The sequence below is a fragment of the Peromyscus californicus genome, unplaced genomic scaffold (assembly GCF_007827085.1).
Source record: "Peromyscus californicus insignis strain IS unplaced genomic scaffold, ASM782708v3 Scaffold_15__1_contigs__length_86483966, whole genome shotgun sequence".
NCBI lineage: Eukaryota > Metazoa > Chordata > Mammalia > Rodentia > Cricetidae > Peromyscus > Peromyscus californicus.
The window spans coordinates 37525159-37666854 of NW_026294447.1; the positions used below are offsets into that span (position 1 = coordinate 37525159).

General features: G+C 43.3%; 1 protein-coding gene across 1 annotated transcript; it reads right to left on the reverse strand.

Moving 5' to 3' along the window:
- Positions 1-5776: 5776 nt before the first annotated feature.
- On the reverse strand, positions 5777-92403 carry Sptlc2 (serine palmitoyltransferase long chain base subunit 2). The gene is made up of 12 exons (XM_052738631.1): positions 92102-92403; positions 72983-73177; positions 59159-59313; positions 57566-57714; positions 49581-49705; positions 44593-44686; positions 39648-39753; positions 38315-38534; positions 33628-33754; positions 16193-16328; positions 14727-14856; positions 5777-10586 (listed from the first exon to the last, which is right to left on the reverse strand). Exons 1-12 carry the CDS (start codon positions 92225-92227, stop codon positions 10467-10469), a joined length of 1683 nt encoding a protein of 560 aa, XP_052594591.1. The 5' UTR covers positions 92228-92403; the 3' UTR covers positions 5777-10466.
- Positions 92404-141696: the final 49293 nt, after the last annotated feature.

The following is a 141696-nucleotide window of genomic DNA, read 5'->3' on the forward strand; positions in this document are numbered from 1 at the left end:
CCAAGCGAATTCCTGTCCCGGGGAAGTTGCCGCCCGGCGCTGTGCGGGCCCCGCGCGACCGCTGCCGAGGGGCGGGGAGGCTGCGGCGCCACCGTAGCGCTCCCCGACGGCGCGACGACGGCCACCTGAACTAGCCCGGGGCCTCGCGGGCGGGCGGGGACGCGCGCGGCGAGCGGCGGGGGCGGCGAGCGGCGGGAGGTCTTAGGAACCTAGGCAAAGGGGTGCGTGCAGCCAGGTAGGCTGGCAAGGTTTTGCTAGGAGGCTTTGCATAGATGCCTCCGAGGTGAAACTCCCCGCACTGCGGTCCCCTTCCAGATTTTAGGACTGTCAGGGCCAGGAGACCACACAAGCCACAGTCCCGGGACAGCGGGTGGGGGTGGCGATGGCTTGAGCTCAGGGGTCAGAGGATCTGCCCTGCAGCTGGTGTCGCTGATCATTGGGACAGGTTGGGTCTTCACAGCAGGCCCTCTGAGCGACGACCTCTGAGCAACCCGTAGACCAGGAATCCTAATGGTCTGGGTGGAGGGATGCGAACTGGATCGAGGATGCAATCAAGGGGATGCCCACCTGAGATGGACGCTGGAGGGAGCCTGGAAGTGAACTTGGGGGACAGTGGAGACGGTGGCCAGTATGCCCAGCTGCGGGTCTACAACCGTTCAGGAGTGGCTGAAGCGGAGGGAAGTTTCTCAGAGCTGCGCTGGGTTTTGTTTTTGTTTTTGAAGTTACTCGCGTTTTCCACTGAAGCAGACGCTGCAGGGCACTGAATGGTGTGACGCATGGGTGACAGCCTGGGTCTGAGGTCAGGTCAAAGGGGCTGAATACTGGCAATTTCGCGTGGTCCACCTAAGAAGATGCCTGCCTGGTAGATAACCAACACTCAGATGTTAGCCAACAGAACCCTAGTCTCTGAGCATCTTCTAAATCAAAAACTGCATTTACTAAGACTAAAGGCAAGGCTCTAAAACCTTTTTGGTGTAAATACTTTTACATCTACCCCCAATAGTTAGCCTTTTAGCCATACTTTTGAAACTTTCTACCAGATTAAATGTGACTTTGAAGATAATGAGCTTGTTTGTTCGTTCGTTCATTCATTCATTCATTCATTCATGCATGCATGCATGCATACATGCATGCATTCACTCATATCTGTCTCCATGTCAATAACTGCTACTCTACTCCAAGCCCCACCCCCTCGTCTGAACTGTCCGAATAACCAAAGGGGTCCTGCTGCACCCACTCCGGTTCTCACGTTGCTCCCACCCCTCACTGCCATAGGACTGATATCTTCTCTGATTTTGACCAATTTCATTGAGGCACAGTTTACATAAAATAAAATATATCCATTTTTAGGGGCTGGAGAGACGGCCTTACCAGCGCCCACAACTGTAGTAGTTTGATTTTTTTCTTTTTTTCCAGATGGACTCTCATTAGGTAGCTCTGGCTATCCTGGAACTCACAGAGATCCACCTGCCTGTTCTGTCTCTCTAGTGCTGGGATTAAAGGTGTAGGTCACTATGCCTGGGTCTACAATGGTTTCAGTGAGAATGGTCCCCACTAAACTCATATGTTTGAATAGTTGGTTCCCAGTTGGTGGAACTGTTTGGGAAGAATTGGGAGGTGTGGCTTGTTGGAGGAGGTGTGTCACTTTGGGAGAACTTGGAGGTTTCAAAAGACTCAAGACATTCCCAGTGGACTCTTTGCTTCCTGTTTGTGGATTGGGATGTGAACTCACAGCGGCTGCTCCAGCACCAGGCCTGCCTGTCTTCTGCTATTCACCCCATCCTCAGGATGGTGATGGACCCCTATCCCTCGGGAACTATAAGCCCCAAACAAACGCTTCTATAAGTTGCCTTTGCTCATAATTTTTTTTTTTTTAATCACAGCAACAAAAAGTAATTAATCCAGCTACCATCTGGAAGTTCAGTTTTAGGGAATCTGACACCCACTTCTGGCTCTAGGGGGTACTAGGCATTCATGTGGTGCACAGACATACGTGCAGGCCAACAGATACAATGTAAAATAATATATATCCATTTTAACTGTGCAGCTCAGTGAGTCTTAAGAACTATAGATTCATGTGGGCCAGTGAGATGGCTCAGCTGGTAAAGGCACCTGCTGTCAACCACCTGAGTTCCATCCCTGGATTCCAGACAGTGGAAGGAGAGAACCAACTCCCACAAGGTGTCCTCTGACATCTACCCATGCCCTGTGCAACATCCATGTTGCACCCATACCCACACCCACAATAAAGAGATATATTTAAAAATGTATGCATTCATGTGACCAGCTAAGACTAGTACCTTCCTGTGACTCTGAGTTCTTTCTCTGTGCTATATGAAGAAAAAAAAAAAAAAAAAGCCTGAGAATTTTGCAGGGAGAGGGGAGCAAAAATTCATGAGTAACCCTGCATTGTCCGCAGGCAGTGCATCCTTATCATTCTCCTCATGATCCGATGAGTCTTTCACTGTCTTTGAGCTATGTTGCAATATTTGTAGTTATCAATAGTAAAGCAAAATGACTGTTGTCTAGTGGAACGTCCTGTCTCACAAAAGTTCAGTCGACGTATGTTAGGAAACCAGTTATGCCTTCATTTGCACCTTTATTTCAAATACCGCTCATCTGTAAATTTCTGTTCTTCCGTATCTTTTTTTTTTCTTTTTTTGGTTTTTTTTCAACAGGGTTTCTCTGTGTAGCTTTGTAGCTCAGGCAGGCCTGGAACTCACAGAGATCCGCCTGCCTCTGCCTCCCGAGTGCTGGGATTAAAGGCGTGCACCACCACCACCCGGCAGTTCTTCTGTATCTTATTTCCTCATTAAGAAGTTTATCTATCTATCTATCTATCTATCTATCTATCTATCTATCTATCTATCCATCCATTTATTTATTTATTATGCATATAGTGTTCTGCCTGAATATATCCCTGCATGACAGAAGAGGGCGCCAGATCTCATTACAGATGGTTGTGAGCCACCATGGGGTTGCTGGGAATTGAACTCAGGACCTCTGGAAGAGCAGCCAGTGCTCGTAACCTCTGAGCCATCTCTCCAGCCCATGATTTGCTCTTCTACATTTATTTTTATTTCTATAAGGAAATCATAGTTTTTATGTTTTTGTTGTTTTGAAGACAACCTTTTAACAATCTCTTTGTATAGTCACCAACACGTAATCTCGGCTCCTGCCAACAGCTGATGCTACTGTGCTACCATTTGCCTTTTTCTATCACGTATCAACAAAACTGTATGATGTCTTCTCCTGGGTAGGCTTCCTTCAGCGTGTTTCTAAGACATCCATTTTATAGATATCAGTGATTTGCTCCTTTACACTGCCTGGTAACACATATTACTATCATTTGGGCATTTGTAATTTGTGTATCCACTTAACATGATGTTTTGTGAGTTGTTTTCAGTTTGGGGCTGTTATGAATAAAGCATCTATGAATGTTCAAGTTCTGTGTGGACATGTTTTATTTTTTTTCTTGGGTAAATAAACACCTAATTGGCTGCAAGAAAGAAAGCGGCCATCTTGCTTCTCAGATGGTACCCATCAGCAACGTAAGAGAGCCCTGGCTTCTCCACATCTCTGTCCATTGAATATTGTAATTCTTCTAACTCTAGCCATTCTGTGTTCATGGGAGTGTCTTATTGTTTTCATTTAAACTTGATGGTAACAATGAACATTTTTTATGGGCTATGTCTTTTTTTGTTGTTGAAGGGCTGAGATTACAGGCATGTGCCACCACATCCCTCGCCAGACTTTTTGGACAAGTGTTTGATCCAATATTTTTTATTTACATTTTTTTTTTTTTTTTTTTTTTTTTTTGGTTTTTCGAGACAGGGTTTCTCTGTGTAGCTTTGCGCCTTTCCTGGATCTCGCGCTGTAGACCAGGCTGGCCTCGAACTCACAGAGATCCGCCTGCCTCTGCCTCCCGAGTGCTGGGATTAAAGGCGTGCGCCACCACCGCCCGGCCTTTATTTACATTTTTAAAAAATTTAACGTTATAAGCTGGGCTGTGGTGGTGAATGCTTTTAATCCCAGCACTATGGAGGCAGAGGCAAGTGGATCTCTGAGTTTGAGGCCAGACTGGTCTACCAGGACAGCCAGGGATACATAGAGAAACCCTGTCTTGAAAGACCAAAACAAAAAAACAAAAACAAAAACAAAAAACAAAAAAAAAACCCTAACTTTATGTGCACAGGTATTTTGCCTGCATATATACCTGTGCGCCACATGCATGTTTGCCTGCAATAGCCACTGGATCCCTTGGAACTGGAGTCACAGTTATGAGCCACCATGAGGGTGCTGGGTATTGTCCTGGGTCCTCAGGAAGAACAGCTAGTGCTCTTAACCATTCCAGCCCATTTTTAGCAAATTCGTTGATTTGATTTTTTAAAAGAAATTCTTTGCTTGTGTGTATTTGTGTGGTGTGCACGTTTGTATGTGAGGAGGTCGGCTGCTTTTCATTTTATTTACCCAGGCGAGGTCTCTCTCTCTCTCTCTCTGAACACGGAGCTCACCAGGTCATCTAGCTAGCACTGGGGGTGGGGGTGGGGGTGCTGGGGATTTGAACTCTGGCACTCATACTTGAGTGGCAAGTGCTTTATCCACTGAACTACTTCCCTAGCCCTACCATTTTCATATTTAGATCTATCATCTATTGTAATTAGACTATTGTATATGAAGGTGGTTAATATACAATAGTCTAATTACAATAGATTTATCATCTATTGTAATTAGACTAATTACTAAGGGCTCCAGGGCCACTAGGTGCGGCACTTGTATTTTCTTCACTTGAGATCTTTTGTTGAAGCTGGGCAGTGGTGGCGCACACCTTTAATCCCAGCACTAGGGAGGTAGGTAGATGAGTTTGAGGCCAGCCTGGTCTACAGAACAAGTTCCAGGGCTATACAGGAAAACCCTGTCTCAAAAACAAAACAAAACAACAAAAAGAAATATATTCAAGTCCCCACGTCACATAGGAGTCTGTTTCTAGACTCCGCTGAGTTCAGTGATCTGCAGGCACCCTGAAGCCAAGAACACTACCTACAATGTTAAAGACTTCAGTTAATGTAAACCAGTTTCCAAAACTGTGGACTATTCTTAGGACCTTTGTATACATACATAAAAATTTTACCAACTTGTCAATGTCCACAAGAAAGCATGCCATCCTCTTCAACTCTACATTTTTCTAGCCAGCAAGATGGCTCAGTTGGTAAAGGCACTTTGCCACCAAACCTGATACACGGAGTTCAGTCCTGGAACCCCACATGGTGGAGGAATGGACTTCCTACAAACTTCCTCTGACCACACAAGAACTGGCATGTTCACACAGACACATGCCCCGCCTTGTCCCCGACCCCGCCCAATAAACGTGAAAGAACAAAACAAAAACCTTTTCACTGGTATCCCCACAGGTGAAGCAGACACCTCCTCTGACCTGCAAAGGCGGCAGCATGGCCGCCCTGGCCTCTCCAGCCTTGCCCAGTGGTCCCCGGCCCCCACCCACTCCCACCAATGATCTTCCTGCCTCTGCCTCCCGACTGAGGTCTTCTTACACTGAAGCCGGTCAGATGTTCCACCTCCTCAGACAAGTTTCCTGTTCCCCTTCCTATTATCCCTTTTGGGTTTTCTGCTCAAGCCCTTGGCAGTCTGTAGAAGGGTGTGTTCACACACTTGTCCACATCTGCCTTTTTACGGCTGTTGGTGGCAATGCCCAGTCCACTTGCTGGCACTGAGGTCAATGCCTGATATTTATTGACTGAATGAATAAAGGCAAGTGTCTATTTCTGAACATTTTATTAGGGCAAAACAGTATTTGTGGGATGATTCATATCAAGTAGGTCCCCTTTGAATTCTTAACATGCACTCTGAAAATTGACACCCTCCACAGCCTACTATGGACAGCTTCGCAGTCATCCGATATAAAATGAAATTTTAATAAATCATCATCTGGCAAGAAAGCAGCGGGCTACAGAAGAGTGGCGTTGGTGAGACACTACTCAATGAAAAAGGACCCCACATCCCAGGTTTAGATAAGGACATTGCAGCAATGGAAAGGGTTAGATCACAGTATGCCTCGCTAATTCCAGTTTATAGTAACCCGGTCAGTGGGAAAACGTGGATCACCAGGGCCACCCTAAATCAGCTCTCCCATGGACACCTGCTCTCCTCTTCCCCCCCATCCCTTATTGTTAGCTGCCTTTGTACAGAGGGGGATCATCAAGACTGTGGCACATAGGCTAAACTATAGTAAAGGCTTCCATGCCCCGTCAAGAGAGACTCAGTAGGGAAGCTCTCAATTCCAACTACTGGCTAAACCCATCCTGAGGTACAATGTCAAGGGGGAAGGTAAGTCACTACTCCACCCCACTTGGTGGTACAGCCTCCACTCAGTTGGAAGACCCCACCCCCCCAAACAGTCAGGAACTGCACGAGAGACCTGGGAACCATGCTGGACTCTGAGTTGACGGGAGTTCCCTTGCACATGGGGAGAACTCAGACGGTAAGTAAACAGACACTTAGCATCACATCCGGGTGCAGGCACCTTTCATTCCACCTCCCACGACTGCTCCCAAAACAGAGCTTTAGGGATTGCTTCATTAAAAACAGTGACTGCGGGGTAAGGGCCTCGGCATTCTTCAGGGTCAGTTTATTACAATCCATTACACCAGAAACAGTAACAATTTAAGGCCATACCGTAGTAAACAGAATCTTACCCACTGCTCCCCTACCCCCCAAGCTACTCCGAAGGGGTGAACTGTGAATGTAGAACCTTCAGGCTCAGCATCGATGAAAATGGTCATTTTCATGAAGGGCCAAAGTTGGCTCCTTGTTTCCCTCCTAGAAACACTTCACTCTACAGCAAAAAGCTGCTTGGAAAACGGAAGTCACCGGAAACTACAAAGGAACAACAGCATTTTGCAGGCAGGACAAGGGAAGGAAGGGATCACTGGCAGGCCCTAGCATTTCTCTGAGCTCCGAGTTGGCTGTCTGGCTGGACACAGCAGCTGGCTAGGAGCCCGAGCACACAATTCATGTGGCTAAGGCAGAGGGGAGGAAGGACATGCTTTTCTCCACATGGAAGGTATTTTGATTGACCGGCTTAACGGATTAAGATGCCTGCTGGGCACTGAGCTTACAGGTAACAGCCCGTCCATAGGTTCTGGAACTGGGGTGGGGGTGGGGGTGGGGGTGGGGCTATAGATTCTTTGATAAAAAGACAAGCAGAATCCTGATTTTCATAAAACCTCTCTGTTCATAGCCCTAGGCCAAGGTGATTTCACCTGTGAGAAACACTCCATAGCTCCTGATCATTACAGGCACAGGGCAGTCGGAAAAAAGCACAATTCTCCCTCTTTTTCTAATGCCACACTGGAAACAAAGCAACAACAGGAACACGTAGGTATTTCTCACCTACAACAGCGTGCTGGTACTCAGTCATAGCAAAAGAGTCTTACCCTGTAGCCCAGGCTAATCCAGAGAATTCTAGGAGGTCCTCTTGCTTCTGTCCCCTAAGCAGTGGGATTACAGGTGTGTACCATACCTGACCCACAGCAATCCTTCACACAGGAGGAACCAGTTGTTATTCTTTTCTATGAGGCTTTGTCAAACATACTACAGACAATTAGGCAGACTCCTCAATTTGGGAAAAGGGAGGTGGTAGCAATCATTTCCTTCTTGTCCAAAGAGTTGGAAAATCTAAGTCAGCTGTTCATCCCGCTTTTTGCAAAGCACATTACACACCAGGTAGTCTGGCCACACCCTGCCCGTCACGGAGACTCAGATATGGACGCCCTCAACTAAAAAAGGAAAAAGTCCCCTGACAGTCACTGAAGTACACGGTTATGCATGCAAGGAGCAGGCTGTCTACAGCACAGCTCCCCCAACTCTGCACCAGCACATGTCAAGTCTTCTCTGGAGCTAGAATCCCAACCGCCAAGAAGCAGAAGCTACGGAGAGGGCGAGTGAAAGACCAGAGGCGAGCACTACGAGGATGTTCTTCCACCCTTCAGCCTACCAGCCTACGGGAGGGTGTGGGGCAGGACAACTCAAGGAAGAAGGCTGATTTTGAACACTGCCTGGACCAGAAGAGTTGAAGAGCATGGATGAAGAACTGAAGAGGGCTGGATCCCTTAAACAAGGACACTACACGGAGGAGATGCTCACTGCCCCTGCTCCTTGGGCCAAGTCTCACGCATGATTCTGACCGGCTGTGAAGTGGGTCTTACAAACATGAAATGAATAAGGACAATGATAACGAAAAGCATGATGCGAAGTGCTAAGATCAGTTGCGCCTTGTAGACCAATTGGCAGTCAGCTCTGGTGGTGATGGCTGACTTATATATGTTTGAATCTCTCTGAGGTCCAGACTTCTACTCATTCTCAAATGCTTGACTATTATGGCCTTGTATCACTCCAAAATTTGGATAATGACCTATGACATGACTGGACCCAAGATTTCTATTACAGAGTTACAAATAAACCAGTCACATATAATGTGCATACACCTTTTTGTCCTCTTCAAAATAAACTTGTAACTTAATTACATTTAGCTTGAAGTAAACTTTGTACCAACTAAGTGATACACATAAAAATTTAAATGCCCGTCAATAGCACTTTAATTTGAAGTGACTTTACGTAAGCTGAAAGACTAGCAGGCAGGTTCATCGCTTAAAGCTTGCTACTTTTGCAAGGCCTCTACCTACATCATTAAACAGTAACTATACTTGGCATTCCAGTGGGATTCTATAGGGGGAGAGTGAGCAAGGTGTTCTGAGCTTTACAAGACTTAGTTACGGAATCTTTTTTATAAATGTAGTTCTTGTCTCTTTCTGTGGTTCTTCTGACCATTTTTTTCTTTCTTTTTTCTCTTTTGAGACAGGTTTCACTATCAGCCCTTGTTGTCCTCAAGCTCACTGAGATCTACCTGCCTCTGCCTCCTGAGTGCGAGGATTAAAGGCGTGCGCCACCACATCTAGGTTATGCATCCATTTCTATTCTCTTTTTGGGGTGTGGGGAGAGATTTGAGACAGGGCTTTTTTTGTTTTTTGTCTAACAGCTTTGGTTGTCCTGGAAATCACTATGTAGACCAGGCTGGCCTCGAACTCAGAGATCCACCTGCCTGGGATTTAAGGTGTGTGCTACCACTGCCTGGCTTCTTTCCTATTCTTTAAAAGAGCCACATGCAGAATACACTTTTATACAGTTCTTTTCATTCTGTTCTCAACCGTTCCCTCTAACACTTGATCACTACTAAAAGACAAATTCATCTTCAGTAACAATAAAGTCAAAAGTTCTCTTCAACTAAGCTTTGGTCAAAAGAAAAAGGTAACTTTAAGCGGTGCTCTTCAGATGTGTTCTTTGGTCAAGCCGCACAAAGCTCTGGATGAAGTCCCTGACCTGGGGGTGACAGGAAAAGAGGCTATTCCAGTTTAGGAAAGAGGTATTTGATCAGAAATTCCTCAAGGAAACAAAGTATCCAATGGAAGCACAAGAGAAGGCAGCCCCGGATGCTGGGTTAAAGTAGTCTTAGGCCATTAAGAGTAGAAGAACTGGCATTTGGAGAAGCACTGTTCAAGTGGTCAGCATCTACAAGGAGAACCTAGACCACTAATGATGGGGAAGTGGAACACAGGCAGAGGACTGACCAACACTTCCCTTACCAGGTCAGATCCTAATCTGGACCCAGAACCAGCCAGAGGCTGTCCTAACTTTGGAGGTGGGAAGCATTAGAGTTCGATCTGGTGACAAATCCAAACTCTGGACACATCTTCAGTCTGTGACCATATGAAGAAATACCTGATAATGAATAAATTATTTGGTGATCAGAACAACAACAAAAAACAGAGTAAAAGCAGTCCAATGAGGTCCTTGGCCAGGGGGAGTCACATAACAAACCTCTTAGCATTGTTAACATTTAAGACTAAAGACAGAATGCTTTGGTTGATTAACTTGACTGGTTAAATAAGGGTTACAATGGGGGCGACCTCTGAGACCTGGATGGGAAGTCAGCAGAAGGCACTTGCTCCCTAGGGAGAGGGCCAGTGAGTCTCGAGGCTGGATAGCCAGGGCCAGGGTAAGTCTTGATGGATCCAAGCCCATGAGGTGGCTGGAATGGGGAGTGGGGAATGCCTGTGTGGTAAGCCACAGGCAAGGGTTAGCGTGATTTCACAAATAGAATAGTTATAAAATAAAACATTTTTAATGGACAAAGTAATCATTTTTTTATATATATATATATATATATATATATAAAGGTGAGACTTAGCAAACAAAGGAAGAATGTGAAGCAGTTTGTTTGTTTTTACTATTTACAAAATGCCATTTGGAGTGGAGGTGGCCACCTTCAGTAGCTTCAGAACTGTCTTTCACATGAGGTGGTCACTGAAGTGTGGTTCCTGGAACTGGCTCAGAAAGGCCACACGCTGTCCTGGGAGGGAGTTTCCCCCTCTAGGGAGCACCAAAAAGGCTCAGTCTTCTGTCTCCTCATAGGTCGTCTCATCAAAGGGCCTGTCCAACAGAGGCACCAGCCGACGGCGTGAGTACTTCAGCTGCAGCAGGTCCCCAACTTCGTCTATCTCCTTTAAAGCCTGAAACACACAAGACCGGGGTCAGCCAGGACGAGCAGGATGCAAGCATGCCCAACACTTTCCTGGGCTGACAACAGTGGCAAGGTTATCTTGGTGGGACACTGAATTCAAGTATTCATGAAAGACTGTCCACAGCTGAGGCAAGAATAGCATCTGAGCAAGAGCTCAGGCCTGGCCATCAAAATGGGCCGTGAGTACCCAAGCATAGAGGCTAAGATTCTTCTAAGTGTAATGTGCTCAGCAGGAAGGGGAACAGGCTTCCTGTCAGGATTATATCTATAATTCTGTAGAATGCACACCTTGGGTCAGTGAGCACCTCAGCAGGTAAAGGCACCCTCCACAAAGCCTCACAACTCGAGATCAATCCCCAGGACTCACACAGTGGAAAGAACCAACTCTTGCAACTTGCCCTTTGATCTCCATATGCAAATCATGGCATGTTTGAACTGAACCCACACCCATACTCAAAAGCACAATAAATAAAAATTGTAAAAATTTTTTAAAAAGAAAATGTGTATTTTATAACTATTAACCAGCATAAAAGTGAGTTTGCCTGTTCTTTATTCCAAAATGTAAAAAATATAAAGAGCTGAACTTCACTGTGCTATCAGAACATAGTACTTCTGAGGCCAGGCTTAACTGAAGACTCCACTCTGAACTTCAGACGGGAGAGAATCCATTAGTCATTTATGTCCTTGACTCTGATAGAGGATTTATACATTTGAAACAAAAGTGTACGTGACTCAGAACACCAAGGAAAGGATATTTACGAACTGTAACTTCAGGAGTACCTAATATTTCTTTTCATCAGTGTAAAAAGGCAAGTGCTTAGAAACAGGCAGTGGGCTGAAACACATTCACAGTGCCTAGGGAATAAAGTAAGTAAGAGTTCTGTTCCCATATCCAGTACTTCACACAAGGTTTTTGACTTTGTTGTTGTTGTTGTTTGATGTGGAATCTCAATAAACTTCCCAAGCTGATCTGGAACTCCTGAGCTTAAGTGATCCTCCTGCCTCAGACTTCTGGGCACCCAGGACAACAGGCATATTCCATCATTCACAGCCCCAGACAAGTTTTATCTACATAAAAAATAAATCTGTAATAGACACTGCTGGCCCTTAAGTGAGGTTATTTGGTTAGATTAGGAGCAAAGAACCATTACATGGTACCATTTCTTAACAAACAATTGCATTGACCTCTGGCTCAAGGCATAAGATGAGCTCCTAAGAGGAAAATGGGTTCAGTACAGGCTGAGTGAGGAATGCTAGCAGAGCTGCCCTCCCACAGCTGACGCCATTATTCTTCCCTTATGCGGAAAATAACCATTGAAATATGACCCACATGCTACGAAACCCAACTTTTTACCGGACACAGTTCAGTGCTTCTGGTATAATCCCATCATGGCACAACTCTCATCACCTCACTAACTGTAGAGGGTTTTCTTTTTTGTTCTGTTTGGCTTTTCGAGGCAGGGTTTCTGTGTAGCCCTTGCTGTTTTGGAACTGGCTCTGTAGACCAGGCTGGCCTCTGTCTCCCAGTGAACTCCCACACTCAGTCTGTTTATCGCTCTGCACACCTGCTTTTCTCTAAGCGCTCCCAACCACCACTGTATGGTTTCCCACACTGGAGCGTCGCCCACTATGGGCACTCCTGTGAGTGGACTCTTAAGTCCCGGCTGGGTCTGGCCTAGTTAGCACAGCTCGCAGGCCTGTCCACGCTGTAGAGATGCAGCTCCACTGGGCATCCATTCTGCCATCTGCTGGCTTTAGGAACTATCCTTTGCTTACTGCCTGCCCCGGCTGTCCTGTTAACAACCAGCTGACCAGATGCTTGGGCTAAATCCTCAGCTCTCATTCCAAGCCTCTGGTCTAACTGAAATCCTTGGGCTGGTACTCGCCTACTGCTTTAGTTACTGTAGGTTGTAATTAGATTTGAATTGACAAATACGAGTATTCCACTTTCATTTCAACATGTCAGTTCTTTGGGGGAAACCTACTAGTTCCATATAAACGTGAGGATCAGCTTTTCCATTTCTGCAAAAGGTACAACTTAAATTCTGATTGAATTTGTACTGAATCTGTAGATGACTATACTATCATTCTAACAATATTCTTTTTTTTTTTTTTTGAGATGGCATCTCACTACGTTGCCCACATTAGCCTCAAACTCCTGAGATTAAAGGAACCTCCTGCCTCAGCCTAAGCAGCATAAGTAACTGAGAATACAGGAACCCACAACTTCGCCCAGCTTGTTAAGCATATTTAACAATTTTACAAGGTAAAATCTTCCTTATCTAAACTCATTCTTAGGTATCTACTGACCCCTGATGGTGAGACTAATAAAAAAAGGCCCTGTGCACACTCATGCTGGCCCTGAACTTGTGACCCTTCTGCTCAGCCTCAAGTGCTGGGACTTACGGTCTGCACCACCATGCCTGGCCTGAGAGTCCCTTTTCATTTGTTTAGTGCTGACTCTCTCAAGTTTTCTCTGATCTCCATATATGCTCAAGCACACACGCGCGCACACACACACACACACACACACACACACACACACACACACACACACCACCACCACCACCACCACCACCACCACCATAAATGTTAATTTTTTAATAATGTGACAGGACCCAGTACTGAATAAAAATTAGTTTGTATCACATAAAGATATTGTTCATTTTTAGTGTTTAATTCTATAAAACATCACAAGATAAAATGACGTCAACAAGACTAATGTTTAAAAATAAAATAAAGCCGGGCGGTGGCGCACGCCTTTAATCCCAGCACTCGGGAGGCAGAGCCAGGAGGATCTTTGTGAGTTCAAGGCCAGCCTGGGCTACCAAGTGAGTCCCAGGAAAGGCGCAAAGCTACACAGAGAAACCCTGTCTTGAAAAACCAAAAAAAAAAAAATAAATAAATAAAATAAAAATAAAAATAAAATAAAAAGCTAGGTGTAATGGCTCATTCCTATAATCCCTATTCGTGAAGATATAGAGGAAAACAGGCTCCTAGCCAGGCATGACTACATGCAAGACACTGTCTCAGAAACAAAAAAAGCAGAAGCAGGCAAAGTTCTGTGAGTTCAAGGCCAGCCCGGTCTACAGAGCGAGTTCCAGGACAGCCAAGCTGTCATACAGAGAAACCCCATTTTGAAAAACCGAAAAGAAAAAATCAAACAAAACAAAAACCCAAAACAACAACAAAAAAACAACAAACAAATGCCAATCAGATTATTATAACACTTCTACAAAGAATGATTTACAAAATTCCTTAGGGCTAGTAGATTGTAGCCTGGTATAATGGCACATGTCTGTAATTTCACTACTTAGGAGACAGAAACAAAGAGGTTTCTGTGAGTTGGAGACCAGCTTGTCTCAAACACAGAAAGAAAATAAAAAGCACACTATCACTCACCCACCCCCAATCCACAGTGAAACCATTACCAGCATAAAGAACTTGCTGGGCAGGGGAGGGGTGATCTTAGGATGCCAAAGGAACATGAGCAAGGTTCCTTTAATGGAGCTGTGACCAGTGCACAGCATGACAACAGGAGAAAAGGAGGCTTCAGAAGGGAAATTTTGTACGTGTATCATCAAACTTAGAGACAGCTGGAGTCCTGCTTTAGGTCCCATCACGAGGGAGACACAGTACAAGTGGATGCTGACCGAGTGAGGCAGCTCACACGTACAATCCCAGCAGCCAGGAGGCTCTCCAGTGTGAGTACCAGTGAGTTCGAGAGTGACCTGAGCTACTTAGCAAGACCCTGTCACAAACCAAAAGGAAGGAAGCCAGACTGCTCTCCAGACTCTGGAACTGGATTTGGTGGATGATTTGAAAGATTCTCCAATTGCTATGAAATAGCCACTCAAAATAGCACTGCCTGTCACTATCTCACCAGTTTAAGACACTAGGTACTCGGGGCTGCAGAAATGGCTCAGCTAAGGTTAGGAGCACTGTGTCCTCCTCTAGAGGACCCGGGTTCAATTCCCAGCACCCACATGGCAACTAACAACTGTCTGTAACTCCAGTTCCAGGAGATCCACGGCACCAAGTATGTATGCATGTGGTGCACACATATATATAACACCATCTGATACACAGCCCCTTTTAGTATGTGCCATATTGACTCTAAGGTACTTACCGTATCAAGTATTTCTTTGGTATGAGCTGCTGACAGGCAAAATCTGGCTCTGGACTCAATGATCGGGGTAGCAGGAAATCCCACCACAACTACACCAATGTTCCGTTTCAGCATCTCCCGCCCGAAGGCACTACAAAAGGAAAACAGGAAATGAAACCAAGAAATGTAGCAGGGCATGGTGGCACATGCCTGGATCTGAGTTCGAGGCCAGCAGAACTAGTTCTAGGACAGCCTAGGCAACACAGAGAAATCCTGCCCTCAAAACCAAAACAACAACAAAAGAAACCAAGAAGTGTAACTAGCAGCCAGTACAAGGTCTTGTTGGCCTGATTCCTACCCCCTGTCCCCATTCCCCTCTCCAAACAGGGTTTCTCTGTATAACAGTCCTGGCTGTCCTGGACTCACTCTGTAGACCAGGCTGGCCTCGAACTCACAGAGATCCACCTGCCTCCGCCTCCCGAGTGCTGGGATTGAAGGTGTGCGCCGCCAGCACTTGGCTGCTGGCCTCATTACTGATGACACAGGCGTAAACACTTAAGAGCTGACGGGTCTAAATTCTGTTTTCACTCCTCTGAGAGCCACTCCTTCACAAAGGTGGATGCACCTGGAAAGGATCAACTCTGACAAAAGTTTGCTTCAGGTGACAGCCTGTCCCTGAAATGTAGTAACACTAGTTAAGATTTCAAAATCAACCAGTGTTAAAAAAAACTCCGTTCTCAAAACAGTAAATTTTGAGACTGTGAGGACAGAGGACCTGCTCCAACAGGGCTATCTCTCTGTTGCTGCCAGAGTAGCTGACTGAATTGGCCCTCTAGACCAGGAATTCCTTTTTTTTTTTTTCCTTTTAAAAACCTACTTGGAGCCGGGCGGTGGTGGCGCACGCCTTTAATCCCAGCACTCGGGAGGCAGAGCCAGGCGGATCTCTGTGAGTTCGAGGCCAGCCTGGGCTACCAAGTGAGTTCCAGGAAAAAGGCGCAAAGCTACACAGAGAAACCCTGTCTCGAAAAACCAAAAAAAAAAAAACCTACTTGGGACTAAAGCTGCCTGTGGAGTACAGGCTGCTTTGAGGCTCCATAGGCCAGCAGGTTACCCAAACTTCACAACTCTTATACAACAACAAATCCACCGCAGCTGTCTTGTGCCCTTACTCCACATCTGAGTCCTAACTAAACAATGACCTCTAACTAGTTTGCTTGTTTACCAAACTATGCTTTGTGTTTTATCTTCCCTTACTTTGCTCACAGTATCCGGGAACAAGAGACTCCCCAGGGCAGGTGTGGGAGGGAGGTAGAGGCAGGCCAACACAGTGAGGAGGCGTCATCTACACAGTGAGATCTTGCAAAAAGCAAGCAAGGAAAAAAAATCCTGCCCATGTAGCAACACAGGAACGCCAACTTCTTCCCCTCCAGCCCCAACACTTCCTTCCGTCTAACGACAGGCCAGCTGTGACCTTCCACAAAATGTACCCAATTTTGGCCGGCATGTAGAGCATCAAAGGCACCACTGGGGAATCTTCATTGCCATAGATGATGAACCCCATTTCCTTCAGGCGTCTCCTGAAGTACTTGGTATTCTCAGCCAACTGCTGTACACATTCTTTGCCTAGAAAAAAAAACAAAATAATACTAAGGAATAGAAGAAAAAGATAACCAGTTTCCCAGCCTTCTTTTTATCTAACCAGGTCTTTTGTTTTTGGTTTTGGTTTTTTGAGACAGGGTTTCTCCGTGTAACAGTCCTGGCTGTCCTGGAACTCTCTATGTAGACCAGGCTGGCCTCAAATTCACAGAGATCCACACGCCTTTGCCTCCCAAGTGCTGGGATTAAAGGTGTGTGGCACCACAGCCCGGCTTTATCCTTGTTTTCAAACAACTTTTACTGTGTAGTCCAGTATGCCCTTGAACTCTTGGAATTCTTGCCTCAGCTTCCCAAGTGCTGGGATTACAGGCATATGCTACCACACTCTTTTCTTCTAACATGAAATAGTTTTGCACATTAACCTGTACGGAACATAAACATGAATATGCCTTGCTCATGGGGCTGGTGAGATGGCTCAGCAGTTAGGCACAATGGCTGTTCTTCCAGAGGACTTGAGTTCAATTCTCAGCACCCACACGGCAGCTTACCACTGTTTGTAACTCCAGTTTCAGGGGACCCAACACTCTCACACAGACATACATGCAGGCAAAACACCAATGCACATAAAATAAAAACATAAATATGCCTTGCTCTGCATCCTGTTACTTGTCATTCTAGCTGGTGACAACAGATTTCATTTTATTTTGGTACAGGGGATAAAACCGAGGATCTCACGAATGCTAAGCAAGCACTCTACCACCAAGTCTGCCACAGCCCCAACCTGACAGCAGCTTTTTGTTTAGAGTCCGAGGTCAGCCTGGTCTATTCCCAGGCCAGCCTGGTCTATAGAATGAGTTCTAGGACAGCCGGGGTTACACAGCAAAATCCTGTCTCAAAAAACAAACACACATACAAACAAACACAAACCATGTTTCTCTAACTTCTAATTGAATAAATATTTAGCAAAGTGTTGACATTACACTAGTCAACCTATGATCAGATGGCCAAACAAGGCAATAAATTCAAAAGATTAACCTGTACAGTGTACATACACACTACTGTATGTTCTTCTCAGGCAAAAGGACGTCATGATGAGTAAGAAAAGGTTGGAAGCTAGGCACGGTGGCACACACCTTTAATCTCAGTACTCTAGGAGGCAGAGGCAGCCAGATGTCTGTGAGTTAGTTCAAGGCTAGCCTGGTCTACAGAGCAAAACCCTGTCTTGAAAAAGAAAGAGAAAGAAAAAGAAAAAGGGTGGTGTACTTTTCTCACGTTAGAAATTCAGGGAATTAGTATTTTTAAAAAGTTCAAGATGACACAGTTCATAAATTTATCAACCACTAAGATACACAGATAACTCAGATGTCCTTAGAGTTAGAACACTGACATACTCACCATTCATGGGAAACTATAGCTAAGCTGGACACACATAGCTCCAAATTAATACAATTAATTATATATATATATACATATATAATTTCAAGTTGATCAGAGAAAAATACTGAACTTTAGATTGGACTCATCACCCTGAACATCAAGGAACACTAGCTAAGTTATGCATGTGCCTTACAAAGAACAAGAGCTAATATTAAGTGATACATATATATGCATGTATGTATTCTGAGAACTGACGAGAATTACATACCCTAATTTCTCTCAATATAAACACCTCAATATGGGGCTCGAGAGATGGCTCACAGTTAAGAGCAATGATTGCCCTTCCAGAGGACCCAGGTTCAATTCCCAGCACCCACATGGTGGCTTATAACTGTAACTCCAGGATCCAATATCTTCACATAGACATACATACAGGCAAAACATCAATAAAATTAAAAAAAAAAAAAAATAAGGGGCTGGAGAGATGGCTCAGAGGTTAAGAGCACTGGCTGCTCTTCCAAAGGTTCTGTGTTCAATTCCCAGCAACCACATGGTGGCTCACAACCATCTGTAATGAGATCTGGTGCCCTCTTCTGGAGTGCACACATGCAGGCAGAACATTGTATACATAATAAATAAATAAATCTTTAAAAAAAATTAAAAAAAACCTCAATATATAAGAATGCCTATTCTACTTTTAAAAAAACTTCTATTGACTGGCTGGTTTTTTTTCCCCTATAAGACAGGCTCTCATGTTTTCTTAAGAGTTTTTATTGCTATGAAGATATACTATGACCTAAAAGGTTACTCTGATAAATAAGTTGCTTCTTTTTCTTTTTTTTTTTTTTTTGTTTTTCGAGACAGGGTTTCTCTGTGTAGCTTTGCGCCTTTCCTGGGACTCACTTGGTAGCCCAGGCTGGCCTCGAACTCACAGAGATCCGCCTGGCTCTGCCTCCCGAGTGCTGGGATTAAAGGCGTGCACCACCACCGCCCAGCTTCTTTTTTCTTTTATTTTTTGAGACAGGGTCTCTGTTGTGGAATAATCTTTCCACATCTGTAAAGATGTGTTGCTGTCATTGGTTTAATAAAGAGCTAAATGGCCAATAGCTAGAGTTTAGGCGGGACTTGAAAGGGACAGAGCGCTAGGATGTAGGATGCGGAAGGCAGGCGAGTTACCAGGAGACAGAGGGAGAAACAAGATGAACATGCTGTACTGAAGAAAGGTATCAAGGTAGAATATAGACAAGAAATATGGATTAGCCAGGTGGTGGTGGTGCACGCCTTTAATCACAGCACTTGGGAGGCAGAGGCAGGCAGATCTCTGTGAATTCAAGGCCAGCCTGGTCTACAAAGCAAGATCCAGGACAGTCACCAAAACTACACATCTTGAAAAAACATTAAAAAAAAAAAAAGGAAAAAAAAAGAAATATGGATTAATTTACGTTGTAAGAGCTAGTTAGTAACAAGCCTAAGCAATTGCCCAAGCATTTATACTTAATAATAAGTTATTGCATATATGGTTATTTGGGAGGTGGCTGGCGGAACAGAAAATTACACCTATAGGTCTTTCTACATAGCTCTGGCTGTCCTGGAACTTCCTATGTAGACCAGGCTGGCCTCATACTCAAGAGAGATTTTCCTGCCTCTGCTTCCCAAGTAATGTGAATAAAGGCCTGTGCCACCACACCTGGCTAAAAAATATATTTAATTGGGGGCTTGCTTACAGTTTCAGAGGATTAGTCCTTTTTCACCATGGCAGGCAGTATGGTGAATGGCATGCATGCAGGCATGCTCTTGGAACAGTAGCTGAGAGCTTGACATCCTGATTCATAGGCAGTAGGAAGAAAGTCACTGGGCCTGGCATGGGCTTTTGAAACAATGCCTACCCCCAGTGACACACTTCCTCCAACAAGGTCACATATTCTAATCCTTCTCAAATAGGTCACCTAATAGGGACTAAGCATGCACATATGAGTCTTTGAGGGCCAGTATCATTCAAAGCACCACATGTATATTCCAGGTATCAGAAAGTGACCTCAGATTTCTGATCCTCCTGCTTCCACCTCCGGACTTATTTATTTGTTTGTTTGTTTATTATGTATACAGTATTTTGCCTGCATGTATGCCTGCATGCCAGAAGAGGGTACCAGATCCCATTACAGATGGTTGTGAGCCACCATGTGGTTGCTGGGAATTGAACTCAGGACCTCTGGAAGAGCAGCCAGTGCTCTTAAGCTCTGAGCCATCTCTCCAGGCCTCACATCTGGATTTAGAGTTGTGTGCCACCGTGCCTGGTTTAGTGCAGTGCTGAGGATCCAACAAGGGCTCTGTGACTGCAAAGCAAGCATTCAACCAACCGATCACCAACATCTCCAGCCTCTTCCTCCACGTTAGAGGAGACTTCCTCTTCCAGTGTTGCCTCATACTGGGACAAGATTTATTTCCTACTATGAACTGTGGAAAGCTGGACAAAGTACAGAACATAATTGTTTCAGACACGGGGCAATAGAAGAGTTGGAAGTGTGCTTAAGAGATGGGAAGCAGGGTGAGCCTTCAGGTGCTTCATGCTGCCTGGAGGTAAGTTCAGGCTGCTACACAGAGAAGGTGGACCCAGTCTTGTCACAGCTGAAATCAGAATTGGAGAGGCCAAAGTGGCTAGGACTTTGTTGGGCAGTACGTAGGAGTGGAAGGAGGTATAAAGAGTATACTTTGGGGACCTGATTTAGGGTTCTATTGATCTTTGGCAAGAGCAGATCTGCACATGCATGAGAAGAAACTACCAGAGGCTGAGAGAATCCCTCAGAAGGCAGTAGCCCCAACAATTCCTGACACTTACACAGAGATAAGAAAAGTTAGTATGTTGACCCAACCAAAATGGAAAGATGGCACAATGCCTTCTGTGGTTTTGTTTTTTCCAGTGCTGGGATTGAAGCTAGAGATTCAGTCCTAGGACCTCACATAAGCTAAACAGCTCTCTTTCTAATACTGAACTACAATCCTGGCCCCAGAAGACTATCTTTAGTAACCAGTGTCAAAGGTGTGTGTGTGTATGTGTGCGTGCGCACACATGCCTTAGTGTAAGTCGGAGGACAACTTTCTGGAGTCAATTTTTGGCCTTCCATCTTCATGAGGCAAGGTGTCTTTTGTTTCTGCTACTGTGCTGAGCCTTGAGCTTCAGAGTAATCCTAGGAATCCAGGAATGCTGGTACTGGCCTTTTTAGTCAGTCTCGCAGGCTAGCTTTTTTACCCACTCAGATATCTCCCAGGCCCCGAGATCTTGAAGCTGTGTCAACTGTATTTTACTCACTTAAAAAAAGAATTTTGATAAACAGTCGTACTCTGGTTTCTCGGGCTTGTCACTGTGTCATCTGCAGTCATAAGGAAGGTCTATTTCAGCACTCATGGAAACTTCTAGGCTCTCCTGAACAGACATTGCCTACAACAGACAGCTATACACTTTCCAAGAGACCTATGTATAAAGTTGAGGCTGTCAAAGTAACTTGGTTCCTAATTCTGCTTTAACAGGCATACTCGGGGTCACCTGCTGAAACAGCACAAATTTTTAGTTTAGTTTTTTTTATGTAACTTATACCATAACCAAGGACATGTGTTTGAGTCTGTGGCTTCAAAAGTAAGATTTCTGGGCCGGATGTAGTGGTACACACCTCCCAGCACTTGGGAGGCAGAGGCAGACAAATCTCTGAATTCACGGCCAGACTGATCTTCACAGAGAAACCCTGTCTCAGAAAAGAAAAAGAAAAAACAAAAAACACAAAACAGAAAGGAGGAATGATGTAAGGATGGTAATTACATGACATTTACTCATGGATAGCACACCTGAAATCTGTGCATTTTACCTCATGAATGTCACTGCTGTAATAAAATGAATAACAGCCAAATACTCGGTCTGTCACCTGAAGCTGGAATTGAGGCTAATACTCCGATTTCTCTATTCATAATCTTAATCACAGCCAACTATTATTTAGCAATCATTCTTTCATAAATTGCAAACAAACAAAACACACCTCAACAAAGCAGAGGCCGGCCTCTGAGTGTTACGGGGCGGACTTGGCACTCAGGCCTTTGTTGCTTAAGGCAGAACCTGCAGGCGGGAACAACTCAAGTTTTTGGCACTGGGGGTTCCAAGAATTTGTAAGACAGGGGAAGTGTTGTGAAAACAGCACCTGAGACTCAAAGCTCTTGTCCTGAGACAGGAAGTGAAAACATAAAGGGACCAGCCCTTCCTTTCTTTCCCTTGTCTCTTTCTAAACAATTCTATGAGTGATACACAGATCAGATGATACTATCTATAAAAAGCATTTATTTTCTGTCTGTCCGTCTGCTTCCATTCCCGTGACAGCTTCCCCAGGTATTTTTTACTACTACATGTTTCTTCTGCAAATTCTGCCAGAGAGAGAAGCTGAAGGAAGGCTAGCATAAAGAATCAGTGACTTAATACAAACGCCTGACTGCCTTTAGGAGACTGATGGGACAGTCTGGCTGAAAAGATGTGGGTGCAGTAGAACACAAAATGTTCAGCAAAGAAAGTTCAATGACGCCTCTCTACACTACTAAGGCACGGAAAAGGCTTTTATGTTCAATGAAAAGGTTGGCTGGGTATTTAAAAGCTTAAAACAAAACTCTGGATGAACATAAAATCTAAGAATAACAAAAGTTCTCCTGAAATAGTTTTTGTAGGAGAAGAAAATGCTCTCTAGGATGACTGGACTCTGAAATCTAAATATCAAATATGGTAATACGGGCAATATAATAATTTCTCAGGAATACCAGAATTCGACTATTTAACTGCTGTTTTAAAATGGTAAAGCTGAGCAGGGACACCCAGGCAGAGGGTCCTGAACTTATTAAACAAAGGGCAGGTAAACAGGACATTCTTTCCATGTGCAAGTGTATGCTCTAACAGCGAGCATCGCTGAGATTCTGACTTCACTTCCTCAGGAAATCAGTTTCCAAAAATATCTTTTCAAAGGAAGATAACAAGGCCAGGCAATCGAACATTCAGATACCAAAAGTAACAAATATCCAGTCTCTGAGCTTTTCCTAGCACTTAGAGAAAACCAACTGAGTTTTGACTCCCACTATTTGTTAACTCTTTTACACATAAACATTTGCATTTATGTTCTACTTCAGACTACTTACTCCATATAATGAAATGTGTCAAATTAAAGAACATCAACTACAGAAAAAGTGCTCAAGCCAGAAATGGTGGTGAAAACATGTAATGTCAACATTCAGGAGACTGAGGGACAAGGACAGTGAGTTCCAAGCCAGCCTAGGCTACCTATTGAGAATCTGACTTTAAGGTCATCAACTAAGAGTTAAGAATCTCACCATGAACACTCAGAACATAGAGAAGATGCTGTGTGGCAGGGAAGCAAAACATTTGCAAACCATCCTGAGGCTAGTGAGATGGCTCAGCACATAAATGTGCTTCCCACCAGGCCTGATGACCTGAGTTCTATGACAGAACCCACATAGTAGAAGAGAACTTACTCTCAAAAGTGGGCCTCTAACCTCCACATGGGTACCATGGCACACATGAATGCACATAAAAAATAATGTTATTAAACAACAACCATAAATTCCAGTACTCACTGTGTGCCAGAAACCGTTCTAGATCCCCTAATAAAACAGAACAAAGCTGCCAGCACAGGCTTACCTTCACAACAAGGCTAAATACCTCCTTGAAGCTGAATTGGAAAAAAGACCCAAATCAGTCAAGTGCTGCTGCTGTGAAACACCAAAGTCCAGGAGCAAATACTTGTCACCTCCAAGACCTGTTGTGACATAAGGTTGAGGCCAGCAGGTACAAGGACACCAGAGCCTCCTAGGCTTTCTGCACATGCACCCCCATGGAAACACACAACAATTAACAAGAACAGCAGCAGCAAGAGGATGAAAACAATGGAGGAAGACAGCAGACAAGACTTCTGGCCTCCTCATACACAAAAGTACACAGCCGCATGTCCACATGTGCACGCATAGTCTACCTTTTACACACACAAGTACACACAATAAATAAACCTGAAGTCAGCATATCATGGTATCTCATGACTATAATCCTAGCACTTGGGAGACAGAGGCAGGAGGATTGCCATGAGTTTAAGACTAGCCTGGGCTACAAAGACATTTTTGTTGGGAGAATTTCTTACCTTAATTTAGATGTTGGACATTGGGATCATTCACTATTTTGATGTGCACACTGGTACACTTTGTGCTGTCTATATATGCTTTCTATCACACACCTTGTGTTTGTATTAGCCAGGATTCTAGGGGCTAGCTTGTATACTGAGTGTTACACAGGATGAACAAGGCTCTGGGTTCAACACAGCAGCACAGAAAATGAATTGTAACTTTTTAAATTAATGACAGTAAAAGACTAACAAAGTAATAAAGCCCTTATTGGTGTGGAATTTGTGTTCATCTGTGCAAACATGAAGGTGGTTTCTTATGTTCTGATTTAAGCTCTGATTTTGACATGTTCTTTATATGTTCACACTCATGCAGCAATAGTACTTAAAACTACATATAAGGATAAGCTATCATAGCCATGGGGCTTTAAACTTGTCATTATGCTGAAAGAAGTTTTTAGTACTGTTCCTGCATTACATGCGCACAGGACCTCTGGCATTATCCTGTAGAGGTCCTGGTTTGTTACAATGTTGATTCCCTTTGAATAGTAAAACAATTTTTAGTATGTATTATTATGTCTTGAGTTCATTCCCATTATTGTATAAATAGAGATATAGTAATCCATTACTGTTCCTTGTTAGTTGTTTTACAAGTTTTTAAAGAGCTGTTTGCCAGTGAGAATTGCTTCTCTTTCCACCATGTGGGTCTTATGGATTGACTCACATTGTCACACTTGTTGGCAAACACCTTGTTTTCTATCACCCCCTTTCTGCTTTCCCTGACAAATGGCCCCAAGTCCCATCATACCCATTTGAAAATCAAACACTTATCAGAAACAGTACCAAATCTTAAAACTCATCTAAATGGTTTTTGATTACAAAGAAGGGATAAGAAAACCCTGTTCCACTGGGCATGTACAACAGACCTGTAATCCTAGAATTCAGGAGGTTGAGGCATACACATACATAGTTAAATTCAAAGTGAGCCTAGGATACACAGCAAGATTTCATCTTTAAAAAAAATCACCTCCCCAAACCCCATAAAAAAATACTCTGTCCATATCAAATATAAAATGAGCCAAATGCTCCTTTCATCCTTGATCAACCACAACAAAACAAGCAAAAAACAGCTCTTTAAGCCACGCATGGTGGCACATGCCTTTAAACCTAGCACTCTAGAGGCAGAAGCAGGCAGATCTCTGTGAGTTCGGGGCCAGCCTAGTCTATAGAGCTAGTTCCAGGATAGCAGGGACTGTGTAGAGATCCTGTGTCAAAAAACAAACAAACAAACACCCCAGTTCTTTAGACATTCAAGGAAGAGACCTTATCATTGATGAGGTATTGATAGGGAACTCTGAAGGGAACATGTTACTTTTAAAACCCACTGAAATCTTTTCTGTAGTGATGGCAAGCAGCTGATGCATGTTAGTATAATTGCTGCCCATCTTATGAATTTTATTATTAGGCTGAAGTTCACTTCCATGCCTCCAGAAATACATAAAGACTGAACTCTAAGGAACTTCTATCCCATAATTTTCCCATTTACATGATATTAGCTATGGACGGAGAGGAAGCGTCAGGGTCAGCAGACTGCACACTGTCACACAGGCCGCTGCACAAAGAGGACGGGTGAGAGCTGGAGAGCACACAGTGAGCACAGGACTCTCTGGGCCTCAGGATGCAGACCAAGACTGAAATCCAGATCATCACATCTAAAGGTATCGGAAAGCTGCACCTGGACTGAGGAGGGGTAGGTGAGGATGGAACATGTAAGGGGAAAATGAACGAGGCTTTAAAAACCAAACTGTATTGGTAACTGAAATCTGTTCTGCTGGTTTTCTAACTAACTCAGTGAAAGACGGAAAACCTTATGTCAAAACTCTATGAAAGACAAAACGCAAAGAACGTGAACTAAAACGCAAGATAAACTCTTAACATATTCCCCTTAAATTCCTATAAATGGCACCAGAAAAAAAAAATCTTTGTTAGCCACTTAAGAGCCCCAAAGGAAAGGAAATAAATGCACCTTCAACAGGCTTCTAATAACTAAGATAATGTATGCCTCGGTGAAGCATCTTGTAAAGGGGATATTTGCAAAGGCTTCCAGGAAACAAGAGTGAGCAGTTTTGCTACTGCTGGATGAAGTAAAGGAGTGGGAACCAGGTTCATCAACTCTGAGCCTCTCTTTTGCTAGACTGGCGACCAAGCATCAAAGTGCCCAGCCAGGGCCACTGCCAGACTGAAGGACATCAAAGCAGCCAGACCTGCCTTTCCATGCCCTCAGAGCCCATTCCAAAGCAGCCCCTTGGCTTTCTATCTCCGTATAAGAACGAGAGCAGCTTGAGCTAACACAGGCCAGTAAATTCCTCGCACACGCAGAGTTTATCACCCCCTCCCTGGTAGTGGCTTAATCCTTTCATTCGTTTCAATGCCAAAAAATAGGATTTCCTGAGGACTGCCACAGGATGTACAACAAGCAGCAGGGGCCGGGGCTTAGCGCTGCTGATTCAATATAATCAGAAGTTTAGCAGAACGGTGGCTAATGCAGTCCGTAACACAGGACCCTGAACAAAAGGAAGGAAAGAGGCCAAGAGCCTTTGAAAAAATAAAGAACCAAATTTTAAAGGGTGCCAACTCATTCGGGATTGAGTCCCCGTCTCCTCCCTTCGCCTCTCCCTTGGACCCAGAATCTTCAGCATGTTAGGCAAGCATTCTACTACTCAGTTACTTCCCTAGTCCAGGGCAGACAGTCCTAATTTGTCTAAAGACTCTTCTCTCCTCTGATGGAGCTGGAACACAGATACTTTAGACAGAACCAAAGGGATGAGGAGGAGTTCTACTGTGCACAGACCCAGAGAGTAGCAAATAAGGGCAATTACTGGATAAGGCCTGTTTGGTTTTAAGCTGGTAGTTTCAGAGTCAGACAACTGGGCAGTAGGTTAGTTTACAAACTGATAAATAGTGAACACTAAGGAAAACATTTATTGGCCAAGGCTATTTATATGTTATTTACTAAAGACTTTGGGATTTTGAATTAACAAGCTACAAAAATATTGAGTAGTCAAAATGGAGAGGGGAAACAAAAAAATAAATTCCAAGCAACATTTCCAATCCTGAACTTGGGTCTAGAGCGTCAATTCTCCTTCCCATCGCTGATTTCTAACTCCCCACCCTGGTGTCAGTGTGCCAGGGGTCAGGGGCCCTAAGCAGTTAGGTCTCCAAAAATGAGGACCACTGGTAGCTTAGCTTTATCACCAAACATCTCCCTTCTTGCCTTCCAATGTCTTTTTCTTGTCACTAGATTTAGTTTTGGTTCTCTCTGATATAAACAAGCTTTAAAAGCTAAATAAAAAATGCATTAAGTCTTTTAAATGCTAGTTAGCTTTCTGACTGAGGTGTTCTTTAAAATGCTAGGAGCCTGGTGACAATAATTATCAGTGGTTTGAGGAGAACATAGAATTCTTTTTGTGGAGGGTGGGGAAGACAGGGCCCCATCTAGCCCAGGCCAGCCTTGAATTTCCAATCCTCCTGCGATTACAGGCATGCACCTGGCTTAGAAACCTCATTTTTAACAAACCCCACAGCGAAGGTGCTAAAGCCAGGCTCACACTGAAGGGTACCTGGGATGCTCCTGGACTGGTTTTTAAGCTTTTCTGCATATGAACAAGGTCAGGCACTATCATGTTAAGAATGCCTCTGATGACTCTCTCCTTGCACTGACGTCAACCTCTTCCAAAACTTTTCTGACCAAGTCACATATTAGATTCCTCTGTCTTTGAGGAGTCCAGATTGATTGAGAGACAATCCTGTACATCATATTAGAGAAAATCCCCTGAACATGGTCTCCTGTTGCCCTGCCTGCCTTCAGCAAAGACTCCAAAATAAGGAGCACCCTTACCCTGATACTTCCTCTTCACTGACCTGCATCCTGCTCCTTGACAACCAATCCCCGCATTTCCTGGTTGGAATCAGAACTGAACTCAATTAATTGCTCTTACCTAGGGCAAAACTTCTTGGTACCTACACAGTCCCTCTTGAATAGAATTGCTTTACTGTATTAAAGAAGCATTATGGAGGAGGAGGTGGAGCTCAGAGGCAGAGGGCTGGCTTACTATGTGCAAGGCCCTGAACTGAAAACTTTTGAAAGTAAAAGCATCATGGATAGGCTTTCTTCTTTAACATCCCATTACACTGTGAAAGCAGACGACAGGAACATACAATTCAAACATCTGGAGAACTAGCAAGGCCACAGGAAGCACTGGACATACCACCAACCCTTTCTGTGGGGAGCAGTCAGGAGATAACTGACGTCTCCAGCTTGTCACTGGCATATACTTCTTCTTAAGTGGTTGTGCAGCAATGACTCAAAGTTGAAGGACTGCTGTGACCAGATCTCCTAGACAAAACCCACAGAAACAATTCGGGGGGAAAGAAGCAATGCCAATCCTGCTGTGGTGTGCAAAGTTAGATATGTTCTTTAACAAAGTCACAAAGGCCACAAATCCAGAATGGTGAGAAGAAAGAATAATGTCTCAGCTCAAATAAATAGACATAAAAATTATAGAGGAAAATCTTCAAAGTAAATCTGACTATAAAATAAAGCCACCAAAAAAAAATTAAAATAGCAACAAGGAAATCTATCTACTTGAATCCTTGAAAATGTAAGAGCTTAGCCTCACCACAGCATGCAACCACATCTTCAAATGAGCGGCTTCTGGTTCAGGGCTCCTTTCCCACCCCAGGGGAACCTAAGTGCCTTTCTTAGGTTTTCTACTAAGAACAATGTTCCATTTAATGGCCAAGTATACATCTGTTCAAAGTCTAGCTTCCAGCCTGATGCTTGTGGGCATCTTACTAGCCAGCTTCAAACTGACTGTAACAAGACACAAAAGGAAGGTTCTTACTGTAAAAAACTTGTATCTGCATTCGGATTTTGAAGAGATGGTGGAAGAAAGCAGCACTCACAGACCACATTCCCACAAAAGCTCCTCAGCGTCCGAGCAGCTTCTGAGCACAGTGGGGAAAGGGCTTGCTGAGTCCCCGAGAAGAGACAGGCAACCACAGGCTCCAGTGGCTGTCATTTGTCAGGCTACCATTCACTAGGAAATTCAGGTGTTTTGTGGAAAATTAGCTGAACAAAATGAGAAAATTAGAAATAGGCCATAAAACAGCCTGTTTTAATAAAACACTGACTATCATCAGAAGTAGAAGCAGATGGACTGAGGAAAGCCACATCCTACTTGGAAACAAGATACAGAAAGAACTTGCCCCAAATGTGAGCTCAAATTTCCCCACCTGTAAAGTGGTCTTAATGCTTACTGATTTTAAAAAGCTTAAGCCATTTGTTAAAAGGCCTTTTGTGTTAGACAATGAAGCAACTAATTTATAAAAGGAATTTTTTCTTTCATCTATGCTAATTTGCCAGAGGTTCCACAAGGAAAAAATTCACTGAAGTTTGATTAAGCATGTTAGATCTGAGTTTGCTTCAAGTAACTTTTACTGAGTTGTAGGAAACTTATGGTTTCACAGGGGATGCGGTGTGGAAGGAGGTTGTTTAGAGAGAGGGACGGAGGGAACTAAGAACAGAGCAAGGTAAACAAAGGAGAACATTTCTGACTCTGAGACTAGTTCCTCCAGGAATCTTATCCTGCCATGCTGCAGGGCAGTTTTCAAAGGCAGGGAGCACATCTGTTCAACTCCACCGGAGGAGGCAGGAACCTGATAAACGTTTCTTGACAGCAGTGCTCTAGGCATTACATCACAGGCCCACAGCTCAGCGCTGGAAGAACTGCTCCAATGTTCTGGGAAAGCACGAAACTGCACCAGAAAATGCACACTGCTTTTTCCGCTTTTTCTAATCCCTGCACCCTGCTCATTACCTCCTCTCCCCAGCCTCCATTAAAACACAACACTAGAGGAGAAGGCGAAGGCAGACACTCCAGGACTTGGAAGGCAGTGTTGGGGGCAGGTCAAAAGCTGCCAGTCCTGAGTAGCATGCAGCTCTCTACAGGATCACACTGATGCTTCTCAAAGACAGGGTAGTGTCTACTCCTAAATTAGAACTCCTAAAGTTCCCTGGATCATTTAACACTGCATTAGCAAGTCTTCTACTTGATTAATTCAAACAGGCCAAGCCTAATTTTAACTAGACTCCAACCTTCCCAAGGCTCTTCTACATCAGTAAGGAATTTACCTAGGGTCTATAGAAACTAAGTGCAAACAGTAATGCTTTTTACTGCAACCACTGTAAAGGCTACCTGTTGAATGTGTGTATGCAGTTTACTTTATCTACGATTCGGTCATACTGGTAGCATCCAACTACACAAGCAATGTACTGTACAGAAAGCACTGAATTATTTTACATCTAAGTGAAGTTCCAGAAAAAAAAATTTAATGTCTTAGTTGATCTTTCTGGATATTTTATTTTGATTCATAAAAAGATCTTGGAGCTAAAATCTACCACAGAATATGGTCAGTGATGTATGAAGGACAAGCTAGCTTTCCAAATGTCTGGTGGACTTTTCAGAACCTCTAGGTCTCACTTTTTCTACCCACCAGTCTGTTCTAACTCGATACTGCCATTGGAAGAGAGCCACTGGCAGCAGTTTCCATTCACAAAAATGATGGTAATTGTAAGGGGAAGTGGGAAGGGCGGTGCATCCTCCCTGGCCAGCTGCAGCTTTCCTGAGCAGCACTCTGAACCTCACTTTAGGCAGAATTTATTATGCTGAATGAATTCTTTCAAAGCTCTACTAAGAAAGTAATAATATTCACATAGTAACATGCAACTTTAATAGTATAGAATATTATTAAATAAAAAAAAGACTCTTCCCCAGCCCCTGCATTCTCACTCTCAGGAAGCAGTACTGGGTTTTGTTCTGAATCTAGCTTTTCTGGTTGTAAGTGCCATAACGTTAAGCCTTTCTTTGTCTTGTCCTATCATCCCTTGGTAGAGTCTGGGAAAGGCCTTCATCTTTTTAGAACATTTCCTCCGTGAATCACCACCAATTTGCATGATACTACTCTTTCTTTCTTTTTGGTTTTTCAAGACAGGGTTTCTCTATGCAACAGGCTTGGCTGTCCTGGAACTCCCCTTGTAGATCAGGCTGGCCTTGAACTCACAGAGATCCGCCTGCCTCTGCCTCCCGAGTGCTGGGATTAAAGGTGCACCACCACCACCAGGTTTGATATTACTATTTCTAATCCCTCTTTTGCCTACTCATCTTCATAAGCTTAAAAACATAAATGTCAGAATCTGTTTATAAACTTATGGCAGACTCTTGGTTCTTTATTAAATACAGTAGCAGTGGTGGGAGAGTATACTGAAGTCCTGGGGAAATAACATTTTTTTTTAACTGTTTTGTTTTTGAAACAGCTTCATTCTGTAACTCAGGTTGGCCTTGAACTGGCAGCAATCCTCCTGCCTTAGCCTTCCAAGTCTGGGATCACTGGCATTTGCTAGTATGCTTGGCTAGAGAAAGAATTTAGAAGCCTCTAAAGATGTCTGCCAACCTCACTGCAAGGTATCCAGGCTAACCTTACAAACACACGTGGAAACAAGCAAAGATCACTCTGCAGTTCTAGTGCCTCCTCAGAATTGCTGCTAATAACCTAAACATCCATCAGCAGAGTGAACAAGAAGGCTGCTCTAACACTGTAAAAGTGAAAATAAGCGAATGGGAACCTCACACTCAACATGACTCATTTATGTAACATTTAAAAACACAAATCATACAGACAGTCCTCATTCTTAGAATCTGGTCTATTCCTACAAGTATAATAGAATGTAAAATTTCAGGCAGCAGAACCTACATGACATTATTGAAAATAGGAAAAATTGCCGGGCGGTGGTGGTGCACGCCTTTAATCCCAGCACTCGGGAGGCAGAGCCAGGCGGATCTCTGTGAGTTCGAGGCCAGCCTGGTCTCCAAAGCGAGTTCCAGGAAAGGCGCAAAGCTACACAGAGAAACCCTGTCTCAAAAAAAAAAAAAAAAAAAAAAAAAAAAAAGAAGAGTAAAAAGAAGTACACTGTGTCCTGATTCATGCCAAACTTCCCAACCCTGCAATTATTTAAATACTATTAAATACCCACGTAACTGTCTACCTGCTGTAAACCATACAAAACTGAGAATACTTGATCAAGGATTTCGAATGGCACTCTACAATGTACACTCTTCCCACTTGTGCAAGCACTAGGTCAACAGGCCTTAGTGTGTTATTTCCTTTGAATGTAAAGGCTGCCTTTGCACCAAGGCGCCCTCCCCTGCATCTTCATGGGCCTTTCTACATGCCACAAGGCATGCTGAGCAGTGTAATAATAATACGGCACAACACATTTAAACAACTTAAGCACACAGGTGCCAAGTCTCAACTGAGGAAGGGCTGAAATATGGCTCATATGCTTGCCATAGTCTCCTCCTCATAATGCCCAGCTGACAACTCTCATGATGTGCAAGAAAGGCTAACAACAGTAGGTTTTGATTCACTTAAAATTTTCAAGTTACCGCAGCAAGTATGGCAAGCCTTCCAACAGTCAGTGAAGAAGCTGACAGATGACCCCAGTTCCCAACCAGCTCGGTCTTCCTAGCACTGGGATCTTCTAAGCTGGTCCCAGACACTGTTGAGCAAAATTAATAACCTTTCTTCTTGAACAGGCAAATTCATAAAACTGAAGCTGACAACACTATTTCCAAAAGTCTCTCCATAGAGATAACAGGATGACTAACAGATGGGCACAAGTATAAAGTCAGTTTTGGTTTCCGAAAAGTCTTAACTGTCTCCAACGCAGGCTGCAGCCCATCTATAGTACCATGTATTACCGAGTAGAGAGCCCACGGCTGAGGATGTGAAATCTGCCCGAGCCACACCACCTCAGAAGCAGCAAGAGAGCAAGTTCAATTAGGTTCCTGCCATACTGCTGGTAGAAAACCGTTGTTATTTTCTTTGTTTTTGTTTACGGGCTAGGCCTCAAGAGACACACCTGAGGATGACCTTGGAAAATTAATCTTCTTGTCTCCACTTCCCAAGTGCCAGAGTTACAGATTTGTGTCACAATGTCCCATCCCTGAAAAGACCTTTAAATACAAATTACCCTCCTTTCATAGTAACTAGACAACACTGCCCTCTGGTGATACAAATTAATAAACAAGGTAACATCTTTTGTTGCTCATTTAAGATATGTTTAAGTAATTACATCTCTTTTGAAAGCACATTACCACCAATGACAAAAATAGATTTAAGATGAACTTCATTATGTATTGTTCATTAAATTAGAAACTTTAAAAAGGTTTTAAATCAAGGACATTAACTCTGGAAACAATGCTATTGATGATACACACATCACTATGTAGTCAATTACATTTCCACATAAAAAGATGTGATTAAGAAACACCTCGAAGGCAAATGTCCTAAATTAAAAAGCACAGGTGAACAGCAAGGTAAGTCTCATCATGTGTAAATCAGACGTAGTGGCAGTGGCACACACCTTTACTCCCGGCACTTGGGAGGCAGAGGCTGTGAGTGCAAGGCCAGCTTGGTCTACTTAGAGCTCCAAGACAGGCAGGGCTACAAAGAGAAACCTTGTCTCAAAATAAAAAAATAAACAAACAAAATTCCACAGGAGGGGCTAGTATGTGGCTCAAGGTGTGTGTATCATAATCACTGGAAAGCGGCTATGGAAACCAAAGCCTCACAGTGGCCCACTGGACTCCTCATTAAGGAAAAACCTCAACCAAAAGAGCACAATTGGCTGCTAAGTTTTTACTAAGCCAAGGAAATGCTGTCCAAAAAAGACCTACCAAGGCTGGTGCCATCCTGTCCCATGATGCACTTCATGGAGGTGATGATCTGCTCCACCACAGGTGGTGACATCGACGTGGCGTACACAGCACTGTGAGAATGTGTGCGAAGATAGTCTATCAGCGCCTGCAGAGGCAGAGGCAGATGTTCAGAGGCAGTTACTGAGCATGGTTATGCAAGTGTCTTCCTTCTAGGCTACTGGACTCTTCCATTCAAAAGCCTGGAACAGGGTGCTAAGCAGAGACTCAAGGTCAACCAACACCATCAAAGCTCACAGCTGGCCAACAAGGAGCCAAAAACAGTACTCTTGGACTTTGCTTTGGTTTTCAAATTCATTTTTAAAGGATTACTCTAAATTTGAAGAACCTATCATTTAATGTTAGAGATTAGTATACAAAGATGAATTGCTCTTCACGATATAATGATTTCCTGCTAAGTGCCATTTGTGTCTCACCCTATACATACACAGCCCATCCTTATACTCCTAAATAACAATTTGCCTGGCTTGAGAGTGTATCACTCAGTGGTGGAGCAAACATTCGGCAGGTATGAGGTCCCGGAGTTCAATCTGTAGTATTCCACCCCTCTCAATATTCCTCCTCAGGATGATTTAAAACAAAACAAAAACAAAAACAAAACAACAACAAAAAAACTTAACTGATTTTATATCAGTTTTGATCACTTTCTGTATCTTAATAGCATTTAAATCTTTAATTTTTTGGTTTTTCAAGACAGGGTTTCTCTGTGTAGCTTTGCGCCTTTCCTGGGTCTTGCTCTGTAGACCAGGCTGGCCTCGAACTCACAGAGATCCACCTGCCTCTGCCTCCCAAGTGCTGGGATTAAAGGCGTGAGCCACCACCGCCCGGCTTAAATCTTTAATTTTTTTTTTTAAAGATTTATTTATTTATTATGTATACAGCATGTATGACTGCAGGCCAGAAGAGGGCACCAGATCTCATTACAGATGGTTGTGAGCCACCATGTGGTTGCTGGGAATTGAACTCAGGACCTCTAGAAGAGCAGCCAGTGCTCTTAACCTCTGAGCCATCTCTCCAGATCAAATCTTTAATTTTTTTAAGACGTATTTTATGTATCAGTTTTGTCCCTGCACGTGTATATGTGTACCAAGTGTGTGTGTGTGATGCCTACCCATTCTGGAACTGCTGGAAATCAATATGTGGGTGCTGGGAGCTGAACCCAGAATCTCTCCTAGAACAACAGGTACTCTTAGCTGCTAAGCCAACTCTCCAGATCCTCATTTTAATCTTTTTTTTTTTTTTGGTTTTTTTTTTTTTTTTTTTGAGACTGCCTTCCTCTGTGTAGTTTTGGTGCCTGTCCTAGATCTCACTCTGTAGACCAGGCTGGCCTCGAACTCACAGAGATCTGCCTGGCTCTGCCTCCCAAGTTCTGGGATTAAAGGCGTGTTCCACTGCCGCCTGGCTTTTTTTTTTTGTTTTTTTTGTTTTTTGTTTTTTGTTTTGACGGAGTTTCTCTGTGTAGCCCTGACTATCCTGGAACTCAATCTGTAGAACAGGTAGGCCTCAAATTCAGAGATCGGTCTGCTTCTTTCTCCTGACTGCTGAGAATAAAGTCATGCACCACCACTGCCCGGATTAAATCTTTAAAAATAAAATATGCACAAGAATCTGGTGTACTACTGGGTGTGACAGTACACGCCTATAATCGTAATCTCTGGGAGATGAGGCAGGAGGATTGTAAATCTAAGGCTAATCTGGGCTATAAAGTGAGACTATGTCTTAAGAGAAGCGGGTAAGCAGTAGCCTATGTACCAAAAACAAACAAAGAGATACAAAATACAACTGTGAAATAGGCTTTTGCTTCTCAAACTCTCAAAATTGCACCTCAAAGCACAAATATGTTGCATCAATTCTGAAATAACACCCTATTTGATTTATTATCCTTTAATTCATAGCAATATATATTACTTAAAAAAGCCAATTAACTTCCAAAGTAGATATTGTCTCATTAATAAAAAGGTATAAATTAATAATGAAATCTATCAGCCTGATCAGAAGCAACTGAAAATGGGTCTTCCTAAAGACAATCAATTATCAGAAGAGTGTCTCTATTCTGTCATCACATCTATTCAAGTCTTCCCAGGAAAAGTCAGACAACGCAGAGGTAACTGGATGGACAACTCTAGCAGAACTGACTAGAACAATCGCGGGTGGTTAGACTGAGGCCAATGCCTAGTAAGAGTAGACCTGTGTTTTGTGAGGCCATTGCTGCCTGCAGAGATACACCATGCAGGAGAGCACTGACGCTGGGCAGCGAGCGGCCTTTGATCCTAGCACTCGGGAGGCAGAGGCAGGTGGATCTCTGATTTGAACCCAGCCTGGGCTACAGAATGAGTTCCAGGACAGCCAGGGCTACACAGAGAAACCACTGCCTTGAAAAACTCAAACCAAACATACACAAACAAGATGGTCACACATTTTCCTGACTTAGACTTTCATAACGTCTGATCAGGTCATCCTACAAAGTCTAACTGAAGCTTGTTTCAAGGCTAACTTGAGAAAATTCTGCTTCTGGGTGATCTAAGTCTAATTCATTCTATCCACCAAATACCCATAAGTATTGAACAATGTGATATTAAGGAAGGACAGAACCTGGTATCAGGTCACAGATTCCTCTCATGCGTGGCTTCCTTTTCAATAACACCATCTTTCACGTAGAACGGGTCCATAACTGCTGGGTCCATCCCACTCATCAGAATTTCCAGGGTTTCATCTGGCTGCCTGATTACCCAACTCTGGCAAATGCAAAGTACACAAGTAACTGTGGCCAGAATTTATGCGCCCCATAATCCATTTGAGAAAACTGTACTACAAGATTCCATTTCCCCCTGGAAATGCTGGATGTAGGTAGGTACTCTTGACAAGAAGGTTTGATGAAATTCTTTGAACTGAGTGAAACCCACTGTAATCCTCAAGAGGGGAACTAGCTGCTGTTTATGCAGATAAACATGCTGTTTGTAATGAATGCACAGCCTTCTTGCTTCCTGCCTGTTGGCTCGTGTCAGTATTAGCACTCCATTCCTTCCAAAGCACTCCCTTATGACTTGGGGTGGCACAAGGACCCTCAGATCCCTGATCTATGCTGCACTGCTGTCAGAGAACCAAACCCCTAGCAGCTTCCTGGACCTCTCAAAAAATATTTAGCTTCTATCAGATGAGTTTAGTAAACCATCAGAAATCACAGAAAACTAATTAAACTAAATCTCCTTCCCTACTGCTACTTCTGTGGGTTGTTAGAGTTCTGGTAAAAAACTTCAGGTTCCTCTAACTACAATTTTATGTTACATTTTTAAAGATTAATAAAAATGTCCTTGCTTTTGTTACTGTTGGAGGTGAATGCTGAACATGTGTCTCTTGGCAGCAGAGGCAAATACGGTTCCCTCTCTTGCCAGGCCTGGTGGCAGCCCTGGGCTTGCTTTCCCATTAGGGTAGGGCAAGCACTAGTTAATGACAAAAGCCACAATGCACACACTGAGAAGGACTATTCTTTAAGGCTCCAACTGCTTAGTTTTAAGAAGAAATTCAGAGCATTTATGAGCACTTGTGTGGTGCTTGGCATACATTTCTTAATATTACAACAAGTTTTTCTTTTCTGTCTGAGAATCAAATTGAGGTTTGAACACACGCCAGGACAGTTCTTCACTAATGAACTACAGGCTGGGCCCAAGTTCTTTTTTCAGTCATAGTTTTATGGAAATACAAGCCACATTCTACCATAGTCACTTTTGCAAAGTGTACAATTCAATGGATTTTGGCTTAGTCAGAGTGGTGCGACCCTTACCATTACCTAATTTTAGAACATCCTCATACCCTACAAGGAAACGTCATATCCATTTAACAGTTACTTTCCATTTCCCCATCTCCTTAACCCCAGAAATTCATTTACATTCTGTTTCCATACCTGTTCTAGATAAAACAAGCAAACACACCCAAAAAAAGAAAAGAAAACCATCACATAATCTGACCTTTCGTGATTCACTTTAGTTAACATGTCTGCAAAATGCACCTGTGTTGTATCATAGGCACACATCATTTTTAAACCATTACCACATTACAAGCCCCCCATATTTACTTTTACTGATAAGGAAACTAAGAAGTTAAAAATGCCTTCCCTAAGGTTTCACAAAAAAAAAAACACATTCAAATGCAGATAGTGTCCATGATTTTGCATGGATTCTTAACTGCCTTAGAGGTCATATATAATTTTAAAGTTGAGAAAGAGATGCTTTGCAGTGTATTAGAACTAACAAAACCTCTTCTTGTTTGTGCACTCTGATCTATCATTCCCACTGGCCCCTGTGACAACCCTTTGAAAGTGTGAGCACAACCCAAACCCAACAGAAGACTGTGGCAAAAAGGAAGCACCACTGTGTGCTCTTTTACAAAAGAGTGTTCTATAGCTCAGACCAGAATGTAGTTTAGAAAGAAGCTCAAATGAGCGAACAACAAACAATGAACAGAACCAGGCTTCAGCTCAGCAAGAGACATCAGAGTCCCTCCCTGGGCATCTGAGGTAGGAAGTCCACCAGCAGCAGAACATGAGCCACAAGCACACCCAGGATCCCCACATCCCAATTTAGGACCCCACCTACCAGACAGTAACAGCCTTTCTCAATCTCTAATTGGCCACTCTAAAGGCCTGTTTTACCTTCTTGCCTCCAATGTATCCTCCAGAAGCACCGAAGCTCTTTGTGAATGTTCCCATCATAACATCTACATCCTCGGGATCCAGGCCAAAGTAGTCTACCACACCTCGCCCTGAAGGGCCAAGGGCCCCAATGCTGTGTGCCTCATCCAGATACAAGTATGCCTTGTACTTCTTCTTGAGAGCAATCACTTCAGGAAGGCGAACAATAGATCCTTCCATGCTGGTAAAACAGGGTTAAAAAAGACACACACACATTGAGACTTTTTAACTCTCAAAATTAGCAACTGGTCACTTTATTTTTAATGCTTCAAGGTTATTGCTTTTCAAAATAAGTCTGAAAAGTCCACCTCTGGCTTTAAACTAAGTTACGTGGTATATGGACTTGGCAAGAAACAGGAGGCTGACTTCTCAGAAGTAAGTGCCACATTATAATTGGTGTATTTCACCAATTATAACAAAAGAATTAAAAGTTACAGTAGATTATTTCTGTTTGCTTTTGTGGAGCTAGGGATTAAAGTTGGAGCCTTGCAGATGCTAAGAAAGCAACCACTGAGCCACATCTCCAGCCCACAAGAGTTTTCTAAAGCTTGCAACTACAAGCAATATTAGACTTTGTATTCATTATACATGCCTAGACTTACTGCCCAGGATTCCTTCAGTGGATTGTGGCCTAGAATATGCCTTATATATCCAAGTTGCTTTTGGTCATGGTCTTTATCACAGCAATAGAAATCTAAGATAGGCTATCCAAATTAACAAAAGAAAAATACCTTAAAAATAAAATATAGCCTGGCATGGGGGCATATGCCTGTAAATCCCAGGACCCAACAGACAGAGGCAGAGGCAGAATCAGGAACTTAAGGTCAGTGTGGGCTACATGAACACATATCTAAAAAAAAAATAAAAAAAAGTAACTTATTTTTATTTATTTTGATGTTTGTTTTTTTGCGGGACTAGAGACTGAACCCAGGGCCTCATATATGCTAGACAAGAGAGCAACCACTGTGCTAGGGTCTTGCCATGTACCCTGGCCTGGGTGGGCCTCAAACAGACGGTTCACCGTCTCAGCCTCATGAGTGCTGGAATTATAGGTATGTACCCCCACATCTAGCGTTAACATTTGTTTTTGATAAATTAGAATCTTTCATGTGTAAGCTTTTCATAAACAGTAGAAAAATAACCTCAATAGAAGGATCTGGAAGCTGTGTACTATACAGACTTAAAGATCTTCGGCCCTAGGTCTCCTTAGTTCCCAGAGCGGACTAGTCTAGCAAGCCCTTCAGCTTACATAACTACAGGCCTAGACCATAGTCAAGCACAGGAGAGTGAGTACCTATATATGCCTTCCACGAGGATGAGGATTTTCTTCCAGGGCCTTCTTGTCCGAGGCTGCCCATAAACAATGGCATCTTTCAAAAGCTTCTCCAAGCTTTGCATGTCTGTGGCACAAAGAGTGAATTCAGTCCCAAAGTATCTTTTTCCTAACAGTATTAGAAAAACGTGAATATACATTTCTTATTCAGAAGTGTCTCAGACAGCAAAGGACATTAGTGTAATTAGAGCTGAGCAGAAAAGATATTAAGATATTGCTTCATTAACTGACATCTAAATGTGACAAATGTTCAAAGCTATCAATAAGATTAAATGACTGGTAATCGATTGCTTTAGTTGGTTAGATAGAAAATGATGCCTGTTTTATGTTAAATTCTCTGCCTTTGATTTAGCTTCTTTGTGTTTTTAAAATCAAACAACATCTTTAATCCAAGTGATTCATTCAGAAAGAAATACATAAAGACCAAGCAAGAGTAAGTGAATCACCCCAAATACATGTTCCTCCTAAAAAGCCAATATGCATGGACCTGGAGAGACTGCTCAAGGTTTTAGAGCACTTGTTGCTCTTGCAGAGGACCCAGCTTTGATCCCCAGTACCCACACGGTGATTCACAACCACCCAAAAGTCTAGTTCTAAGGGATCCAATGCCCTCTTCTGACCTCTGTGAGCACCAAGCATGTACATGCAGGCAAAACACTCACACATAAAATAAAATAAATATATCTTTAAAAGAAATGGAAACACGAAGATAAAATAAATACATCTTATAAAAAAAAAGTAAACACGGAGAATGAATTTCAAAATGCATGATCTATTTTCTTTTACCCAGGATGCATTCAATAGCTGTTTATTAAACTGTCTTCTCTTTGTACTAGTTAAAAATACACCAGTCTGGTACATGCATGAGTCTAAGCTTAAGCCAGCTTGCCAATCAGTTGAGACTGTTCCACATCCACTCCATCAGCTTGGGGCTATCATTAATAAGGACCATAGTTTTCCTCTTAAATGCTTTGAACTCCACTGTTCCCATCTCTATCTTTTTTTTTCCCCCCCGAGACAGGGTTTCTCTGTGTAGCTTTGCACCTTTCCTGGAACTCACTTGGTAGCCCAGGCTGGCCTCGAACTCACAGAGATCCGCCTGGCTCTGCCTGCCGAGTGCTGGGACTAAAGGCGTGCGCCACCACCGCCCGGCTTGTTCCCATCTCTATAGACTTTACACTTAAAATGTTTGTTTCAAATGACATTCAAAAAACTTCTCCCTAAAATCCTAGCAACATTGAGTCTGAGGTATATGTCATGCTAGCGGGAGAGCCCACACTATATATAAGCTTTGATTCTGTGTTCTTTCTCTACTGCTCATTACTGAAAGAGGGGTCAAAACTGCATGGCTCTGTCCGTCTTATACTCGTCTGATTGTCTTTTGATAGGAAAGGGTAATATTGTGACAAGAACACACAGCAGGATAACCAGAGGTCACCAACTGTGTCACAGCTTTCAGTGTGTGCAGCACAGCAATCAGCCCGCTGCCTGACAGGAGACAAGTCAGCCTGTACTCCCTGCTGCTGTTTCCTGTTTAGATACAGGAAGGAGGCAGGAAGTACGCAGTGCTTCAGCATTCTAACAAAAGGAAGAGAACAGGAAAAGGAAAGCTGAATGTGGCACGCATGACTGCAATCTCAGTACACAGGAGGTTGAAACAGGAGAACCATCGTAAACTCAAAGACAGCCTAGGCTATATAGTAAGTTCCAGGCTAGCCAGGGCTACATAATAAGGCCCTGTTTAAAAAACAAGCAAGCAACAACAGTGAAAAAAGTCTACAAACTTTAGACAAAGGGAACTACCTATAGCAAGAATGCTTGGGCAGATTATCTACTTAGGAAAACATTTTCCATCTTTCTTCCATCATACACCCCATAAATTCCATGTACATTAAAATTTTAAATATGTCACAAAATCTCAAAGGAAAATATGAGAACAGACACCCTTTAATGAAGAAGCCATAGATACAATCTAAAAGTCAAAGATATTTTGATGAGTCAAAATAACAAGACAGTTAAAAATAGTATTACATAAAAGGACAATATAAAGAGTTCCTAAAATCAATAAAGACATCAGCTGTTAATAACCAGCTTATAAAGAAATATCTAGCCGGGCGGTGGTGGCGCACGCCTTTAATCCCAGCACTCGGGAGGCAGAGCCAGGCGGATCTCTGTGAGTTCGAGGCCAGCCTGGTCTACGAAGTGAGTTCCAGGAAAGGCGCAAAACTACAGAGAAACCCTGTCTCGAAAAACCAAAAAAAAAAAAAAAAAAAAAAAAAAAGAAAGAAAGAAAGAAAGAAAGAAAGAAAGAAAGAAATAACACCCAAAATATTGTGTCCTTATTAGGTTTAGAAAGATTTAAAATGATACATAATAGGCCATGCTGGCCAGTGAGTACAAGCAGCCAATGTCACATTTGTTATTTGGAGAGGTATTAAAAAATGTATACCCTTTTTCACTGGGCACTCTGAGGATGCTTGATAGCAATCAGATGATTGTGTAAATATGTGAGTGTAGTGCTGTTTCTAAAAAGGATTTAAGGTCCAAACAGAGGAGCTGACGAGTTATGGTGTAGCTGGACACATTACATTTAAGGATAAGAAATAGTCACAGGTATGGACAAGAGGTTCACAATATTTATGGTTAAAAGTTTCACAACAACAATTAAAAGGTCTGAAATCACATACAACAAAACACTGTTTCAGTCTCACTGTTAGAACATTTTACATAAGAAAAAAAAAGTAAGTTATTATCCAACCATTCCCTCCAAAGGTACAGGCCAAACATTTTTTCTTTTTTTAAAATGTTATTTATTTATTTATTTATTTATGCCGAATGCTGTTTATTGAAGGAGGGAAGAGGTCTTAAATACAGGCTTATAGAACAATGGGAGAATCCCGGAGGGCAGAAGTTCGCTACAGATGTTTTACAGTCTTGCATCTAAGCTGTTAATGCCCATTATGCAGGATACACAGACAAGGAACTTCCCTAACTTAAGCATTCAGGAGGGTGAAACCCAGGAGGGAATTAGCATAGGGAGGATATCAAGGTCAAGGTCAGCAAGCAAGGCAACAGTTACCCAAAACAGGGGCCAGGGCCCTACAAGTCCCCCTTTTACTAAAAAATGAGCTTCTGACTTAGGTTGCGTGGGACGTCAGCAGGTCACCTTACCCATCATGGAGACGCCTGCCCAGGCCACACAGGCGCTCTGTCTTAGGTTGGTGAGCGCTCCCCAGGCATTACCCGTCTCTGAATACTCATTATCATACAAGCTCAATTGTGTGTGAGCTGCAGAGTTAACTGCTGCCAAAGATCTCAAAGTGCAGGCCTAACATTTTGGTATATATTATTCTACAATTTCATCTACATATGCATATTTTGGCAAGAGAAGATATTTAGAATACAGCTGGATGACCTTTCTCCCTATATGTTTTAAATTATGAAAACTGATTTTTATAAGTTTTTTATAAAAATAATTTTTTAAGATTATGATTTGTGCACTTTAAATTTTTTTAAACTATGATTTATGCACTTTAAAAACAGTGCACAAAAGTATTTACACTTAAGAAACAAGTTTTAGCTTGAAGACATAATTCCCTACTACCTTTGTATATTATTGTACAGAACATGTATCTGTTTTTTTTTCTTGTACATGTGTATGTATGTGTGTGTGTGGTATGTATGTATATATCTGTGTATATACACACACACATGTGCAGGTACATATGCACACGTAGTATTTGGAGAGGCCAGAGGTTGATTGTCATGTGTCTTCCTCAATCATACTCCACCTTATTTTTTGAGACATGGTGTCTCCCGAACTTGTAGCTCACCAATTGAGCTAGACTGGCTAGCCTCAAAGACCTTCCTGTCTCCACCTCCCAGTGCTGAGATTCCAGGCATGAGGTGCCATGCCCATCTTTTTATATGAGTGCTGGGGATCTGAACTCAGGTGTTCACACCTGTGTGGCAGACACCTTACAGAAAGAGCCATTTCCCCAAATACTGTCTGTTATACCTTCAAAAAAAAATTTAAGATTTATTGTTATTATTAATTATGAGTGTTTGCATGAGTACAAGTATCTGTAGAGGTCAGAAGAGGGTGTCAAATCCCCTAGATCTGGACTCACACGTAGTTGTGAGCAGCCTTAAGTGGGTACTGGGAACTAAACTCAGGTCCTCTGTAAAAGTTGTACACACTCTTTCCACTGAGTTATTTTCTAGTCCCAAACACGGTTGTTGTTGTGTGTGTCTTGTGCTGTGTGTGACGAAAGGTGGGGAAGGCCCATACCACAGCAGAGTATAGGGTAATAAGACAACTATATGGAATCAGTTCTCTCTCACACAGGTTCTAGGGTTTGAGCTCACGTCATCCAGCTTGTGTGGCTAACTCTTCACTCGCTGAGTATCTTGGTCCCATTTGTTGTATTTTTTTAAATTGTTCCTTTAACTATCAACATCTCTTCACTAATCTTATTTACTCTTCCTAGTGTTATGACAAGACACACTATAGGTATCAAGTTAATGTATTTGAACAGAGATTTGTAAACAAGGAAGTGCAATGGAAAACTTAAAAGTCAAATCAAGGGAAGTATAATTTGCAAAAAGGAATCCAGTCACCATATGTTCTATTCATCCACAGATAGACAGACAGATATAGACATATACACACGTACTCAAGCTGACCTCAAATTAAAAGTCCTCCGGCTTCAGCCTCCCAAGTGCTAGGATTACAATCACATGCCACCACATTCTGCTTTTATTTCATTAAAGAAAATGTCTTTTTAAAAGACTGGACTTTAGCTGCACTGTACTTTCCAATTATTAATGTAACTTTGTAATCACCACCACTGTAGCAAAGAATATCAAACATTAAAGCCAATGGCAAAGCCTAGGGCTAACTCACTGTTGTGTTTGAAGATTCGAATGGTTGCTCCCGACAGCCTGGCTCCTAGAACCAGTGATGCATGGTTCAGCTCATCACTCAGAATCAGGCAACCCTGCAAAATCATGAGTACAAGAAGGTGAGATACTAACAAATGTTGGTGATAACGGGTTTTCAAGGATGCTTTAGAAGCAGATGCAGAATCCTAGCCTACATAGAATAGTTTCTTTATCCTGTCAGTTTAAATAACCAGATGTACAGCAATATGTTCTTATGTACACCTAAAATCTAGCAGTCTTTAAAAGGTTCTGGAATCTTTGATTTGACAGAATTCTGATGTATCCTTTTGTGAGAAATGGCAGCTGTAGGAATAGTGCTTTTCCCTTCACTATTAACATGTCTCAGTTCAAGGAAGAACCTATTTCTAAACCCCAAGTCACAGAGTATGCAGGCTGTGGTTTAGCCTCCTCAGCAAAGCCTGACACTCTTGGTGGTTTAGTTTTCCCTCACTTCTTACTCTTCCATCTCTCATGGGACCCTGCTAAAATAATCACAGGAACAGGGTTTAGTCTTTCAAAAATGGCCTCAACAGGGGTTGGCTGAGGATATAAAGCTCAGTGGTAGAGAGTATTTGCCGAGCATGCACAAAGCCCTGGGTTGGATCCTTGACACTACAATAAACAAACAAATGAATAAACAAATTTCTATGTGAAAATCATCTCAAAAAACCCCAATGGCCCAAACAAAAACAACTTAAGCAATAATGGTATTCATAGCTGGGAATAGTACTGCACGACTTTAATCCTAGCACTTGGGAGGCAGAGGCAGGCATATCTCTGAGTTCGAGGTCAGTCTGGTCTACAAAGTGAGTTCTAGGACAGCCAGGGCTACGCAGAGAAACCTTGTCTCAAAAAAAAAAAAAAAAAAAAAAAAAAAAAGAAAAGAAAAGAAAAAAGAAAGAGAAAAGGTACTAACGTTGGATTATTACACGAATAACAAGAATCCATACTGATATAAAGGAGAAGCAACAATTCTTCCACAAAACTCCAATGAATAAATACAGAAGGAATGAGAAAAAAAATCACTCTAAGAATACCAAAGCAATTAACTGTCACTGACTACGCATATTCACACTAAAAGTAGTATATGAAAGTTTAATAAAAAATACTATTTACATAGTCCCAAAGTTTCTCTACCACAGTAACTGGTAACTACAAAAGGAATAGTAGTAAGTTACAGTAGAAAGTCTTGCCTGATATCTTAGCCAAGGGACCAGGGTTTATTTATATTACTAGTAAAATATAGTGGCACCATGTACCTTATACAACACACTGAGGAGAATGTCATCAGTTCTGACCACTCAAGCTAAGAGACACTCTATAAAATAAGGGCCAGCGCTGCAGCACAAGGAAGCCAGGAAGTCTACTGGAAAAGAGTGGGAGCCCCAACTAAATGAATGTGGCCTCAACAGAAGTCAGGGCAGAGACTGGCAATGTTTAACAGTAGACATGAAATGCGATCTGCATCTGTCAATGTCCTGGGTCACAGTTAACTTCTGGGCTCTGGGAAATGCTGCACTGGGAAGTAAGGTGCTATCACAATGGGAAGCTGAGTGAAGGCCATGGAGGGACTCGGTACCCTCTATAGTTCTTGTGCAAGTCTAGATTTAAAGAGCGGTAGGACCATTCTTTTATAAGCCACCAGTCTGTATTGAGCACACACGGCTCTAGTCTAGTGTGCTTTAAAAGAATTCTCCCAACACACATAATTCAATTTCCTTCTCTTTCCAGATAATGTATTTTTCAGGCAAAATTTGCAAGGCTGTTTTTCAGACACTCTAGTCAACTTTTTAGGTTATCAGTCTGGCTTTTTTCTTGTAGTCTACTGTGAGCTTCTATTACATAGTTGGTTCAAAACTAAAATGATATGAAATATTAGGAGGCAACATCTAAGTGCATATGCTTTAGACAGTTTGTTAAGGAATTTTAAGGCATTATTTTGCTATAATACATGAAATAGGTACTATTATCATCTTCAATTTACAAAACAAAGTCATTCTTATGCAAGCGCGGGCACAAAAGACTCAACACAAAGCTCCTGATTTTAGTCCAATCAGCCTTTAAGCTGAACAACCAACTTAGATTCAGGATCGGATACAAAGAATTAACATTCTTAAGAGATCAAATAATAGTTACTACCATTTCCACTCTGATTGGAAGATGATCTTTAAGGTAGTCCCTCTTTCATGTTAGTACAGGAGACATCTAAATCTAAACAATGATTTACTAGAGTTCACGAGCATACGGGAAGATGAAAAGTGAGGTCAATTAATCTTCTAGTGTCAAAAGCCCTAAGAAAGTCCAAGTCAGAATTTCAGGTTTATGCTGCCAAAATGCAGGATGGCAGTGTATTGCTGTCAATGGAAGGAAACACACACTAGTCTTTCAAAGAATTTGTCCATGCTGTACGAGCTGCTGAACACACAGCGTCCTAAGACTTCCTTCTTATCCTTTAAGTCCACAGGATGCACAAAGTCGTCCTTTCTTTCACCCCTGCCTCCTGTTTATCCTGATGGGTCTAGGTAGATTTGGCCGTTTTATTCAGGTATCAAAGAATCAGCTTCAGTTTCACTGCTTTCCCCCCCAATCCACTGATTCTGTAGTTGTTGCTACTGTATATTTCCTGTTTACTTAGGTGGGTGTGGTTTGCTTTTATTCCAATGTTTTAATTTTAGATGTACTTATTTTACGTGTATGAGAGTTTGGCCCGCATGTATATATGTGTACCACAGGCATACCTGCTGCCCGTGGAGTCAGAAGAACACAGTAGGTCCCTGGAACTGGAGTTATAGGTGGATGTGGGACACCATGTGAGAGCTGGGAATCAAACAGAAGCCAGCAAGTACTCTTAACCAATGAACCATCTCTGTAGCCCTCTTTCATATGATTTCTTAAGATAGAGAAGCTTTTCTTCCCCCCGCCCCCAAATAATCATTTAAAATAAACTGAGTATGTAACTCTGGAGGAAGGCACATACCCTCAACCTCAAGACCCCAAGTATGTTTAAAATTATATATGTCTATGTGTATACTGCTTTAGTAATTTGTGATGTTACATTTCATTGACTATTTTTTTATTTTGCCTTGTTTTTTCTTCTTTAACTTCCAAAATCTGTGTGAATGATTTGATTAAACTGCACTGTGGTCAAAGAACACACTTTAATAATTTTAATATTTCCAAACATATTAAAACTTATTTAAACCCTAAAGTACCATGTATCCTGGCAAATATTCTGCTACTGTTGGCAAGTGTTTGGTAGGTGTCTGGTAGGTTAGCAAACCGAGACTGTTTCCCCAGTGGTCTGTACCCATGATGATTCCTGTTGATATCATTCTTGCTGCTCCCCATTGTTGATATCATTAACTGCAGTTTTGTTTCTCCACAATCCTTTGAGTTCCATCAGCTTTTGCTTCCTGTACTTTGAAATTATTATCAAGTTCCTAATATATCTTGATTAATCAACTCTTTTGTATTATATCATATTCTTCATCTTCACAATATTCCTTGGTCTGAAATTTGTTTATATCAATATAGTAACTTCAAATTTTTCATTAGTTTGCAACTTTTTTATCTTTTCTTTTTCCTTGAAGGCTAGAGATCAAATCCAGGACCATGTACATGCTAAGCAAGCATTCAGCCACTGAACTGCATCCCAGACATTCTTTACCTATTTATTTTAACACAGCCTCTACTCCCCACCTCTAATGTTGATCTCAAATCTCTGGGCTTGAGAAGTCCTCTTGCTTCAGCCCCTCGAGTGGTAAGGATGGCAGGTGCATGCTGCTGTGCCATCGTCATCTTTTTAATTTTAATGTTCATATCTTTATATTTCAAATAGGTTCATTTAATATTAGGAAACTTACTAGTTTGATCTTATCTGAGAAGGTCTACCTTCAACTTCAATGTGCAAATAAACTAGTTACATTTTTGTAATATCAATACAATTGGGTTTAAATCTCTTACATTGCAATTTGTTTACTATTTGTCCCATCTGTTCCTTACAGAATCATACAGTTATAATGGAATTAGAGTTACACTACTAACCCATTTACAAAGGAAACTTTAAGGATCAGAAAAGCAATGTGACATGTTCACAGCTATAGATAGGTTTGACCATATAATCAACAGACAAGCAAAACTCAAGTCTGAGGTAGTCCACTGCTTCTGTCTATGTGCCAATTCTAAACAATCATGCTAAGATGTAAAACAAACACACACACACACACACAAAGGAGAAAACAACCTCAAGGGTTCTTTTCAAGCTGACAGTGCTGAGCAGCTACATTTAGAAAGCATTTTACGGCTGGGCAGTGGTGGCACACGCCTTTAATCCCAGCACTCGGGAGGCAGAGCCAGGCGGATCTCTGTGAGTTCGAGGCCAGCCTGGGCTACAGAGCGAGATCCAGGAAAGGCACAAAACTACACAGAGAAACCTGTGAAAGGAAGGAAGGAAGGAAGGAAGGAAGGAAGGAAGGAAGGAAGGAAGGAAGGAAGGAAGGAAGGAAGGATTTTACCTCTCCTTACTTTCTCACAAGTTCTATCATAGGATAGATAAGCACAGATATAGATACAGGCACACACACACATACACACGTTACATTTATATATAATTTACCTGTATAAAGGTAAATGCACTCTTATTTTTACACTTAAGCAAAACTATTAACTTTCTGAATTAAACCTTTCTTTCATAATTTTAATCTTTTGGCATTTATTTTCATCAGAATTCCTTCAAAACTGTACAGGAAGAGAGAAGGACCATGGGTTCTAGTAGGAAAATTCCAACCAGTATTGGCTCTGCAAGATATACTTGCCAAAAATCTGTGATGTAGTATTATCTTTGTAAACTGTGCTTAGTCTAATGTTAATAATAACTCAACTGGATCTGAATGTTTATCAGAACAAAAGAACATATGGATAAGAGAATTGCTACAAATGACGCCATCTTACTTTGCCAACAAGAGCAGGAATGTTCATTGAATTTGTTGCAAATCCCATGCCATAGGTCATAGCAGCTTCCACGCCCAAGAACCTTGCTACCAGTTTCTCTAGTTCTTCATGCTTGTCCAGGTTTCCTGCATGGAGAAGTCAATTAATAAAATCAGTATCATCCTCAATTTTAAAATTACTACTTTATTAAGAGAAAACAGGGCAGCAAGATGGATCAGTGGGTGAAGTCACTTGCTGCCAAGCCTGACTACCTGAGTTGAATCCCTGGAATGAACATGGTAGATGAAGAGAACCAACTCCTGAGAGGTGTCCTCTGACTCATACCACACATGTGCATCCATGCATACAAATGTTAATAAAAATATTTTTAGCAGGGTGGTGGTGGTGCACTCCTTTAATCTCAGCACTTGGGAGGCAGAGGCAGGTAGATTTCTGTAAGTTCAAGGCCAGCCTAGTCTACAAAGTGAGTTCCAGGACAGCCAGAGCTGTTATACAGAGAGACCCTGTCTCAAAAAATAAAAAGAAATCAACCCATGTGTTGTAACATTTTCCAAATAAGTTCATGAAGAGACTGGTACTATAAATAGCAACAGCTATAAAAACACAACAGCTGATACATTCAGATTCAGCAGCTCTGGGGAAAAAGGAGGACTACTAACTCATGTTTCACGTTCCAGTCTCAGATCTAAGCCCTAAACGATCTAACAAAGTTTGTGTCTGTATTCTTGAAGTCGCCAGTCATACACAACAGTGTTAACTGGCCTGTTGTAAAGAGAAGATAGAGGTAAACACTGGAGGATAAGAAGCTAAACAGTAGAATTATCAGTGGCGCTGCTGGCCAGCTAAGGTGCATCTGTGTCCATTACACCATCCATCCTCAAGTCCTGGATGGACTTGAAACCACGTGGAGCGCACCTATTCTCATTTTCAAATGATTGCTAAGTTTGTATTGTGACTATCACAGTGGCTTTCAAATCCCTAATGACTGAATGATTTGCACAGAGAATGGATACTGAAAAAAGCAGATTGTTGAACTTGAATGCTATGTATCATAAGACCAGTTTTTCACCTGCTGAACACTAACAATACTTCCTTATCTATCTTATGATGTTGTTATAAGGACCAAGATAATATGCGGGTACTTTACAAAATTCACAATGCTGTGAAGATGCACAGTGTTCACTACATCTGATCACTGTGTAGCTCTCTCTTGCCTATACCACTGATCTAACAGCCTGTGATCTCTCAAGCTTCAGCTACAAAACTTACTTTAAAGGTGGAGTTTAAAATATTCTATTAAATGGGGCATTGGTGGCACACGCCTATAATCCCAGCACTTAGGAGACAAAGGCAAGTAGATTTCTGAGTTTGAGGCTAGCCTGGTCTACAGAATGAGTTCCAGGACAGCCATGACTATACAGAGAAACTGTCTCGACAAACAAAAAATAAAACAAACAAAAATTCTATTGATATTTTCTGTTGAAAAGCAACACAAACAAACTCCAAAACACTAGAAGGAAAAGAAGTAAAACTCCATTTATGGATACTAATAATCCGTAATATATCTGGTGAAAAATGGGAAATACAAGCATGGGTAATGTCAAAGGGTGAACTGTGTTTCACTAAAAAGATATTCTGAGGGGCTGAAGAGGCAGCTCTGTGGTAGAACAGATGCATAGCATGTACAAGGCCCAGAATCAGATTCTAGAGCCAAAACAAAACAAAGTCCTAACTCCTTTTCCTCAGAATGTAGTCACTTTGGAAAGTCTTCACAAAAATAATCAAGATAAAATAAGGTCAATGGGACTGGGCCAATAACATCCTGGACAAATAGACATACCCAGGGAAGCACAGAAGATGACAATGTCTGACACACAGGAAGACAGCCATGGCACCACAGGCTAGGGAACACTGAGGTGCTGTCAGTGAACTTGGCCCGCCAACACCTTGATCTCATACTTCTATCCTCCACAATTCCCTGTTCCTCATTCTTTGTTATAGTAGTCCTAGGAAGCCAACAGAGTTGGGCTTTGAGAGAGAAAGGTTAAAGCTATGTCTTACCAAGTAGACGATGATTTGATGAGAGAGGAGTACACTCACTGCATGAACTCCAGAGAGGCTTAAAGTGAGAGGCAGCAGTGATCAAGGCAAGCAAGGGTTAAAGTTAGGCTACAAACATGATACATAAAACACATAAAGCCAGGGATGGCAGAATATATCTGTAATCCCAGCACTTATATGAGGTCACAAGTTCAAGGTTATCCTGAGCTATATAGCTGCAAAACTGTTTAAGCATGCCTCACCCCTACCTCTTAATCCCAACTCCCAGAAACCATAAACTCTCATTGCTGATGGGACTATACAACAGTGTAGCTGCTCTGGGAAGCAGCTCAAAAAGCTAATCATAGAATGACCACGTGATCTAGCAATACCACACCTAAGTACATACCCAAGAGAAATGAAAATGTTATTTCCAAAATATATTTACAGCCAAAAAGAAGAAATAAACCAAATATCCATCAGAGATAAATGGATAAACGTGTGATATATACAATGGGTTACTAATTAGTCAAACAGTAGAATGGCATGCTGATGCAGTCTATGAAGTACGAATGCATACTACACATAGATAATCTTGTGAATATACACTAAGTGAAAGGAGTCACACACAAAGGGGATCTGTGGTTGGTATGTAAAGTGAATTTAAAAATTCCTTAATAAAAAAAAAGCCACAATGTTATATAATTCCATGTATATGGAATGTCCAAAGGAGGCAAATAAAGACTGTAGACCACTGGTTGCCAGTGAAGGCTGGTGGGTCAGTCAGCTCTATCAGAGGGAATGAAAATATTCTAAAATTTAAACTGTGGTGACAGCTGCCATCTCTGTGAACATTCTAAAAGACTATGAAGTATACCCTTCAAATGGGCAAATTATATGTCATAAAAATTATATCTTAATAAAGCCTTTAAGACAAGAAATAGAAAGTAACACACTGTCCCTTCTAAATCCTGCACAAGCAATCAAGTAATTCTGCTTTCTTTCATGCCCATAGTAAAAGAACATTATTCTGAATTTCTGGGCTTCAGATATTGAAGTGTGTGTGTGCAGTGCTAGGTTGTAAAGGTGAGGAAGGGCAAGTTTATAGACAGATCTGCCCACTCAATTTCTCACTAACAAAAGAACAAAAAGGAAAGGAGAGAAAACAGGAAAGGAAGACAATTGGGGGATAAATACTAAGAGTTTGTACATGGTTTTCAAAAGCAAGAACAAAGAAAATATTCAAGAGAGTATTATAAAATCAAAGGATATGGGTCTTCAATTTTGTAAGGATCCACACAAACACCAACACAGTACAGATTGTGAGGGAGAAAGATTCATAACAAGCTATAATTGGAATTTCTTGATACACTCAAAAGAAATAAGAGGTCTTAGAAACTAGAAACTAGGAAAAAAGCTCAAAAAAAAGGGAAAGAAAAGAAAAGATGTTTTCTCACATGTAGACTCTAAATGTAAACGAATTTATCATATGGAAGCACAATAGGGGCTATTTAGAGGGAAGGAGGAGATGGAAGGAGTTGGGGAAAACGAGGATGGTAGTGGGGGGCACAAGTATGAGCAATGTACAAGTATATGTGTGGATGTATGTATTACAATGTAAGAATGAAACCCATTTATTTTGCATGTTAACTAAAAATATTAAAATTTTTGAGGCTTCTAAGAATACGCAAAACAAACGCCCAGAAAAACAACAGCAGAACCCATTTCTGCAGGAAGGGGAACAACAAGTCTGGACCACAGGCAGCAAGCAGACTTTTTAGTACATGCCTTTAGATACTTTGGGGATTATTTTTGTTTTGTTTTGTTTTTTTCTGAGACAGGGTTTCTCTGTATAGTTTTGGTACCTGTCCCGGATCTCTATTGACCAGGTTGGCCTCAAACTCACAGAGATCCGCCAGGCTCTGCCTCCCAAGTGCTGGGATTAAAGGCATACGTCAGCACTTTGGGGATTATTAACCATGTTTATATATTATTTATCCCCATCAGGGGTTTCTAAACAACAAAGTCTTTTTGGTTAGAAACTTGGAGAGAAGGAACTACACAAAAACACTAGGAACCATAACAGCATCATACTTGACTGCCCCACTGGTCCAGAGAACAGTGAGGCAACAATCTCACTATTTCAACCTCCAACGTGGTAGTGCCAGAACAACTAGTCGAGTAATATATAACATAAAAGACAGTTTCTGATAGCAAATTTCAATCCCCTGCACACCCAGGGGGGCACTAGACAATGAGCTCTACATGAGGGATCTGTTACTAAGAGGAAGGTACAGGGAATAAAGAATCCAACTGCACAAGGGAAACAAAATTCCTGAAATGGCCCCTCTCAGCCCCCAAATAAAGAAATACCAGAATGTAACTGTAAAGCAGTCCCGAGAGCAATCAGTTCAAACTAAAGCAGGAGTCAGGATGGAATTACTTCAAAGAAATACCTAAGAGTACACAGAGAGCTACAGAAAAGAACATGCTTCTCAAAGCTCCTCTTCTTGGGCTTGCTTGGTAAACTCAGAACTGAAAATGTGGGGAAGATGCAACTGAGGCCCCTCCAGCACTGAACTGGCACGGGATCCAAGAAACAAAGTGCACATGCTATAGCTACAAAGCATGTTCTAAATCACTGCAAAAGGACTAGCTCCTTTTTTACTTTACTGAGCTATTCTGTAATAAGTGAAAACTTAGGACTTTTAGATAAAAAATGTCCACACTACATGTAACCATACACTTTAAGAACAAAGACAAACAAAATAAAAGAATAAAGTCAAACCAGGCATGGTAGCACAAACCTGTAATACCAGCACTCAACAGTCAGGTGTTATGGAATATTATTTTAAGATGTGTGTTATTAATATTATTTATTATTAATTATTATTTATATATTATTTATTATTAATATTACTTTAAATGTGTTGTGGAACATTTGTTTAATGATGCAAAGATGTGCTGCATTCTTTTATGTTGCATTTGTTTAACTCTGTAAAGCTGTGTTACTTTGCCTGCCTAAAACACCTGATGGTCTAATAAAAAGCTGAACAGTCAATAGTGAGGCAGGAGAAAGGATAGGTGGGGCTGGTAGACAGAGAAGATAAAGAGAAGGAGAAATCTAGGGAGGCAGGATAGAGAAAAGGAGGAGAGGAGGATGCCAGGGGTCAGCCACACAGTCACACAACCAGCCACGGCGTAAGAAGGAAAGAAAGATATATAGAATAGAGAAAGGTAAAAAGCCCAGAGGCAAAACATAGTTAAAGAGAAATGAAATAATTTAAGTTAGAAAAGCTGGCAAGAAACAAGCCAAGCTAAGGCCGGACATTCATAAGAATAAGTCTCCATGTATTTATTTGTGAGGTGGGTGGCGGGCCCCCAAAGAGCAAAGAGCAAAGAGTAAAACAAACAAATAAACAAAAAAACCCACAATCAACTACAGTCAGGAGTCAGAGGCAGGCAGATCTCTGAGTCTGAGGCCAGCCTGATCTACAAAGTAAGTTCCAAAACAGCTACATAGTAAGACCCTGGCTCAACCAATCAACCAACCAACCAACCAACCAACCAACCAACCAAACAAACAAAAAACATAACAAATGGACATCTAAGGATCCTTACAGGAGCTAAGAAAGCACATATTGGCCTCCTTCCAGTGTCTCAAAGAAGTGGAGCAGAGAACCTCTGAAAATTTAGAGGGGAAACCAAATACAGTTTAACATACTGTAGCTCTCTCAAGAATTGACTTTTAGTTGAAATTTGCAGCTGAATATTGTCTTGGCCCATAGCAATGACATTCATATTTGAGAGTTGAGGGTAAAAATCAAAGCATGAATAGCTACAGAAGTCTCCTAAGAAACTTTATTAATAATATAATGGTGTTGTAAAGTTCTGTAGTATGTAGTGTGTACATATGGTATGAAAAGTCTGAATAAATAAAGCAGGGGATATGAAAGATGCATAATTCTGTTTTCTTTTTAACTTTCTCTTTATTTAATTTTAAATGCAGTATGTTGAGTGAGTTACTGTGGCAGACGAAATATGACGGGAATCCCTTTCTTCTCTTTGTACTGAGAGGTGGAGTGCCATCCCCACAGCCCGTGAAACTGGCCTGGCTTAGGGACTAGCTTTGACAAATGTGAAGTGGAGCTTCCTCTAGGAAGTCTGCTGCCAGGTAAGACATACTGCACTGGGACCACCATGGCTCTAAGGAGCCCAAAACAGGGGCAGGGAGAAGTGACCGAGTTCCCGTCACTCTAAGAAGCAGCAGCTTCACAGGACTTGAGCCACTGAGTCCCACTGCCTGTAACTGTGTCAGGGACCCTGTGCACAAACCACCCAAGTCTACCAGTCCCTAGACCCTGACAACCCTAGTGAATTGTTGATTCAATTTACTCCTAAATATCAAAAAAGCTACTTATAACTTCAACAGTTAGCAGTTCTCTTAAAAAAAAAAAGGGGGGGGGAGATCTGAATCTGAAATCCACCTTCGAATTAAGATAAGTTTCTTTCCAGAAGACTGTTAATCCTGGGAGCTGGAGAGGCAGTTCAGTGGTTAAGAGCACTGACAATGGTGTGTGCAAATTTAATTCCAGCACTCAAAGAAGCAGGCAGATCTCTGAGTTCGAGGCCAGCCTGGTCTACAGAGAGAGTTCCAGGACAGCCAGAGCTACAGAGAAACCCTGTCTCAAAACAAAACAAACAAAAGAGCACTGGCTATTCTTCCAGAGGACCTGGGTTCAATTTCCAGCACCCACACGGTAGCTCACAGCTGTCTGTAACTCCAGTTCCAAGAGATCCGATACCCTCATGCAGACACACATGCAGGCAAAACACCAATGCACAAAATAAAAATTTAAAAAAAGATGGTTAATCTTTCTCATTTTACAGATTTGTAGCAATAGTTTACATTTACTGAGTATCTATTCTGTTCCAAGTGCTTTACATGAATTAGCTTATTTAATTCTCAAAACATATCTACAGGATTATTATCAGCCCTAGTTTGCCAGTATGAAAATACATTACCTTTGAGAGTTCCCATGCAATAAGTTGTTGCAGAATATTATTTCAAGGTGTGTTACTTTTGTTTATGCCCTGGGACATTTGTTTAATAATGCAAAGATGTATTTGATTAAATAAAATTCACCTGCAGTCAGGAGGCTGCATCAGCAACTAGGTGACAGGAAGTGGTAGGGAGGAGGCAGGTGGAGAAGGGTTTGTAAGGAAGGGCCAGGAGAAGCATGAGGGCTTTTTGGAGGACTTGAGCAAGGAGAAGAGGTGAGAGCTACTTGTTATTCAGCCTCTCTAAAGAGCAGAATTCCACCTTAACCTTTGAATCTTGAGTTCTTTAGAGGGACAGAGATTTAGTTAAGTTCCCTTCATAACACCAGGCAGTGGTGGCGCACGCCTTTAATCCCAGCACTCGGGAGGCAGAGCCAGGAGGATCTTTGTGAGTTCAAGGCCAGCCTGGTCTACAGATCGAGATGCAGGACAGGCACCAAAACTACACAGAGAAACCCTGTCTCGAAAAAAAACAGAGTTCCCTTCATAGCTTTGAAAGAGTTGGTGCCTGAGGGAACAAAATTCGCTCCTGCTACGGTCCTTGCTGGTAGGGGTGGAGTTGCAGTTGCTGATTCGGACAGCCATGGCTTAAAAGGCAGCAACAATTTTAAAAAGGACAACAATAAGTGGCATTTCTAAGATTTACGAAATCAATAAAATCCAACAAAGTCATAAATGAAACAAATACAAAAATTTGCTATGGACATATGTACATGTAACACATTGGAAACCATCTCAAAACGGTTAACATTAACATTAACATTAGCCATCACTTGAGGAAAAGAAAGTGTGTATTAGACCTGACCTAAGGCAAAAAGCAAATGTTTGTGTAGTTCTTATACTAGCACTGTACCTATATTACTCACCCTTGAGCTCACACTTACCAATCTCCTGCCGAGTGCTGCACACTCCAGCTCCATACTCCTTCAGAACTTCAGCAGCTGCTTCCTGACATGATCCAGTGTTCCTCGCAAATCCAAGGTAGTTGTAGGAACCCATGTTTATAACACCTTTAATTATATTCCCTGTGTACCTGTGTTTCAATAGCATAGAACTTAATGATACTCAAAGCATGCCTAACACTTAAGTGTGACATACACTGGTAACAGAAAAGCACCATACACAGAAACAGAGACAATGCTATCTGAAGCAGCACAAACTCACCACTAACAAAATCCAATGTGCACTGTGCACATGTATGAAACTGTCAGAGTAAACATTATCTTTAAAAAAAAGCTATATATAGTGATATATAGTTACAGTGATATAATATGTTTTTTGTTTCTGCTTTTGTCAGACAGAGTTTCTCTGTGTAACAGTCCCGGCTGTTCTGGAACTTACTCTGTAGACCAGGCTGGCCTCGAACTCACAGAGATCTGCCTGCCTCTACCTCCCAAGTGCTGGGATTAAAGGTGTATGCCACCACCACCAGGCAACAGCGCTAAAATTTTAAAGTGTGATAGCCAATATTGGCTTAGAACATTGTAATAAACTAGGCTTCATTCAATATTTTCTTCTGGAGGGCAACTTGGTACTACTTATTCCCTAAAAGTTACACATGTTCTGATTCAGCAATCCCACATGTGAGCACGCACACATGAGGATCCTTTAAGACCCACTGTCCTTCCCTTCCATAGGCCCAGGGCCCAGTGATATCCCCCTATGATGGAAGCTCAGTCAGTAAGGACATCGTGGTCCAGATGACTGATGGTTCCCCATCAACCCAAGGTAGAAGGAAGTGCTGAAGCTTTAAGTGCCTAGGATCTGGGACTTACTAGCATAAGACGGATAGGGATGGCACGCCTACACTGTAGAATACCATTAGTCACTACAAACAATGAACTTACAGTGGATATACACATAGGTAAGATGTAGCCAGTATGTTAGCAAATAAAAAGAGCAAAGAATAATTCATAACATATGATCCCATTTTTGTTTATTAAAAAGTGAGTTTGACAACAACCTGGTCTACAAAGTGAATTCCAGGACAGCCAGAGCTACATAGTGAGATCCTGTTTCAAAAAAACAAACAATGCTGGGCAGTGGTGGTGGCGGTGGCAACAGCGCAGGCCTTAATCCTAGCACCCAGCAGGCAGAGGCAGGTGAATCTCTGAGTTTGAGGCCAGCCTATCTGCAGGACAGCCAGGGCTACACAGGGAAATCCTGTCTCAAAAAACCAAAAAAGGGGGAAGAAACCAAACATCAAAACAAAAACAAATGAATCAAATGAAACAGGAAAAAAAGATCTTAAATTTCAATGAGGGTTGTAGGTGTAGCCCACTGGTACAGTGCTTGCCCAGCCTAGCATATCTGAGAGCCTGGATTTAAATCCCAGCACTCCCTCCAAAAAATATTCCAAGAACAATGAACAGTATTGCCAGGAAAGTAATCATACTGTATCTTCAGCTGCTGCTTTTGCTTTGAGAGAATAATCATACTCTTTTGTTGCTAAGAAATAACTTGTAAACATGACTCACTTGAACGACCAGTTGTAGTCATGGGACTTTCTCTCCATGATATCCACCCTGGCTCCAGGCACACTACAGATAGGTCGATTCCAGTTGTCTCTTATCCTCATGTAGAGGTTTCTTGTATAGAAGTTTTCGAAATCCTGATACAATGACACAAAGTCCTGCCAACAAAGAGTGAAGCAGTACAAATTTAACTCATTTATTTACAGAAAAGTCTTACCATTTTTCTTCTCATACCTCAGGATGATGTCAACCGATCATATTTAATTAACTGACATAGCAAAAATACACTTGGAGAGGCACTGATTCTCTATTTCAAGTCTTTTTGGTCAGGTAAAAGTCACTTAGCTCTGAGGTTTGACCTCCATTTCACGATTTCTAATAACGAAAACACCCAAATAGAGAGTATCATTTAACTTAAAGTCGGACCCACAGAAACAAAGCCAGTCATGTAATTCCGCCATTAAATCGTTTCCCTTCCTAACGATCTGGGAAAGCTGGCCTCCCCCCTGTTTCTCCCACAATAAAGTAGGGGAAGATGCCAGAAAAACCTTCATAATCCCAGTGGAAAAGGAGAAAATACAAAAATACTTCTAAAATTAAGTTTTTTTTTAATCCTCTGCTCAAGGATCAAAATCAAACATCCCCCCAAAAAAGAGATTAAAAAAAACCACAAAAATGTACATTAGATTAAGTCTTTGGCCTTGGATTTTTCCTATTAGATAGGAGTTAAGAAAAGTATATTCTGGGCTGGAGAGATGGCCTGTTTCACTTGCAGAAGACCCAGGTTCAATTCCTAGCACCCACATCATGCAGCTCACAAACACCTGTAACTCCAGCTGCAAGGGATCCAAGCCTTTGCCCTGACATGCATATACGTACGCATAAGCACACACATACACATAATTCAAAACAATACCAACAAACAAATAATCCTCTGGAGGCAGTGGCAGGTTGATTTCTGAGTTTAAGGTCAGCATGTTCCAGGACAGCCAGAGCTATACTGTGAGACCCTATCTGAAAACAAAAAAGTGCATTCTGAAAATGGAGTCCTAGTCCACAGATTTTAGTCTCCTTTCTTCTAGGATTAAACTAAAATTTAAGTCTGGAAAAAGTTAAGTCACAGTAGAGCCAAAATGAATACACAGTACTATTCCCATGTCAATATAAACTCTTCCTGGAACAGCATGATCAGTCCATATGTGATCTACTTCAACTTTGAATTCTCCAAGTTAAATGATGACCCAAACAGAAAGAACTTGGAATGTGCTTACTGTAATCTGAACATCACTGAGCTTGTAGCCCTTAGGTCTGGGCTTGTTGTCAAACTACATTAATCTGTTCAGTAAATCTATCAAAAGTATTTTTAAAACCATATGCTTCATATTAAAAACTCTGTAAAAAATTCTAAAGCAAAAAAAAAAAAAAGAGGAAAAAATCAAAAGAGAGGAAAAAAATTCTAAAGCAACCTTTCATTGACTTGGACTCTAAAGTGCCTAAGACCCAAGCCTCTTAGTAGATATCATCTCTTTAGACAGCTCAGAAGAATTCTTCAAATGTGAAGAATAGACCATCTCTCATAATTCCTTCTAATACTTACCTTTTTCTTAAGGCAAAATCAACTACCTCACATCCTACCATCTCTATCATTGTACTAAGAAAGCAAAGAATATTGGGGCTGGAGAGATGCTCAGCAGTTCAAAGCATTTGCTGCTTTTGCAAAGACCAAGGCAGTTCCCAGCAGTGACAATTGTCTGTAACTCCGATTCTAGGAGATCCAATGCCCTCTGAACACGGTGCAGAGACATTTGCACGCAAGGAACTCATACATATTTAAAAATATACAATAATGTGTCTGTCACAACTGGAAGTTAATCATTTAAATCATCTGTTCCTTTTGATCATCTCTCCTTCCATCAAGAACACCAGCTGAGCAAAAAAGTAGAGACAGAGATACTCAAATTCTAATTAAATATTTTACTTGGACTATTATTTACCATGTATTTATTTCCAAAAGGAAACACACACACACACACACACACACACACACACACACACACACACACACACACACACACACAGAGTCTTCCACCTTCACACTGACTAGAGTAACAGCACCCACTCATATTCTGTTGTTTTGCAGACACGGTCTCATACAGCCATGACAGGTCCCAAATTCATCATGTAATGTAGCCAAGGATGACCCTGTCTCCACCTCTTGAGTGCTGAGATGACAGCATGCCCAGTTTATGTGATGGTGGGACTGAACTAAGGGCTCTGTGCATAGTAAGAAGCCCTCTATTATTAACTGAGCTATATCCCCAGTGCCTAACCTCTTCTAGTGAAACTACAGTACTGATCATCTTATTCATTTTTAATTAGTGTGTACACATGCATGTGCACGTATGTACATGTGTGGGTATGCATGCCACAGCATTTGTGGAGGTCAGAAAACGGCTTCTTGGAGTTGGATCTCTCCAAGGTCAAGCTGGATCCAATTCAGATCACTAAACTTGCATGACCAGAACCTTCCACACTGAGCCATCTCACCAGTCCCATTAGACACAGTTTTATGGATATTTTTTGCTCTACAAAAATGTTAAATACAAAGAATTGAAGGAGATGGTGTTGTGTTTTGCAAATTTGAAGAATCCTTTCTGACTGTGATCCGCTATTTTAAACAACTGAAATAGCTACTTCATTCAACTGTTTTCTAAACATTGCACATTAATATTTAAGTATGAACTCTAAATACTTTAAGGAACTGTTTTCTCACAGGCAAATTTTTATTAGCAACAAAAAAAGTTTTAAATATATCAACATGAAATAAAACAAAACAAACCCCTGAGGCTGGTTCAGATACTAGAAGGGTTACCAAAAGCCAACACAGTTGGAAAAGGGTTGCAGGTTAGAGCATGGCAGAGCTTCACCTCTCCGTCCTGAACTAAACAGGGACAACTAGTGACATATGCTATCTGTGATTAAGAGAAGGAGTGAGTTCAAATCTTCCAACAGAGAACTTCATGATCAAGCATCTCCTTATAGCAGCAAGGGAGCACAGTAAGTCCCGGAGATAGGAGACACCAGCATATCAAAACAGAAGATACAGCAAGGGATGTCAGGTGCAATAGCAATGGAACACAATGGCAACAGAGGGACTCAGGTCAAATTTAGCTTCTCTTGACACCTACCTAAGTTCTAAGGGCAGCTAACCAGATTCCATGAAGCCTAGCTCAGAAGAGAAATTGCTACTGAGCACCTCAGTTCCAGACAATCAAAATCTTGTACCTTTGATATTCTAGGACTAAGGTTAAAATAGGGGACTTGGTTCATTGAGATGTCTCAGTAGGTAAAGGTACTTGCTGCTAAGCATGACTACCTCCCCAGAACTCACATGGAAGGAGAGAACCGACTCCTGCATGCTTTTCTCTGACCTCCATACACATGCTAAGCATTTCCCCCATTTTAAAAAAAAAAAGATGTAATTTAAAATTTTTTAAATGAGGACTTATCTTTTCATTAATTTATTCATCAAATATAATTAAATGTAGACTTGAAATATGTTGTTGAATTCTAAGAACAAAGTGGGTTGGTCCCTCTTTAAACAATGAAAACCTATCATTTCTACTCTACTTAACCATTCCCTACCTTCTCTCCTCCTAGCCTAATCACTGTGGAATGACTCTAGTGAGGGTTGACCTATAGTCATGATGCTCAGTCACTGAACAAATATTTACAGAGTAATTCTTTCCAGGCACGAAGTATGCATGGGGGATAAGGTAAGTAAGCACAATTTCTAAACTCCCTGAGGTCTCTGCAAGGCACACAAGTACACGAGCATAGTGGATGCCTGGTAGGGCAAAGTATGTACTATGAAGGGGTCCCTGTTCAGAGATGGGGAAGAGTATCTAATCAGTACAGACAAGTCCAAGCAGCCTTTTTTTTTTTTTTTTTTTTTGTTTTTTTGTTTTTTTTGTTTTTTCGAGACAGGGTTTCTCTGTGTAGCTTTGCGCCTTTCCTGGATCCCGCTCTGTAGACCAGGCTGGCCTCGAACTCACAAAGATCCGCCTGGCTCTGCCTCCCGAGTGCTGGGATTAAAGGCGTGCGCAACCACCGCCCGGCCCAAGCAGCCTTTAAGGATGAATTCATGGATGTTCTTCCTAAAACTCCTCACTATCACAAATAAACAGAAAGAACCAGTACCTTCTTGAGATTCTATGTTATACTGTTAGTCTTGAAGCTCTCATCAGTTGAGATTCCTTTACTCAAGAGGAAAACTCAAATTCATGGACTTGCTAACTAGGGATCACGGTAAACACTACCAAAAGTAATCTGAGGTCATCTTATTAAACAGTCAGTAAATATCCTGTAGTAGTCTGTTTAAGGCAAGCCTTTGAGAAAACACATTATACTGTTTAAGACAAAGGGATCTCACCTAGTCTAGTGTCTATGCAGACCTTCCTTATAATCACAGGGGAAAAGATGGGTGCTATCACTTTGAGACAGAACTTTACAACTGTTCACATCCACCCTGTGCAATTCTGTCCCATCATAGGTGTTTATACATTGTTACACGATGATGAGGTGGAAAGAGAAATAATTCTGTTATTTATGATATACTGGGGCACTTGCCAATTGCTTTACATATACATGTTTTTCTACATACCTGAATATCTCTGTACCCTCTTATAGAAGATATTGTTTCTCTAGCATTCAGAAAGATAGAACTTTTTTTCCATTAAGGAACCAGCTAGAGTCAGAATGTGAACTGGATTTTCTATTACACACACACACACCACACACTGAATCTCCAGACACTCTTACGATCAGGCTATGGAAGTGGTATGACATGATTCGTACAAATAAGATTTGTAGGGCAGAGTCACTGTTTTTATTTTTACACCAGTGCAGGTAACCTGCGTACAAATCCATAGCAGCCCCTCACACTGGCAACACCAGCCAGGTTCCACATTCCAAAACACGATACTTGTGGCAACAGCAGTTTCCAAACCTGGAGTGGCTTCTTACCTGACACTCCTATCCAGTCCTCTGCAATGTTATACACATGTGGCTCCCTCTCCACTTCAGTGGCCTACAGTAATGGAGGCTAATTCCACTGCAACTTTAAACAATATCAACACATTCTCTATAATTACTAGTTGAGAAATATTTAATAAGTTGTCTGTATTTACAGATTAAAAGAATAAAATTGAAATAATGTGCTGTTGGCCAACCACCAAGTGACAAGGCTGAAATGGAAACCCTAGCAGCACTCCCAACGAGCAGCCATTGGTAGAAAAGCTATACTTATCCCAAGAACAGTCTTTGGTGTCAGTTCTAACTCAACAATTTTTGTTCATTTAGAGCCCAGGTATTATGGTTTGGACCAAATGTCTCCAAAAGGCCCTTAGCAGCCTGAGTAGGAAGTTGTGAACCTTCAGCAGGTAGAACCTCATGGAAGGATCATGGGAGTATGACCTTGAAGGGGATGGTGAGGCCCTGGCCTTGGTTCTTCCTCTGCTTTCTGGCTGCCATAAAGTGAGCAGCTCTGCCCCACCATGGACTCCCTATCATGCCTGATGGAAGGTTCATAAGCAACAGAGCTAAAAAGCTCTTCAATCACTGAGCCTCCATAAACAGTTCTTCCTTTGAAGTTGTTTGTCTAAAGTTCTTTTAATCACAGTGAAGGACACACTAGGGTACAAATTTCAATATATCAAAAGACAAAATTTCCCTCAAACACAAACATTTGAGGCAAATAACACTTGCTTTGATGTTGGGATAACATGCTCAGAAATATGTCAACATCAAGACAATTTAGAGGTTTTTTTTGTTTTGTTTTGTTTTTTGGTTTTTCGAGACAGGGTTTCTCTGTGTAGCTTTGCGCCTTTCCTGGAACTCACTTGGTAGTCCAGGCTGGCCTCGAACTCACAGAGATCCGCCTGGCTCTGCCTCCCGGGTGCTGGGATTAAAGGCGTGCGCCACCACCGCCCGGCGACAATTTAGAGTTTTAACCTTGACTTTTTGTAGAGTGAAGGGGATAGAAGAAGAATGCATAAAACTATTGGAATCATGAAATAGCTTTATGTTTATTTAAATCTTGGATAAGAAAACAGAATAGAAAAGATAAAAATCTATTAAAAGCAGGCAGAGGCGGGCAGATCACTGAGTCTGAGGCCAGTGTGGTCTAGAGCAGCATAGTGAGATAGTCTCAAAAAATTAAAAACCAACAACATAGGGCTGGAGACATGACTTTGGGGTTAAGAGTACTAGCTGCTCTTCCAGAGGACCTGGGTTTGTTTTCTGCACTCACGTGGCAGTTGACAGCAGTACCAAAGAATTCCATACCCTTTCTGGCCTCTGAGGGCTCTGCAAACACGTGATACACAGACATAACATGCAGGCAAAACACCCATACACATAAAATAAGTGAATCGCTCAGACAGAATTTAGCCCCCAAACCTCACTACTCTGTGGCATTCTCTCTACAACCCTGGAGCAGCCTGGAAGCTGGTCTCTCAGACTACAGTAACAGAGGAAGTGACTGAGATTGGGGCTAAAAACTTTAAGACCAACTGAACTATTCAGAGACCTTGTCTCCAAAGAGAAGGAGGGTAGTTCTGTAGGAAATAAAGGAATGCAACAGAGACTATCTATTACAGGAGTCAAGCCACAACCAGGCTAAATGCAAGCCTGGATGCCTACAAGGGGGCATCAGAGGACCATCTAGTAATCAATCACTCATTACCTCTAACAAGCCCCAATGAATGGCTGAATTCAAGTGGTGGAGCTCACCACATTTTACACATTTTTTTTTTTTTTTTGGTCTTTTGAGACAAGTTTTTGGTTTCTCTATGTAACAGCCTTGGCTGTTGAACAGGTTGGCCTCAAACTCACAGAGATCTGCCTGCCTCTGCCTCTCCAGTGCTGGTATTAAAGGCATGCGCCACGAAGTCCGGCTACACTTTAGGATTTTTGATAACATAAGTGTGGCATTTTCAAAATACTGTAGAGATGACAGATGAGGTGGCCCATGAATGCTGTAGAGACAGGTGAGGTGGCCCACACCTGTAATCCCAGCAATTGGGAGGCTAAGGCAGGAAGACTGAAAGCAAGCTCAAGGTCAGCCTGTACTATACAGCAAATTCCAAACCAGGCTTCATAATGAAACCCTGTCTCCAAAAGCTCTAGAGAAATAAACATAACTTCAGCATAGCCTAAAATCTAAAGAAACTTCAATGTAGATTCTGAACTTACAATTGAGAGATATGGAAATTCTATTACCATTTATTTAATTTATTTCTTCATTTTGAATACACTCTACCATTTTGACATCCCAATGACAATCTAAGGCAGTGGTTCTCATCCTTCCTAATGCTGCAACCCTTTAATACAGTTCCTCATGTTGTGGTGACCCCAAGCATAAAATTATTTTTGTTGCTATTCATAACCGTAGTTTTGCTACTGTTATGAATTGTAATGTAAATACCTGATATGTAACCACCAAAGGAGTTGTAACCCACAGGTTGAGAAGCACTAATCTACGGAGTAACTCAGGTCATCACATAAGAACCAGTGATTTACACTTTTACATTCACAGTTAATAGTAAAACATAGACCCAAATTGTTACATGCAAAGAAAATCTCAATTAAAAGTTGAAGCCTAGAGATCCAAACATCAAAACTTTTCAGATGGAAGGGACAGGGAGGCAATACACTATACAGCTGCTCCAAACATAGCCCCAGTAGCTGATGGGAAGACAGAGGACTGCACACCCAATACTGGCACTACAGTAAATGGATAAGGTGCTGTACTTTCTGCAGAGATTATAATTACATCATTTCTCCCTTCCCTTTCCTCCCTCCAAACCCTCCCAGGTTCTTTTTCAAAGTCATGGCCTCTTTTTTAGTTGTTACTATGTGTCAAAATATGTCATTCAACTAATACAAAATACAACAAACTTTTGTAAACTCCTTTCTTAGTATAACCATGCAGTTCAGCTGTGTCCAAAGCAGCACACTTCATTTCCCTGTGCGAAAGCATAACACAGTGCATGCTTGTGCTCACTCTCACTCTCCTATTTTTCTCTCTTGTGTTCTCCCCGCCCAACCCCCTTTCTGAGGGAATGGTTTTGACAGAGTTTCTCCATGTAACCCTGGCTGTCCTGGATCTCTCTCTACAGACCAGGTTAGCCTGGAACTCAGAGATCCACCTGCCTCTGTGCTGGAATTAAAGGTATTCAACCACCATGCCTGGCTACTGTTTTTGAAATGCAATGAAGAAGACACTTGGGTTGTAGCTTTGGATGCAGCTACCTCAGTCACAGAGAAAATGGCAACAAGGTATTTGCACTGCATGATCCCAGCAGACTTTCCCTCCCTTTCCAGTTTAACTGGTAAGTCTGCCTGCTGTTTTCACCAGAGCTTGACACCTGTCCTCAGAACAAATGATGCTTTCCTTCAAAAAGCTGAACTTTTAAGAGAATGGAAACTGCTGTTTTCAACAAAAAAGAATCCTACTGAAATGAATTTGATTACTTTAGAAAAATCCTTTACAAACTGTAGAGACAAATGTCCTCTTTACTGACTCCCTTTTTCCTCTTACTAATTCCTCTACGAATTATTTACTGACGGACCTCATGATATGCAGGAACTTTCTGTTTTGCATTTTAATACAATCCAAGCACTATTTACTTCTATGTTTTTGCAAAGGAAAGATTTATGTGTATACATTTCCTCAACAAAATTAGAATCTACTTAAGAAAATCTACGCGTCCTATTTTTTCCACATAAAGTTAAATAAATATATATAAGTAGCACCTAATAATTAAACTATAAACTTACCCTCCAGAAATACCAAACAATATCCAAAGAAGGATTCATTCACAAAGTAGCCCAGATTCATTGTTGCAATTTCTTGTCAGCCACCACACTCTTGAGTACCAGCTGCACAAGCCCATGATGGCTCCCCTGCTCAAACACTGCTCAGGTCTCCCCATTGCCTCTTTTGTCATTCAAAATTCATGTATCATATTTCAGGTCCTCCCAAATATTCCTCATGCAGTTACTACAAAACTTTAGCTACCATCACTCACAACCACCTTCAGTTTGGCCCAACAGAAAGTGAGTACACAAATGAACCACTGTACAGTGCAGTAAGTGGCTGACAAGCTAACTGAGTGAACAAAACCAGCACTTCTGTGAGTTCGCTCTGGGTAGATACACTCCGCTAGAATACAAGAGTCAAGTGTGTTCGGGTTTCTAATCATAAAAACTGGCTTTGTCTACCTGATTAGGTTATAAATATAGGGCTTTACTGTCCTGTCTTTTTTAAAAATAAAACAAACAAAAAACCCAAAACTTTTTCTTAAAAAAATGGTTCTTGGTTATTTTGTTGTTGTTCTAAGACTTATTTATTTACATTTTATGTGTATGGGTGTTTTACCTGCATCTATATCTGTGTACCACATGACCATATGAGTAGCCTGTAGAAGAGGCCAGAAGAGGGAATTGGATCCCCTAGAACTGGAGTTATGGATGGTTGTGAACAACCATATGAGTGCTGGGAATCAAACCCAGAGTCCCTGGAAAGAGAGTAGCCAGTGCTCTTAATCACTGAAGCCTTTCACTACCCCTGTAAACACATTAAAAAAAAAATTTTTTTTAAAGTTTTTTGAGACAGGGTCTCTCTATGTAGTTAGTAGTCCTGAAACTCTTTATGTAGACCAGGCTGACCTTGAAATCAGAGATCCTCCTGCCTCTGCCTCTGGAAGTGCTGGGACTAAGTGTCTGTACCACCATACCTGGCCTGAAAAAAACACATTCTCAATGAAATTACCTTGTAGGTATTTTGGGGCCATGTGTAGAGAGGTCAACTTGGGAGGCCTGGCTGGAAAGCAAGTACAAACTGGTTGAGATGAAAGAGAAGGACACCTGATCTTGAGTTCTCAGGGGTCTGAATTTTCCTTCCTTTTTTAAAATTTTGTTGATTTTATGTGCTTGGGTGTTTCGTCTACATGTATGTATGTGTACCTGTTGTGGGATGGTCTGTATGTCAAATATGTTGCTGATTGGTCAATGAATAAATCACTGATTGGTCAGTGGCCAGGCAGGAAGTATAGGCGGGACTAACAGAGAGGAGAATGGAGAGAACAGGAAGCTGGGTGGGAGAGACACTGCCAGCCGCCACCATGACAAGCCGCATGTGAAGATGCTGGTAAGCCACGAGTCATGTGGCAAGGTATAGATTAATAGAAATGGATTAATTTAAGCTGAAAGAACAGTTAGCAAGAAGCCTGCCATGGCCATACAGTTTGTAACCAATATAAGTCTCTGTGTTTACTTGGTTGGGTCTGAGTGGCTGTGGGACTGGCAGGTGAGAGAGATTTGCCCTGACCGTGGGCCAGGCAGGAAATCTCCAGCTACAAATGGCGCCCAACGTGTTGGCAAGAGTTTCCACCTAAAACCTGAGTAAAAAGATTCTAAAACGGAGCTAAAAACAGCTCCTAGTTGTTTCTTTTAAGCTAGCGGCAGCCTGCGTGTTTGAGCTACTATGGCTGGTTCCTGGCGTGCATGCTCGACCTGCAGTATGGTGGGAATGAGGCCTCTGCAAGTGGCACATTAAGCTGTGTGGTGGATTTAACCTTTGCTAGTACAAAACAACAACAAAAAAAGAGGTTTCTGGGCTACATGCTGCTTTGATAGAAGCACAGACCCACTATTTCTGAGAGTTGATGGCTCCCAGAGCTGGCGGAAAACGTACCACCACCATGTTGGGAAACTGAAGTGGGCGGAGCCAGCAGCCATAGCGCCAGCGCCATTTCAGGCTTAGAAGGCTGCAGTTTAAAGCAATAGGCTCAAACTAATATAAAAAAATAAGGCACGTAAAGATGGCTGCCACACAGAGAATCTGGATTATGTTCTCTTTGATATTCGTAACTGAAGAAAAACATTTGATTACAAAAGCTATTGAGTTATGCCAAAATGTATATTTTAAAGGTACCTTGACTTCAAAATTTGGATGTAAAGATATGTTGCTTTGGAAAGGAGGCTCTGCTTTTGTTTCCACAGAAAGCCAGAGGCTATGGATTTGTTCCAGATTAAGACACATCAGGTTTGACCAGCCAAGACCCCCTGAAAGGTCTCCGATGACACCATGGCCCAGATGATCCAACATCCAGAATGGTTTCAAGGCAACTGGCTCAGACGATACAGCCTCATGGACTATTCCATAATCCTAAAATTTTCTTTGTGTCCCCATAAGATACAGCGCCCCCCCTCCAGCAGGAAGTAGTAAGAAAAGCTACGCCCAAATTCCCAAATATACCAAGCTGATTTTGGAGATGTGTAAAGGTTAAAACCTTCCTTTTTAAGAAAAGAAAAGGGGAAGTGCTGTGGGATGGTCTGTATGTCAAATGTGTTGCTGATTGGTCAATAAATAAATTACTGATTGGCCAGTGGCCAGGCAGGAAGTACAGGTGGGACTAACAGAGAGGAGAATTGAGAGAACAGGAAGGAGGGGGGGGAGACACTGCCAGCTGCCACGAGCCATGTGGCAAGGTATAGATTAATAGAAATGGATTAATTTAAGCTGTAAGAACAGTTAGCAAGAAGCCTGCCATGGCCATACAGTTTGTAACCAATATAAGTCTCTGTGTTTACTTGTTTGGGTCTGAGCGGCTGTGGGACTGGCGGGTGAGAGAGATTTGTCCTGACTGTGGGCCAGGCAGGAAAACTCTACCTACATGTACCCATGTGTGCCTGATGCCCTTGAAGGTCAGAAAATGGCATTGGACCAGGTATGGCAGTGCATGCCTTTAATCCCAACACCGGCAGATCTGAGTTCGATGCCAGCCTGGTCTATATACAGTTACAAGACAGCCAGGGCTATGCAGAAACCCAGTCTCAAAAAAATAAATAAGTAAATAAATGGAAAAGAAAAAAAGATGGCTTTTGGGTCTGTGGGACTGGAGTTACAGATGCAAAAGACTGTCCATGTGGGTGCTAGCACTCAAACCAGGGCCCTCTAAAGAGTAGCTGAGCCATTATCCATAGCCCCAAGGGACCTGAGTTTTCTTTCAATCCATGTATAAATACACTGATTGGGTCTGTTTTCCTAATAACTGACAAGGGCCTTTATTCTTCCCCAGGGTCTTGTTATGTGGCCCAGGTTGAACTCCTGATCTCATGCAATCCCTTAGCCTCAACCTCCCAAATATCTTAAACACGACAGGCATGCACTGCCATACCTGGCCCAATGCTTTTTTGTTTTTTTTTGTTTGTTTCTGAGACAGAGTCTCACTCAATAGTCCAGTTTGGCCTGAAACTCACAATTTAGCCAAGGATGTCTTTGAACTCATAGCAACCCTCCTGCCTCAACCTACCAAGAGCTGGCATTACAGACATGAGCCACCATGTCTATCTTCCCTGCTTTTTCGAAAAGTGCTCTCTATTTCTTTACTGGCTCCTCAACCAGAGATGGTATTACCACTCCATATCTGACTCTCTCCAAGTCCCACAAGGATAAGAATATTGTAAATGATAAAAAAAGCTAATTCCATGGGCTAGGGGAAGAGCTTGGTCAGCCGCTAGTAGGTTGCCATGCTCCAATGGATGTCCCACACTCAGGCACATACAGGGAGCACTAATTGGAAGTAGTGGAATATTTAAAAAAAGAAAAAGGATATAAAGTTGGGAGGGGGCCCAGGGAGAATGAATAGAAGGGGAGAGGTGGGGGTGGTGGTAGGTACGATCATAACATGTTGTATGAAATTCTCAAAGAATAAATTTAAAAATTTTTTCAACCCTGGGTGTTTATTAGGAATAGGTAATACATGTGCATTGTATAAAGTTATAAAGGTCTATATAGGAATATTCTGAGAAGCGTGGCCTGAAGTGAATCTGATCTTTTATTACCCCTCAATTTACTAAGAGCCTTTGCTGCTGTAAACACACTGGCCTAGCCACATTCAGCTTGGGGACATGTTTGTTTAGGGACAGGCACTGACCTGTGAACTGGACAACTATGTCCAATGTATCCAATCCAGTCTCTGCAGAACATTATTAACACAATACAGGATTGAAGGATGAACATTCCTGCCGCACCATATCATCTATAACACTAGTCAACTTTTAGACACACTGCTTGTGATTTTTGCTTTCTAATCTATGAAACAAGCTTCATTAAGTTGTAGTGTGGTGAAGTTACAAAAGTTAAATGGTGCATGGTGGTGGTAGCCCACACCTTTGATCTCAGCCTTTAATCCCAGCACTCGGGAAAAGGTAAGCAGGTGGATCTCTAGAGGCCAGCCTGGTCTAAAGATTGAGTTCCAGGACAGCCAGGCTACAGAGAAACCTGTCTCAAAAAGGAAAAACACAACTCAATACTTTGCTCTTTGTCATCTGAGACGTTTATCTACATATGAGCATTGTATCTGCATGTTTGTACGTGGATCAGCAGGTGCAGCTGTGAGCCACCAGTGGATGCTGGGAACTGAACTAAGGCCCTCTGCAAGAACAAGTGCTCTTAGCCACTGAGCACCTCTCCAGCCCCAAATGCTTTGCTCTTTTCATGTCTTCCACATTGTCTTCGGCTTTCCTTGTGGAGTATTTTCACAAAGTTTTTGTTACTCTGATTATTTGGTTTCTGCTTTGCTTTGAGACAGTCTCACTCTGTATCCCAAGCTGGACTCAAAGTCACAGCAATCCTCCTGTGTCAAAGTTTAACTCCATGTGCCCAAATTTCCACTTAGGGGGTAAAAACTGTGTGAAAATGACAACATTCCCATGACCAGATCTATTGACCAGAACCAAAGACTCCCCGACAATTACCTTTTGTTCTTCTCTTTCTGTTGCATGGTGGCACTTTTCAATTCTCCAATGCCTCAAGAAATCTCGAAGATATCCAAAGAGGGTGAGGACGCCATACCCCACATATGTGAGCACGGCAACCAGCATGGGTGTTTCTTCAAACACTTCATTAAACGGTCTTTTATACAGTCCTCCATTTTCTGTAACATGATGAATCTAAGAGAGCAATCAGAAACGTTGGTTGAGGTCACAGCAAGAAAAAAAATTTCTACTGGAAAATCTCAGTCCTGAGAGAGTTGTAGAATACTATACATTGGGAAACACTAAGACCACGCTTCCTTTCAAGAGAAATGATTCAAGAATCATTTACAAACAACAAAGGGAGAGGTGGTCAACAGAAAGGACAGAGTCAACAGTGTCTAACACTGGTTTTATCATAATCTGATTTTCTGAAACAGATTCTAAACACACTATTATTTCAGGGAGCATCATTTCCTTTGTTCTAATAAAGAAAATAAAAAGAGACAGCCTAGTCTAAAAAACACTGTCTTAGTGTGGTGATATATTGTGTACCCTAATAAAATTTGCCTGAAACATCAGAGGACAAAACAAGCCGCTAGATTAAACCTAGATGCCAGGCAGTGGTGGCACACACCTTTAATCCTAGCACTCAGGAGGCAAAGATCCGTCTGGGTCTCTGTGAGTTCAAAGCCACCCTGGACCTACATGACATTGACTTAGTCTAGGAGAGAAACAGAGCCAGGCAGTGGTAGCATACACCTTTAATCCCAGTACTTGGGAGTCACACGCCTTTAATCCCAGCACTAGGAAGGAAGTAATATGGCTGGGCAAAGGAAGGTATATAAGGTTGAGGAGATAGGAAATAAAGCCCTTTTGGCTAGAGAGCTTCTTCGGCTGGAAGCTTTTTGGCTGGACCCCTTTCAGCTGAGGACTCAGAGGCATTCAGTCAGAGGATTCGTGGAGTTGGTGAGGTGAGACATGGCAGTGGCTTGTTCCTTTGTTTCTCTAATCTTTCAGCATTTACCCTAATATCTAGATCCAGGTTTTTATTATAAGACCATTTTAGCAATTCGTGTTATATATTAGCTCACCAACAAAGCAATCACATGTCCAAAAGTAAACTCAGTTTTATAATACTAAAGTATGTGTAAATTTTTTGTTGTTGTTGTTTTTCGAGAAGGGTTTCTGTGTAGCCCTGGCTGTCCTGGAACTAGCTCTGCAGACCAGGGTGGCCTTGAACTCACAGAGATCCACCTGTCTCTGCCTCTGAGTGCTGGGATTAAAGGCATGTGTAACCACTGCCTGGTCATACCAGTCATTCTTAAAGCCACTCAACTACAGTACTTCAAATGACTATCGGCATTAGGCTGGAGGAGAGGCCTATAAACTTTCCTCAGCGATAATACACACACAGAGTAAAAGGAGGGCTGGAGAGTGAGCTCAGAGCTTTAGCCACCAAGGCTGATGACTGAGTTCAATTCCTAGGATCCACATGATGAACTGACTCCTACACACGAGCTGTATGAAGCACACATGTGCCCACATGTGCGGAAGGAAAAGGGTAGGAACATGAACCAAAACAAAGGATTATGAAAACGGCTTACAGAAACCAGTACTTGGTAAAATAATTTTTTAAAAAAATTTGAAGGAGTTTTAATGGAGGTACACTGCATGGGTGAATAAGGTTTTCCTGAGAAGACCCCAAAACACATGCACAGACACACACTAAATAAAAATAAAAAAATTTTAAAGAATAAAGCTTGGCAGTGGTGGCACACAACTTTAATCGCAGCACTCAGGAGGCAGAGACAGGCAGAACTCTGTGAGTTCAAGGCCAGCCTGGTCTACAGAGGGAGTTCTAGGACAGCCAGGGCTTCACAGAAAAACTCTGTCTCGAAAAACCAAAAGAAAAACAAACTTACATAACTAGGGGCTGGGAGATGGCTGTCAGTAAAGTCTGTGCCACATAAAGTGTGAAGACGCCAGCACCTAGTTAACAAGCCTGTAATCTCAGTGACAGCAAGGCATGGACTATTGAGAGCAAGCTCTCTATAAACAAAACTGTACTGTGCATCTGAACTTCAGAATCCTCCAGGACTCTTAACAAGCCAGTCATTCTAACTGAGAGTTTTACTGTAGCAAAGTACTAGCATGTACTGGGGAGAATGCTCAGTTTTTACAGTGCTCGAACCGATGGAAAACAGCAGGAGGGGATTGAAGTTGGACCCCCAGCAACTATGTAAAAAAGCCAGCACTTTGGGGCTAGAGAAATGGCTATAAGGTTAAGAGCATTGACTGCTCTTCCAGAGGTCCTGAGTTCAATTCCCAGCACCCACATGGTGGCTCACAACCATCTATAATGAGATCTGGTGCCCTCTTCTGGCCTGCAAGGATACATGGAGGCAGAATGTTGTATACATAATAAATAAATCTTTAAAAAAAAATAAAAATAAAAAAGCCAGCACTTTGAAAGACAAAGAGGCATCCCTGAGGTTTGCTGGACAGTCAGTGTAGCTGAATCTGTAAATTCAGTAAGAGAGGCCCAATCTAAAAAATAATGTGGATAGTGAGGAAGAAACCAACATCAACCCTGGCCTCTACAAGCGTACACATGGAAATTCTAGCATCTCACCCCGCCCCCAGTCTCAACTTGAAGCACACAAGAATATGCTGCTGATAGCACTACTCAAGAGAAGATTCACGAACTTCAATGAACACCAAGGTGCATCTGCATCAACAGGACTATTATTGTTCAAGGAAATGCAAAAGCAAACAGAAAGGAAGACTCCCCCCCTCCCCCCAGTCAACACTACAAACACACCAGTATAAAACACACTGCAGGACAAGAAAAACAAGAGAAAAAAAATCAAACACGAAATTTTGTCCAAAGTCTTCTTGCTAGCAATCAATCATATTCATGATGCAGTTGAAAACACGGAGAGGTGGCTCAGTGGTTAAGAGCACTGGTTGCTCTTTAGAGGACCCCGGGTTTGATTCTCAGCACCCACATGGCAGCTCACAACTGTCTGTAGCTCCAGTTCTAGGGGATTCGATGACCTGTTCTGGCCTCTGCAGGCAGCAGACAAACAAGTGGTGCACAGATATACATGCAGGCAAAACACTCATACACATATAATTAAAAAGAAAAGATACCCTTAATCAAAGCAGTAATGGAAAGATGTACTCAAAAGATAAACCATGTACACACACACACACACACACACACACACACACACACACACACGTACGTGTATGTGCTAAAACTGACTAGAAAGAGACACAAGGAATCAGGGCAGTGAGGCTGTTGAGATCACTAACTCAGTGGTTAAGAGCACTGACCAGCTCTTCCAAAGGAATGAGTCCATCACATTCCCAGCACCCACATAGAGGCCCACAACTGTCTGTTAGGCCCAGTCCTAAGGGATCTGACATCCTCTTCTGGCCTTTGAGAGCACTAGGCACAAACTATGGAACACAGAATATGTAAGCAGACAAAACACCCATATACATTATATACATTAAATAAAATTTTAAAGTGAGAAACAGAGTAGGTAGCAAGAGAGAATGGACAGCATCTTCTAAACCACTTTGATGCTTGTTTAGTGATTGTATGTACAGAGCTTTATTAGGCCAGGCTAGACTCACACTCACTATATACCTGAGAAAGGACTTGAAATCCCTAACCTTCCTGCCTCTACCTAAACTCTGGGATTACAGGTATGCACCACCACCTCACTCGGCCAGTTTGATTCTTGTCTTTTTTCTAGTCAATACTATTACTGACTTTTTACTTGAATTTTGCCACTGACTTTATTCACTATTTAGATGGAAAAAAAAAAAGAAAAACAACAACAACAAAAACCTAAAAGTTGCCTATGCCTAACATAACTCAGGCTGTCTGACTACCCATCAGAATCCCCAACCTTTTGATATTGCAACATAAATGTTGTGATCTACAAAGGTCACACTTAAAAGCCAAACAACATGACACTCAGACAATGTGATACACATCGAAAGACAGGCAGATCTCTGTCAGTTCCAGGGCAGCCAGGGATATATAGTGATATCCTGTCTCATAAACAAACAAACAAACAAATAATTTGGTAACAAAACAACAAAAATAATCAACCTTTTAAGCAGGTTTATAATTTTTTTTGTGTTGGGCCCCATTCATAGCTATCCTGGGGCACAGGCTGAACACACCTGAGTCCTACAGTCTCTAGGGAACCTTCATCTGCTTATTAGTTTTCAATAGACCTCGGATGCTGGAGCAAACAAATCTATGTTGCAATCCCCATTTCTTTCCCCACAACTCTAAATTTACATTCCCATTTGCCTCTATCTTTTGGATTCCATGGCATCTCAAACTCAACAAAAAACGAGTACTGAACTTACCTTCCCACCCCACCCCTCCCTCTCTCCACCAAAACCTGATCCTCCCTACTACCTCTTTTGATCCCTAGTGTTGCCACCCAGTCCACCCTGTCTCCCAAGTTCACAGTCATCTTTAGGTCCACCTCATTTTCTGGCTTCCACCCAGAGTTAGTTCCAGACCTTCTTGTTTGGCACCAGGGAGTGCATTTTGTTTTTGCCTTTTGAGACCGGGTCTCACGCAGCCCAGCCAGGTCTAGAAATCACTACGTAGCCAAAGATTATCTAGAACCCCTGATCCTGTCTCCACATCCCAAGTGCTGGTTACGGTTACAGGTCTGTGCCACCACACCCAATTGGCACCAGAGAATTTTAAGGTGTCGGGGGGGAGAGGGGGGGAGACACTGAAAATGTTGCATATCTTGACAGGTACAGGATGCAAACACACAGAAGTTAAAATTCCATAGCCTGGTACAAGAGACTAGCATACCCTACTCCTTAATTATTTAAATTTTTTTTTAACTCTTCCAACATCCTTTGCGTCATCTGGTCTCCACACCACCTGGGCTCTCCCACTAGACCAATAAACATGCCCAAACAAATATGATCACAACACTCCCTTGCTCAAAAAGCATCACTGTCTTTACAAGGCAAATTCTCAAGTAACCATCATGGCATCCGACTAAGTCTAAGCCTTAGACGGTGTGGGCTGACATTTCTTCCTCCTAGCTCCTGAGTTCTTTGTTCCAGTCACAGGAAACTTGTCAGTCTTTCAAAAAAAAAAAATCTCTTCCAAGATCGAAACCCTTCCTCAAGTAATGGCACTGCTGAAGACAAGATGTAGTAAATTAAGTGCATTACTTAGAAACGAGGAGATAAACCCCAGAGACAGTGCTAAAAGAGAAAACAGAAACCACTGCCTCTGAAGACGAAGAGAAGCAGAAGAGAGAAGGCTGTAGCGTATTTCACAAGTTGAGGGCAGGAAAACAGAGAAAAGGAGTCAAAAACCTCTCTTTCTGAGCCATCTGTGACCAGCGACAGTTATTGTTACCTTTTAATACTTGAAAGTATTCTTTATTAAAAACAAGAACACTGCCGGTATGATGGTGCACACCTTTAATCCCAGAACCTGGGAGGCAGAGTTGAAGGCATGTCTGGCAAACAGGACAGCCAAGGCTACTTCAGAGAGACCCTGTCTCAAACAAACAAACTAAAAAAAGAAAAAAAAAAAAAAAAAACCAGGACATTGTGTTACATAATAACAAATCAGAAAACTGATGCAGTACTAGTGTTTAGTCTACAACATTATTAAAATTTTGCCAACTATCCATCTGATGTCCTTTACAAAAAGGAACTCTGTCTTTGGTCTCAGGAAAAAACAAACAGGATTTAACTACACTGTAAAATAACTTAGAAGGACAGACTCTTGACTCTGAGTAGGTTTTCAAGAATCCCATGAAAGGATGCACAGTTAACCATATAATGACTCAAACAGCAAAATGATTACTGGGGAAATCAAGGCATACATTTCTGATATGAATGCAAGCTCATATAAGTATGACTTCATCAAGCAAATGAATGCATGCCAGCTGCATGCTAGGTCAAAGTGGATGCTCTGTATTATTTTTAAGTCTTTATGTCCAGTTGCTGGGGAGGACTTCAGTTCCTTCCCCAACATTCACATAAAAGTCAGGTAAGGCAGCATTGTACTTTTGATGATCTCAGTGCTAGGGAGGAAGAGACAGGTGGATCCCTGGGGTTCACTGGCCAGCCAGCCTAACCTACTAAGCAAGCTCCAGGCCAGTGAGAGACCCTCTCTCAAAAAATTAAGGTGAGTGTCATACATGGTGACACATACCTTTAATCCAAGCACTCAGAAGGTAAGAGGCAAGTGAATCTCTCTGAGTTTAAGGCCAGTCCAATCTACATGGTAAGTTCTAGGCTAGCCAGGGATGCATGGTAAGACCTTGTCTCAAATAATGATGTTGATGATAAATATTATGTAATAACATAAAATAAAGCAAAAGATGCCTGAGGACTGACATTTGGTATCCTCTCACCTCTACATACACATGCTCGAACATGAACATGAACACACACACACACACACACACACACACACACACACACACACACACACACTGCTATCATGCCTTCTGCAGTAAGGGACACCATACATTTCTGTTGTTCTTTCAAATTAGGACTGCTGAAATGATCTTTTCTTGGAATTACCCTCTCCCCACTGCATATCACATGCACAGAGGAAGAGCCAGGAGATTCATGCAAATCATACAAGGTATATGTCATGCTTTGAACATGTTTCCACAAACAGCCTCTTTGATAGGCAGAGAAACTACGAAAATTAAGCAGGCCCTCTATTTTCTTGTAATTACAGTAAGTTCTGTAATGGCTGACTTTGTGTGTATTTGGTGGTTTCAATGAGAATGAACCCCATAGGTTCATATTATACAAATGCTTAGTCCCCAGCTGATGAACTGCTTGGAAGGACTAGGAGGTGTGGCCTTGTTGGAGAAGGTGTGTCACTGGGAGTGGGCTTTGAGGTTTCAAAAGCCCACACCAGGTTCAGTGTCTGTCTCTGCCTGCTGCCTGTGGATCAGAATGTAAAACTCTCAGCTATGGCTTCAGCAACCATGCCTGTCTGCTTCCCACCATGACAATGGACTAACCCTCTGAAACTGTAAGCAACCCCCACCCTTAAATGCTTTCCTTTAAGAGTTGCCTTGGTTGTGGTCTCTTCACAGCACTAGAACAGTAACGTCAACTGACTGAAAAGTGCTCCCCAAACCAGCTGTCAAACACATACTGTATGACATGACTGTTCTACTGAAAATCCGACTCTTTCTGAACCAATTGATTCTATAACTCATGTAGGAAACCAATCACCAAGAAGAACAAAAGTGCCTGTGAAGATAAAGGGATAGGTGGAATTACATCAGGTAATAGTGATTAAAGATCTATAGTAATGTGGGCATAGGATTTTAATTAAACAATGGGGAAATAGACCAGAAAGGAAAACCCAGTAAAAGAGCACTGTGAATAAAAAATTGGACCAATGATAGAAGTGGTGTTTCAAATTACTGAAGAATGAATTGCTTTTCTATGAATTAAAATGGTTTAGTATGTGCAAATAAATAAAAAGTAGACCCCTGGTCAAGAAATGGTGGCTCACACCTTTTATCTTAGCACTCAGGAGACAGACACAGGAGGATCTCTGTGAGTTTGAATCCAGCCTAGTCTATATAGTAAGTTCTAGGACAGCCAGAACTACATAGAGACCAAATTTATTAAATAAAAAATAGATAGATTCCCTATCTGATAACATCTGTAAAAAAAAAAAATCAATCCTAGATTATTAAATATCTAAATGTAAATCCAAAAAATTAAATTGAAACATGCTAAAAAAAAATAATCTGGGCTGGAGAGATGGCTCAGCGGTTAGGAGCACTGGCTGTTCTTCCAGAGGTCCTGAGTTCAATTCCCAGCAACCACATGGTGGCTCACAACCATCTATAATGAGATCTGGTGCCCTCTTCTGGCCTGCAGGGATATGTGCAGACAGAACACTGTATACATAATAAATAAATAAATCTTTAAAAAAAATAATCTTTATGATCTTGGAGTATACAATAATTTCCCTAAAATCAAAGCATAAGCTACTGAGTAAAGGTTAAAAATCTCTGCACATGCATATGTGTATGTCTGTTTGTGTGTGTATGTGACTAGTGCATGCACATGTATTGGGGCATGTGCATGTATGTGCAGATAGAAGCCAGAGGTTGATGTCAGGCGTCTTCCTCAATTATCCTATACTTTACACAGTATACCTTTTGTCCACTCAGCCCCACTTGAAAAATGTTCATTGCAGTAAGTCACTGGTCTGGTTCAAGGCCTCTGGCACACCATCATCACTGGACCCTCACTGAAACTCCTCTCGGATATCCTACTGTTGCCCTGAATCATGGAGATCCTGCCGCGATCATTCCGCAGGACCAGTCCCTTCTCACACTCTAGCAGGTCATATATGGAGTAGATGTTAGGGTGGGCCAACCTAAGGCCCAGGATGTGGGTCTGGGTGGTAGCGGAGAAGCTAGTCCTGGCCTTTGGGACTGCCCTCCTCAGGTAAGGGGCGGAGCCAGCTCTCCTAGGCCCATGCCATGAGGGAGGGCCACAGCTATCCCATGAGGCTGGGGCCAACTTTCCTGCTAAAATGTCCAGCGAGAGGCAGGGCCAGTTATTCCAGGGTCCAGTAAGGGGCAGGACAGGCTTAGCAAGACCCTCAGATTTCAACACACATAGTTCCTATGACCCCCTGTAGTGACACAGGTCATAGACATCAACACAGACCCCAAGTGCAGCAGGAACAGGAACCCAGACATGGCCCTCTGCAGCAGCTTGGGCCCGAATGTCATCATGGCCCCAGTGGCAGCAAGGTCCTTGAACACCATGGTCTCAGGTGGCTGACCAGACCCCGGGCATCTGCACAGCCCTTGGTGGTGCTATGGATATCAACTCAGACCTTGGTTGCTACAGGAACACGGACCCAGATAGGGCCCTAGACAGCAAAAGGGCCCAGACATGGCCCTATGTGGCAGCACAGGTCACCCAGATTGGCATGGCCCCAGTGGCAGCATGACCCTCAGACACCAACATGGCTACAGGTTGTAGCCTAGACCCTGGGCATATGTGTGGCCTTTGGTGGTACCATGGGCCATAGACATCAACACAGACCCCAGCTATGGTAGGACCACGGTCTTCGGCAGCAGCTTGGGCCCAGATGGATGGAACATACCTTTAATACCAGCACTTGGGAGGCAGAAGCAGCCACCTGTGAGTTCAAGGCTAGCCTGGTCTACAAATCGAGTTCCAGGACAGTCAGAGCTACACAGAGAAAGCCTGTCTAGGGTGTGTGTGTGTGTGTGTGTGTGTGTGTGTAAAAACAGACTTCTGCCCCTTTGAAAAAGCTAAAAAAAAAAAATAAGCATGAAGGACTGCAATGTAGCTAGGTTGTCAAAATGTTTGCTTTGAAATCATAAAGGTCTAGTTCTAATCTCTGGCACGCACAAAACCTATCCTCCTTCCTTCCCTTAACAGGCTGTCTTCTGCAACTATATCTGCACAACAGTCCACAGAGAAGGAGAGTGGAGGAGGCTAAAGGAAGATGCACACCTCACTTTGGTCACTTCCCACTGGTCAGAAATCATCACGTGGGCATCCTCTAACCGCAAGAGACTTGGAACTGGGTTGCCACGTGACACTGAGAACCTGAGATTTGATTACTAATATGAAAATAGGGAGAACGCATAGTGGAGCAGTTAGAAGTCTCTGCCACAACACGGCATGAAGAAAAGCCCTAACTAGATTTCTTTTTCCTTAAACAGTCAATTTTGCTGAAAGCTTGTATTAAATAACCTATTGCTTCCTCTTTGTTTTGTGAGTTAACCTTGCTTAGGGTGGTTTTGAATTTGTTCCCCATAATTTGACAAACAGCAGACGAATACAGAACTTTGATTTGTGGTCTTCTGGAGTTTTGAGGATATCTATCGCCATATACATGAACAATGTGGCAAATTGATAGCTGGAGAGATGGCTCAGAGGTTAAGAGCAGTGGCTGTTCTTCCAGAGGTCCTGAGTTCAATTCCCAGCACCCACATGGTGGCTCACAACCATCTGTAATGAAATCTGGTCTGAAGGTACACATGCAGGTAGAACACTGTATACATAATAAATAAGGACCAAATCCTTACAATAGCAAGTGAGTAAAATCTGATGTCCTCAAATATAATATGTATTCTACTTTGTTCTGCTATTGCTGTAGTACAACACTGACCAAAAGCAAACTGGAGAGAAAAGGGTTTGAGTTACATGTGCCAATCACAGGCCATCACTGAGTGGATGGAGTCAGGGCAGGAACTCATCAAGAAAGGCAGAGACAGAAACCATTAAAAAAAACCTGCTTACTGGCTTGCTTTCAGGCTCACAGTCAACCACCTTTCTTATTCCTCCCAGGACCACCTGCCCGGCAGTGGCATCGCCCAGTGAACTGGGTCCTCCCACACCCATCAACAATCAAGAAAATGCCACACTGACGAGCCTACAGGTTCCCTCCTCCCTCCCACATGACTCTAGTCTGGGTCAAGTTGACAAAAACAAAAACTAACACACATGCACGTACACACCTTAAAGCCCTAAAGAGTCTATAGGATATGCTGACCCAGTATACACCAAACAGCAGTATCGACAACTGTAAGAGCTTTTCATAGAGAAATTGTACTTGTCACGTTTCACTTGAGAGTAATGAAGAAGGCTCGAGCTAAACTAAATGAACAGGCGACTTACTCAAAGGATGGTGGTATGCAATAAGGGAGAAAACTGATGACGACAAATGGTTCTCAAAGGCACAGAGCAGCAAACTCCCAGGCTTCAGGAGCAGAGGTTTCCTAACCTTTTCTCACGGCAGTCAGCCACTTTTCAGACTCTCTCATCAGAAACTCCATTCTCTTTAAGAGAGGGTCGTTGGGTTCCTTTTGCTAAGTGTTAACATTATGACCAAGGAAATATGGTCAAATACAGATGCGGCCATAGGAGTCCACCCCACACATAAAATGTGTTCTCAGACAAGAAAAACGGGCACATGCAGCCACACTCAACTAGCCTGTGTAAAGGGCCGAGCAAAGAGGCTGGCATGACAGGATGGGCACACGTTAGAGATGTGTAAGAGCTGAGACAGAGAGCAGGCTATGGGGCAGAGCTGCCATGCGTTCAGCCTCCTGCCTGAGCCTGTTACCATAACGTGACTGAAACAGAAACTGCTACAATGGAAGTCAGGGCAGTGTAAGACTCAAATGTCCCCACAAGATCATACTGTTGAACACTTGGCCCCAAGCTGGCAGTGCTGTTGTGGAGCCTTTGGGAGGAGAGCCCTAGCGGGCAGCAATCAGTCACTGAGAGCAGCCTTGAAGGTTACAGCAGAGCCTGATCCTAATCTAGAGCTCTCTGCTTCCTGGTCTACCGCCACAAGGTCAGCGCGGTCCTGCCACACTCCTGCCTGCACGGAACTGCTCCCCATGCCTTCAAAGCCATGGCAGACTGGACCCCTAAAACTGCTCTGAGAAAACTAACACAGCATTAACTCGTGTAGACACAATTGCCCAGTGTGCCTCTCAATGGACACCTTCTAGTCCATAGAAAGCTGAAGCCTTCTGTCGTGGGTTTAGAGTAGAATAAATAAAAATCATGTCAAATGATGTTTTCTAGTAAGCCCTGGAAGCTAGTCTCAGTCCATTTCACATGAGATAGATACTGCCAAATATCAGGGATTTTATCTGGTAAAAGGAGATAAGGTCACAACCTTGCAAATGTTTCCTGCTGATTAAAAACATGGTCAGCTTTGGCATAGCTTGTGCGATTTACACAAAGGCTCGCACTATTCTCTCTAGCATGTGTGGTATGCAGTAGGAGAGGCTAGCACACTTCTGTAAAATTCCAAGAAAAGGCCAGCCTCCGTTTTCACCGGCTCTTCTCATACCGCTTCCTCCCAACTATGTTCTTGCACATTCAGAACTCTGTGTGTGTTGCATGTATGTGTGTTATCTGAGAAGCACTATGATTATCTAGTATTCTATCTTTGGTACCTCCTCTTCTAGCTTAATGCCGTCTTTTACACACTTTACCAACTCCATGGCTTCAACTACCATCCACCTCCTCTTTAACCAATTCTCAAGAGATGAAATCAATTATCATCCTTCATTATCCAATTTAACGTCCCCAAAACTATGAATGGATTCTGAACTGTCATCAGGGTACTGGGCATCAAACCTAAGACCCTCTGGAAGGGTAGCCAGTACTCTTAACAGCTGAACCATCTCTCCAGCTCCTAGTAATGAATTCTGAATTCAATGGTATGATAGTCAGACAAACTAAATACAACCAAGACTCTTCCAAACTCAGTGACATAAATGTCTGAACTTTAATCTTATTTGCAAAATGAGGATACTATTTACCTAGAAAGGCTTTTCTCAAATTTTTTTTTACTTTTTTAATTAACCAAGTTTATTCTTTGACAATTTCATACATGTATATATATAGTGCATTCATTCTACTTAATCTCATTTTCCAGCTTCTCTTTCTTCCCACTTGTTTTCCACCTCTTCTCCCTACAGGTCCTTTTCCCATTTATGTCTTTTGTTTTATATTATAACACTCTGAATTTTAACCAGGATAGTAGTGTGGTCACAGGTTTAGCCTCTGCATTTTGTACACAGCTGAAGGCAACAATTGTCCCTTCCCCAGAATCCATCAATAGCCAATAGTTCCGTAAGGAGATGAAGGCCCCCTGAACCCCTCCCTATCCATCCATGATTGGCCTGTGCAGGCATTTGCAGATGCTGTGAGATCATGTTTGTAATGGCAGTGTCACACCATGAAGACAGCAGCAATTCACATTTCTTCTCTTGGTCCTTCAGTGGGTACTCTGTAAATGGTGTCCTTTTCTTTATAAGATGGGATCTTATGCAGTCCAGGCTCAAAATCACTATGAATCTTGAACTTCTCTGTTCTCCTGTCCCCACTCCCGAGTGCTCTACCACCAACACTCAGGTGCTGTGGAATAATCCTTCTGTACACTATGTGAATATGTCGCTATGACTGACTTAATAAACAAGCTAACTGGCCAATAGCTGAACAGAATACAGTTAGGTGAGAAAGTCAAACAGAATAATGGGATTAGGAAGGGCGGTGTCAGAGCAGTTGCCAGCCAACTGGAGAACAGAGTTGGACACACAAAATGGGATAGAGGTAAAAGCCATGAGCCTTGGGGCAACACACAGATGAATAGAAATGAGTTAAGTTATAAGAGCTAGTTAGTAACAAGTCTGAGCTATTGGCCGAGCATTTATAATTGTTATCAAGTCTCCCAGTTAGATGTTTGAGAAGCTGCTGCTGGTTATTTGGGAACAGGTGGTCAGGACAGGAAAATTCCGCCTACACTCAGGTTCTATGCAGTTCTAGAGATGGAACCCAGGGCTTCGTGTATGCTAGGCAAGCACTCTACAACTGCACCACACCCACAGCCCTCTCTATTACTATTATTATTCATAATTTCTCACTGTCTGAAAACATTGCTTATCCTCCTTAATGAAATAGCTTGGTTTTTCTCAAACTACTTCCTCCTAATTGTGTTTTGCAAGCCTATTCTTCAACTGTGTATATCTTTTCCAAGGAGCATTATGATTCTTAAGTTTAATGAACTTGGTGTCATTTATTCTAATTTAAGGACATCTTCTATATACTTTACCAATGCCATAGCTTCAAAGACTACCCATACCTTCAAATAACATCTCCTGAATTCTTACTCTATGCAGGCATATAATATAAACATTAAAATCTCAAACATTTGCTTTAGGGTTTCAAATTAGGGAAAAAAGGCTTATTTAAGGCCAGGCGGTGGTGGTGCATGCCTTTAATCCCAGCACTCGGGAGGTAGAGGCAGGCGGATCTCTGTGAGTTTGAGGCCAGCCTGGTCTACAGAGTGAGTTCCAGGACAATCTCCAAAGCTATACAGAGAAACCCTGTCTCAAAACAAACAAACAAAAAGGCTTATTTGAACTGATTCAAGATCATCACATTTGGGCTAGGGGCATGGCTCATTTGGTAGAGTGCTTGCCTAAAATGCATAAAGCCCCAGGTTAGATACCCAGTATCATGGTGCTACATGTGATTCCAGCATTTGGGAGACAGAAACAGGAGGATCAGAAGTTCAAGGTCATCTTTGACTACATAGCAACTTTAAGCCTGTTCGAAATGTTCACCTTAAAGAAATGATCAATGATTTAAGAGCTAGATATGTTGACACGACTTAGACATTACACAATGTACACATGCATACATTTATCAAAATATTACATAGATACAATTTTGGTGTTTTTCTATCAATTGACTGTAACACAAAACAATTGTTCCAATGCTTTGAGATCTTACGGTGAATATGCACCATTTCTACAACCAAGAGTAACAATCTTTTAAAAAAGAAAAACAGCCTCAACTTCATTAAGGGTCTTGAAAATAGTATTAAAGATAACAAATATAAAATAAAATTTCTGAGATTAAGCAAGTCAAGAGCAAATGGCTATCTTACTATTCACAAATCACAAATTATAGAAGCTTTCTTAGAAACTACTCAGGAGGCAAGTGATTTGTGGCCACAAACCATTTCTTTAATCAAGTAAGGCACAACCACTCTGCATGCAAACACTGCCTCTACCCATCCCTCTCAATTGCCCATTCTACATAAACACTGCTTCTTTCAATAACCGAATCAGGCAATTAGCTCTCTTGCCGAGAGGATGACAAGCTTGGAGTGCACCTGGGCCCACCTAACAAACTGGAAGCCTGTTCTCCCTAACACTCATTGTAAATACTATCTGAGGAACCAAATAGTTTATAATTTCCTAAGAATTCTTCTGTTGGTGTTGTTGTTCTTTGTTTTGTTTTTCAAGACAGGGTTTCTCTGTGTAGCCCTGGCTGTCCTGGAACTGGCTCTGTAGACCAGGCTGGCCTCAAACTCACAAAGTGCTGGGATTAAACGTGTGCATCACCAGAGCCCAGCCTAAAAATTCTTATTAAAGAGGCTTGAGTCCCACAAATGACTGGAATCTCTCAGACCCAGCTAATAAAAACCAAATATTCTTCCCTTTAGGGCAAAATGCCTTTGAAACAAAAAACTTATCTCACAAGTTCTCCTTAGTTACAGCATTATTTCTGCCTAGAGCCTAAGGTGTCTTACCCTGCCAAACCCAGGATGTATGATGGTTATGAGGGCTACTATTCCTACTATCTCATAACCAATCCCCAATCACCGTTTGTCTTGAGTGGGAACAAAAGCTAGAAGTAAATCACCCTTCCTTAGTTATTTGTGGGCCTCTTTCTGACATCACTCTTGTTTCTACCATGCTTGACTTCTACTGAACAGAACGTGTGCCCTACTGCTTCCTTGTGACCGAACTCTACTGATTCCGGTAATTAGAAGTCTTACATCCCTCTACATTTCTCACCAAAACTACTCTCAGATGGAAGAAAGTTAGGTTCAAAGCTGTCCCAATGACAATATCCTTTCCCCTCTTTCATACTGGTTCATATTGTTTTTTTTTTTTTTTTAAAAAAGCAAAATCTGCCAGGTGCCACCTTTAATCCCAGCACTCAGGAGGCAGAGGCAGTCGGATCTCTGTGAATTTGAGGCCAGCCTGGGCTACAGAGCGAGTTCCAGGACAACCAGGGCTACACAGAGAAACCCTGTCTGGAAAAACAAAACAAAATCAAAATCTGAGTCCAAATCTAAACTTTTATAAAGACATGTTTTTTTAAAGGTACTGATAACGTACACAACCATGTCATTTGCTTATTAATCAACTGTTAAATCCACAGAAACTAATCCCTGGTGATTAATATCACTAAACAATGTGATTGTGAAAATTTGCTGCAAACCCTCTGAAAGTCTTTTTTTTTTTTTTTCCCTAAGAATCCTGTCAATCTCTGGGAATTCCCAGCACCTGGGAAGTGGATGCAGGAGGGTAACAAGTTCAAGTCCAGTCTGACCTAAAAAGGTCGCAGACTCAAAACAAACAAAAGAACCCATAAACACAGACATTGGTTTTAAGAAAATCTTGCAGAAATAAAAGGATTGAATTACAAAGACAAAAAGACACCCTGAAGGTTCTTTCCAATTCTAAGGCTGCAGATTGTTCTCGGTCTATAAATCACCCTTTACACCTTCAATAAGGGCTGACACTCCTCCCACTTCTTTAATGGCAGAGGAAATTTAGTGCTTTATTGTTCAACTGCTGCGCTTGTGAAAACTCTTGTCCACTGTCATCATTCATTGAACACTAGTAACCTCTGTTTCGTAATACCTCCTTACCACATTATCTCCTTATCAAACTCTGCCCCATCCAGGAGTTGCTGTTAAGACAAGCATTAATTCTCTTCAAACATATCCGGTTGAGTGTACACAAATATCAGAAAGTGGCTGCCTCCCCTTGAGGGAAGAAAGTCTACAAGTTTCTAATTTCTCTCCAGTTCATTAAAAACGTTATGACATGTGAGGAAACCCTTTTACGTTTCAGCCATGTGATATTAAGTATTTTAAAGAAAGCATGACAGTTGTATACCTAGTATCTTACTGTCTATTTTCAGACAGAATTGGCAATATTTCCCAACAGCCCCCACCCCAGGATGCAAGGAAAGATAGGCAGGGATTAGAGCACATACATTTTTTTTTTAAATTTAACACAACCAACTTCAAAACTACTTTAAGACGTTCTCTTCTTCTCATAAACATAGAGCTCTTCTTATTCCTCATAAATGAAATACCTCAGCTTTAAAATTATTTGTGAAAAATAGTTTTCTAGAAAGGATACTGCAGCCCTTAGAACATTCCATTAGAACATTCTTCCAAATGCCACTGTGCCTTGAGTGAAAATGTTCGATAAAGTAGGTTAAACGAGCCAGGCAGATAGAACAAGCACAGACTTTTTTGGGGGGCTTTGAACACTCCTTCTTCCAGCCTCAGCTTCCTTCCCACATGCTAGTATTACAGGTGTTTGCCACCACACCCTGCTGCAGTCACAGATTTTTATATTTCATTTTAATAACTCGCGATTTCTTCATCTTAACAGTTGCCAACCTCTGAAGAAATACCATGCCTACAAATGCTAAATTGTTGGGATTCCAGGAGGTCAGAATCTGATTTACTATTTAGTCAGAATATCTAGTGACTGAAAGGAACATTCAGACAGAAAGCATCTCTAACACGTGACTGGCTTTGGACTTCCTTCTTCCTCACCTATTATGTTCTAGCTCCAACTGTTCAATTTCCCTGACACACTCTATACTACTACAATGTTGTCTCATAGCCATCTTACACTGCTAGGGAAAACAGCAAATTCTTCCACGGCTCATAACAAATCAACACCCCCCCCCTTTTTTTGGGAGACAATGTCTCCAAAACTGTCCTCAAACTCACTATGTAGAGCAGGCTAGACTGAACTCACAGAGATCCACCTGCTTCTGCTGGGATTACAGGCCAGCCACACCAAGCCCAGACCACAAACTGACTTTTATCACACCCTCTCTCACATAATCATTGTTTGAAAACCAATCTTTTGAATCTTAACACCTTACACATTCAAGGGAGGTCAAGTCTTTTCTATGTACTCCCCATCTCAAGCCTCCATCAGCTCTTCCCCAGAGTCTCAGTAACTCAGCATGATCTGGAAAAAACCCCTCCATAGCACGGTGTTAACAGGCCTATCACAGCTACTGATTCAGCGGTCAGGTTAGTATCTATGTTAATGCCAAAGCAGGGTCATCATCCTATCAAAACTGCAATAATCACACTCGCTCCTGCTAAGGGGTTAAAAACTACTATTCTTCCTGACACAAGATTTACAAATGTTAAAATCATCACAGCACTCTTTTCCAGCAGTGTCAAGTCTTGCATCTTTTGAAGAAGTTCCTCCTTAAAAACATGTTTCAGCAGAGGAGTCAGTAGCAATAAATGAAAGGCTGGTTTAAAAAATACTGTCAGGAAAACCAGGCGGGGTGGGGCACCCGGCATTAATCCCAGCACTTGGGAGGAAGAGGCTGGAGGATCTCTGTGAGTTCGAGGCCAGCCTGGTCTACAAGGCAGGGCAGCTAGGGCTGTTACACAGAGAAACCATGTCTCAAAACAAGCAAATACTGTCAAGGAGTCAGAACTCTGTAAGGTATTTTAGAACTGCATGAATATGTTGATGATTCAACTTCAGTTAATTAGTATAAGGCCTCATGACAATTTACCACTGGATTAAGCAATGCCCTCTACAATAGCTCTATTGCTTGGTGGAAGGGGCCACCTGAATCTAACTAACCTGGATGGTGGGATGGGGTCTCACCAATCGCATAACAGGACAACTCTCAAGACACCCGAGGGGAGTTCCCTGCCAAGTCCACAGTCAAGGTTTTCCTGGTAGAGGAAGTTCAGAAGGTGGGAGGAAGAGGCTGCCCGGGTGTACTTCCACAACCGCACTGCCTATAACTTTCGGGGCTGCAAGACTCTACAGGAAGCATGTACATGAGGGGACCTGAGGAGGAACCCTGGAGAAGGTACTGCCGGGCTCCGAGGGAGTTCCTCTGCTTCCCATCGGGAGCGGCCTGCACTTTTTACAGGATCCACATGGGAAAGACTGAGAGAGGAAACCCAGCTTCCAGAGACCGGGAGAGCCTTTCAGAACAGCAAAGGGAAGGGGTGCTCCGCATAGCCGAGGAGCCGGGCAGACTTAGGGAGTCCCGCGTGCCTGTGGAGCCCGTCGAGACCGGGGAACCGGGCAGAACTCGGGAACACCGCACACCTAAGAAGCCGGGAAGATCTGGTGTGTCCTGCATGGTTAGGAGCCCCTCATCGCTGGGGAGGCGGAGACCCGCAGGGTTGGGGAGCCTCGAGTAACTGGGGAGCCCCACATGGTTGCTGAGTCCCGCGCTGCCCTTGAGTCTCCCTCCCGCTCAGGGGGAGGCCCAGTCCATGCCGGGTCCCGGGGGCCAGCGCACCTGAGCCGCGCCTAGCCGCCAGCCGGCCGCTGAGACCCGCCCGCGCGGCTGCCCGTCCGGCCCGGCCCGGCCCGGCTCGGGCTCGGGCTTCGGCTCGCGGGGTCCCGGCCCACTGCCCCGGCCCCGCCCGGCTTCTTGATCCCGTCGTACCTGGCCGGCAGCCGCGGCGGTGGCGGTGCTGCTCCTCACGTACCCGTTCCTCACCTCCCCGTTCTTCACGCAGCCGTTCGCCCGCAGCGGGCGGCGGCAGCAGCAGCCTCCGGGCTCCGGCCGCATCGTCCCGGCAGCACCCGGCAGCACCCGGCAGCAGGGCAGGCTCTGGAGGCGGCTGCGGCGCCAACTCCCGCTCCGCACCGCACCCACCTCCCCGAAACCGGAAATGGCTGCAGCGCCGCTGCCAATTCCCGGTCCGGCCGTCACGCGAGGGCGGGGCCAGCGGAGAAAACTAGGCTCGCCGAAGCCCGGCGGCCGGAGGGAACACGGGGCGGAGCCTGATGGAGTCTCTGGCCAATCCAAAGGCGAGAGAGGCGGGCCTCATGCTGCTTCTGGCCAATCAAGGGCGAGAGGAAAGCGGGCTTGCCGGCGTCAAGGGGGCTTCTTCGGAGGAACTCGAGAGCTGGCCACTTGATTGGAGCCCTAGCCAGGTCGTAGATGGAGATTTGCTGCCTAGTGGTCCAGACTTGAAGAGGAGGCGGAGCCCGGAAAGAAGTAGCCAATTAGCGTGTGGAGAAAGCAACAGGGGCTGAGCCCATCTCCAGAGCTGGTTCCCGGTTCTCCAGCACAGGTGGTGGTTGCCCTCTGTGCCCTTCCTCCCTAGAGGTTCTCGCATTGAATCCAAGCCCGAGACAGGCAGCTCCCTGATTTCATTAGCAAATTCCTCTGTGGGTGTTAATAGAATAGGCTTTTTGACTGTCTCTCGCCGTTCTTCACTGTGCGCTACGCGAACGTCTCACGTGCTCGTCACTTGTTCCTGTCCGGGCTTTCCCTATAACAGTTTCCTTTGAAGACTTTCCTTGAAAGTCAGGAGACCTGATCTATTTCCAGATCTTCTGATAACCGGAACTGAAACTTGAGAGACTAACTACTTCAAGGAGCCGACTTCTTTTAAAATTCTTTCTGCTTCATAGACTCATTTGCAAGAATTACATGAGTAAAGCGTTGAGTACCTATCAAAATACCTAATCCGGACCAGTAGCAAAAGAAAGGAAATTGATCGGCATCACAGCGACCTTTAGTTACCCATAAAAAAAAATTTAGTGTCATAATTAGAGTATGACTCAGTCTAGGTTTGAATCCTTGCTGCCTCACCTACTAGCTGAGTGACCTCTATGTGTCTTCCTCTGCTCTGGGGGATAATAACAGTTGCCATAAGAGAATCTAATGAGTTAATACATGTGATGTATTTTGTACAGAACCCAGCAATTAGTAAGTATATCATTAAGTGCTGGTTATTATTAATTGCTGAATGCATCTGTGTGAATCCCAACATCACACAGCCCCTACTCCCCTGGAGCTTTAGAAATGAGTTGGCAACGTGTTTGTTTTGCTTGATTTAGGAGAGGACCAGTTGAACAGAAGGTGGAGAGACCACAAAACTACTCTTGAGTCACAAGTATTGTGATCTCAAAGTGAACACGAGAATCAAAAAGAACTATATGGGGCCTGGAAGGATGATTCAGCAGTTAAGAGCACTCACTGCTCATAAGGAGGACCTGGATTTGGTTCCTAGCACCCACGTAGTGGCTCACAACTCTCTAGAAGTCCAGTGTCAAAAGATCCAAAGCCTTATTCTGATTTCTGAGGGCACCAGGCACAAACTTGGTGCACTGACATACATGCAGGCAAAGCACTCACAGACATAAAATAAATAAATCTCCTTTTAAAAAGTTGGGTTTTTTTGTTTTTCTTTTAAAGCTCTGGATGCCTTTAAACCAAGCATGGTAATGCATGGGTCTAATGCCTGCACTCGTGAGTGGAGACAGGACGATCAGGAGTTCAAGATAATCTTTGGCTATAAAACCAGTCCCGGGCCTGGTGGTGGTGGTGGTGGTGGTGGTGCACACCTTTAGTCCCAACACTCAGGAGGCAGAGCCAGGCAGACCTCTGTGATTTCAAGGCCAGCCTGGTCTACAGAGCGAGTTTCAGGACAGGCTCCGAAGCTACAGAGAGAAACCCTGTTTCAAAAAAAAAAAAAAACCCCAAAAAACAAACAAACAAACAAACAAACAGTTCTGGGCCAGCCTGGGATATTCGAGTCCCTGTCTTAAAGATGAGGGGGGTGGGGGTGGGTAATCAATGAAAGACTGATGGGAAAACATGAAGAGTTGAGACCATATTCTGAGCATGTACTTAAAATCCCAGTGGTGGGGACGCAGAGGCAGGAGGATTCCTAGAATTATCCGTCCAGCCAGTCTAACTGAATTGGTGAGCTCCAAGTTCAAAGACTCTGTCTCAAAATTAAGGTAGAAAGGAAGTGAGGAAGACACCCAGCGTTGACATCTGACTCTCGTGCACATAAACACATACACACACAAAGAAATGTATGCCTCATGAAGTTTACATTCCATTGAGAGACAAGATATAGGGCTGGAGAAATAGCTCTGTGTTTAAGAGTGCTGGGTGCTCTTCCAGAAGATGGCAATTTGAGTATCTGAACCCACCTGGCTGATTATAAGCATCTATATAGGTGATCTGATGCCCTGCAAAGACATACATGCAGGCAAAACACTCATACATATAAATAAAGAATGATGCTTTGCTGGGTGGTATTGGCATATGCCTTTAATCCCAGCAGTTGAGAGGCAGAGACAGGTAGATCTCTGTGAGTTCGAGGCTAGCCTGGTCTATAGAGTGAGTTCCAGGACTATTACACAGAAAAACCCTGTCTCAAAAAACCAGAAAGTAAAACAAAAAATTCTTTTAAAAGGATATACCCATATAAAGGAAGATTTTAAGACAAAGTTAAATAAAATAAAAAGGCAAACTTAGAAGAAGAGGAAGTAGAGGGAGGAGGAGGAGGAGGAGGAGGAAAAAAGGAGAAGAAGGAGAAATAGGCAATAGGAGTTTCAAAGTGGGACAGTGGATGACAGCAACAAATCAAATTACCATAGGCAGTGGAGGTATTCAGGGCAGAAATCTGGTTGAAAAAAGGGGCCAAGAGATTTGATTGATGCTTAGATAGTGGGCTGAGAGAATGTGGGAAAGGCTTGGATGAAAGATATACAATTAACTAGACCTTGAAGTGGGACTTAAAACTGGCTCTGAATGTGCGGAGGAGTTTGTTCTGGAGGGAAGGACCCACGGCAGCACATGTGCAGAGTTGGGCAGAGCAGAGCCTGGCCTGGATCCTCAGAGGAGCCTGTCTCTTCCTCCTGAGGACAGGACACCACTAACTCCTTATCTTGTTCTGCCACTTACGCACCACTTGTGGCCTTAAAGGAGTCATCACACACACACACACACACACACACACACACACACACACACACACACACAGCCCTGATTTCCTCACTTTGCTGTTTGAGGTTAATTCCTGTACTTCTTCCCTTGCCAGACTGTTGTGTGCATCCATGATATAATACACAAATGATCTGATTACTCAATAGGCTATTGCTAAATCACAAAAAGGATATCTCAGTAGGAAACACCCTGGGCTCCACAAAGGCAGGAAAATAGTCCCTTCCAGATACATAAGCTATCTCCTTCTCCTCATTTTATAGAACTTATATATGCAAAGTCTCATGCAAGGTACCAGAACACACCCTCCTTGTCTTCCAAGACGGCTCAAGCCACTTCAACTGGGAAGCTTTTCTGGAAGTTCATCATCCCTATAAAATTAGACAGCCCGTATCATATGGCTTTGGAATTCTCTGAGAGGGAGTGATTACAAACAAGAACTCAGTTGTCAAATACGGGAAAATTGAAGACCCAGCTCCAGTCAACGTACAAACCTCGTGACTTAGCAAAGCAGTCTAATTCTCTGTGACTCAATTCCTACATGTGCTAAATGGAACACACGAGCTGAGCTGGGAAAATTAACTCTAGGCCCAGGGATTCAGCACCTTCCTTTGCTTCCACAGGCACCTGTGTGGTGGGGGCACGCGCACCCGCACGCGCACGTGCACACGCGTGCACACACACATAAAAATGCAAATACATTTTAAAAAAAGAATTTTATTTTACAAATAAAATTGTAAGGTGGCCTAATGAAGTATACCGTTTAAATTTAGGGATGGGAAGAGCGCTAATACAGGAAGATTCGAGGTTACAAATATTCTGAATACAGCTCATTTGTTGTTTTTAATATCCTTGTTTGAGACGTCTTTAGGAAAACCTGCATTATCTCCGCAGGCAATTCTATCTTGACTGCTCATCAACAAGAAAAACAAATTAGGTTGCAGAGAAAGGGTCATTTTTTGCCTTCTCATGTCCCTTAATTTTCCCTGTCTTCTATCCTGTCTCATCAATGAGACCACAAAAGACTCCCAGGGCAGAAAGGACCCTTTAGAAGTCAGCTACTTCTGTATAAAACAAAATAAAAAAAACGAAGATGGACAGCTCAGAGCTAGGATGCAACCTTGACGTTAAGAGTTTTTTGAGCACTCCCTTTCCAAGCCTTCCATGCTCCGTTCATTCATTGTTCTGTTTGGCATTCATTCAGTAAATACTGTTTTGCTAGCTATCCTATTAGGTATCACAATGATAGGAAGGAAGAGCAAGTTCGCTACCCTCAGCAAACTTTCAGGGTGTTTGTGTGGTGTGTGTGTGTGTGTGTGTGTGTGTGTGTGTTCGTGTGTGTGTGTGTGTGTGTGTGCTGGTGTACATGTGTATGGAGGCCAGAGGGTAACTTTGGGTGTCATCTTCAGGAACACTCTCCACCTCCTTTAAGGTAGGGTCTTTCTTTTTTAGTTTGCTGTTGTTGTTTGTTTTTGTTTTGTTTTTTCGAGACAGGGTTTCTCTGTGTAGCCCTGGCTGTCCTGGAACTCACTCTGTAGACCAGGCTAGCTTCAAACTTGGAGATCTGCCTGCCTCTGCCTCCCAAGTGCTGGGATTAAAGGTGTATGTCACCATGCCGAGCAAAAGATCACCAATTATGCTAGGGGGGCTGGTCATTGAACCTGATGAATCCTCCTGTCTATATAGTCCCAGCTTCCCAGTGCTGGCATTGCAAGGGCTCACCACTGTGCTGGGTATTCTGAGAGAATTCTGAAGAAAGAACTGTTTGTCACACTTGCCAGTAAACTGAGACATCTCCCCAGCCCGCCGCCCGCCCTCCCTCCCTCCCTCCCTCCCTCCCTCCCTCCCTCCCTCCCTCCCTTTCTCTCTCTCTCTCTCTCTCTCTCTCTCTCTCTCTCTCTCTCTCTCTCTCTTTTAAAAAATACTGTGTTACACAGCCCAATCAGGCCTTGAATTCACTTGATAACCCAAGATTTTTATAGTCAAAGATGACCTTGAACTCCTGACCCTCCTGCCTCCCCATCTGCTGGAATTTCAGGGACACAACACCATGTCTGTCTTCAGACTTGATTTGCAAGGGATGGGCTGGCCATTTCCCATTCCGTTATCCCTACTCTAATATAATACAGCCAAGGAAAGAGACGACTGTTCTCCCTGGATTTCTGTCCCCACTCTCAGGACCATTTTTGCATCTCTCAAAGCAGGACATGCATCGCTGTGCCTTCTTCTGGTCTCCATAAGTGCATCATTATCAGGAGGACTGTTCTGTGTAAAGGAATGGTTGCATGTAAATATGAGGCTTTAGGAAGAATAAATGGTTCCTGATTACACACCTAGAGGGTGCCCACTGAGTATGCAGTAGAGTGATTTTAATCTGTGTCTTATAAAGCATGACAATAGGAATCCTGAGGTCAGAGATGAGCTCCGGGGATGAGCCAGAGCTTGCCTCAATGACAAGTCCCTGCTTTTGTGTTTCTAGCTCTAGAAGCACCTCAGAGCTTCTTCTGATCCAACCACCACACCCCAAGCTGCCACCCTGAGCTTCCTGTGGGCACTCAGCCAGCTAAATGTTGCAACCATCTGAGTTCAGCTTCAGGAAGTGGACTTTTGCTTCTGGCTCCAGGGATTCTGAAGAGCAAGTTTTGAAACTGTATTCAAATTGGATGAAGCAGAGGAGAGATTTATTGTTGGCTCATCTCACCAGACTGGATCCAGGTGCCCTTAGAATGACACTGGGAATACGTTCCCACCCTTGGTTTGGCATATGTTTGGGGGTACTTTCTCTTCTTGCTATGATTAAAAAAAAAAAAAACTGACCAAAACCAACTTGGGGAGGAAAGGGTTTATTTCATCTTCACACTTTTAGGTACCAGTCCATCTCTGAAGGAAGTCAGGAGAGGAACTGGAGGCAGGAAACTGATGTAGCCAGCAAGTGGAACCAAAGCAGAGCCCACGGAAGAACACCACTTACTGGCTTGCTCTCCGTGGCTCGCTCAGCTTGCTTTCTTTTACAGCTCAGGAGTGCTTGCGCAGAAGTGGCACTCCCCATAGTCCGCTGGGATGTCTTCATCAATCATTAGTCAAGAAAATGTCCCACAAGGCAGTCTGTCCTAACAGGCCAGTCTGATAGAGAACCGCAATTGAGGTTCTCTCTTCCCAGGTGACCCTAGTTTATGTTAAAAGCTAACCAACACAGGCTCCCTTTCTGTTTTCTTTTACCTTATAATGGCATGGCTCCTGGAAAGTCTGTTTCCTTAGCACGACCTTGAGACTTGAAAGCCCCCAGAGGCTGCAATTTCTAGCTCAATGTCAGAGCACTTGTCTAGCCTGTGGAGACGCTGGGTTCCAACTCAGCACCACAAAATTAAACAGAGCAAAGCAAAATAAGCAAACAACTTGCCTTTCTGTGCTAAGACTGGACCTGGAGTGAACAGGCACGGCACCCCACGTGCAGAACCACACTGGCAAGGTCCTGACTGTCCTTGAGGCCTCAGCTCACCTCAGTCCCCACTGCCTGATGTGGCCTGCTTCAACTGCTGTTATTCATCCATCGGTCTGTTTGGAGCTGGTCCTGCACCTTGACTCCATAGTCCTGTGGCTCGGCAGCTCCACTCAAGCCTGTGGTCCAGGCTTAATCCCATGATGCTACAACATCACTGTGTACCTCCAGCAGCTGTACAACCTTAGCATCTTTTCTCACCACTGCCGTGAGTCTCTGCACCTTTCCCTCTACCTCTTTGAACTCACTGAAATCTGTTATGGCCTGTTTAACTCTTTCGTAGTCATTCTGTAGCCTCTCTCTGTCTCTTTCGTGTGTGTGTGTGTGTGTGTGTGTGTGTGTGTGTAGTTACCATTAAATGTGTGATCTGAGCACCAGTATTAGTAATCAAGATCAGAATAGAAGAACTTGTGTGGTGATATTTTAATTCTGCTGAAATGTGATTTTATTCGTATGTTAATAAATAAAGTTTGCCTGGAGAGCAGAGGTCATGATCGAGCCAGGAACAGAATTCAGGTGGGTGGTATTCCATGTCCTTAATCCGATCATATGGCAAGCAGAGTCTCTGTGTAGTCAAGGACACAGCCAAGCGTGGTGACATGAACCTTTAATCCCAGTACCAACCATAGAGACCTGGAGGTCTGTATAGACAGGCAGTGACGAGGAAGTCATGTGGTTGGGTTTAGAGCCAATGAGAAGGCAGAACAGAAAGGCAATAAAAAGACAAGTCAGACTGGAAGAAACGCTCTCTCAGGTGAAGCAAAGGCAGCGAGCGGTAAGCTAAAGGCTCTGATCTCTGGGGCTTTTAACTCTGTATTTGGCTCTGTGTTTCTTATTTAATAAAACTGTTTAGAAATTCGTCTACAAACCTGTGTTTGCCAGTACCCAGCTATCAAGGGAAATTAAGACCATGTGGTTGATGGAAGCCAATGACCATTGTAGCTTATGAGTTTATTATTATTCAATAAACTCTGACATTGTGGAAAGACACAACACGTCCCCCTACGTTTCCGGAGCAGAATGTTCACAGCATCAGTGTGAGTCTTGTACCTATGTCTATACCACCAATTTGAGGTCAGTGGTTTCCAAATCGGAAGGGATGAGAGAGTGGCAATGTCACAAAAAAAGAATGCTGGATGGGTACAAACAACAGATAACCCTTAATATTGACCATGTTGGAGGTGGGCCTACAGTAAGAGGCAGGAACTAGGGAAGCCTAGGAGACTTCAGCATTTTTCATTGCTGTTACAGACAGCACTAGTTATAGACTGTTTCTTGCCCAGTTCTTGAAAATCTATTCCAAGCTTGCTGTATGGTAGTTATCTGCATTCATTTAATTTGCTAAGGTAACTGATACCATCTTCATCTTTATTAAATCATTATCATAAAGCAATTAATAGAAATCTGCTGTGGGTGTGACTGTATAAGAAAGGCAGAAACACTGGCAGGATCCGCCGAGAGTTCACGCTGTGAAAATTACCCTGATAGGGGCTCCATAGGGGTTCCATTAGGAGGATTTGTTACTTTAGTAGAGGACCCAGGTTCAGTTCCCAGGGCCTACATGACAACCCACAACTCTCCGCAACTTCAGTCCCAGGGAATCCTCCACCCTCTTCTGACCCATGAGGGAACAAAGAATGTATGTGCTGTGCTACACATACACACATGTAGTCATACACATAAAAACAAACAAATCTTTTAAAACAGCATTTGTGGTGACATAGGACTTGTACACAGCCATACTGGCTCCAAGAATGCCATATGTTGTCAATTTAAAGTGCCAGAGAGGTGGGCGTGTAGCTCTCTGGTAGAGAAGGCATTTAGCATGCCTGAGGCCCTGGGTTCAATTCCCAGCATACAAAAACTTTCGGCCGGGCGGTGGTGGCACACGCCTTTAATCCCAGCACTCGGGAGGCAGAGGCAGGCGGATCTCTGTGAGTTCGAGGCCAGCCTGGTCTACAGAGCGAGATCCAGGAAAGGCGCAAAGCTACACAGAGAAACCCTGTCTCGAAAAACCAAAAAAAAAAAAAAAAAAAAAACAAAAAACAAAAAACAAAAACAACAACAACAAAAAACTTTCTTTTAAGCTAAAATGAAAAAAAAAAAAAAGAATTGTATTCTATGTGAAGGAAATCTCAATAGGGGTATCCCAAAAATGTTTTAAAATAAAAACAACAAGAAACCATAGCTTCTCTCTGCTTCCAGGTCCAGGGAGAGGTGAGCTAGCAATCCCGTGCTTCTGTGACCAACCTTGAGCCACGCCAGCTACCACGCCATCCCTCACAAGAGGGACTGTACGCACAATGAGACGAAACAAATTTTTCCTCCCTTGGAAAAAAAGAAAGCCACAAGGAAGGAATGTTCTTCCTAGGCAATGTGCTGTGTGTATTTACTGGGATGGTGGAATTTCCCTGTAAGAGAAGCCTAGCTAGCCAGGCCTGTAATCTCACAAATAGGGAGGTGGAGGCAGACCCCTCAGGAGTTCAAGGGATCCTCAGGGCCAGCCTGAGACTCTAGCTCAAAAAGTAAAGGAATAGAGCGATAAAAACAGCCAGGAAGCGTAGTTTAAAGGCAAAGGTGCTGTTTCTCTGCACCTTATTATCGAACCTTTCAAAGATATTCCCTCCTCTCTCTCGAGCGCTACGCCGACTTGGTAACAGTACGTTCTGGACAAGATAATCTAACTTCCTTTGAAATCATCTTGTTGGGATTTTTCTCCCTCCTTCAAGACATTCCTTTCTCCTCCTCCTCCTCCTCCTCCTCCTCCCCCTCCTCCTCCTCCTCCCCCTCCTCCTCCTCCTCCTCCTCCTCCTCCTCCTCCCCCTCCTCCCTCTTACTTCTTCTTCTTCTTGTATTGCCCCATACCCAGTCATTTCTGGCCTCTAGTGTCTGGAGGAACCTTGCTGACCTGTCTTGTTTATGCTCCCAGGATGCCCCAAATCCCTCAGCAAAGGTTTTCTCAGTCGGTTTTCTAGAAAACACAGGAATTAGATGAGGGAGTGAGAGTGTCACGGGGAAGTCCAGAAGGAAGACACTTTCTTTCTTTTTTTTTTTTTTTTTGGTTTTTCGAGACAGGGTTTCTCTGTAGTTTTGCGCCTCTCCTGGAACTCACTTGGTAGCCCAGGCTGGCCTCGAACTCACAGAGATCCGCCTGGCTCTGCCTCCCGAGTGCTGGGATTAAAGGCGTGCGCCACCACCGCCCGGCGAAAGACACTTTCTTGCATCAGCTTTAAGACCTTGATGGTGGGCCAGGCGGTGGTGGCGCACGCCTTTAATCCCAGCACTCGGGAGGCAGAACCAGGCGGATCTCTGAGTTCCAGGAAAGGTGCAAAGCTACAAAGAGAAACCCTGTCTCGAAAAACCAAAAAAAAAAAAAAAAAAAAAGACCTTGATGGTGGACTAGGCTCGGCTCAGCAGGTGAAGGTATTTACTGCCAACTCTGAGTTCAGTTTCCAGGACACACATGGGTAGAGAGTACTCCCACATTTTGTTCTCTGGACTCCACAAACATTCCATGGCACACACAGACACACAGACACACAGACACACAGACACACACACACACACACACACACACACACACACACACAAATACTTTTCCTTTTCTTTTTTAATATTCATTTCTTTTGCTGGGCAGTGGTGGTGCACGCCTTTAATCCCAGCATTTGGGAGGCAGAGCCAGGTAAATCTTTGTGAGTTCGAGTCCAGCCTGGTCTACATGGTGAGATCCAGGACAGGCTCCAAAGCTACACAGAGAGACCCCGTCTCAAAATAACCAAACATATATATACATTTCTTTTATGTATATGAGTGATCTGTCTTCACGCACACCAGAAGAAGGAATCAGTTCCCATTACAGAAGGTTGTGAGCCACCAAGTGGTTGCTGGGAGTTGAACTCAGGACCTCTAGAAGAGCAGCCAGTGCACTCTTAACTGCTGAGCCATTTCTCCAGCCCCCACAAACACTTTTCAAAAGCCCCTGAGCTTTTAATATTTCCAGTATGCTACAATTTTATATCATTAACAGCTTCTAAAGTGCTTGTGTTAGCTTCAAGAACACAGTTTCATGTTACCCAACCACCCTTTCCCACGCTGACCACTCTGCCTGTTTTCCCCCTAGTACTTCTCGTTCTTGCTTCTCTGGTTAGGAGTCATATATTAAAGGTGAGTTGAGGATTGCTCATGTACAGAACAGGGGTATGGTTGACTCACTCATGGCTCAGGGAAGGAAACCTGTTCTCTCTAAGAGGTGTGGCAGGTAGATGTTGAGGCTCACATGAACCGAAGGCATTTGGCTACCACAGGAAAACCACCTAGGAAAGCCACCACCCGGAAGTGGGCCCAGCAGCTGTTGCGTGCTGTTTCCTGGAAAGACGTGAACAAGAGCCTATTCCCTAGACAGGACACCAAGCACCAGCCACATGAGCGAATACTGTCAAGTCTAACTTAGTGAACAGTGAGTTTCCTGGGGTATCACACAGAAACATCAGGTGACTCAAGGGAGCTGAATCACAGAAAGCCCAGCCCAGCACAGGTGACAGCCCAGAGACGCTGCCCCCCACACAACTCCAAGGCAGTGTCACTGGACAGCTTCCCCCTTTATCAGCTATTCACCTTATAGAACCTTCACGGAGGGGTCTTGCGAAACTGGTAAATTTCTCAGTTCCCTGAGCTTTGTAAGTTTTGCTAGCTTCCTGAGAGGTGTGAGCCTCCTGCCTGTCTCCAGTGGGGACTGTTCCAATAAGAAGGGAATGCTTACAGGATGGGCACTCACTGACAGGTGGAGAGGAACGCTGTGATTGAATGATGTCTGCAGTGTGCATTAAACATGCATGCCAGCTTGGCTGTACTCGTGTGTGTGTGTGTGTGTGTGTGTGTGTGTGTGTGTGTGTGTGTGTGTGTGTGTGTGGTGATATTTATTTGTGCTGAAATGTGACTTTATTTGTGTGTTAATAAATAAAGTTACCCGGGGGTCACAGCTAATAGCAAGCCATTTAGCAGAAGTTTGGCAGGGGTAGCACATGCCCTTAATCCCGATCACATGGCAGGCAGATCTCTGTGTGTTCAAGGATACAACCATAGAGACCTGGAGGTCTGTATAGATAGGCAGTGACGAGGAGGTCATGTGGTTGGGTTTACAACCAATGAGAAGGGAGAACAGAAAGTCAATAAAAAGACAGACACACAGGAAGTAGGTCTCTTTCGGAGGGGAAGGATGACAGCAAGGGGTAAGAAGATGGCCTTGGTCTTAGCTCTTGGCTGCTGCTCTGACCTCTTGGGCTTTTAACTCTGCATTTGGCTCTGTGTTTCTTATTTAATATAACCGTTCAGAATTACATCTATGTGTGTTTGTGTGTGTATGAAATTGGGACTGAAACCACACAACTACTATAATCATTCCACAAAATCCTTTTGTGTTTTTAATGAGACAGGATGTAATGTAGCCCAGGCTGCCCTCAAACTCACTATGTAGTCAAGGATGACCCTGAACAGCTCATTCTCCTGTCTCTACCTTCCAAATGCTGGGATTACAAGCATAGGCCACCATTCTCAGTGCTAAGGATAGAACTCAGGCTCTGTGTATGCTAAGAGGAAAAAAACTACTGAGCTATATCCCTAGTTCATCAAAATCTTTTTAATAATATTATGGAGGTCTAATGAGGGGCTAGAGTGATGGCTCAGCAGTTAAGCAGTCTAATGAATCTTAAGTAAACTGAAAATATTCAAATGCATAATTTGATGAGTTTTGATATACGTATACTACTTGTGTCCAAGGTGGATATTATGTCCTAGGTGGTTACATGTGTCCAGGGATGGTGTTAGTGGTGCATGTCTGTGTACTCACATGTGAGGATGGATATGCCGGTGTGCCCATGTGTCAATGTGCACTTGTGCAAAGGCTGGAGAAGGATGTTTCTCCTCTTCCTCTCTCCTCATTCCTCTGAGATAGGTTATCTCACTGAACCTGAAGCTTGCCCTTTGGGCTAGGCTGGGTAGCCTGTCAGCTCCTAGGCCAGCCTGTCTCCGTGCCTCAAAGCTGGGGTTGGTTACAGATATGGAGGTCATGCTTGACTTTTATGGGGGGATGAGGACTTAGTCCTCAGGCTTATACAGCAAGTGCTCTTATCTCCTAAATCGTATCACAGACCCCTGGGTGTTTCTCAGTCTAGTTCAAGTTGACCATCCAAATTCATCAACACACATTCGGTTGTCATGTGCTCATGTGGGATTGTTTCCTTTTGTTGCTCTGAGACAGTCTCACTATGTAGCTCAGGTTAGCCTAGAACTCAAAATCCTCCTGCCTCAGCCTTCTAAGCACTGGGATTATCAATATAAATGACTATGCCTGACCTAAGGTGGAATTATTTCTCTGTCTCTCTCTCTCTCTTTGAGACAGGGTTTCTCAGTGTAGTCCTGGCTGTCCTGAAACCCACAAAACCTTGAGGTTCTGTTGTGGATAATTGGCTTTCCGCTTTTAAGAACTCCCCATGTTTTAATGATGCAACTATTTATAATTGCAATTAAAACCTAATAACAGAGGAACTACAAGCTTGCTTTAATAACTAAAACAATTAACTACATACAACGTATTAACAAAGTACAAAAACCACATAATCATTTTAATAGACACAAAAAAGCATTTAGCAAAATCTAACTTTTTTTTAAATGATAAAACATTAGACACACTAGGAAAAGCCAGAGTTTCATCAACCCCATAAAGGGCATTTATAAAACACATACAGCTAGACTTAATCTAGTGGTGAAAGTCTGGATTTTTTTTTCTCCAAGATCACAAACATAATAGGAAGGTCACCTGTCACCACTTGTATTCCACATTTGTGCTGCAGCTTCTAGCCAGGGCAATTAAAAAGAAAGGTTAACTAAAGGGCTTCCGGGCATGGTGGTGAATGCCTGTAATTCCCCACTGAGGCTGAGGCGCAAGGGTTTGTGAATTCAGAACAGCCTGGGCTGTAGAATAAGAAGACTCTCTCAACAAAACAAAAGAAACAAACAAAATCCCCCCCCCCCAACAACAACAACAACAAAAAACGGACAGACAGCACAGTGAGATGCTGCCTCAAATGCGTTAGGATGGCTAAAATAAAGAGATAGACAGTAATAAGTCTGTACATTGTTGGTGGGACTATAAAATGCAGCAGCAACTTTGGGAATAGTTGTCCAACTCCTTAAAGGGTGAAACAGCGCCATCATATAATCCTGTTATTCAGTTCCTATTTCTCCACCCAGGAGAAACTAAATATGTCAACACAAAAACATGTATACTAATATTCATAATCATTCACAATAGTTAATGTGGAGATACAGTCCAAATATCTATCAACTGATGGATGGATTTTAAAAAGGGTTAATGTTCATAAAACAGAATATTATTCAGCAATAAAAATGAATGTGTTACTGATACATGATACAGGATACAAGAAACTCCAAAGCACTGGGCTAAGGAAAAGACAAACACATGCTTCTAAAAATGGCCAAGGCAGAAGGCACAGGAGTGATGTCATTGACCCGAGTGAGGATAGAGTATGAGGTGGATACAAAGGGAGAGAGAGGTAGGCCAGGAAATGACTGTTCGTGTGTACAAAATTTGGGTAAAACTGTCCTAAAATTAAGTTGTGGGGATGGTTGGGAAACTAAGCATACTGAAAAAAAAAACCACTGTGTTCTATACTATGTGTTTTATGGTATATTAAGTTCTTTTTAAAAATTTTCTACCTTTATTTTTATTGAATCAATGTTTTTGCCTTCATGTATGTCTGCTTACCATATATGCGCCAGGTCCTTGTGGAGGTCAGAAGAGGGCATCAGATCCTCTGGAACAAGAGTTACAGAAGACTGTGAGCCACTGTGTGGGTGCTGGGAATCGAACCCAGGTATTCTGCTAGAGCACACAGTGCTCTTAACCACTGAGCCATCTCTCCAAGCCCCTCTGGAAAGTTCTTAATTAAAAAAAAAAAGAAAAGAAAAGAAAAAACTAAGATACCATATTTTAAAATACACACACACATACACACACACACACACACAGAGAGAGAGAGAGAGAGAGAGAGAGAGAGAGAGAGAGAGAGAGAGAGAGAGAGAGAGAGACTTTGTTTTTAACCTTTAAAAAAACCCACCATTTTTTGTTTGTCTTGAGATTGAGTCTCTTTGTAGCCTAGGATGGCCTTGTAGAGGAGGGTGAGCTTGAATTGCTGCTCTACCTGTGTCCGTCTCCTGAGTGTTGAGATTACAAGTGTAGTCTACCATGCCCGTTAGTTTTGGTTTGTTTGCATATATTGCATCTGTAATTACATCTGTAATCCCAGCACTAGGGAAGTTGAGGCAGGAGGTTCACAGACAGTCGTTGCTACATGGGAAATCTTGTTGGAGCTAATGAGGGAGGGAGAAAGGAAGTGAGAGAACCATGATGGTCTGTCGCTGGAGTTTTCCTGCCTGGCCCACAGTCAGGACAAATCTCTCTCACCTGCCAGTCCCACAGCCACTCAGACCCAACCAAGTAAACACAGAGACTTGTATTGGTTACAAACTGTATGGCCATGGCAGGCTTCTTGCTAACTGTTCTTACAGCTTAAATTAATCCATTTCCATTAATCTATACCTTGCCACCTGGCTCGTGGCTTACCGGCATCTTCACATGCTGTTTCTCATCGTGGCGGCTGGCAGTGTCTCTCTAACTCAGCCTTCCACTTCCCAGCTTTATTCTCCTCCTTGTCCCGCCTACACTTCCTGCCTAGCCAATGGCCAATCAGTATTTTATTTATTGACTAATCAGCAACACATTTGCCATACAGAACATCCCACAGCAATTTCCTCCCGCATACTCTTCTGTCCTCCTCCACATCCCTTTTTAGGGATCAGAGTCTCAGCTATTTCAAGTTGGCCTCAGACTGCTAAGTAGATGGAGATGGCCTTGAATGCCTGATTAACCTGCCTTCCCATTGTGGGGATTATAGGCTCACACAACTATGACTGGTTTATGTAGTGCCAAGGATCAAACCCAGGGCTTCACTTATGCTCTACAGACCAAGCTACAACCCCAGCTCTCCACTCTACTCTACTCCACTTCTCTTTCTCTCTTCTTTTTTTTTAATTTTATTTTTTGAGACAGGGTTTCTCTGTGAAACAGTCCTGGCTGTCCTGGAACTCGCTCTGTAGACCAGGCTGGCCTCGAACTCAGAGATCTCCTGCCTCTGCCTCCCAAGTACTGGGATCAAAGGCGTGCGCCACCACACCTATCTTATTTTTCCCTTTCTCTTTCCTCTTCTCCCTCCCTTTCTTCCCCCTCCCCCTTTAAGATAGGCTCTCATGTAGCCCACACTGGCCTGGAACTCCTGATCCTCCCGCCTCTACCTCCCAAGCACTGGAGATACAATGGAAGCTTTCCTACCCATTTTTAAAAAACAGAGATAAAGTCTCCCTGTAATGCCCAGCCTGACTCTGAGCTTATGGACTAAAGCTAGCCCCCTCCTTTGGTCATCGAGGAGTAGCTGGAGGTAGGGGTGCAGCCGGAGGTATGGGTGCACATGGCTTTGGGAAGGCTTTCTCCTTTAGAGAACCAAGTTTGGGGAAGGTGTGGCCGACACTGTTTTCCTAGTTAACACCCGGCTTCTCTTCCCTTCCCCTCCCCTTCTGTTTGGGTACAGGGAGGAAACCCTTGATCTCAGAGCAGAGTCTTGCCAGTCATGATTCATAACTGGGCTAAGGTAGTAACAGAAATCCAATTCACCTTCGCCACACCTTCACCTTTCCAACCTTCCTGGTATGGTGTCAGCGACCCAGATCTAGACACAGCAGCCTCCTGCGGGGCCTCTGGGAGAGATTTGTCTTCACTAGCAAAGACTGAGCCCCTTTCATTCTGGTGCCTTCCCTTCTGACTTGATGCCGTGATTGTGAGGACAAGATGTCTGGAGTCACGGGAGCTATACTGAGACCATGAGACAACAAGCAGGATGATAAATCAACATGTTGAATGCCAACTGACGGAGAGAGCCTTGGTCCTCAGTGACGTAGCTGAAGTAAGCTCTGGCTCCACCCTCTTCCGTCCTTCCTAAGGAAACAGCTTGTCCTGGGGATTTAAGTCATCATTTAGGTTCTCTCTCTCTCTCTCTCTCTCTCTCTGAGACAAGGTTTCTCTGTGTAGCCTTGGTTGTCCTGGAACTCACTCTGTAAACCAGACAGGCCTTGAACTCACAGAGATCCGCCTGCCTCTGCCTCCTGAGTGCTGGGATTAAAAGTGTGAGCCACCACTGCCCAGCTAGGTTGTCCCTGATTTTCCCTCAAATACATCTAAATTCATACGGATGTATGTCATGTTCAGGGTGAGTCTCAAGGGATCCAAGAGCTGCTGCTCCTGAACTGAGGAAGCCGGATCTGGAATGCTGTCCCACTGCTGGGTGGTACCGCTCTTCCAGCCTCACCTCTACATCTCTCTGAGAATTGCATCAGTCCTCAGCCCCCTCTTTCTCTCTGCTTCCACTGACTCAGCTCTCCAATGGCAGAGCCCATTCTGCAGTTCCTGTGTCCTCGGCAGCTAGGTCTACAACGTCTGCAGGAGCCTCATTCCAGAGCTGAGAAAGAGAACATGTGGATCCAGCTTTGAGTCATCTATGCCCAGACCCAGTGAACAGGGCCATGGGAGCAAAGGTAACACGCTTAAACACGGCTGGGAGAGGCCCACCCCAGGAGTGTGTAAAGATTTTTAAGTTCTTATTTATTTGTTTGTTTGAACTCTCAATCTCGAGCTTCAGCCTCCCTTGTGTGAGGATTACAGGTGAGCCCCACCACCTCTAGCCTAGGAATTTCTTTTTGTTTGTTTGGTTGGTTTGATTTGTTTGAGACAGGGTTTCTCTGTGTAGTCCTGGCTGTCCTGGAAATCTCAGTGTAGACCAGGCTGGCCTCGAAAGGCGTGTGCCAAGCCACCACCCGATTCTAGCCTAGGAATTTCTTAAGAGGAAGGCAGGCATGGAGCAAAAAGACCTCCCCAAGTGTCCATTATTCTCCACTGAATGAGGCAGAAGGGGTAAGTGCGTTAGGAAGGGATGGGAGAAGACTCCAGCAGACAGAAAAGACGGGCAGACTAAGAACAAGCTTAGACGGGACATTCCTTGGTTCACCTGTCAGTTTCTTCCTTTCTTTTTAAAAACAGGCTGGCCTCCTGCCTATGTCTTCAAAGGTCTAGAAATACAGACCCCGGCAACCCAGCAAGTTCCTGAAAATGGGACAGTTTCAGTTTCTTTTGAAACAAGATTTTTCTTTTTCTTTTTTTTTTTTCCTTTTTTCTTTTCTTTTTTTTTGTTTGTTTTTTTCGAGACGGGGTTTCTCTATTGTTTGATGCCTATATCCTGGATCCCGCTCTGTAGACCAGGCTGGCCTTGAACTCACAGAGATCCGCCTGGCTCTGCCTCCCGAGTGCTGGGATTAAAGGCGTAAAGGCGTCTGCCACCACCGCCCGGCCCTTGAAACAGGATTCCATTGTAGCCCAGGCTGGATATTGCTATGTAGCCACGGACGACCCCCTCCCCCGCCTCCGAACATCTGATCCACCTCAAGCGTCTTCCTCTCCTCCCTCTCCCTCTCCCCCCCCGCCCCCACTCCCCTCCCCACTTGCGCGGCTCCACTATCTGGGCTTCATTTCCAGGCCCGTGGCGCACGCCTGTAATCCCAGCACTCGGGAGGCAGAGCCAGGCGGATCTCTGTGAGTTCGAGGCCAGCCTGGGCTACCAAGTGAGTTCCAGGAAAGGCGCAAAGCTACACAGAGAAACCCTGTCTCAAAAAAACCAAAAAAAAAAAAAAAAGATGTGATCGAGGAATGAGGAAGAACGACCATAAAAGAGTAAGGAAAGGAATGGGTCCAGAATAGAAAACCTTTGTCACCAGGAAACAGAGGACCGGGTGTCTCCACCTCCAGCGGTCCTCTGCTCCCAACAGAGGGTGAAAATCAGGTCACCTGGTTATTTTAGGCTCCTATCACAAAGAGACCGACTGTCTGTGTGTTTCCAGGCACTTCATGGCGACAACTTTTCTCTCTAGAAAGTTCACCGAAACAGATTGGGGTCAGCCTTAACAGCGGTTCCTGCAGGGACCCGAACACTATGCTGGAGGACAGGGTGGCAGCTTTCTTCAGAGGCCCTTCCTGGAGAGAAGAGCACCACCTCCAGCACCGACCTGTGTCCCCGCTGCCTGTGGGCGAAGCAGGAGGAGGATGCCCACAGGGAAGGAAGTTAGGGAAGCCAGATAGCAGAGGAGCAGGCGTGGTTTCTGGGAATAGAGCCTGGCCAGCATCCCTCCCTCCTCCTTGGCATTCCTGCAGGTTGACGTCTGAGCCCCCCCGCACTGCTCCTGGACAGAGGCTCAGCAAACACTTCAGTCACAGATTGAGGAGCCCGCGCGCGGTGCTCTTAAGAGGTCCATGCAAGAGGAAGGAACCTGGGCATCTGTGTTGTGCCTTTATTCCACGGAACTGTTACTGATGGATTTGTTCTACGCTGGAAAGAATAAGGAAAATGTTCTGACCACTGGTCCAGTTAGGGACTGTAAGTGCATGGCCCTTGACGGGAATAGCTTGCTGACCTTTGTTCTGGAATTCTGAGCACTTACTTTGGGTCAGAGATCAGGTCAGACACGAAGGTCAACCTGGGGTGTGTAAGACTGAGGGAAGACAAGAGTAATTCTGGAGTTCTTTGGAAAAAAGCCCAGAGACAGGTCTGTGTGGAAGAAGCGACGGGCTTAATGCAAGGTATCCTGTGGGAATTACAAAATCAAGAACACTGTAACGTATAGACACCCCCACTTTCTAACCACTGTTCTGAGCATTATGGAGGTTTGGAAACGCCTTTCCAGGCCACCTCCCAAGAGGCCCACAGTGCTGCCAGGGAGCAACTGTATATGCACTGTGGATTATAAGAACACTGGTAATTATAGCTGACTCTGTCCTATTCTCCTGGTTTATTGGTTCATACCTAATGAACGCTCTAGACCAGATGCTGAGGATTTTGCAAACACTATTTGTAAGGATTCTGTCCTTAATTATGCCATCAGCCTGGGACATCGTCCCAGCCTAAAAAGCGGGTGGGCCCTCTGTGCGTCCCTCTCTTTCCTTTCCGCTCCTTCCTTCCATCTGGACCTCCTTTTTCTCTTCTCTCTCTCTCTCCCTCTCTCTCTCTCCCTCTCTCCTCTCCCCCCCCCCCACTCCCAATAAAGCTCTAAAAAGGTAACTATGGCTCGTGACTCTCCTCCAGCACTCTCCTCCATTGCGGCCAGCCACGAGCAGCGCCAATTTAACCAACACTATTTACTCTGGTTGATGGCTTTTGGTATTGCCCCCATTTTGCAGATGAGGAAATTAAGGCTTGGGGAAACTAATGCGACACATATGGGAAATGAAACAAGGGCCAGTCCAACTTTTTATGTTTGCAATGCTGGGTTCTCGAACATACCAACCAAGTACTGTACCACTGAGCTAGATCCCCAGACCGAATTTAGAATTCACTCTTAATGTGGCACATTGTATTTCCAATGACTACAGTTGATGACATCACAGCCCACGTAACGCCTGCAAGAATGGTAAGGGGTCATCCTGTTGCCTAAATTTCCTGCCAGGAGGAGAACATAAACATCTGCCCCTTCTAAGGCTCCAGTGAAAAACTGGGGAGCCGGTAAGTTTATTGGGCTTCCTTGCAGAACATAGGTGAGGAGTCAGTTACAGGGTGGGGTGGGTATTGCTCTCAGCAACAGGCTGCACCTGGAAAGACTTTATCCAGCAGGAGGGGTGAGGGCTGCCCCCATATACTCTGGCCCCACCTGGAAGCCACGTACAATTAAGACACAGTTGCATATAACAGGTGGTAGGGAGCAACTGGATACTCAAGGTGAGGGTCTTGTGACCCTCCCCACTCCTCCTGTGTCAACACACCCAGGTGGGGTGATCCTTGTGCAAAAAAATGACACAGCTGGAGTTTCCCCAAGATAGTAGTTGCTTGGCTCAGGGGGGACAGTCACCCACAACAGGTCCAACCAAGAAAAAGGCAATTACTCCAAAAAGTACTCAAAACAGGGGGCATTTAATGCCAGGCATTGGTAGACCGGCTGAGAAGCTCACAGGAGCCATCGAGACAGTCCTGATGTGTACAACAGCAGGGCACTACTGGTGCAGCTGAAGTGCAGAGGGATCTTAGCCTGCCTGGTCTGCTGTAATAAAATACACCCAAGCGGCCGGGTGGTGGTGGCGCACGCCTTTAATCCCAGCACTCGGGAGGCAGAGCCAGGCGGATCTCTGTGAGTTCGAGGCCAGCCTGGACTACCAAGTGAGTTCCAGGAAAGGCGCAAAGCTACACAGAGAAACCCTGTCTCGAAAAACCAAAAAAAAAAAAATACACCCAAGCAAAAAGGCTCAGACACTGGCGATTTATTTCTCACAGCTCTGGAGGCTGGAAATCCAAGATCAATGTCCCTGCAAGGTTTTATTCTGAGGCCTCTTCCCTTGGCTTATAGGCAGCTTCATTGCCCCGTGTGCCTTCTGTGTATGCACACTGAGAGGACGCCAATCAGCTCTCTGCTATCTCATTTTTTAAATTTAAAAAGAAAATCCTTTTAGACTTTTTTTTCCCTGTGTAACAGCTCTGGATATGGCTGTCCTGGAACTCTTGTAGACCAGGCTGGCCTCAAACTCATAGACTTCTGCCTGCCTCTGCCTCCTGAGTGCTGGGATTAAAGGCGTGTGCCACTGACACTGGGCAGGTTTTGGTTTTTCACGACAGAGTCTCATGCAGCCCGAGTTGGTCTTGGACTTGATATATTGCTGAGGAAACCTTAACTTCCTGATCCTGGTCCCCCACCACCCCCACATACTATTTTAGCCTTGGCTGACCTGGAACTTGTCATGTAGACCAGACTATTCTTGAACTGGCAGTCATCCTCCTGCCCCTGCTTCCCGAATGCTGAGGGCATTCGTTTTTTCATTGCACAGCTTACTCTTGCTTTATAAGCACATGTCCTTAGTACATCTGGATGTTGCTCGGCATTCAGTGGAGTTCAGGGTGCAAGTACTCCAGGGCATACCCTCTTATTAAAGAATGTAATGTGCCAATCAACTGTCTCATCCATTCAGAGGGCCTGATCCAGTGGGGACCCCTCAGCCATTGGTTCATAGTTTATGTGTTTCCATTCATTTGGCCATTTGTCCCTGTGCTTTATCCAACCTTGGTCTCAACAACTCTCGCTCATATAAACCCTCCTCATTCTCGCTAATTGGACTCCCAGAGATCCACCCGGGGCCTAGTCATGGATCTCTGCATCCAGATCCCTCAGTAGTTGGATGGGGTTTCTAGCACAACAATTAGGGTGTTTGGCCATCCCATCACCAGAGTAGGTCAGTTCGGGCTGTCTCTCGACCTCTGCCAGCAGTCTGTTGTGTGGGTATCTTTGTGGATTTCTGTGGGCCTCTCTAGCACTTTGCTTCTTCCTATTCTCATGTGGTCTTTATTTACCATGGTCTCCTATTCCTTGTTCTCCCTCTCTGTTGTTGATCCAGCTGGGATCTCCCGCTCCCCCAAGCTCTCTTTCCCTCAACCCTCGCCTTTCATTACCCCCACTCATGTCCAGGCTGTTCATGTAGATCTCATTCCATTTCTCTGTCATTGGGTGATCCCTGTGTCTTTCTTGGGGTCCTGTTTTCCAGGTAGCCTCCCTGGTGATGTGAGTAGCAGACAAGTCATCCTTGTTTCATGTCTAGTATCCTGCTATGAGTGAGTACATACCATGTTTGTCTTTCTGAGTCTGGGTTACCTCACTCAGGATGATTTTTTCTAGATCCATCCATTTTGGAAAAGGTACAGTGCCCTTTTCTTCGAAGGCAGCTGAATAGGCAGTGGGCCGATGGCTTCTGATGTGCAATGGAACAGCAGCTGAAACAGTTATTCTTGAAGAATAACTAAGCTCACGCCTCGCAATAGTAAACTGGCATTTGACAGAGGGATGTGGAGAAGAACGGGATGTTAAGATGAAGCCATATATACACAGCCAAGAATGGACAGCTGAATTAAAAAATCAACAACAATTTCCAGAATTTAAAATCCTGAATCATGACATGACACTAGTGGAATTCAGGTGTTTCTGGTACATGGACTGCTCTCACCCAATGTGAGGTTGAACTGTCGACCTTGTGTACATCCTACTTCACAAATGAGTCTGTCAGATATGCTAAGCCTATAGGCTGAAGATGATGCCCCAACACTGTGGAGAAACCTCAGGTGACTGTCCAGGCAGCTGGCTGTTTCTGTCAACTCACAAATTTTTTGGAAGTTGCTTGCATGCACTTTCTGTTTTTATTTTTGTTAGCTAATATTATTTCCTTCTTGGGTCTCTGAGGGAGTTGAAGATTAGTTAGTTATAGTTGAAGGTTAGTTAGTTATAGTTGAAGATTAATTAGGATAGAAAGTGAATTAGATACATTTTGGACTTAACAAAATAGGATAGATAATGAAATTATTTTCTCTGAATTTGTCAAATACAAATGGACTAGACATTGTTTAGACATTTATTACTTGTATATATTGTATATAGTCATTGTACTTTTGTATATAGTTTTTCTTTTGTTAGTTATAACCTTTTTCTTTTTTTTCCTTTTTATTAAAATAGAAAAGGGGAAAAAAAAAAAAAAAAAAAAAAGAAACAACACAAATTGGGGGGGGGCGTTGGGGGGAAGGTGAGGGGGACGGGAGGGGGGAGAACAAGGGAATCCGTGACCAATATGTAGAACTGAATTGTATTGCAAAATAAATTAAAATAAATTAAAAAAAAAAAAAAATAAAATAAAATAAAAAAAAAAAAAAAAAAAAAAAAAAAAAAAAAAAAAAAAAAAAAAAGAATGTAATGTGAGTTGATGTGTCCAAGTCTGAAAATTGTTCAACAAGAACCTCTGCAGAGATATGGTCTCTGACCCATTTGTCTTGTGGGTGGAGTAGGAAGGAATCTACCCCAGGGCTGACTCCAAAGTGTAGCTGCACCAATTTCCACGGGACTTTGAAGTTCAAATACATACTGGAGTCAGAAGCAGGAGGATCACTGCAAGTTCAAGGCCAGTCCGGTCTGAATAACAAGTCCCAGGCCAGCCAAGGCTACAACAGTGGAGGGGAGGGACCGATGGAGGAACCACACACACACACACACACACACACACACACACACACATACAGACAACAGCAGGATCAGGAGGAGTTCAAGGTCATCCTCAGCGATATATCAATTTATAGGGGTGGGGTGGGGACAATAAGGGCCTCTCAGCCAGGGGTCAGCCATGCTGCATCCTGGGAGGGGACTGAGAACTGGAGACTCTCCAAGCTTTTCAAAGAACAGCTGAGCAGAGCTGGTATAGTAGTGGCAGGCTTGCCATCCCAGCACTTAGAAGAACGGAGACAGGAGGATTACCATAAGTTTGAGGCCAGCCTAGGCTATACAGTTCCCAGCCAAGTGGGATGACACAGCAAAAGCACGTTTCAAAACAACCCACCCCCAAAACTAAAATAGATTAAAAAGGTGCAGCGGCTAATTAGCTGCAGGCTGTTGTTGCCATGGTGAAAGGAAAACGTGGTTTTGCTGGTTTTAGCTATAGGTCAGCTTTTTACGTGAAATTTACTAGTTTTAAATACTGACAACCAACGCTGTGAAGAGGCCAAGGGAAACCATGTTGAAGGCTGTTCAGGGTCACCCATCCAATATCTCAGAGAGAAGCAATGTGGGTAGGCAAAGATCTTGGATAAGAGAGATGGTCTCACCATGGCCCTCAAGGGTCCAACTGACATGCTCTGGAGCTGCTCTTATCTATGGGGGAGGGGGTGGCACAGCAGCTTGGGTCCCCCCCAACCTCCAAGAGCTAGTGGAGGGAGGTGTAACAGGGTCATACCCCCTCCCTCTTGTCCACCCTACCCCTAGGGGAGGGGAACCTCCCCTTCCTTATCAGACTGGATGTGCCTTTATCCTCTAATGCCCTGACCTCTGAACAACCCCAATCTCCACCTGTTGGTGGAAATGCTCCTTGACCCAGCCAGATTTGACAGTTCAGGGGGGCTCCCCTGCTATCCCTTCTCCCATCCTGTACCCCCCATTTCTGGGGCCTCATCACTGTGGAAGACAGGGATAGTAAGGGTATATGTGAGTGGGAGGCATGGGGAAGGTTTTGGAGTAGAACCATGGGTGTGTACGAAGAGGGGGTGACAAGGTCCCCCGGGAATTGGGGGGAATAATCTTGTCTGGTGGATGAGAAGGAGTATTTATTTTTCACTCTACAGTATTTAAAAAGAGAATCAAAAAAATCCAATGGCAAAGAGGGGGGGCGTCCTCTGGAGGGCATGAAAAAGGAGAGCCTCTAAGAAGGAATTTGTGTGCTGACATCAACAGAGAATGGAGCAGGTCTGTGGACAGCTGCTATCTGGGAGGGACACTGGGAAAAGATATGTGGACGCAGGCACTTTGGAAGTTCTGTGGTGGGTGGATGATTTTTCTATTTCCACCAAACCTTCAGGAGCACAGACTTTCAGCACGGATGCCTAGGGTGCCAGGTCTACACTTTTCCTGTAGAGGACAGTGCTGTGAACTTGGCTCCCAGGAGGCTGGGTCACACCTGAGTTGTACTGAGTCTCCACCCTGCTCCGAGTCCGGATCCCAATCCGGTTTGCTGGATAGGGAGTCTGGAAAAGCAAGTCATTCAGGATGTGGGTCTTAGTGGAAGGAAGAACTGGGCTTGAGTCCTGAGTCCCTGTGCATGTGCTCCAGGCCTCTGTACGGGAGCCATAAAACAAGGCCTGTCGCACAGTGTTGTAGAGACTTACATGAAACAATGAATATAGTGGGGAAGTGGTGGTGCTCACCACTAATCCCAGCACTCGGGAGGCAGAGGCAGGTGGATCTCTGTGAGTTCAAGGCCAGCCTGGTCTACAGAGCGAGTTCCAGGACAGCCAGGGCTACTCAGAGAAACCCTGCCCCCCAAAAAAGTGGAAAAATGAATATAAGATGTTTAGTTCCTTATTTAATGCTTAGTGTGCCTGACAACCTGGGTGCAATCTGAGGACTCACATGATGGAAGGAGAGAACTGATTTCTGCAAGTTGTCCTCTTTTTTTTTTTTTTTTTTTTGGTTTTTCGAGACAGGGTTTCTCTGTGTAGTTTTGCGCCTTTTCCTGGAACTCACTTGGTAGCCCAGGCTGGCCTCGAACTCACAGAGATCCGCCTGGCTCTGCCTCCCGAGTGCTGGGATTAAAGGCGTGCGCCACCACCGCCCGGCCTGCAAGTTGTCCTCTTACAGAGGACCTGAGGGTGGTTCCCAACCCCATGTTGGGCAGCTCACAACTGTCTGTAACTCTACTCCCAGGGGATCCAATACTGCCTCCTGGCGTCTAAGGGTAACTGCCCTCATGTGAATATACCCCACCACAGACGCGCACACACACATATAATTAAAAATAAAATAAATCTTGAAAATGGTTTATTTTTTAAGAAAATGATAAAGCTACTCTCCTGGTTTTTATGCCTCAGTCTCTTGAGAGTTTGTTAGTGTGAATTCATAACTCTCTCTACAGGTGTGATGTGTTTATCTAAGTCATCCTTGTACCAATAAAAACTTGGGAGTCTGATATTGGGATGCAAACCTGATAGATCTAGAAAACATCAGAGAAACAATGGGCTGACTTTTTCTCTCCAACTTCCCAGATTGAAAAGACCTGGAAATCTCCTTAAGTCCCTCCTTATCTCTTCCTGTACCTCTCCATGTGGCCCTCCAAAATCTTTATGGCTAATTCTGGTCAGCCAGTCATGGACTCTATCCCTTGATTCAAGGTTTAACTTTATTAGCAGTGTCAGATTGTCAGTGTGAACGAACATCCCACAACATTTCTCCATTTTTGTCTAAATAAAAATGAAAGTTTTTGCCGGGCGGTGGTGGCGCACGCCTTTAATCCCAGCACTTGGGAGACAGAGCCAGGCAGATCCCTGTGAGTTCAAGGCCAGCCTGGGCTACCAAGTGAGTTCCAGGAAAGGCGCAAAGCTACACAGAGAAACCCTGTCTCGAAAAAAAAGAAAAAGGAAAAAAAAAAAAGGTTTTAACTGTAACACAGTAACACTTTATATAATAAGAACAATTATCAGGTATTGTCTAAATAAAAAGGGAAGGTTTTAACCTTAACAAAGTAAAACTATATACAATAAGAACAATTATCACGTGAGAATTATATTCAGTGTCCAGTCCATTTGTATTTGGCAAATTCAAAGAAAATACTCCATTATCTATCCTTTCTTGGTGAGTCTAAAGTTTTGTATCTAATTCACTTTCTATTATAACTTGTATTACTAACCTAAAAACATCTTTTTAGACCTCAAAACATTTTCTTAGATAAACAACTTAAGCCTTTATGTCTTTCAATCTTATACCCTTTACACCTCTTTTGTGTATTTTCTGAATTTGGTAACAAAGAAAACTGTAAATATAACTATCTAGTCTTCAACTCCCCTCAGAGATCTGAGAAGGATATAATAGTACCTGAGTAAACAGTAAGTTCAGAACAAACAACTTCCAAAACCATAGACATGACAGAGACATTTGGCTGCCTGGACAGTCACACCAAGGTTCCTCTGTAACAATAGGGCATCCGTCTTCAATCTACAGGCTTAGAATATCTGACAGACTTCTGTGAAGCAGTAATTTTGAATGACTGTCTTACCTTGTCTTGGCAAAGTTTGGCAGTCACCCCCTTTTGTGTTCTCCTTGTCCAGTTTGGACAGCATACTGTCAGCTATCAAGGTAAGGGCTGTTTCTTGCCTAGTGTCTAACTTTGCCACAATAAAAGCAAACTCCATGTGGAGTTCTTTGATACCCACCATCCTTTTCTGAAGTAGATTACATAATAAATAAATAAATCTTTAAAAAACCATCTTAAATGCCATATTCTGTAGATCTCTGAAGTGTTTGAAGATCATCTATCTATCTGTTTGATAACTTGTATTAACATACCTAAACTGACTACAAGTTTGATTGTAATAGATGACTAACTACTAATCTGCATTTCTTATTTATCCTAAATAGTTCATTGGAAACAAAAGCAAAACTTCTTCTCCAACATAACACATATCCTGGTCTCCATTCTGAGGTCAGCACATTTTTGAAGTATACAAGCTGATTTAATTCAGCTTTTTTTTCTACTATCCAATGTCTCTCTGGAGCTGTCATTCCTTTATCATTAGCATTTAAAAAATTCAAAGTTAATAAAGCATGTAATCTATCTCTGGGGGTCTTTATTACCCCTTTCTGTTTATTAAGCATGTCTTTTAAAGTGTGATTAGATCTTTTTATAACTGTCCTGTAGGATTGTGTAGTATACCTGCAATAAGCTTTATGTTGTAATATGTTAAAAACTGTTTCATTTTACTAAAGACATATGCTGGATCATTGTCATTCTTAATTTGTACAGGTATTTCCATAATGACTATAACTTTTAATAAATGTGTAATTACAGAATCAACCTTTTCAGAACTCAAAGCAGTTGCCCATTGAAATCCTGAATAGGTATCTATGGTATGGTGCACATAGTTTAATTTCCAAACTCCACAAAATGAAACACATTCATTTGCCAAATTTTTTTGGAGTACCTTTTGGGTTACTTCCTGCAGGTAATGGAATTTGATTATACAAGGAACAAGTAGAACATTTTCTTATAATTACCTTGGCTTGTTGTCAAGTAATAGAAAAATCTTTCTTTAAACCTTTGTTATTAACATGGTGTTTCTTATAAATTTTGAGGTTTCTAGTACATTTTTTTTTTTACCAATAGTTGATCAATTTCATCATTACCTTTTGTTAAAAGGCCTGGTAGATCCTCATGAGATCTTATACATGTTATATATAAGGATAAGGGATGATTTTTATTTTTGATTACTTGTTGTAGTTGAATAAATAACAAGTTAATTTTGAATCATCTGGAATAAGTTCAGTGGTTTCAATATGCAAAACAACTCTTTCTGTATATTGAGAATCAGTAACTATATTAAGAGGTTTTGAAAAACAATCTAATAATACCATGAGAATAGTATAGAATTTTGACTTTTGAATGGAATCACAAGGGCTTTGAGCAATTTTGCAAAAATAAATAAATATTTTTCAAAATATATATATATATTTTTTTTACTTATAATTTTTATTTGTTTGCATCAGTATAGAATGTAGTGGCTCCAGAATTGGTGTTCCTCAAACACCATGAGGAAGGATCCAATCAGTTCTTTTTATAAACTGAAGTTTCTTGATTTGGGGATATTTGTTTTTAATCTTTCTCAAAAAATTACTGCAAGCTCTTTGCCAGTGTTCATTTTCTGTCCACAATGAGGCAATTTTAGTATTAATAAAAGGTACCACAATTTCTGTTGGGTCTATTCCTATTAATTGATGAAGTCTCAATATTTCTTTTAGAATCAATTTAGAAATCTTTTTTACATAGGTCTTTAATTTTTTACTAGTTTGTGTGGCAATATATCCCTTTCAAAATATTATCTTTTGTCTGTATAAGAATTCTTGTGGGAGAATGCATAGAAGGTAAAAATAACCAGAATACAATCAAGCTCTGGATCCAAGAGATCCCCATGTACACCCTGTAATTTCTGTTCTACCTAAGTAAATTCTCTGTAGGGGGATGTTTCTCTGTCCCACCTGGTCCAATGGTGGACAAATCTCTCCCACCTGAGCTCTCACAGCAGCTCATAAAATAACCCTCAGAGGCTTGTATTAATTACAAACGGTATGGCCTATAGCTCAGGCTTCTTGCTAGCTAGCTCTTATAACTTAACTCAACCCATTCATATTAATCTATGTGTTGCCACGTGGCCGTGGCATTACTGCTGGCATCTTGTTGCTCCTTGGGTGACTGGGCTGGCGTCTCTCCTAATTCCACCCTTCTTTGTCTCTGTCTTCAGTTTGAATGTACCACTTAACCTTATTCTGCTCTGCCATTGGCCAAACAGCTTTATTTATCAACCAAAGAGAGCAACACAGATTCACAGCATACAGAAAGACATCCCACAGCGCTTTCCTGTGGTGGTATTGTGTTCCCCAAAATATTGTGTACCTAGTAAATACTGGGGTCAAAGACAGAACAGCCACTAGATACAGAGGCTAGAAAATGGTGGCACTCACGCCTTTAATCCTAGCATTCCAGAGATAGAAATCCCTCTGGATCTCTGTGAGTTCAAGGCCACATTGGAATCAGCCAAGCATGGTGACTCACGCCTTTAATCTCAGAAAGCAAGCCTTTAATCCCAGGGAGTGATGGTAGAAAGCAGAAAGGTTTATAAGGTGTGAGGACCAGAAACTAGCAGCATTTGGCTGGTTAAGCTTTCAGGCTTTGGAGCAGCAGTTCAGCTGAGATTCATTCTGGATGAGGACTCAGAGGCCTCCAGTCTGAGGAAACAAGACCAGCTAGGATCCGGCGAGGTGAGGTAGCTGTGGCTTGTTCTGGTTCTCTGATCTTCCAGCTACACCCCAATACCTGGCTCAGGTTTGATTTTATTAATAAGAACATTTAAGATTCATGCTACACTTTCCCTTTTCTGTCTAATTAAAAAGAAAAGTTTTAAATTGAACATAGTAGAATTACACATAACAAAACAGTTATCAAGCAAGAATGACAGTTACAATATCTAGTCTATTTGTATTTAGTAAAATTAAAGGAAATATTCTATCATCTATCCTATATTCGTGAGTCTAAAGTTTCATATCTAATTTACTTTTTATCAATGTTGCATGAATCCTCAATGATCTTATAATAAAAACAGAGCCAGATATCAGGGTGGAAGCTGAAAGATCAGAGAAACAGAGCAAGCCACACTCACTTCTCATCTCACCAACTCCTCAGCCAAAGAGAAGATCCTGTCTCCACGAACCTTCAGACTGAACGCCTCTGAGTCCTCAGCCAAAAGGGCCCAATTCCTGTCTCCTCCTGCCTTATATTCCTTTCTCTGCCCAGCCATATCACTTCCTGTCTCAGCCTCCCCAGTGCTGGGATTAAAGGTGTGTGACTCCCAAGTACAGGGATTAAAGAAGAGTGATCCCAAGTGCTGGAATTAAAGATGTGTGCCACCACTGTCTGGCTGTTTTTCTTTTAAACTGGATTAATCTCATGTAGTTCAGGGTGGCTTTGAATTCACAGAGAGCCAGATAGACCTCTGCCTCCTGAGTGGTAGGAGTAAAGATGTGTGACACCACTATCTGACCTCTGTGGCTAATTCTGTGGCTGGTCCTGTCCTCTGTTTGCTTGTTTTTTGTTTTTGTTTGTGTTTTTTGAGACAGGGTTTCTCTATGTAGTTTTGGTGCTTGTCCTGGATCTCTGTCTATAGACCAGGCTGTGGCCCTGTCCTCTGATCTTCAGGCAAGCTTTATTTCTTAGATTACAAATATGTCACATTTCTCCTCTTTTGTCTAAAATAATAAAAGAAGGTTATAAATAATAAAGAAAAATTATACACAATAAGTATAATAACTATATACAATACATACAGTCAAGAATTACATTGATAATGTCCAGTCCATTAACAATTGACAAATTCAGAGAAAATACTCTATTTTTATCATATTTTGGTGAATCCAAAGATTTGTACCTAACTCACTTTCTATCCTAACTTTTATTACCAACTGAAAACTATCTTTTCATGTTTTTCAAACTTATATACTTTACACTTTTTTTTTTCCGAGACAGGGTTTCTCTGTGTGTAGCTTTGTGCCTTTCCTGGAACTCACTTTGGAGACCAGTCTGGCCTCAAACTCACAGAAATCCAACTGCCTCTGCCTCCCGAGTGCTGGGATTAAAGGCGTGTGCCACCACTGCCTGGCTACTGTACACTTCTTTAGTGAATTTCTTTTCTGAATTTGTTAACAAGGAAAACTATAACTGTGGGTTAATGCTCTTCTAAACTGTAAAGATTTGTCACTCAAATTGGTTAATTAAAGCGTTGATTGGCCAGTAACCAGGCAGGAAGTATAGGTGGGGTGACCAGACTAGGAGAATTCTGGGAAGAGGAAGGGCAGAGTGAGGAGTCGCCAGCCAGACACAGAGGAAGCAAGATGAGAATGCCACACTGAGAAAAGGTACCAAGCCACTTGGCTAAACATAGATAAGAAATATGGGTGAATGTAAGTGTAAGAGCTAGTTAGTAATAAGCCTGGGCTACTGGTGGAGTGTTTATAAGTAATATTAAGCCTCTGAGTCGATTATTTGGGAAGCAGCTGCTGTGTATTTGGGAACAGGCCGGTGGGAGAGAAACTTCTGCCTACAATTCTCTCTCAGTCTCAGCTGATAATTTTCTTGAACTATTTAAGTCCTTATCACCTTGTAAGGTTTGAAATTATTTACTCAGTTCTTGAGTTGTTAACCTGATTGTGGGCCATAGCCAGTTAATATTTCCAGCAATTATGGGAAATCATTAAGAGTTCATAACTAATCTCTCCTGATTTATACTTTCTGTGGTTGAATTTTCTGTAAACCTATTTCATATCCTAGGTAATTAATAGAATCTCCTCTTTGTGTGTGGTCCCCTTTTTCCTCATGTTCCATTGGCCAGCAACCAGTCCATGAGGATGAAGGGGCAGAAGCGACCACAGAGAGCTTTGGGTGGCTTGTGAACATGGCTGAGATAGTTGTCTGAGAGACATTGAGTCAGTTCAACTTTATTCTTGAGTATAGGGTTGGGGTGGTAGCTGGGGTAGAACTTATTTGTATTAGGTGGCATGTTTCTATCATATAACTGGATTATTGGCAACACAGTCCTATGAAAATAGCTAGAGCAGGTTATTTAATAACCCTGTGGGCAGCAGAGGAAGAGTGTTTGCAGGGAACTGTGTCAAAGGTCATCCTTGAGATAAGTCAGGCATCTGGGCCTAGAGACATCCTCCAGATAAGGCTAGGTAGAGAACAGGAAGCCCCTTATGGTACAGGGGGGATGAGGGGGGCAGGGAGTCCTCTATATTGTGTTAAGCCTGGGGAGAGCTGCTAAGCTATGGCAGATTGCAACCTCTGACCAGCGGGGCCTCCCAACATCTTTGTATATTGTCAGGAGCAATTTGTAATCTCCAACAAGGCAAATTTCTCTTTATCAAACATTTTTTTCTAAGTTATCTGTGTCTGAATCAGTTAGTGAGATATCATCCAAATAATGGTAAATTATAGATTGAATGAACTGTTTATGAATTATTTTTAATGGATGTTGTACAAAATATTGATGCAAGGTGGGACTGTTTAACATCCTTGTGGAAGAATTTTTTATGGATACCTTTGGACAGGCTGGGAATCATTATAAGTAGGCACTGTGAAGGCAAGTTTTTCTTCTATCCTATTCTTATAAAGGTATAGTAAAAAAAACAGTCTTTTAAATCAATCACTATAATAGACCATCATTTAGGTAATAAAGAAGGCAAGGGAATTCCAGGCGATAGAGAGCCCATTGGCTGGATCACCTTATTAATAGCTCTTAAATCTGTTATCATTCTCTATTTTTCAGATTTTTTTTTAAAAAAATGACAAATATAGGAGAATTCCACGGACTGGTCGACTCTTCAATATGTTGAGCATTTAGTTGCTCCTGTACCAGCTGTTCTAAGGCCTATAATTTTTCTGATATCAAAGGCCATTGTTCTACCAAGACAGGTTTGTCAGTTAACCATTTTAAAGGTAAGGCTGTTGGTACCTTTGAAAGATCAGCAGCTGTTGTTCCCTGCTCGTGTATGATCTGAATGGTCAGTGACTATTTTTTGATAATACTTTTTATTTCTCTCAGAAGCATTTTTTATTTTATGGTTTGTTTTTGAGATTGGAGGGATGTTATAAGTAATATTAATATTTGCTGTAACAAATCACATCCCCATAAATGTGTTGCTATGTTAGCCACATAATTTTAACTTCTTCTCTGTCTTTTTGGCCCTATACATTTTCCTCACCTTGCACTTTGTTTTACCTGAGATAAAGTTCAAATCTCTAGAAGCTGAATATTTACCTCCTGAAGAGGGTAATCAAGACACCAATTTGGGTGAAATTATTGTTACATCTGCACCTGAGTCAATTGAACCTTCAATTACAATGCCATTTATTTGTATTTTTAGCTTTGTTTTTTGATCATTTATAAAAGTTTGTCAAAATACATGTTTTATAGTCCCTCTTGAAAATTTTGTTTTATCTACTGAAGCTATTCTCTCATTCAGAGCATTATTGTTTGTAACCACAGTAATTAAGTCTTTTAATTGCTTTGTAGATGAGTGTCTCCAATGCTAACAGGGAATGATTGAACCAAATTTGCTATTGGGGCCTGCAAAAGATCCCCTCAGGCATTTCCCAATGGCAAAGAGTTACCTTCCCTGTCCCTTGTTGATCTGTATTTATTAGTCCAATGCCAGTCTTTGCCACACCTTCTACGTACTCCAGAAGGCTGGGGCCTTCTGTTTGGATTATCTCTAGAAAAAAAACATTGTTTCTAGAAACATTTTGCTACAATCCGAATTCAGATGACTTTGTTTACCACAAGTAAAACATCCAACTTTTTGATTTTTCTTAAAAATTTTAGAAATTACTTCTCCTATCAAAGTATCATCATAAATGTGAGATCTAATATCAGCTGTATTTCAGATCCATTCATCTATAGGTGTTGATCTTGCCTTTAAAGGCCTAATCAAGCCAAAGATTCAATTAATGTTTGTCTAACTTCTGAATCTGGTATTATTCTATTTATAGCTGAAGTCAATCTTTGCAAAAAAATCAGTGAAGGCTTCTTTTGGGCCTTGTATAATCTTAGTAAATGACTCAATCTTCTTTCCTGATTTTTTTAACCTTGTCCCAAACATTCAAAGCTGTTATACAATATAGGGCCAAAATGTGATCATCATATCCATACTGTTTTTGCAAATTAGCATACTGGCCTTCACAGAGAAGCTGATCTTGGGAAATATCAATACCTCTAGCCCTATTTTATTGTTTTATGATCCCAGATTTCTCTTTCCACCATGCTTTCCATTGTAACTGAGGACCAGCTTCCAATATTGCTGTAGCTAAATCTTTCCAGTCCTGTGGGATAATTCTGTTCTGAGTTGCCCGTGAATTTAACATCTGCTTCACATAGGGTGAATGTATAACATGAAACAACTGATTCCTCAAATATCCTTAAATTTAAAGCTTCTGCAGGATTCCAGTTCACTTCTGCATAGCCGTGGGGGTGTCTATCATCTGGTGGTCATTCTTGTATGATAACTGGATAAACTGAGGCTGGTTTCCCAATAACCTTGGGCTGCTCCTCTTCAGTTTCATCATGCCACGGTACAGTAGGTTTTGCTCTAAATTTCTCTGTGTGTGAATTTTTTTTTTTAGTTTCATTAGTAGGTCTTTTTAAGGTTTGTATCTTTTTTTTTTTTCCTCGAGATAGGGTTTCTCTTTGTAGCTTTGCGCCTTTCCTGGAACTTGCTTTGGAGACCAGGCTGGCCTCGAACTCACAGAGATCCACCTGCCTCTGCCTCCTGAGTGCTGGGATTAAAGGTGTGCACCACCACCCGGCTAAAGGTTTGTATCTTATCAGTCAATTTTTCATATTTGTCACTGTTATCAAACAACTTTTTTTTTTAAAGATTTATTTATTTATTATGCATACAGTGTTCTGCCTGTAGGCCAGAAGAGGGCGCCAGATCTCATTACAGATGGTTGTGAGCCACCATGTGGTTGCTGGGAATTGAACTCATGACCTCTGGAAGAACAGCCAGTGCTCTTAACTGCTGAGCCATCTCTCCATCCCTCAAAACACTTTTTTAAGGATAAAATATGAATTACCAAACTGATAATGATTATAAATAACATTATGTAATTCCCAGCTAAGTTGGTTATCCCTTCATTTTATTTTTTCATTTCCAAACCATCCATTATGGAACCATACAAGGTCCTTGCTCTCTGTGTTATAATATTGTTCCCCCTTCCTAATGTGGGAAAGACTTTTCTCTAATAAAACCTAATCCCCCCTTAAGAATTCCCAGGTGTCTCACCAGATCTGCAGATGACAACAGTGTAGGTAGAGCTGTGTGGGGACAGCGAGTGGCAGCACTCGCTGGGGGAACACATGGCAGGGGTGTGGGGCTGGCTGTTGCTGTGCTGCATGACTGTGCACAGGGCCCAGGGGGTGCATGGCCGGGTTGAGGGCACCTGCTCATGCGCAGCGGGTCTGAGGGCACCACAGCATGAGAGGGCACAGGGCAGTCTGAATGACAGAGCAGGCTAGTGGTAGGCAGCTGACTCTGGCAGCTTTGGGACCTAGCCACCTGCAGTGTTTGGGTCTGGAGGTGGGCAGTGGCCAGAGGCGGCTGTAGGTACTACAATGGGAAAAAGCCCAGGATTCTTAGGGAGGGCCTGAGGGGGAGGGAGAAAACCATCTGTGGTGGCAGTGGACAGGTAGTGACTTTGCCACCTTGGCGTGATTTAATGCCCCACATTGGGCACTAGGTGACGTGTTAATCTAAGTTATTCTTTTATCAATTAAAAACTCAAGCTGGGCAGTGGTGACACACACCTTTAATCCCAGCAGTGAGAAGACAGAGGCAGGCGGATCTCTATGAGTTGGAGGCCAGCCTGGTCTACAGAGTGAGTTCCAGGACAGTTGGGGCTACACAAAGAAACCCTGTTTCAAAAAATAAACAAACAAACCAAAACAAAACAAAAGAACCTCAGGAGTCAAATATTGGGATGCAAACCTGATAGATCAAGAAAGCAGCAGAGAAATGACGGGCTGACTCTTTCTACCTTCCCAGATCAAAAAGACCTTGAAATCTCACTAAGCCCCTCCTTTTCTCTCCCTGTACCTCTATCTAGCCCTCCAAAACATCTATAGCTAATTCCGGTCAACCGGTCATGGACTCCATCCCTTGATTCAAGGTTTAACTTTATTAGTAGTCTCAGATTGTCAGTGCAAACAAATAATCCACAAGACAGGTATTTGGGATTTAACCTTCCACACAGTACTTGAGCCCTGGTTACCCCCCACCCAGTTCACATAGAGAAAGGGGATAGTCCCACAGCCTGTGAGCAGAACCCGACTGTTCTCATCTCCCTCGTCACTGCTCTTAAGTGAACCAACCAGCAATCTTTGTTCTCTGCTTTCTCACTGCAGATGCAATGTGACCGGCCCACTCACGCACGCTCCCGCTGCTGTTACTTCTCCATCACGAAGGACCGCACCCTTGAACTGTGAGTCAACATGAAGACTCTTCCCTTCCATTGCTCTGTTGCAAAGAAGTAAAACAAAGGAAGATGGCCAGTAGTTGTCTAGACAGCCCACATTCACACCTGCTTCTTACTCTTAGCAGAGTGTTCTTTACAGTGCAGGTGAAGTTCAGAGTTGGGGAATCTTCCTTTACGCTATGGGAATACGTGTCACTGTGGTTGGGTTAATAAAGAAACTGACTGGCCAAAAGCTGGACAGGTAGGGGTTAGGTGGTGCTTACAGAAAAAGGAGAACGCAAAGAAGAGGAGAAGTCTCTCAGAATCAGAGACACGGAAAGGAGATGAACTTGTCGTACTGAGAAAAGGCATTGAGCCATGTGGCAGAGCACAGATAAGAAATATGGGCTAATTTAAAATGCAAGAGTTAGCTAGTAACAAGCCCGAGCTATTGGCCGAGCATTTGTAATTAATAATAAGTCCCAGTCTGGTTATTTGGGAGCAGCTGCTGGGAACACAGAGAAACTCTGCCTACAAAGGGCTTCTTCCTTACCTGGTTAATTATGTCTGACTGGCTTCATGTGGGGAAAATGAGATATCTCACCTTGGGTTTCAAGGTACCTGAGAGAAATGAAAGATATTATTATAGGCAATGCCAGCTCTTTGGGTCTGGCATTTAGCTCAGGAAATGGACTGCAGGCCTCCTAGGCCCCAGACATTGACTCCTGGGGTTTCTAGGCCAGGGAATGTGGTTCTCACTGGAGGCTCTGATGGCAGCGCACAAAGATGCCAATGTTAAGAGCTGTGTTTTAGGAGGTAGCAGTGTCAACAGCTGGCGTTTGGCACCTCATGGCCGAGCAGCACTTGGCTTTTAGAGATAGTGAGGGTCTTCAATGACATGGTGCCCACAGAGCAGAAACTGGAAGGGTGTGCTTCATAAATGCCAGAAATTGTTCTGTAAAACAAAACAAAACAAAACCCCTTAGGGAAACCTAGTGAGGGGCAGCTACGCTCCCACGGGGCCAGAGAAAGCCACAGGAAGCCATGACATGAGCCTTCATGGCAGAGCAAGGCTGGATGTGTACGAGTAGATAAAGAAGAGGCACCCAAGGCATGACCCCTGAAAAGCATGACTCAAGTATAGGGATGTGTGCTATGTGCAACCAGAGGCAATGTGTGTGTGTAGTGCTGGCAGTACATGTGTGTTGGTGTGGCAGAGACTGTATATATTTGCATGTGTGTCTATAACAAGAAAGTGTTTGTGTGTGTGTCTGTATGTGTGTGAACATGTGTGGAGGATTCTAACTCTGAGTGGTGTTGGAAATGTAAACATTTGAGGGGCCAGTGCTGAGCCATATTTATTGCTGGGTCCTCCGTTCCTGCTACAGGATTGACCAGGGTACAGGGCCTTGGTTGGGTTTTTTTCCCTTGAAGGCCTATGGAGAAAGGGAGAACTTGGGAGGTTTGGATCTTTGTTTTTAAGGGTTCTAAGCAAAGGATAACAGATAAGACACATATTTTGGAAAGTGGATTCTAGAAAGGTTGTCCATTCTGCAGAGGAGCAAGGAGCCTGCCTGTTGTCCCTTGGATGATCACTAGAGGGAGTCCTGGCCTCAGAAGTCGCGCTGCATTGGCCTGTTGAGGGGGTGGCAGGTCCTGCCTTGGAGGAAGTGCACAACTGAGGTGGCCAGAGCCCCGTAAGCAGGTGGAGGTGGACTTGCTGGATTACCCACGAAGGCAGGAAGAAGAAGAAGGTCTCCAGATGTGCCGTGGAAATCTGGTCTTCAATGAACTGTCTCCTTTCAACAAAGCCTCCTTTTCATTCTATTGCTGTGTGTCCACTCCGTGTGTAGACACGCCCCTGGAGGCCTGCCAGGCCAAACTCTGTCCACCACTACAGAGAGCCTCTCAGGCACACGGGGCGGACTAGTGGGAAGACGGGTCTGAAGACAAGGCTTGTACAGGCGGGAGCAGCAGGGTCAGGCCTCTTGGGAAGAGAATACCGGGGCTCGGGGGACAGTCTGGAGGAGGGTGCCAGGGCGCTGAGTAAAAACTTCCATTGAGTCTGTTGGGAGGGGTGTGGCTAGAGGAGGGGGCACCTCCAAAGTGGGGACCAAAGGATGTGAGTCCTTTTACACTCCCTCTGAAGCAAAAGGATGTTGCCTGTGTTTCACCCCCACCCTGTCCTGTCCCTTCTCTCCCCTCCTCTCTCCTTTCTTCCCTTCTCTTTTCCCCTGATCTCTCCTCCCCTCTCTTCTCCTTCCCCTCCCCCCACTTTTTTTTGCAATGCCTGGGATTAAACACAGGACCTCACCCATGCTAAGCAAGAACTCCACCACTGAGCTCCACCCCGGCCCAGTTATCAACTTTGCTTACCACGTCCAGCGCAAAGCCTAACCGTTGGGGGGTTTGCAATACAATGCCTTCTCTTTCCCCATCTGTTTGTGTGACAGCCCAGTCACCTTTCCTTTGTTGACGGCTCTGTGGTCTGCTGGTCTCCTATTGACGAAGGGGTGCCTCTTCCCCACCTGGGCTAGGTTTATCTGCCGACCTAACAAATAAAACAACAAGCTGGAGAGATGGCTCATTGGGGAAGAGCGCGGACTGCTCTTTCAGAGGACCCAGGTTCGACTCCCAGCACCCACGTGGCAGCTCACAACTGTCTCCAACTCCAAGATCTGACACCCTCACACAGACACACAGGCAAAATACTAATGCAAATAAACATAAAATAAAGTAAAACACAAGCGTTCTGGATTCAACTTTAGAAACTAGATCATCCAAGGTGCTCTGGCTTCCTCCTCTTGGCCACTTGGATCAGGGCTCAAGGGAAGACATATGCTGCTTCCTGAGGACACTGAGGCTACCCTGTGGAGCAGCCTACGTGATGCAGAAGTAACATCTCTGCCCACAGTCAGGTGTGAAGTCAGTAGCCTTGTCCTACTGAACTTCCAATGCCTCTAGCAATCCCTGCAGCTTGAGAACTCTTTGGGGGTGATCCTGACCCTCACGCACTATCTCTATAGGATGCTCCCTGACACCCTCACACAGACACACAGCCTTTCTCAAGAGACTCTGAACCTCACATACAAACCTGGTAAGTTGCTCCCCAGGAGAGCAAGATCTGAAATATTTATCACTTGAAGTCCCAAAGTGGGCTGCCTGGCCGATCCCACAGCCATAAATAGCCATTATATTACAGGCTTCCAGAGGGTTCTCAATAAAGAGCGCACACATTTCCTTCTTGGGTCTTCAACCAAGAAAGGATAGCAATAAGAAGAAGCTGACACAGAGGTGGAATGGCACTTCTGTTATTGATAAGGGCCGGACAGCAGGATGCGGTCATAGGTCTTCAGTCGCCATGTCTGCTACTACTGAACCCCAGATGTTAGGTAGCCTCACCCACACAGTCCCAAGGAGCAGTAAAAACAGTGAACACAGACAGGAAGGAGAGCATACTGAGCAGATGGGCTCATGCCTCAGAGAGTCAAGGCGAAGATCTGAGCCAAGGTTGCCCAGATATTTGCCCCAAATCAAGAGTGAGGAAGCATCTGTTACTCCGCCATTTCCACTAGGGGAGGAAGGAGCAATGAGGTGAAAAGTTCCGGAAATTCTACTAATTAAACTTCCCTCGTGGGAAGTAAATGTGAAGAGCTTTACTGTAGTTTGATCTAAGTGGCCTCAAAGGTCTTTGTGGTAAATAAAGGCTTGCTCCCCAGTATGGTGCTATTGGGTACTACTGGGCACTGTGGACCTTAGGGGAGTAGAACCTTCTGGAAGGTCTTTAGGTCATTGGGGTGCATGTTCAAAGGGGATTTTTGAGGCCCCACTCCCCTCTCCTCTCTATCTCTGCTCTGAGGTGAGGGCTTCAACTCCATAGTACTTTGTCATGATGTCCAACTTGGACACGGGCCTGAAAGTGACAGCCTTCAAACCTCCAGAACTGTGAGCCCGCAGGAGTCTTTCCTCTTTGTGAGGGACTGCAGCTGTTACAGTAATGGACAGCTGAGTGACGAAAGTGAGGAAGAAGAATGCTCTTTCAGATTCTCCCTTCCCCTGGGGGCGTCTCACGCACCTGTCGCCTTTCTCCCGTGGGATTGGTGAGCTCATGTCTTCTCCATCTCAGTACCCAGCAGCCATACTCGCCCATCTCTATCTATGGCGTCCTAGGAACTCTTGCTGACATAGTCTCCACAGAGTAGAGCTCAGCACTCACTGGCCATTGTCATGACACTTCAGTCTCGCCCTTTTCGTTGGTGTTTGGGTACCAGGGATGAGGCCCACGGCCTCAAGTGTACCAAGTGAATGCCCCACCAGTGAGTTACATCCATGACTCTTACACTTCCTGCTTTGGAAATAGGGATTTTTGTTTTCAGTCTGTCTTCTTTTCCCAAGCCTGGGGTTTTGTTAGATCATTCATGCGGATAGAACAGATCGCCTCTGCGGGAATAGCATACAAATGTAAAATCAGTTTTTAAAACGAAGACCTTATCAGAGAGTATCATTCTGTTTTATGAGTAGGACTGTGGTTTTGACATTTCTTTCTTTCTCTTTTCTCTTTTCTTTCTTTCTTTCTCTTCCTTCCTTCCTTCCTTCCTTCCTTCCTTCCTTCCTTCCTTTCTTTCTTTTTTTTGAAGCAGAGTCTCACTTTATAGCCCAGATTGACTTGGAACTTGCAATCCTCTGGCCTCAGCCTTCCAAGTGCAGTGGTTAAAGGCATGTACCACCATGCCTGGCTCTTCTTAGAATACAGACTAAATTGTACATTTATTGGTAACTGGATAGCGAGAGTGAGAAATCCCATTATCTATCCACTGTCACTCGGTGAAAGTACACACACACCCATTTCTAATGTACAGTTATCTTGGGAGTGGCTTGTATTCTCTGTCTCTCCTCTCTTTCAAGAAGAGCAAATCTAGATCCATTAAAGAGACGTGAGGAAGAACCCCCAAGAATGAGAGGGCCTTCAAGGGAGGAGCACCCTCTATCACTTTCTTTAAAACATGGTTTATTAATAATTTATTTTTACTTTATGTGCACTGGTGTTCTGCCTGCCCGTATGTCTGTGTGAGGGTGCCGGGTCCCCTGGACCTGGAGTTACAGACAGTTGTGAGCTGCCATGTGGGCGTTGGGAATCGAACCCAGGTCCATCTGGAAGAGCAGCAGTGCTCTTAACCACTGAGCTATCTCTCCAGTTCCTCTTTACATTTTTTAATCACATTCTATGTGTTTATTGTGTATGTATATGTGTGAAGGGCAGCGGACAACTTACCGGAGTCAGTTCTCTCCTTCTCCACATGGGGCCCAAGGAGCAGACAAACTCAGGGTGTCCAGCTTGGAGGCAACTTCCTTTACGTGCTGAGCCATTTTGACAGCCCCCATATTGGTTTCTTGTGTGAGTGGAAGTTGGGGAGAGTTACACTTTTTTTCCTTTGCTCTTTGAAAACCAAGCTAAAGGGCCGGCAGATCAAGATGATGGCTACAGATTCTTCCTATCCCAATACGATGTCCTTTCGTGATACGACCTGACTGTGCTTTGTGCCATCAAGAGGTTATTGTCCTGTCCCTTGAAACCGGGCTGACTTTTGGCTTGCTGTGACCAGTAGAATGTATCAGATATGATGTGGAGGAGGAAGACCAGAGCCTGGACCTTCACAAATCCTGATGCCTCTGCCGTCACGGTCTTGGAATACAGTCCTGGGGTCACAGAGATGCTGGCCTCCCCCACTGTGTGAGGAAGGGCCATGAGGAGACCCTGCAGCCCCCCTGGCGGCAGCATCTGTGAGCTCTTGGGAGCTCCCTCCCCTACACACAGGTTTGGAAAACACAAGCTGTTGTTGCTTCACACAAGGAGGGTGGCTCTTTCTACAGCTACGGTGGCTGAAACAGTTCCTGTCACTGACCTCAGACTTCTCAGGCTCCTTCGTATGCATTCATGTTCACATGCATGTAACTTCATGCTGAAATACATTCACACGAACATAGATGGATTGCCTAGCACTTTCAGACTCCCGAGAGTACAGACTTGTACAGATGAACCTCTTTCTTACTAATGGAGGACTAGGCAATTGCTAATTTTTCATTCTGATAATCATATTGTAATGACTATCTCTGGGTCTTCATGCCTCCCTGCTCTAGTCTATCCTGCCTACCACTCTATGGCTTGAAAGACCCAAGGCCTTCTGGGTACTTGTGGGGATTTGGTCTTCTGGACTACCTTGAGAAGCTGACCCCTGCTCTTTCAAGAAAATGGGGAAACATTTGGGTACAGTGACTACTATACTCCTCTCTCTGGGCATTATTAAAAAGCTGAAAACCAGGTGGGGTGGCACACGCCTTTAATCCCAGCACTTGGGAGGCAAAGGCAGGCAGATCTTTGAGTTCAAGGCCAGCCTGGTCTATCTACAGAGTGAGTTCCAGGACAGCCAGGGCTACACAGAGAGACCCTGTCTCAAACCACCTCCCACCTCCCCCCAAAAAACTGATATACAATGTAGCCTTTTGAGGGTGATGATACAGCTACATTCCGGGGACACTGGAAAAGCATGCGGACCCAGTGGCCTTCTATGTGGCCTAAGATTACTGAAGATAATTTGCAGTTATGTGTCACTCTACAGTCCCTAGCATGCTCCATGCTGCTTGCGGGTGATTGGCTGAGGCCTTTCGGGAGAGGGTGAGGAGTGTGGATGTCTACGATAGAGAGGAGGGAATGGGAACGGGCTCTGCATCCTGCAGTAGTGTTTCTGCCGGAGATGTTTGCGAGCTGCATGGGGGCTGCTGACAGAGTGCTGTGTCTGCCTCAGTGTGGATGTGACCAAACTCAGGGATATGCTGCTGTTAAATGAAGCGAGGCATTTCCATGGCAACACATCTCTCTGCTCCCAGCCAGATGCCAAGCCCCGAAATTATATTTTTCTGGCTGAAAGCACCTCAATTGCTTCTAGTCTCCAAAGCAATGGGACTGTGGGGACACCAGATGCCTCAACCTCATTTCCAACATTCAAACAAAGCCTAAGGGGTGATATATGGGGGCACAAAGGGGTTTTGTTTGGGAGAAGGCCTGTAAGTAGCCATTAGTTAAGGGGGCTGGACCGGCTCCATGTCTATCTCTTGGACCAGTGATCTGGGGTTAATGTCTTCCAGCGCTTCAGTCTAAAAGGAGGATCTGTACAATGAATGTAGACAGAGATGTCAATCATTTATTCCGGTAATCAGTGCCTTTCTGCCCATCCATTGTCCTTCTTCTGGGTTTGAAAGAGTTGGGTCCTATGTGTCAAGCATTCCTGCCTCCTTGGTCATAGGTAACTGGTCCGGGGCACACAGCTGACCCAAAGGTGGCCAAGCTGATTCTCTTCCATCGATTCGGGTGAGGTAGTGGCAGCCCCGTGGAAGCAAAATCATCAGAGTTGTATTAAGATGGCTAAGAACACAGGGGGAGGAAGTGGAGGACGGGAAGAGGACAACCGCTGTGTTCTGACATCTTTCCTGGTTCTACTTACGGGAGGCTAGGGTCTACTTCCTGCAGTTGGCTGTTTTCTGTTTGGTCTTGTGACATGCTCCCTGACTAAGGGCATGAGTACTTCTGTAAAGTTCAGCACCCAAGGTGCCTTTTCTACCACAGTCCCACCCACAGGCACAGAGGTTCCCTCTCAACGAAGGAGGGGGCTTGAGAGTGCACAAAAGCAAAAGGATGGCAGCTCCCACAGCGGCTTATCTGTAAAGAGTCTTACGGGATCAGTGTCATGGAAAGACTATGACCAAGAAGTTTTCTTCACATAACAATTTTTTTTTATTGAGCAGCTACGATGTGCTGCACACTGTTTCAGATGTCAGTGAAGCCGCTCCAAATAAGAGTGCCTTTGGGGAGTTTACTCTCCTGAGGACACAAACAATGGGTGTATAAAAGCTGTCGGAACAGGTAGGGCTGTGGGCTATGAACACAACAAGTGATTCTCAGGCTATGAGTCATGCACAATTGTTACATCAGGGTGACAAGTGTCCACAAATGTTGCCAGGTGCTTTTGTTCTCACAAAGAGAGGGATGAAACAGTTGAGATAATAGCTGCCCTTTGACCCAAATGATAGCAGGGTGAGAACAAGTTTTGCTTGCTGTCCGCCTTTATATCATTTGCTCCGGGAAGGCCAGCCTTCAGCTCTGGGGAAGATGTCTTTCCTATTGTACCTTGTGCCTGGCCCATCGTCATAGCCTTGTGTTTTCTCCACTCCCCATGAGACCTGAGGGTAGAGATGATGCCTGCCAACACTCAACTAACACCACGATCCTTCACCGATGCTCAATAATGGCCGAAGAATAAACACCAGAACTGGATGCCTGGTCAGCAACCACACAATTGTTTGGTTTTTTTTGTTTGTTGTTTGTTTTTTGGTTTTTTGAGACAGGGTTTCTGTGAGTAGCTTTGTGCCTTTCCTGGAACTCACTCTGTAGCCCCGGCTGGCCTCGAACTCACAGAGATCTGCCTGCCTCTGCCTCCCGGGTGCTGAGATTAAAGGTGTGCGCCACCACCGCCCGGCTTGGTTTTATATCTTTCGACAGCTTTTCCACATAAGACCCTGCCTGATTCGGGAACAGGTGGTTCATGGCTCAGCTAGAACATGACTGGCTTCAGAAACACAGGAGCAGGATTGTCCACTCTTTCTCCATGGCTGAACCTGGGGCTCCTCTGCGGAGTACCTCTAAAACTGAAGAGGCAGCGTCCACAGGTGCTCTCAGAAGTGACTACTGCTGATGGGGCGCGTGGAGACGCATGGTCACAGAGCTGCAATGCAAACCCAACCTCATCGAATACCTAACCAGAGAGAGAGGCACACCATGTCGCCAGCAACGGTACAAACACCTCCTGGCGTGTTCAAACAGCAGAGAGCTTACCTCTTCTCCCTTCTGCCACCAACACACGGTGCATGGAAACAAAATCTTAGAGCTCTGTGGTCTTCAGCGCTGTCTGCCCAGGCACGTCCCCAGAACACAGTACTGGATCTTTTCAGGATCGTTTCAGGGGCCTTACAAAATGGCTCAACCTCAAATGTGACTTATCTATTGCCCTAGCAAGCAAAGTCCAGGATTGTTACTTGCATGAGGCGGGCAGACCAAGGTTGGTGGGCACAGCAAGGTGCTTGAACTTGGGATGCACAAAAGCAAGAGGCTGGTTCTCTTACTGGGATAGGTGGGAGCACAGATGTTCCAGCCAGCCTGACAGCCTGTGCTGCGGCAGCATCCCACACTGCTCTTTACAACACATGGCCCAATACCAGACATTATTTATAAACGGAATCAGGGTAGACTGGCTGGAGAAAGGCAAACCTCGGTTTTACTTTTATACTGAATACGGTGTTTTTTGTTTGTTTTGACCGGTCTTACTATGTAGCCAAGACTGGCTTTGTTACTTGACACTTCTGCTTCAGCCTCTAGAATGTTGGGATTGCACGTGTGAGCCAACATGCCGGAACCTCCACATAACATTCATAAGGCTTGCTATGTGTCATTAAAAGGACACATAGGTAATACACGAATGTATTTTTATAAAAAACAGAGAACAAAATTACATAGTGGAAAGTGCCTTCCACCACCTCCCAATGTCTCCTAACACTCCATTTGGATTCATCTCCCCAGATGTATTTACAAGTGGACATGACACAAAACTGTATTGTTTTGGTTTTCCCAAGACAAGGTTTCTCTGTGTAGCCCTGGCTGGCCTGGAATTTGCTCTGTAGACCGCACTGGTCTCGAACTCAGAGATCTGCCTGCTCTGCCTGAGTGCTGGGATTAAAGACATATGCCACCAAGCTTGGCCATTTTTAAACAATATTATTTTGCACTTTGCCCACTAATTTATCTTTAGAGTGCTTTGGTGTCAGTATATTATTTTAAAGGAGGATTTGTAATATTCTTTTAATTAAAATTACTTTGATTTGTGAGTGCATGTGTGGAGGTCAGAGGACCTCCTTCCATCGTGTGGGTCCTGCTCGATGACAGGCGTCTCTATCTGCTGAGCCATTTCGCTGATCATTTATATTTTTTATTTAGATTTTTTGAGACAGGGTTTCTCTGTGTAGGCCCTGTTGTCCTGAAACTTACTTTGCCTCAAACTCAGAGATCTGCCTGTCTCTGCCTGTTGAGTGCTGGGATTAAGGACATGTGCCACCACCACCCTGATATTTTTTTTGCACAGGGTCTTGCTTTGTAGCCCCAGATGGTCTGGAACCAGGCTGGCCTCTAGCTGGAACCTCCTGCTGCCTCCTGAGTGTTGGGATTACAGGTCACGTTCCACTCAGTATTAATGCTCTATAGTGTGTATGCACCATACTCGATTAGCCTGCTTGGTACCAACTTTTGGGTTGTTACCAGTTTTTCATTCTTATCTTTTAACACATCACGTATCCATATGGAGGTTCTATCGGGAGAAGACCCAAACTTGCTGGATTGAAGTTTATGTCAACACTGACAATTTGCTACCGACTTATATTCCCATAGTAGTGGAACACTGCCTTTCCACACATCCATGTCAACACTGAACAGTAATGTGCCAGGCATTGTTCTAAACACAGAAGACACATTTATCTGCCTTGTGGCACTGATAGTCTAGAGGAGAGAAACAATATATTATTTACCACATTTCCTTTACATGTACTATTTAGTAACTTATGCAGAATATCGAATGACCTGAGGAAGAATGAGGTGTAAGGGGCTGGGAGTGAGAAGCCGAGAGAACTCAGGGGTCAGCTGGGCTAAGTATTTGTAGGTGACTGATGGCATTTGGCTTTGGACTCAGGGAGAATTGTCATGAATGGGAGGAAGAACCAGTCAGGCAGCTATTGCCCAAGAATCTAGCTGAGATAGCAGTGGCCCAGGCCAGGGTAGTAACAATGACTTGAAGAAGGGGCCAGAATCTGAAAACTCTGAAGCTAGTTTCTGGGGATTAGATACAGGGCAAAGGAACAAGGTGGAGGCTCGGGGGGAAAAATGCTCCAGGCAAGCCTGAGGGCCCCAGATCCACATGGTGGAGAGAACCAACTCTCTCAAGTAAAGTGTTGGAACCGTTACTAAAACCTAGCTATTACATTTTACCGTCTAGTAAATCATCTTATTTTAGTAAGAAATCCAATTTACCAGTGAAACCAACTGGGAGGCAACAAGCCCATCTATCTACAGGGGAGCTCAAGTTTGGACAGGTAGTTGATTCAAAGGAAAAGCAGTAACAGTGTACCAGCCAGCTAGGTAAACTAGGCCTCCATCGCTCTTCCCAGTGCACCCTGTGAAGCTGGTGAGGGGTCTTTCCTGCCCACTCCCTTCAGCCTCTGGGGCTTGCTGAGATCAGTAGACACTCCCAAGCCCCTTGCAGACTCATTACCATTCGAATATGCCTCAGTTGAATCCACCTGGAGTATTAGGGCTTTTCTTTTCCTTTTTTCAACTCTAATAAACAGCCTTGAGATTAAGGGAGAAGGGATAAGACCAGCTTATCTTAGTGAAAAAGGGCCTCAGAAAATTGGATGGGGAAGCTAAATCTTGCTGAGTCTGCCTGGTTTAGCAATACATCTGTGTCTCACAAAGGCCCTGGGAACCTTCTAGGGAAAACCAGACATGGGCTGAACATGGCACCAGCCAGAGGCTCTACTGAAATAGTCAGGGATCAAGGGGGATCCAGTTAATCATGTGGCCTTCTGATCGCTTTCAGAAGCAGATCCACAACATAAACTTCACTTCTAGGAACAGCGCTGTCCAGTGAGGTTTTTGTGTAAGATCCCAAGATCCGGGGCTGGAGAGATGGCTCAGAGGTTAAGAGCACTGACTGCTCTTCCAGAGGTCCTGAGTTCAATCCCAGCACCCACATGGTGGCTCACAACCATGTGTAATGAGATCTGGCACCCTCTTCTGTGTATGTAATAAATAAATAAATAAATAAATCTTAAAAAAAAAAAAAAAGAGGGTGAGAGCACCAGAACCAGAGGAAAGAAGGCAGCTATTTCCTGCCTCCCTCACGAAAAAAATATTTTTACAAAAAAAAAAAAAAAAAAAAAAAGATCCCAAGATTCAGAGAGAGGTTAAAATGAGGAGGGAAGACATTAGGAAGGACACCTGAGTGTGACCTTCCACAAACCTGTTGGTGCTGAGCTCGGCATATGCCTCACCCAACCCATTCAAACAGTTCCCTTCATAAAGGCCACCCATATTGCAATGGCTACAAAGAACTGAGAATATATGCCCTTTCTATGTGTATACCCACTTACAAATATTAATTTTTGTTTTGGTTTTTCGAGACATGGCTTCTGTGTGTAGTCCTGGCTGTTCTGGAACTCTCTATGGACCACAGAGATCTGCCTGACTCTGCCTCCTGAGCTCCGGGATTAAAGGCATGTGCATCCACCCCCACCTGGCTAAACATGTTTTGTGTGTGGATGAGTGTGTCTACGCACTACATGCATGCCCAGTGCACTCAGGGACCAGGAGTGTTGGATCCCCCGGATCAGGAGCTACAGAAGACTGTGAGCTGCCATATGGGTGCTGGGAATTGAACCCTGGAAGGGTTCTGCAGAGCAGCCAGTGCTTTC

Excerpts from the sequence above, each read along its gene's own strand:
- Sptlc2 (XM_052738631.1), bottom strand. The coding sequence starts at position 92,227 with ATGCGGCCGGAGCCCGGAGGCTGCTGCTGCCGCCGCCCGCTGCGGGCG. Across the intron at positions 39,754-44,592 it reads TCGAATCTTCAAACACAACA|ACATGCAAAGCTTGGAGAAG; the intron begins GTGAGTTAGCCC and ends TTTGTGCCACAG. Across the intron at positions 38,535-39,647 it reads CTCGTGGAAGGCATATATAG|CATGGAAGGATCTATTGTTC; the intron begins GTACTCACTCTC and ends CTGTTTTACCAG.